This window comes from Myotis yumanensis, unplaced genomic scaffold (assembly GCF_028538775.1).
Source record: "Myotis yumanensis isolate MYYU_CA2020_CCGP unplaced genomic scaffold, mMyoYum1.0.hap1 SCAF_1, whole genome shotgun sequence".
Lineage (NCBI taxonomy): Eukaryota > Metazoa > Chordata > Mammalia > Chiroptera > Vespertilionidae > Myotis > Myotis yumanensis.
In genome coordinates, this window is record NW_027223752.1 from 180,359,592 (window position 1) to 180,490,204 (window position 130,613).

General features: G+C 37.5%; 1 protein-coding gene across 1 annotated transcript; it reads right to left on the bottom strand.

Moving 5' to 3' along the window:
• Positions 1 to 56,745: 56,745 nt before the first annotated feature.
• MMRN1 (multimerin 1) lies at positions 56,746 to 100,095 on the bottom strand. Its single transcript, XM_070409008.1, has 8 exons — positions 99,422 to 100,095; positions 90,746 to 90,865; positions 87,993 to 88,099; positions 78,205 to 78,309; positions 76,798 to 76,971; positions 69,336 to 71,324; positions 58,745 to 58,891; positions 56,746 to 57,567 (listed from the first exon to the last, which is right to left on the bottom strand). The coding sequence occupies exons 1-8, from the start codon at positions 100,000 to 100,002 to the stop codon at positions 57,146 to 57,148; spliced, it is 3,645 nt and encodes a 1,214-aa protein (XP_070265109.1). The 5' UTR covers positions 100,003 to 100,095; the 3' UTR covers positions 56,746 to 57,145.
• Positions 100,096 to 130,613: the final 30,518 nt, after the last annotated feature.

Below are 130,613 nucleotides of genomic sequence, written 5' to 3' on the forward strand. Positions count from 1 at the left end.
CTCTAATTAAATTCAATATTCTGCATGTGTACTTATATTCACTTTAGGCTAAAATATAGACTATTAGTTGTTTGAATTTTTGCTAATTCTACAAATACATAAACATGTAAATAAGTAACTATTTGACTAGTTTAAAAAAAATTTTTTTTTTTTTGCTAATTTGATATCCAGAACTGAATAGCAAAAGCAGAAAGACCAGACCAAAATATAACAAGGACAAAATGATTGGTAAAATTCTCAAACAAATTTTGCAGAGCAAAAATAGATAGATATATTACTCCAATGTTCTGGTTCAGTGGCAATAGTATCAAAGTATCTTCTGGGTTTCATTCAGGCATTAGACTTTTAAGAGAAAATATTAAAGCATTGTTTTCTTTTTTAAAATTAGATATAGTGAAAATAAGGTGGCATATTATAAAACCTCAAATGTGGCTTTTTATTTCCTTTTTGTAGATTAGAAGACACAAAGAAGGATATGTGGATGTGCCCTCTGCTGGCAAAGTTAAGATCATAGTCTCTTCTAGAGACAATAGAAACCAAATCCTGAAAGCAGAACAGCACCTAATATTCAAAGGCATTTTACAGAAGAAGCAAAACAGACTTGATTTAATTAAGTAAATGTCTTGAAAGGACTGCAGACAAGTTTGGTGCTGCAGTTCATAGCAAGGCAAAACAAAATTATTAGAAAATAATGTTATATTTTACTCTTCAAAATTTTATAGTAATTTGTTCTAAAAAATAATGAAGCTTAAACATCTCATTTGGCTAATTCCATTAAGGTTCTAGGAGACAAAATAAAGTTAAATGAGGCTTTGTAAATCTCTGACAATAATTATAGTCCATTGTCTTTCAGCCTTAAACACTTGATAAATTTGGTATTCCTAAAATTAATAGAATATTAATGTGAATTAAACTGATCTCACAATTCCATCTTCTTAAAGTCTTGGAAAATAATATATAACATGAGTTTAAAGAGATTCAATTAGATGAAGCAAGATTTTTAAAAATAAAAATCCAAAACCAAAATAAATATACCCTGGGAATTTAGTAAATCATCAACAAATATTCCCCAAACTGAAAACCCTTGCAGAGAAAATAAATGGGTGAAAAGAATGTGATCAATGCATTAGTGTCAACTCAGGAGAATGTGACAATGGTGCCCTCCCTGGAAGAGTGCATTTGGGGCCTGGTGCTGCTGTACCTTCTCCTCAAGTGTCCAGGTGATAAAATACAAACATATTCTTTAAATCTGAAAGTGGCATTAAAGAGCCAAAGACTGATTTAGTGACAACTTAGAAAATGATTTTTTTTGAGGTTAAAAGTGCCTCAGGAGTTAATCAACCTGAAATCACCTATTTTGCAAATGAGGAAACTGAGTCCCAGAATGATAAGGTAAGGTCAAAAAGGTTGGAAGAAATCATATTGAATAATGAAATAATCAGATACAAACTGTAGTTCAGTAAAGACAATTGTGGAGCTGAACATTGGGGAGGAAAAACAAATAAAAATATCCCATAAATCTGGTAGGAAATGGCTTAGGATCATAGTTCATCATGAGATGACAATTAGACTGAGAGTAGAGTACACATTTAAAACAAACAAACAAAAAAACCCACACCTAACAACATTAAAAGATTGAAAGAAATTTTTAAAGGAGAGAAAAATGTATAGAAAATAATGTATATAATGGGCCAGGGAACCTATTCCTTCTGTTTCTATCAATTAGTGAAAACTTTTGATCAGTTAATTAATCTGACCCAAATTTCCTGTGTAAAGTAAGCAGGTCAATTAGGTGACCATCTCCTATTATTAACTGGTGAACTATGCTGCAATCCCTGGCACACCTACTGAAAATGGGTTGCCTCTACACATGAGGGTACACACAGTGGTATGTTATTTTTATTTTAAAATCATAAAAGCTTATAAATTTGAAGAATAGTCACAAAGAATATTTGAAGAATAGTCATAGCTAATCAATAGGTTAGAAAGAAAATGGAGATATTAAAAGAATTAGGGGGAAGGGCGAAGAAATAGAAAAGGAGAAATGTGGTGATGTCATCACAGAATTTTAGAACTAGAATAGCAAATGCTCCAAATGTTTCCTTTTAAATAGGAAGAAACAGGAAATGAAAAAGTTAAATGATAGGATCAAAGTTAAAAGTTAGCAAATGGCAAAGAAATGGAACTCCAATCTCGGTTATTCACATTGGCCTTAACGAGATAACAAGAGCTTCTTCATTGCTGTGGCTAGGACAATAGAATAGAATCGAGAACTTAACTCCAAAACATTCTCTCTGCTCGCTTTTTAGGGGTGAAGCCTACAACCACTTAGTGTCTAGCATCGAGCAGTATGGATCATCCATGGAAATTATTTGACAACCCATTTTCAATTCATTTTTTTTTTTCATTTTCACTTCACTTGCACATTTTCTTAAGGATGGTGGGTATTTATCCTTGTTAGTTACAGCTGTAGTTACTTTAGAACATTAGGTGATTTTTTTTAAAGAGAATAATGGAGTCTATCTTACAAAAACATGTTGAGTTTTTTTTTATAGCCGCATTGGTAGGCAATGAGTCAGAGTGTAGCAGACAGTAACACTGATGTTTATCAGCAGGCTTATTTCTTACTGGCCTAGCACCAACCTATTCAGCTTTCATGTTTCTATTTCCTTAAAGAAATATAAGCCAAAAATTAATTTTGAAGAGATATGCAATGATTTTAATATATGTGGAAAGTACACATATATTAAATAAAATATTCGGACCAATGGAGAATACCATTTTGACAAAAGAGAAATCATAAAGAACCATTTGCGAAATGGAAAGGTAGTGTTGCAAGATGTACAAGTGTCTTAAGATGAGGAAATACAGCACAAGGCATGTCACAGTGGGATCACAAAAATGACCCTTCAGAAGGAGTTGAAGATCTGATGAATATAGCAAAGAAGAGTAGATATTTGTTACATATAGAGGGACTAGGAACCCAAGGGGTAACAACTTACTATTAGATGTAAAAGCATAAAAAAGAAAACTACAGATGTAACTATTGATATTCACATTCTTTTTGAAGATGTTGGAAAGGCTGAAAGCCTAAATTGAAATAGTATGTAAAACCTTTAGCAGCAAAGGATGCATATCCAAGAATGATCAGGTCACACTTACAGGCTATCTGTACCATTTGCAAACAACCACAAATTGTGGTAAAGTCTAAAAAAACACTGAGGTAGCAGGAAGTAATGGCTACTATGTAGGATTGAAAAACACAAGCACCGTTGTAAGTCTTCTACTTAGTAATCTATATAGAGTTGAAGTTTCTAGAATAGAGCTGGGCTTCCTGTTGGGACAGCCATTTCTCTAAGAGTCTTGCCCTAGAGGACTCTATTTTCAGAAAGGACTAAACAATTCTTATAGCCAGTGAAAAACTTGCTAATCTCCAATATTACAAGGTCTTGCCCAGTTTGCTCTGCAAAACAATGTGACTGAAAATAAAGTACTATGTAATATTCAAGTAAGGTAAGCTTCTATAATCATAGGTGATTTTTAATTTTTAATTAAAATAATTTGACCCAAAAGCCATATGTAGTGGGAAAAAATCATGACTTTGTTGCATACTTCTTCTTGCTATAAAAATACCCAAGGTATTGGTGAACTTTAGAACCAAAGTTCTATAGATTTTGATTAACAGCACCAATGGTTTCTGAAAGCTTCTGATTTATTCCTGCATTGTTCCCTTCTGTGTTTCATTGACAGTTTTTAAACAGCCACTTGATCACATTCTCCCTTAGTCTCTAGCTCTATCTTTCTCGATATGTCCACCACTCTGACCCCTAAAAGCTGAGCATTTATTCACTCACATGTATAGAGAGCAAGAGTGACAGATGGGCTCAGGACTATATAACTAACACTGGTGGCATAGTACCAGAGGTGGTCCCAAACTTATAGCTCTTAATTTGAAACTCTATTCCCTGGCTATTAAGAATTTTTTTTTTCATACCCTTGAGAAGAGACAAAATTAAGTTCCTATTGCACTACACTCTTACTCATAAAATTCTAAACTAGGGATTTAATGAATTATAAAATTGCAATTAATCCACCTGCTTTAGTCTGTTCAGACTACCAAAACAAACAAACAATACATTAGACCAGGTGGCTTAACAACAAACATTTATTTCTCACAGATTTGGAGACCTGGGAGTCCAAGATCAGGATGCCAGCAGATGCAATGCCTAGTGAGGACGCACTTTCTGGTTCAGATGTGGCCATCTTCTTGCTGTGTCCTCACATAGCAGCAGGGGCAAGGGATCTCTCTGGGTCTCTTTTATAAGAGCACTAATCCCATTAATGAAGGCTCCACCCTTAGGACCTTATCACCTCCCAAATGTCCCACTTCCTAATGCCATCACACTGGGATTAGGTTTTAATATATGAATTTTAGGGGGCACACAAAAATTCAGTCCATGGTACTACTTCTACTGCTCACAGCACTTAGAGTAGAGATTATTTTTTCCTATCTGTTCTTGAGGTTTTCCTCTCAACATGTGATGGCTGGAGCAATTCAACAAAGAGAGTCTGATTCCTCTATTTGTGTTACATAGTCATGGTTTGGCTTGACATGAAGCCTTGGAAAGACCATAAAGCTCATACAACAATACAGTTGTGCCAATTCCCTAAACTGAATTTTGGTTGCCCATAGTAAAAGAAGAGAGAAAGGATGTTGAGAAGGCCTACAAAACGTAAATGTGTTCACCTTCAACCTCTGGCTGCTAAATTTGAGTCTACCCATTCATTTTCTTTCTTATCACTTAGATGGTTGAAAATGCTCCCCTTCCCTAGCACACACACTTCATTCTTTTCTAGTTGGTAAACTCCGCATTTATCATTTCCTCTCGGTAGCAAAGGGACTTGGCCACAAAGTGTCTCCAGAGGGAAGGAGGCAGGAGGGCAGAAAGAGATTAACCGAAGAACTTATATGCACATATGCATAACCCATGGACACTGACACTAGTGTGGTGAAGGCCTGGGTGGGGGAGGTGGAGGGGTCAATGAGGGAAAAGGAGGAACATTTATATACTTTCAGATAAATTTTTTTAAAAAGAGTAAATGTATCCCAAAATAAACCAGTATAAAATATTCTTCCCTCAATGTCAATATGCAACCTAGGAACTCATCATATTTGAATTAAATGAATACAACTTTTTTTTTTTGCTAAAGAGACAGTAATCTGCAACAAATATAGCAGTAACACATGTACATTGGCTAATAAAATTAATCTTCCATATGTGTTATTTTAAGTAATGTCACTATTAAACATAAGACGGATTAGAAATACTTTAACTTTCAAAGATACCCTTAGAAAGATAACAGTGATAATAAAATACATTTATGTATATTTTAAACAGTGGGAACTGCATTTTCAGTAAGAGTTGAATGGAAAAAAATTAATTTTTCATTGTTAATAAAACTGAAGAGTGATCTGGACATTGTCAGTTTACACACTAACCAGGGGTTATTCTAAAGGCTAATAATGATAAACAACATTCTTGTGAAATCTATAATCAGATATAGGTATTTAAATAGAAACTATTATTAATATGCTAACAATTAGTGATATAGGTAAATCTAATAAATTGAGCACTATATGTTTTATTTTCTTGCTAATCAGGATTTGTATATTAAATAGAAAAAAAGATTTTCTTAAACTTGTGTTTCTAAAACAAGGAATGATTTCTACTCACATTTAATGTCAATAAAATCCTTGGTTTATTCATAATAATCTGTGTACAAAGTGTAACTCAAGAAAACCTCATTTTTAGGGCTGAAAATAGTTCATACAATCTATTATTTTCAGATAAAAATTTAAAAAGCACAAAAAAACACAATTGGGTTTATTATTTGAACACATTTAAATGCTGGCTACAAAAATATTTCCAACTATAAGAGAAATTTAAAACACCAGATTTAAAAGAAAAGGTATTGCTACAGAATGCAATTGGGAGACTATTGCCATCTATAATAATAAAAGGGTAATGTGCTAATTAGACCAGATATCTTCCGGATGTCATTCAGGACACCCTTCCTGACAAAGCCAGGGCCGGAGGGAAGCCACTTCCAGCAGCCGGGGGAAGAAAGGCCTACTCTTGCATGAATTTTTATACATCGGGCCTCTAGTATTTATAGAGAGTGGAATCCCACTTTTGAGTTTCCTCACACTGAGGATAGCAAAAATATAAAATGATTATAGGTGCATTTGAATTCATCTTCATAACTCATAAATTACTTGTAAAGAATGTATTTATAAAGCAGTAAGGACCTGTGGACTCACTCTGCCAAAGAATGTCCCTATGATCATGGTTTTGAAAGTTCCCCAGATCAGTAGAAATCTGACTGGCTGAAGAATCTTAGGAAAACCATTCCACTTTGCTGATCTTATATCACTCACTGGTAGAGTGCTGAGTTCTTTAAAATGTCTCTTTTACCTGAGACCTATGAGAGGGAGATGATTGGAGCATGACAAATGAATATCAGGTGTCACTGTAAATCACCAGTGGGAACTGATTAAACTTGGACAATTTTTAAGTGTGTTTATATTAGTTTGTTGGGTGGCCATACAAGAATACCATAGATTGGGTGACTTAAACGAGTAACTTAACCTTTGTTATCCTCAAATTATCTATAACTAGAGGCCCCATGCACAAAATTTGTAAGTGGAGGGGGTGTCCTCTCAGCCTGGCCTGCACCCTCTCCAATCCGGGACCCCTACACCTTTTTTCTTATCTAGCTAACCTCTTCACATTTAAAAAAAGTAACTGAAATACCACCTACTCTAGGAAATCCTCTTTGAACAAATCTCTTTACAATCTGTATTAAGTATTTTCATAGTATACCATTCTTTTTCTTTAGCAGCAACTTAGAGTGGACGCAATCTGCTTCTCATTCTTGCCTCTGAATTCTTTCTTGTTGCTCTTGTAATAGTGAAGCTTATCCAATTTACATTTGCCCTTCAAGGGCTTATATTTGGTTCAGTTTCTAGTTTGCTCCCTGCTTTTTCCTTTAAGCAATAAATTTGAGTTGTGATAGTAAACCTCACTTGTAATCAAGCCTGTAGGTCTCCCTATCTGAATATTTCTATAATACCTATCACTTTAGCATACCAGAAATTGTGTTCATTTATAGAAAATAACAATAAATGTCACCTGATCATTTGATCTTCTACTAATATTTCATAGCAAGATGTACTATTCTAGTAATTTAACTATTACAGAATTGAGGCTTACAGAAATAAATCACATTGAACAATAAAGAATGTCTCAAATATCAAAGCATAGAACACTTAGGGCCTCTCATGTTCTGTGCCTCAAATATCAGCATAGTACACAGTTCACATGGAACTCAGCTTCCTTTAAAATAGGAAGGGATGCCATACTCATGAAGCAGCTACTTCCACACATATTTTTTTTAATTTAATTTATAGCACATACTCTTTGTACTAATTGTTGGAAAATAATCTCTGTATTGTTGCTTTAGATTCTGATGTTATTACTGCGCTTTTATCATCCACTAGCTCTAATAAGATTGTAAATTATTTAAGGGCAGAGATCATGACTTGAGCTTGTGTTTCTCTGTCATGGTGCCTAGATATATATTCAAATGCCATCCAGTCCAAATGACTGTGATGAGAGAGGCCCACCTGATCAGTTGCTGGAGACCTCTGATTTTTATTTAAGGGGCCTCACTTGTTCTGTGCCTTTACAGAGGGGTGAGTAGGGGCTGAGGGAATTTGGGGAAACCCAGACAGAATTCTCCTCCTGCAAGATTTTGCTAAGCTGGAGCCTGGGACCGCAGGCAGCTTGGCTTCGTTGCTCCGAGACCATGGCGGCTTGTCTTCTTTGTCCAGGGACTGCGGGCGGAGCGGCCTCTTCACTGGGGACTGCAGGCAGCTTCTCCTGGGCTCCTCAGCCACAGACACCCGGGCCCGGCTTTGTCAGGAAGGACGTCTGGACGGTCATCCAGAAGATGTCTGCTCTAATTAGCATATTACACTTTTATTAGTATAGATAATAAAAGTGTAATATGCTAATTAGACCGGACAGCTGAACGACCTTCTGGAAATCATTCTGAAAGTCCTTCTGGATGAAGGCCCAGTGGTGGGGGCCAAGGCAGAGGCGCTTAGGGGAGATCAGGCAAGCAGACGAGTGGTTAGGAGCAATCAGGCAGGGAGGCAGAGTGGTTAGGGGCAATCAGGCAGGCAGGCAAGTGGTTAGGAGCGATCAGAAAGGCAGGCAGGTAAGCGGTTAGGAGCCAGCAGTCCCAGATTATGAGAGGGTACAGGACAGGCTGAGGGATCCCCCCTCCCCATGCAGAATTTCTTGCACTGAACCTCTAGTCTACACAAATAAAAAACAAAGATGCTAATTGACTGTACCTTCCCTATGCCCAAGCCACGCCCACCAGCCAATCAGAGCTACTATATGCAAATTAACCCAACCAAGATGGCGGCTAGCAGCCACAGAGCTGGAGCATGCAGGAGGCTTGGTTGCCCCGGCAATGGAGGAAGCCAAGCTTCCTGGCAAGTTGTGGCCTCCACAAAAGGCAACAAAGTTTCAGTTATACAAGCTAAATAAATCCCAGATACCTGCTTCCAGCCAGCCTCCACTGGGAGCTTGGGTGACTGGGGGCTGTGGCCAGCCTGCAAACAGCCCTCAGCCCCTCACCCAGGCTGGCCAGGCACCCCAGCAGGACCCCCCTCCCTGAAGGGGGTGTGGCCAGCCTGAAAATGGCCCTCAGCCCCTCACCCAGGCTGGCCAGGGACCCCAGCAGGACCCCAACCCTGATCTGGGACACCCTTCAGGGCAAACCAGCTGGCCTCCTCCATGCACCAGGCCTCTATCCTATATAATAAAAGGGTAATATGTAAATTGACCCTAACAGCAGAACGACTGGGAATCACTGGTCACTATGACATACACTGACCACCAGAGGGCAGATGCTCAATGCAGGAGCTTCCCCCTGGTGGTCAGTGTGCTCCCACAGAGGGAGCTCTGCTGAGCCACAAGCCAGGCTGACGGCTGCCAGTACAGCAATGGTGGTGGGAGCATCTCCCGCCTCCTCAGCAGCACTAAGGATATCTGACTGCAGCTAGGCCTGCTTCCCGCTGGCAAGTGGACATCCCCCGAGAGCTCCCGGGCTGCCAGAGGGATGTCTGACTGCCAGCTTAAGCCCAATACCCCGGGGAGCGGGCCTAAGCCAGCAGGTGGTCATTCTCCGAGGGGTCCCAGACTGCTAGAGGGTACAGGCCAGGCTGAGGTACCCTCCCAAGTGCACAAATTTTTGTGCACCTGGCCTCTAGTTCTCTATATAAAAGATGTAATAATTGCTACCTGGCAAATATTTTCTGAATATTAAATTAGAAAATGTATTCCAAGCACCTTATGATTAACAAATAGAAGCTATTCTTAGTAACATGTTTCTCTAAAGAATAACTTTCTTGAAAACAAAAAAGATTTTTATTAGATTTGATATGCACTTTGGCTTTTCTTCAAAATGCCACTAATATGTGTTGCAATATTAAATGTCTTGTTGCTATTACTGTAAGCAAGAGAATCTACTATAAGTGCCAGCTTCAACAGTGCACACTGTTTATGGTAGACTATTGAAGTCATGTCCCTGAACTTGTCCCTGCCTTCTCATACGCTCTCCCTTATAAAGATCTATACTAACCCTGGGCTTGGTCATATAACTTACTTTGATCAATCCAATAGCATATGTGCCTTTAGTAGAGGCTTGAAAAGCACTTGTACTGTGTGATTTTCCCTCTTTGCTGCTCCTGGGATCACTGTGACTGCCCCCGTAAAGAAGTCCAGGCTGGCCTCTTGGAAGAAGAGTGACCACACAGAGCTGAGATGAGCCATCTCAGAGGCAGCCCTGAAGGCCAAGCACACTCCCAGTCCAAACAGCTCCTGCTGAGACACGCCCTGGACCCAGAGGTCACCGAAGCTGATTCAGACCAAAATAATTGCACAATGGATCCTCAAAATCATGAGAAAGAATAAAGTTTTGTCTTAGGCCACTAAAGTTTTTGAGTTGTTTGTTATGCACCAAATAATATGTCTAATTGACACATCATTGTATTTCCAGTCCCAGCAAGATTCCTAGAACATAGAAGATAATCAATAAATAATTGAAAAAAATCTGCAATCTTTATTTAATGGCTTTAGCATACTATGTAGTTGGATAAATTGTTAAAAAATGTTTTGAATAAAAAACAACTTTTCTTCAGTAGTTACTATAATATATGTTATATGATGTGATATCTTTCTGCCTTGGCAACAGTGTGACAAATATTTTCTTAAACTTGTGTGAAATGTATCATGCACAAATATCAAATATCACTTTAATACTGTGCCAATTTTGAAATTTCAGTTTTCACGATTGATTTACTAATTATGAATATCAGGAAAATATTTTTGTATATATATATACATATTTACTTAAATCTATATGTATATATGTATACATATGCAAACAGTTAAATTTTACATTATAAGGATTAAACAAAATTTGTTATATGGTTTGAAGAATAGTCACAGTTAAGACAAAACATTGTTTAAAACCAGACAAAAGTGTGGAGAAATTTGAATATACCTGGTGGGCTGACATCTCACTCAGAATAAACACTGCAGTGCTTACTATGACTCCTAAGGTCCTGCATATCAGGTTGTATGTTACTCTCTGACTTCTCCTGAATAGCACCTCCTAATTCTCTCCACTGCTGCTCTACTGGCCTTCTTTTATTCTTCAAACTTGCCAAACATGCTCACCTCAGGGCCTTTGCCCTTACTAATGCCAATGCCTGGGTACTATTCCCAAATGGGCTAGTTCAGTCACTCCCTTCAGGTATTCGTTCAAAAACTGTTTCTCAGCATAGGCTTCCCTGGTTGGTCAATTTAATTTCATATCCAACTTCTCCTATTTCTGTTTTCTCCTTGGCACCAATCACTGTCTCACATACAATATATTTTATTTATTTATCTTCTTTATAGTCTAGCTCCCCACACTCAAATATAAGCCAAATAAGGGTAGGAATTTTTATCTATATTCTTTATTACGATATCCTCAGCACCTAAAACAGTAACTGACTTATACTAAAAGCCCGCTAATAGTTGTTGAATGAATGAGAGATAGAAGTGTTTATTCCTAGGTGTTTCAGTGTGAATTAGCTGGATACTTTATAGAACTTTGGTGTAAAAGTAAACCTAATTGCAGTTTTATTAGGAGAGAATTCATAACATTCAGCAGATTAACAGATTTTTTTCTTGGTACAGAAACGAAAAAATGCTGCAAATAATTGGCCTAAAAATTTAAAATACCTTTTGAAATAGGTAAGAGTTATTGAGGTTTTTTTGAGAGAGGTAGTGGCAAGAGTAGAATGGTACCAAAAGAAGATTAATCAGGCAGAATGATGGATTCAAGTCACAAGAGATTAAAGGCAAAGGGACCCGTCAGGAGGTTATTGTCTGGAGTAAGACAGGAATTAATGAGGTCCTGAACTGGAGGCATGGTTTGGGGAATGAAAAGAAGCCTCCATCTCATTATGTGCAAATACTGTCAGGGGTGTTACTATGTTACAGTGTGATAGCATTGCCGGAATGGAAATCAAGTAACATAATAAGAAAAACATATTTTTAGTTTAAACTAAATAAAACTTTAAACAGTGGGATGTTGTTGGCTGAGATAACCTTGACACCATTGTAATGAGTTAGTCATTAATAACAGGAAAGGAGCGAAGGGGGAGGTCAGGCATTCTAGGCCTGTCATGTGGGCAGCTTTGCCAGGAAGCTGCAATTCCACGCTCCCCAGGGAACCACATAGGGAGCATAGACGCCTGCCCAGGAAAGTTGGGGAGACTCGGGAACATGCCAGGCAATCACACGTGGAGACAGATGGTTGGCCAGAGAGGGCAGGGCCGCTGCAAGCCTGCCAAAAGTTGGGAATGCGTAATCTCCTAGGCGTCGCTCTCTCGTTGCTGTGGTTGCCCCTGTGCTCTTGGCTTCCCTGCACTCACCGTGTTTCCTCCGTAGGCATGTGGCCCTGTGGACCCCACGTGCACTGGACTGATGGACGGCGGCGGGGGACACAGCTCAGCCAGCTACACTTCTTCTATGACTGGACTGAGGGAAGTGGGACTTTGGAAGCCAGCGGTGGAATTTCAGGGAAATAAAGCTTCTTTCTACCATATCTCATCCTCCCAGGGTGGCCTCCAGAAATGCTTATTCCAGTGGCACCCCAAGAACTCCACCCCCAGCAGCAACTGGGGCAGACGAGCCCCACTCTCCTTTTATAACAACCTCACAGCATTAAAGGGAAAAAAGCTTTTACTATAATGCACCAACCATCTTGACTTTTATCCGAAAGCTATCTTTTCTCTCTCCCTACATGCTGCCATAAGTACATTTGGTTAATGGAAAGGTGGTGGGGAATTGTTTGTTGAATCCCATTAGAGATACTGGAATAAGACAAAATGGCACCATTATTTACCAGTTTCACTCTTGATTTGATTAGCCATGAATATATTTAAATATTTTCACTTTCAACTTGAAACCTAAAGTAACATTACTTGGTGAATATCTTGGTGGCAATTATCTGAAATGTGTCACTGGAGGGTTCTTGGTGGGAGAGAGGAATAAACATGTGAGCTTGAGAATTGACCTCTCACATTAAATCGATTCCAAGCCCTATGCTTTATGTGCATTTTGCATTCTCATCAATGATTTATTTGTGTAATTTTGAGAGAAAACAATAATTAAAATTACTCATTCATTAAATTCTCATGGAAAAGTGTCTTAAAACATTGCCGCTGTGTTTAGAAAACTTCCCCCACCACCCCCAGCCCTGAAACATTCTGTATATTCAATTTTGGGGGGAAAGATGGCCTTGATAAGAATTATGTTTATTTTCTCATATTGTTGCAAGTGGACTATAGCAAGGTGAATCATGAGCTGAAAGAATTCAAATGCATCTTGGCCGGTTGGGTTGGAGCATCATCCCATATACTGAAGAGTTGGAGGTTCGACCCCCAGTCGGGGCACATATGGGAGGCAACCAACCAATCTCTCTCTGACAACCAACCAATCTCTCTCTCTCTTTCTCTCTCTCTTTCTCTCTTTTCCCCTCTCTCTAAAATTAATAAACATATCCTCATTTAAGAATTAAAAATAATAACAGCAATAGCAAAGTCAGCTGCTATTATCAGAGGAATTCTTAGCACAGCAATGCAACTGAGCGATTGGAGAGTAGCTATCCTTCACACGTGGGTTTCTCTGCACTCTGAAGAGTTCTCTTCACACTGTGAATTTGATGCTTTCTTAGGACTCTGTTCCTGCAGGCTCAAGTCAGGTGTCCCTTCGCTTCCTTGAGCAAGTCCAAGATCCCTATTCTGCCCCTATCCTATCCAGGTGCAGTATTTCTTCAATTTCTGGAATTTGACAGGTAACCCCTCACACTATGGTCACTGGTGTTCTTCAAAAGTTGATGCCCACCCTCACCATATGTATATTCCTCCCTAAAATCTCTCGTTTGTGGTTCTTCCCCACTCTCCTGGGCATTTCTCCATCACAACCAGCTCTTTGCATCAATGTCCTACCTGCCTTTCCAGCCCTCAAATATACCTGCCATGTTGCTGGAAACCTGATCACACTGTTTGCTTATGTAAAACCAATCAGCAGTTTCTCAAAATCATAGGCTATAAAGTAAATTATTTGTGGAATCATGCACACCCCTCCGGGTTCAGGTTTCGCCTTCCATCCTTGTCTTATTTCCCCTTACATTCACATATTGTACTTCACGTTCTTTTTTTTCCTGGAACACCATGCTGCTCTCTCCACCGGCCAAATACACCCAGTCCTCAAGTGTCAACTCCCTTCTCTTGCCTGGACATATTCATTCTCTTCCATTTCTCAGTTCTTTATGTATTTCTGCTGAAGCATTACCTCATTGTATAGTAATACTTGGACAATTCCTTAGTCATCTTTTATATCCAGTAGCCAGCATAGTGGTTGATGGCTGCATACGTTGTTTTAGCAGCGATCATACCTTTAAACCAAGAAATATTCTAATGATAAAACTTCTATGTTCCATATGTGAGAAGGGGAAATATGTGTTTTTCAAACTGTGCCACTTACATGTTTAAGTCGGGCTTAGTCACTGCTATCCAATAAATGCATGTGGGAAACCTCAATCTTCCTTTGGCTGACTCATTTTCTGGGTGCTGGCTCCAATCATGAGGCCAGGCGGACATCTAGGAAAGAAAGGACAGAAGGAAAAGCTTTCAGGAACGAATCGAGGAAACTGGGACTTGGCTTCTATAGTCTCGTGCGTAATGGCTCCTGGAACTACAGACAGCTGGGCAGGGAAAGCCCTGGCTCCCAAAGGAGATAAACGCATGCCAACCATTTTAAATCCTTACAGGTAATAAACCTAAAACCACAAGAACAACAAAAACCCAGCCTCTCAACAAAGAATAGCAAGGAAATTTCAGCAGTTCTGATGGCTGCCTTTATTCAGCTATTGCTTTTTAAAAAAAAAACAAACAAAAATATTGGACTATCCCAGGAATTCTTGGCTGTGTGACAAGAGAGGCATATAATCTCACTGTCTGCTCAAGCTAACCATCTGGACATGGAACCTGCTTGCTAAGATGAGACACCTTGTGTTTGTGACATTCAGATTGGCACAGTAGCCCTGACTTAAACCTGGAAGCTTATTTAGGTTTCACTGCTAGAGTTTCAGAAAGTGCTCTAAGCTTCTGGAATGGACCCCTAATAGTTATGAATTAATATCAGACTGAGTTTCATTTGTTAAAGGGTCAACTTTTATTTAAAAATGAAACAATGATTGCTGTTTAAAAATAAAACATTCATATATTAATGAATGTATAAATTATAGATGCTTCAAATGTTTGAACACATTCCATTTTTTGCATAAAATCAAACTTAAAATGTATTATCCATGACAAATTTACTTTTTAAAAACTTATTCCACTTTACTAGTTCTTCTTTCATTACTATTTTTATCTAGTGATATACTAGTAATATCACCAATATTTTCATATTTTATAGTAGAGAAGCAATGAAGTCATTTCAATAACAGTTCTATTAAAAAACCAGTTAATATTTGTCCTTACAATCCCATGAATATTCAAAGGAGCAATGTGAAAAAACAAAGCATGTACTAGATTCAGTGATGTCCTCTTGCCTTTCTCTTCCAGTAGTCCAACCAGTAACATCTAAATCATACTTCATACAGTTTGAGAAAAATAAGAACACTAATATAATTCATATACATAGACATAACAGTGTATCGTTTGACCTTTAAGTTTTGCCTAACATGTATTTTATTATGCTATCACATGCTTATAAGACTCAAAAATGGGTCTGTGTAGTTCTAAGGAATAGATTCTAGAATAGTATTACCAGAGCACCACCCAACAAAAGTAGCACCAATTAAGGAATCTGTTTATCCAAAAACTAACTAGCTGCTCCCCTAGGAAGGAAAAGATCCATTCTTGGCTCTTATCCATAACATTTAGTAGAACCCGGCTTTCTTCTGAGTGCTCTGTATTTTTAAAACCTTGGGACCATGTTACACAATTACTTGGTAACTATATTTCTGTTCTATGTAAATATCTTAGAATCTATACATATTAGATGAGCAACACTTTTCTTTTTAAAAAATATATGTTTATTGATTTCAGAGAGAAAAGGGAGAGGCAGAGAGAGATAGAAACATCAGTAATGAGAATCATTGAATGGCTGCCTCCGGCATGCCCCCTACTGGGGTCAGGTCCATAACCCAGGCATATGCCCTAATGGGGAATAGAACCTCCTGGTTCATGGGTGGACACTCAACCACTGAGCCATGCTGGCTGGTCAAGCCACACTTTTATTGTTTAAATAAAAGTGGGGCGGGGGGGGGGGGGGCGGTAACAGAGGGAAGGAGAAAGAAAATCTAAATCTGAAACTACAAGAGGATTTTTTGGCCTTGTTCTCCAATGCCCAGACCACACCATCTTTGGTAGGTAACAGCATAAGTGTTCTTTTTGGGAGGTCTGGTGCTGGCATTTGTGGTGTTTGATTGCATCAGCCAGGTCAGCAGCAGTAGGAAGCAGTGCTGATAGAGGTGATGGTAGAAGTGGTGGTGGGGAGTGGTGCTGGTAGAACTGATGAGACGCTTTACATGGGTTCCTAGCAATGGAGGTCTCAGAATGGAAGACTTACCCAAGAGCATGCATGAGAGATTTCTTTGGCACTCTGACTAATATTGAAAAAAAAATCTTTGACTAAGCTAAAAATACTACGTTATGTTTTCAAAGAAATAGTTTTCAAAGAAATAGTCTTACTTATTCTAAACATGGCACCATTTTTTACCTGGGCTGGGGAGCTGGAAGAAATGAAAGTAAATGTATAACTTATTTTCTAATGAAAATAAGGCTGATAAAAATGAGCCATAATTCTAAAAGTGATTCTTTAGAAAATATTTACATGCAAAGAGGCTACAAAGTCCAATACTAAAACAACTGATGTCTAATTTTGAGATCTCATTCATTAGCAATCAATGTAAGATATTTGTGAGCGATACAAAAGCTCTTTGAGTATTCCAAAAATCAGCCTGATTTTCTCTGCACTAACCCTTATAATTAATAAATATGGGTCACATGAAATCTATTAGAATGACACGGCCTTTCCTGATGATAGTTTGTTGTAGACATTTTTCTTATAGAACTTGCATTCATTCTGCTTCTTTAAAAGTTTATTTCATAGTTGTGAGTTTATTGGAAGAAAATAGCATCCTTTCCTGAGAGATCTAATGACGTCTGATTAGAATTAATTTCACCCTTACAGGGGGAGAAAGGGCTGTTAAGAGCAGATGGGAACATTTTATCTTTTGCTTACTCATTTCTATTCAGGTGAGTTGTATAGTAACTAAAAGCAATTTTATTTGAACTTCTCAGTGACCTTTATGCGAGTTTGGCAGTTTGCGGCTGCCTCAGGACCTGCCACATTTCAAAAGCACCAATGTAATTGGCACTCCTTCCAATAACCTTTTCAGAGTCACAAGGTTAAGTGGAAACAGAGGCCAAAGCAAACCTTCACAAGGGTCTTTTTTTTGGACAAGGTTCAAGGCTTTTATTATTCGTTTTTGTTGTTGTTGTTGTTGGTGGTGGGTTTTTTTTAAAATAATTTAAGAAAAGGAATTAGAGGACACTTGATAAAATGCTTTTTGCTGAGCTCCCTGAATAGTACTTTCTTTTTCTACTTGATTCTCACAAGGAAAAGAGTAAATAATATGGAGGGATGTGAGCTTCATAGTTGTGGGATCACTGGGACAAGTGTGATCTGGGGAAGGAAGATCCTCATATGCACCATGCCGGATATGCTCAGCTTCCTGCTAAAAAAGTGGTTATTTACATATATGGGATACTTATACATATGGGCTATTTATACATATGGGTTTCTTATACATATGGGTTATTTATATATGTGCATTATTTATACATATGGGTTAGTTATACATAGGTGGGTTGTTTTTTTTTTAAGAGAACAGAAATTTATTGCATCACAGTCCTATATCAAGGTATCAGAAGGGCCACCACCCTCTGAGACTCGGTAGAATTCTTTCTTCCTTGCATCTTCCTTCTCCTCTCTTATAAATCTATTGTAGGTTTTTTGCTGTGTGGTTACTGGAGCTTATATAAAACATCATCTAGATAAAAAAGTTCATTTTACACTGACTACTTTGATTGTATAAAATAACTTCCATTTTATTCCCTCCCCTTTATGTTTTTTTTTTTTTTCTTCTGGAAATACAGACATTTTTAATGGAAGCAAAATTGGGTAATGGCGTCACAGGCAACAGGGATTGAGCTCAGGCGAGGCAGGGCCGGTGCTGTGCCCGGGTCATGGAAGCCACATGTCCGGGTCATGGAAGCCACAGAAGCCTGGCCACACAGAGGGGGGGGGGGGGGGCGCCTGGCCGTGGGGGGCCTGCGAGGAGCCCAGGCTGCCAGCTTCATCCCTGGGGAGGAGCAGAGGATCTGGCCCAGCTGGTTCTGCGAAAACCTCAAGGGTGGGCACCTGGTGGCTCCAAGTGGCTCTTCAGCTTAATTACTTAATCACACCCCACGAGTAATCAATCAACCCACGAGTATTTAACCATAGCCAGCCCAGTGAGCCTGCGAGCTGGAGGTGGGCCGGGTGGGAGCTGGAGGTGGGCCGGGTGGGAGCTGGAGGTGGGCGTTTTGCTAGAGTGAAAAAACGAAGTTTCACTGGCAAAGTGAGAAACAAAGAATTCACTGTAAAGGTAAGAAAACTCACCGTAAAGGTGAGGGGTTATTTCACAGCACACAAATGGCCACAATCAGCTACAGTGGTCCGCAGCTGTAGGTGGTGTGGGAACGTTTTCTCAACCAGGCTAATGGGGAAGAATTCGGCTTTAAAAAAATAGATTCGGCTTTAAAACGTAAGAAGAAGGTACATTAGATCTTGAAAGTTTGCCAAAAAAGTAAGTCAGAACTTGAAAGAAGTTCAGCACGCAGGGAAAAACTTATCTTAAAAAACAAAAAAACAAACAAGAAAAACACACACAAAAAAACTGTTTTTCCATGGGGAACACAATGTTGCATTTGCTAGAGCCTTTTAGAGAGGCTGAGAATGAGCCTCCTTGCCTGGTTCCCTCTGCTCCTCCTAGAGAGGAGCAGGAAGAAAAATTGGAGGACTGGCCTTCATGGCGCCCTCCACCTCCACCTCCACCTCCACGTCCTAATCCTGAAATGATTAACTCGCCATTAATAGAATCACCTGTGCAAAAAGCCATCCGAGAAGGATTGAAGGACATACCGGTGGAAGAAAGGTTTGCATTTCCTATCATACAGGTAGCTGACCCACAGCTCCCGAATCAGATAACAAGACACCATGAAAAAATTGACTTTAAAATGATAAAGGCCTTACCTGAAAGTGTAGTTCAAAATGGTCCAACTGCTCCTTTTACAGGAGAAATTATGAAGAATATTTCTGAAGCATTCTTAATTCCTTATGATTGGTATTCTCTAGCTCGTGCAACTCTGGATGGAGGAGATTATTTACTATGGAAGGGAGAATATTTGGAGAAATGCCAGGAGCACGCCCATACAAACCGTGGACTGAATGCTCAAATAACTTATGAAATGCTAGCAGGACTGGGACAATATAAAGACGTGCAAACTCAGTTAAATTATGTGCAGCTGGCATATGAGTAAATTAGAGTTTGTGGAAGGAAAGCTTGGTGGGCTTTACTAGCAAAAGGGGATGCTGAGGGAGCTTTTAGTAAATGTATGCAGGGGCCTTTAGAATCATTTTCTGATTTTGTGGCTTGTCTCACTAGAGCAGTGAGACGACAGATTCAACATGAGATAGCTCCTATATCAGGGAGCTTTGCCCATCATTCTGTCAGTCTAGAACCTTTTATGAATATGAAGATGGAACAAACTCAATCAAGAATTATGTTTATTTCCTGTGCTATTTACAGTCACTTGCAAGAGATACACACAGAAAAATAGTCATCAAAACCTGCACACAAAAGTGCCTATTTATTAAGATTCTTCATGGTCCAAATATTATGAATGATGTGTTAAGTGCTGACTATGAGAAAAATCAAGGGCACTTTTTTTTTCTTTTTCCATGCTGGTAAATTGTACACATGGTATGAAAGTCATACGGCTGACAGTGTAGCACACTGTTCCTCCACGATTTGGTAATTAGTGAATTATACCAGAATAAATTAACTGGAGGTATTTTTTTTTTAATGTAGTCCTGCGGAGAGTTGAATTGCTCCTGCTTCTGGCCCAATGTGTTTTGCCATCTGGACTGCCACAGCAAGTGCTGGAAGTGCCCCCTTCCTCCCAAAGAAAAAACACAAGATAAATGCTTCTGAACGCCACCTTATGCCCGTTTAACATCAATTTCTGACTAGACACAGTAGTCTGCCCCCTCCCCCTCATTCTTCTCATTTCCCTCCCTCCAACTAGCCTGACAAGGAGAAAGAGAGGAGATCCCACATGTACCACATTGCCATCATGATCCCCAGTGTGGTGCCGCTAAATAGTACCCCTTCTGAGTGGGTCTAATTGGCCAATATATGGTGCTTTCTATTGATGCTTTTTAGTCAGTACAGAGTTCGATAAACTTGCATGTATATAATTCATCACATGAAGGTCACTTTCTTCACCCCTATTGTTCTGCCCTTTACATTGTTATTCTATGTGAATTTCCATGTAATTAGCTGGTTTGGTGGCAATTTCAAGCACTTCAGAGAGACAAAAGGAAGACTGAAAAAAGGCACGTTTGTGAGTTGGTTTACATCCAGAAGCATTTCTTGTCGTTTTCCTGGACCACCAGATGTCAGCCTAAATTGAAGAATGGAAAAGAAACTGTGCGTCATAATGTTAGTGTCTAGAGGCCAGATGGAGTTTTCCACGACCCTGTTGGAGGAGTGAGCCAGCAGTTGTTAAAATACAGGGTTAGAAATAGCCCAGGCGACACTGCATGCACTGTAGCTTTTTTATATTATGGAACTTAATTGAATCATAGATCACTGATAGCTTAATTTATGGGGATTGATTTTGTTAATTCAAGCAGTTCAAAAGTCACTGTTAAAGCGTTAGTACATTTAATTGTATCTGACTTAAGCTTTACTTGTGCCATCAGAAGACAAATGACTGTATAGAGGTTATACATTTTTATTTTTTCTGCTGTTTGTCCATTTATTTCTACATGTGTCATTTACTATGAATTACATCTCAATGAGCGGCGTTAAATATATAAGGCAGATTTTTTCTGTGTGCTCTCAGTTGAGCTAAAAAATGCAAATGTTAAACTATGTTTAAAAAAATGTGACACTTTTATTTCACTATGAGAGGACAGCAACCATAGAATGTTAAGATTTTCCTCTCAATGCACCCATCCATTTCAAATGGGAGATTGTAGATGTGACTTCTTAGGACCAAATAGCTGTGTTTTGAGCTAAAATAATGAAAGTGTCTGCTATATTTTTCATTAATATGCAACATTAAACATGTAGGGAAATTCCATTAATACACGCATTAAGCAAAGCAGTCAGGCTGGCTGGAGTGGCGCAGTTGGTTGAGCACCATCTTGTGTACCAAAGGTTGCTGGCCTGATTCCCGGTCAGGGCACATACCTGGGTTGTGAGTTCGATCTCATACAGAAGGCAACCCATCGATGTTTCTTTCTCTCTCCCTTTCTCTAAGCATGTCCTCAAATGGGGATCAAAAAAAAAAGAATAAGAAGAAAAGGAAAGAAAATAAAAGTAGTCAGGAATACATTTAGAGTGATTTTATTTATCTTTTGATTTAACACAGAGGATGAGTAAATAACAGCCAATCAATGATTCTCTCTCATGATTGATGTTTCTATCTCTCTCTCTCCCTCTCCCTTCATCTCTGAAATCAATAAAAAAAACAAAGAAAATGAAATCTGAAGACTTAGGTGTGATTATATCCTACATATTATCTTTTTATATTTTAAATCTCATACATCTGATCTACATGTATGTCTTCCAATTTTTAGCAAATATTGTAATAGTTCAGAGGCTTATTAATTTCTAGTACATTAGAAACAACCTAGGATACAGTTTTTGTTTTGTTTTTAAGAAGTTTATTTATTTGTTTGTTTGTTTATTTATTTATTTTAGAGAGAAAGGAGGGGAAAGGGGGAGAGAGAAACATCAATGTGAGAAAATAACATCAATCAGCTGCCTCCTGCATACCCACTACTGGGGATCAAGCTGAAAACTGGGCATATGCCCTGACAACGAAACAGCAACCTTTTGATGCATGGGATAAGGCTCCAGCCAACTGTGCCACACCAGCCAGGGCTAGGGTACAATTTTGTATTATTTCCAATATAAATAATATCCAAAGGGTAGTAGTGCTAATATCCTAATGAGGATAGAATAATCTAACATTTCATCCCACGTAACCACTACATTTGCTTATGAAGAGCAAAGAATAGATTTGGTTTGACAATTGTCATTCAAGAAATAAATGACAAAGAAAATCCAAGGCAGAATGCCTAATACAAGCCTGTCAAACTATCCTCAGCAAGAGGTCTGGATGTGACATAATGTGTCCAATTACATGGATGTAGTTAGCAACTGAGTCTGAACATACACTTTTATGCACATAAAGGTAAAGTTATACACACAGTGGCTTGGTTTTTACTTTTGTTTGTGTTTTGTTTTTCCTGCCCAAAGTAGTACAGGTGTTTGTTTCAGTGTTCCTTTGCCTACCTGTATTTCCAAAAGTCCCAGATAAATAAATAAAGTAATTAATATTAATTACTTACTTTTCGTACTCTTTAGAAGCCACAAAATCATAGATAGTAGTAATTAAACTAGTCCAGTTCCAACAAGTAATTGTGTAGATCACACAGAGCTTTGAGAATTTTTCCCTGAGGACCGGTTCACTCACATACTTTCCACAATCTTCATGCAAATGAAAACCAAGATTGTGGGACCTTGTCTATCCTTTCCCCCTTAATCCAGCAACAGATAGAGATATGCGACGATTTTCCTCCCTGTCAATACTGCAGAACAGTGTCCTCTTTCTTCTGACTCAGGTTCTGTCTATTCTCTCAGGCAAAATACTTCTCAGAATGACTTCTGTCCCCTCTGCTCTCTGCTCATCCACCTTTCCAATTATGCATCTTAAAATATATAACCCACAACAGTCCTTTTCCTATTCCTATACTTAAAGCTATTCAACAAACATTTGCTGTCATGCACACCAGGACGATCTGAGGTGAGTTACTCTTCGTGGAGTGCACAGTCCAGCAAAGACCTCAGAGGCCATGCGGTTAGCACTTTATGGAAGTAATAAAATGTGCTGGGGGAGGGGCCTAGTGACAGGAACAGTTCATTCTGTCCTCGAAACAAAGGTGATGTTGGGAAAGCAGCCTTGAAGCACAGGTAGACTGTTTCCATTTGAATAGTTTGGGAGACATTATTCTGGATAGCAAAGGCACAGATATGTGTGTTTAAAGAACAGTGTGCATGTAGTGTCCTGGGAGAATGATAGCCCAAACACTGACTTCGTCCAATTGTCTACTTTAACTCACAAACTTCCATTTCCAATGCACTCATTTATCACAACCCCTATCTTACACGTGCTAAGCATTAGACTCCAGGTGCTATGTACATCTCAAATACCTGAACATTATAATTCAATTTTCTTCTATTCTTTATAAACCTCGCATGTTCTGTTTGATTCATTGCCTTCCATGACTTAGAGAAAGTAGCAGCTTCAACTTACTGCCCATTCGAATCACCTAAGGTGCTTTTGCAAAATAATCATACCCAGAGACCTCCTCTAGCAATCAAAGCAGTTATTCAGGTGATTCGTATGTGAGAATCTCTGCTGTAGACTGTGGAGGGAGGTCTGCTCTCCTGGGCTGTTTGTAACCAGGGTCACTGAAGGAATTAGCATTTCGATCCCCTAGACTGCCTCAGGGCCATAAGTATGGAACAGATTAACCCCCATCAATCTCTTAGAGCTCTAGCCACTTATATTTTCCTGAGGAAAATTCTTGGAATATCTTCATTGAGTCTCCATGGACTTCAGGATAAAGTTAAAAATTTTTAAAACAACCGTGCAGGAACCTTCATTAATTTCCTACTAGATGCATATTCAGCCTCATCTGCTCTCACACACAACACACACACACACACACCCACCTTTTTGTCTAGTGATATAGACACACTTGACATTCTCAAGATCCCTCACAACTTTCAGCTTTAAATGTGGTATTTTTCTTCCTGTTCAGGTCTTGTTCTCTCATTAAACTTCACACCTGTGCACAAGGAACTCATTCTTCTAGGCTCTATAGACAAGTGTTCCTTGATTTATAATCCTCAGGATAAATTCAGTCTTTCCTACTCTCTATACTCTGTGTGTAGGTCTATTGGAGTAATTGCTAACTTCTCATTGGTGTCCTCACTAGAAGGTGAACTGCTGAGTAGGCAGGAAGTTGTGTTTACTTCAGAAATCCTTTGTACACAATGCTTGGCATATAAAAGAGGCTCAAATGTATACTGAAAAATGTATATGACTTTATTGAGTCATGTTTCTATTCCAAAATATAATGATATATTCCTTTATACCTGCATAGACCAGTCGTCACTGAATGATTCTTAAATTCTTGGCACATTGAAGAGCCATATTTGTATGTAAAACTCCTCAAAATTAGAATATCTTATTTGAAAATTATCTCTCTTTTTTATTCTACATATTTTAAAAACTTAAAATATAGACTCAGGAAATGCTAAATAGGGGAGTGATTTATTCTTTATATTAATAGCAATTAACTGGATAATGTTTCTTTATTTGGAAGGACATTCCATGCTTAGGAATAAAGATATTTTCTTTGCACTTAGTCACTGTTTCTATTTCAGGCTTATGGAAAAGGAAAATGAGAAAAAGGAATTTATTTAAATGGGATAAGCAATCTGTAAATCAGTGCAAAAGAACCTAACTATCTTTTGAAGATCCCTTTCTTCAGGTTTTCCTCCATTCAAAGGGTAAAAGAGCATTTAAATTGCATAAATAGTGCTAATTAATATTTAATGAGTGATTGACCAAATGCCAGATGTGAACCTACCATGACCAAAACCAAAGAAATATTTTTTAATGGTTTTCACAGCTAATGTCCTTTGGGAATCATTTTTAAAATAGATTGTTAAACCATTTATCCTCTGCTTCTATATTTAGAAGTGAGAAATAAGAATCTTTGGATGTGTAATCAATGAGCCAAAAATCATGGAAGCACAACATTGTGTACTTCAAAACTGCTGGAAGCACAAAGGTAATTTAAATCCTGCTATGTCATTTGACTGCTATAAAGAAATAGTCCTATAGTGTAATAAAACTTTTCTATTTGAATCATTTCCTTTTTTACTATTTTATCGCCATCAATTTCTGCTTCCTCTCTTATTACCAGACTACCAAGATATTGTAACTAAAATTTTCATTCTAAGTGTTTAAAAATCAGTTGTTTCTCTTTACACTTCTTTCACCTTTAATTCGTTGGTAGGTTTCTTCACACTCATATTTTCTCCATTTCTCTCAAACGTCTTTATCTTACTACATATCCTTAATTAATAAGGGACTGGTGCAGGTTGGGTTAGCTGAGGAGACTTTGAGATGAAAATTTCATTCAGAAAGTTTATTAGAGAGTGATGTCTGGGTTCACAACTGTGGAAAGGAAAGGTGGAAACCAGACTGAGCAGATGGAGAGGCTGAGCCAGTACATAGTCACAGCAAAGAATTCAGCTCCGTCAGCCAATCCCACAAAGAGCACAGGCCTGTCATTTTCCTGAGTCTAAGTGAGGGGCCAAGGCCTTTACACCTGCATAGACCAGTCTGTACCTCTGAGCTGCCCTAGAATGGGAGCATGACCCTGGTCAAGGAGACTTTCTTCCCCTAACCAGTGGTCGGCAAACTGCGGCTCGCAAGCCATGTGCGGCTCTTTGGCCCCTTGAGTGTGGCTCTTCCACAAAATACCACGTGCAGGCCCGCATGTACAGTGCGATTGAAACTTCGTGGCCCATGCGCAAAAGTCGGTATTTTGTGGAAGAGCCACATGTGGCTCGCAAGCCACAGTTTGCTGACCACTGCCTAAGCCAACTCTGAGGCCCAGAGAGACAGCACTACCAGCAGCTGGGGAAGAAGTCCTTTCATCCTGAAGGGGGTCCTGGTGGCACAGCAGAGTGCCCTCTGAAGACCAAAGAAGGCTAAGCCAACATTTTCTAAGGGAATTTAATTACTTTTGCTAATGAGGGCTTTAGATAAGGCATGAAAGGACTCCTTTAAAAACAATTTGAAGGCCCGAATTAAGAAAAACAAACAAACAAACAAAAAAACACAGAGCAAATGTCACCGGAAATGGGCATGAGTGAGGTAGTTTAAGTATGGTCACTCTATGGAATAAAGAGTCAATGAGAAACCTCCAAGTTGCACGGTAGCCAGAAGGATTGTAAAGAACGTGGTTGCTAGTGTTTGGTAGGAAGTTGTTGGTATTGCTTCATTGTAAAACTCCCTCCACTTCACCACTCCCACCAAAGTCTTTAAGTATACTTCAGGCATGTGACCTGCATGAGAGATGTGATTTTAGTGGAGATTAAAAGAAAAGCTTGAAGTTCACGAGTGGGTTAACATAGCCTGCCTATAAATAGAGGCCCAGAACCAGAATTGACCATTTAAATTTTCTTAAATCTTAGCAAATATTGTTAAATAAATCTTTCATAAATTGTAGCAGATTATGAAATGGGGTTCAAATTTACCTTAATAGATTTCAAGGGATGATGACACTCCAGGTGATACATAGTATATACTTGTGAAAATATATATAGCAGTTTTAAAATAGTTAAACAATGAAATATTGATAATTCAGGATGTAGTAGAGGAACAGGTTTTTTATAGTCTCTCCCTCTGATAGAGTGTTTGGTAAAGGGTATTTTTATTAATGAGTATGTTCAAGCCCCACTCATCCTAGAAGATATTCTTTCTCACATAAGCTAGGAGCACTGGTGAAACCCTGCTGCAATACAGGACAGGACATTTTGTAGAAGAAATGTATACACAGGGCATACCACTCCTCAGAGACCCTTACTAACAGGATTCCATTTTCTTGCATGGATATTTGCAACAAGAATTTATTAAAGAAATAGAGCAATGAAATTAGATTGTAAAATCTGTTTGAGAAAGAAGATCATTGCAGTTTTGAGGTTAAACCTAGAATAATTGGAGGGAGAAAAAACAAACACAAATCTGCCATTTATCAAGTACCTGCTCTGCACCAGGGCCTGAGCAAAGTGTTTCTAATCCTCACATGACAATGAATGTTAGACTGTCCCATTTTGCTCTGAGGAGTGCAAGGGTTAGAGAGGTTGTCACTTGTCCAAGACCACGGAGCTAAGATTCAAACCCAGGTTCGTCTGGCTAAAGGTCCATGTTTTTCAATTGCTGAGAAGGTTTGAAATTTCCTCCTCAATTATGATAAAAGGAAATGATTAGTCTGATATGTTTCAGCAAAGTCTTACATAGAATATAAATTTTCATGAAATAAGCAGAAGATGAATAACAAATGGATCCTTATAAAACTGTTAGTCAATTGTGTTCTCAATGACTAAGGCAGAGGGTATTGGTGATTTGTAAGAACTTCATTGTAATTATACCTACATATTATTTGAATTTGTTTTCCAAAACTTATTCTTTCTAGTAAACTACTAGTATAACCTGCTCATTCCATAGTGTCTCATCAATGATTATCAACATTATTCTGTTGATCTTAAGAGATATATCTTAGCTCATGAGCCAAATTTATATTTATAAGCCCCCAAATTGATGTGCTGTGGGCTGTCCGGGCAAACAGCATCCTTTACCTAATGAGAATCTGAGTCTTATCTGTCTATGTTAGTTCGCTATACCTTAAATTTAAGATGTCATAAATGCCTTATTTTGAAGGTATCTATTAATAGCTATAATAGGTTGAAATTTACTTTGTGTGAAGAGCTAATCACACTACATCTCTATAACTGCTAGACAAATTTGTTGTGACATCGAGGGCAGGTTTGTTTGTGTGTGTGTTTTTTTAACTGGTTCATAAAAAATGAACCCTTATAATATGTAAATTGTTTAGGATTTAAATATAAAAGGTGGCATTTTTAGAATGAGAGGCTGGATATACTCATTAAAATGTTCCCCCAAAGAAGTGTTTTAATATCTATTTGGTGTTCCTTCTGCAAGCTTCTTTTAATTCTTATGCATTAACTACCACCCTCACTTTTGTACAACTCTCCAATATTTGCCATCCTCTCTTCAAAGAACTACTCCAGTCATTTTTTTTCCTGTGTGAACTTTGTGTTTGCGACTTTATCTTGTTTTATTCTGCAACTCATAAAAATTAGGCAAACAAATGTAACACTAGAATAATTTTCTTCCACAAAGCCAGTTTTAGAGTGTTCACCAAAAGAATATATTACTGTACAGCCTAGCGAGAGCAGATATTTACCTATCAAATCAGGGCTGTTCCCTGTAGGTTGTGGCATCACAAAAGCTTACATCTCCAATTACCCAGAGTCTGGTTTCAAAGATGCTTTCCTTCTAGGCAGGTTTTCTGTAACAGATCCTGTGGCCAAACACCCTCCCTTGGGCAACGCAAGCACAAAGGTGCCTTTGTCTTCCTCTTGAACAGGATCCAAGCCAACAGCCCTGGTTTCTTTGCCTGTGGGTTTGCCAAACTGTTCAGCATGACAGGAGGAAACAGTGTGTCTGCGGTCCTCCACCTGCCACACCAGACAGAGTCAAGTGGTAGCAAACCCTGGGTGCACATGTCAGGCTTCTGAAGTCCAGCGTACACCCCTTAACAGGAGGTTCAAAGAATCAATTTTCCATTGGTTCTATTTATATAGTTTATCTGGTGTTACTTTCTGGTAAGTACATCATACAATGAAGGCTCGTTACATCTCAGAGGAAGGATACATTTAGGAAATATCAATAAATACAAAATAACATGTTTCCACAGGCCAGAAGAAAAAAAAATAATATTTTTCTCTAGGTTTTACATTTGTAAATGTCCTGTGTGGCATGCCTTTCTTTCTTATAGAACCAACAAGTATTGATTGAGCTCTCATAAGTGCACATAAACGGATTGTGATAGGACATAAATCCCAAGCTTCATACGGGGAAGGCATGTGTTCTTTCAATGAACTACAGCCTTTGGCAATTATTGCTTTGTTTGTGTGCAACTTGTGTTTACTTGGTTATTTCTGCAACACTTGGCTTTCTATTGTCCATCCCTCCAACATATTTGGCAAAAATTGCCAAGTGCTATGTGTTTTCTCCTTGTGATTTTCTGAATTTCTGTGGTTGTCTATTTAATTTACATTGTTCCTCACACTATGTGCCTTTTTCGTTTCTCTTTCAAATTCTGAGGCTAAACATTTTATAGTTTTTCTCTCTGATGCTCATGTCTTTATAATCTTTCAGCAATTATTTCTAATTTTAAAGGTTTTATCTTGTGCTTTGTCACTTCCATCCTTTATTCCCTCTTTATTCATTCTTGCTTTTGGGTTTACATTCCTAGACTGTGATCCTGCCGGCGACCTCCTGTTACAAAACACAGCCCAGGAGTCTCCTGGGAACAGCCTGTCAAAATTGTCTACTTGGCGATCGGTTACGATGCTTGGCAGGTGGCGTGTGACTGATCATTGCTAGAACAGAAATATATTAAAGTGATATGTGGCCACATTAGAGTCACTTAAACAACTGCTTCTAGGTGATAAAGTAGCCATGGAGCATAAAAATAAAATTATACGAACAAAAAGCAAAATTACCACTGAAATCATATAAAATAATGGTAAAATGTCATAAGGTGGGCCAAAATACTCATGTTTCTCTTGTTCTGAAAATTACATTTTCTTGTGCTATGAAATAATGTTGTGTACATGTGTGAAACAGCATATAGTATGGATATAACGGTTTAAACTGTGATTTTTCAAAATATTTTCTAATTCTCAACATTGTGTTTCTCTTCCATATTGTCTCCTAGTGTTTGCTATAACTGACCTGGATACTCTATCTCAAAAGTGTTTAGTAAAATATAAAACATATAGCATCATATGAGTAGATTGGGAAGTGAAAGGAACAACTAGGAATGTTACCTGAGCTCCTAATAGATATAGGTGTTCCCTTTTAAAAAAGCAGGTGCCCATAGTATAATAACATGGTGTTCAACATTTATGCCTTAATAAAGCCAGAAACTATTCTTTTATATGGAGTGAATGAAGAGGAGTAAAGGATTCAATTTTGGAAAAAAAGCAAACCAAGAGTATGAAAAGGGAAATCCTTTTTTTTTTTTTTTTAACAATGATTCCTATAAAACCAATAATTATATTTAACCACAGAAATGTTGGAATAAAAGAGAGGCAAAGGGAAAACAATGGGTGTTGGTGAGTATATGGAGAAATCAGAACCTTCACACTTTTCGAGGAGTAAGGTAAAATAGTGCAGCCACAATGACAAATAGTTTGATAATTCCTCAAAAAATTAAAAATAGAATTTCCATGTGACTCAACAATTCCATTTTAGGCATATAACCTAGAAAACTGAAAACTGGTACTCAAGAAAATACTTGTATATAAATGTTCAGAGCAGCAGTACTCATAGAGGCAAAGGTGAAAACAATCCAACTGGCCATCAACAGATGAATGAATAAACACAGTCGGCATATACACACAATGGAATATTTTTAGTAACAGGAATCAAGTACTGATACATGGTACAGCATGGATGAACCTAGAAAACATTATGCTAAGTCAGATCAAAAAGAGTCACATACTAAATGATTCTATTTATATGGAATATCCAGAATCTATAAATCCATGAAGCCAGAAGCTCATTGATGGTTGCCAGGGCTGAGGAGAAAGGAGAGTTGGGAGTGACTGCTTAAGAGGTGAGGGTTTTTCTTTTGAGAAGATGAAAATATGTTGGAATTGGATACAGGTAGGGGTTACACAGCTTGGTGAATGTACTAAGTCCTACTTGTTTTCCTTCTTCCCTCTCATTTTTCTTTCTTACTTTCTTTTTTATTTAAAAATTACTAAATTAGATATATGAGAATATTTTCAAAATGATAGCTACAGAAATGCAATGCTTATGATGTTATATAATATCTGAACATAGCTGCATGATATAGTTTAAAGATGTTCCTTTTCTCTATCCTAAGAAGACCCATGAAGTTCTAATGTATTTTAGCACAGAAACTTGTTTTTACATTTAACCTCACATAGGAGCCCTATATATCAAGTAGGTAACAGTGGAACTGATCTATTTGAAGCTGCCTTTCTGCAAGAGGCCTCTCACCTCAGAACACAGTTTGAAAACCACTACTTCAACCAGTTCAATACATTTAATGACATTTCTTGTTTCTCTATTTCTATATAACTTGTTGGGACTATTACTACAAGAAAGGAACAAATTGCTCATTTTTAGTAATACATGGTCTCAGGGATTCCTCCAGAATGCATTTAGGAAATTACTTCTAGGGAAGTAAATTGTACTTTAGTAGCCTGAAAAAGATGATGAAATTTGGAAGAACAAGAAACGATCTCTGTCTTATTCAATTCTTTCTGTGAAGTTTTGGACATTCTGAACAGTTTCCTTCTAAGTTTTTATTTCCATCAGGGTAGGTCAGGGACCCATTCTTTGTCCCTCTCTCTATTTTTTCACTAATAACCTCACTAATCATCTGTCAGCTACATCTCCAACTAAGCACATATGACTTCAAAACACATTCTTGGGAAATTACCAGATGAAACAGAGTTAATTACAGCAGGGAAAGGCAGGGACTGCATTCACTGATCTAACTGGAGCCACCAGGAAGAACTCATCCTAACACAATGAATCTCCAAAGGGCCTGGAGGAAGACAAAAACTGAGTTTATTGTGGCTGTTTGCATGAAAATACATTAAGGTGCCTTTCCAAGACACGAATGTGCTAACTAGAAACTCAGAAGCTGACCAATGTTTACTCCTGTGAAGTCCCAAGGCATGTCTCTGCAAGCATCAGAGACTGCTATTCTTTCCAACATTAAGTAGTGGCCAGGAAATCACAAATGACATTACTTGCTGTCTACCTGTGTTATAGTTTAGCCATAAATCAAATTATTCGATATAGAATTTATAACTTTGGAGAGGTCTCAGTCCTTCTGTCTTCCCACTCTCTTCCCACCCCCACCCCCAGAAGAACACTGCTTTAGTGAATAATTCTGAAAAGCTTATATCTACACCACCCTCCATCCTGTGCATTTTCCCCTCTGCCCAGCTTCTTTCCACTTACCTTCTTTCCTTTATCTTATCCATTTATCTTTTTAGTGCATCCATTTGGCAAAATGACAACCCTAGATCAACATAACTCCACCTATTTTTTTCCCATAGAGGAGATACTGAATTCTTACCATATTAAGTTGGTGCTGTGGCAAATTCATGGTGTCCAATCTTGATAGAACAGACTCCCATTGCTGACTGTCAGTCACTCATGAGCCATTCTCTACATATTTATTAAATCTGTATCATGTGCCAGGAGCTATTCCATGCTCTGGTGATGTAGCTGGAAAAAAAAAGAAAAGAAAAGGTCCCTTCCCTCATGACACTGACTTTCCAATTGAGGACACAGAGTTTAAACCTATATTCAAAAGTAATTTCAGTTACTGTTGAGTGCAAAGAATGAAGTCACCAGGGTGACATGATAAAGACATGTGGTGAGCGCCACTTTTTCTCATGGTCAGGAAAGGCCTCTCTCTTTCAGAGGAGATGACATTTGAGTTCAGCTAGCAAAGCCAAGAACACGGAAGGCAGCTGTAGAGCAAATAACTAGAGTCCCATTTTCTTATTTAGGGATAAGAATAAACTTGCCTCATGTGGACACTTTTTTGTTCTCCACAATAGAACTGAAAAACTTCCCCAAAATTTGTGTGAGTCTCCGTAGAAGACCTTAATTTATTAGAAAAATACATCTACCAGAAATCCTCTCGATTTTGCCAACTCAAATACAAATATACCTACCTGCCCCTATTTTCATTCTTCCCTTCCTTTCATGGAATACCCAAGTTAAAAGGTACAAGTAAATTCATACAGAGACACATACTGAATATTCAGAAGACCAAGAACAAAGAGAAACTTTCTAAGCTTGCAGACAAAAAAAAAGAAAACACAAAAAGGAGAGACACTAACAAAGGACTAAGGGTCAAAGTGACTGAAATTCTCCATAGTCACATTGAAAGCTAACAGGTTATTAGATAATTTGCTAAGAAAGAAAATGATTTTAAATTGAGAATTTGAAATCAATCTACATTTAATCAAGACGAGGATAGAATGAAGATATTTTAGTCATACATGATAGCAAAGAATGATGTCCCTTGTACTCTTTCTAAGAGAGCTGGAGAAAGTGGCCCGTTAAAACAAAGGACTTAAACAAGAAAGATGAAAACACGGAATAGATTGTTTAGAAAGACATGAAGGGAATCCCAAATATGAGGAAAAAAGAGTCTCTGGATGACAGCTGTGATTCTGGCCCAGAGGGAAAGGAAACTCTATTGGAGGGGAAAGAAACTAAAATTGACAGAATGATTCATGAATCTGATAATTTAGGAAAAGATTTATACAATGGGAAAGGGTTTGGGATTAATTGATGAAAATAGAGAAAACTAAGCAAACAAAGATGATTTTTAACTCCAGAGAAAACTCATTTGCATAATCATTATAATGTAAAAAAATAAAATATTAATCTCATCAAACACATGCATAGCTACTTCTGGGAGGTTTGATAAAGGATGGGTGGTGGCAGGGGGAGGGGGGGCGCAGAGGTATAGCAGAAGAAAGTTTAATGCTCATCTCCCACAGTAACAAAGTGAGCAAATAAGTCCTAAAACTGAAATAGCAAGAAGCAGGATTACTGACATGTTCTGGAGAACCATGGAGTTAAGTGCCACAGCAATCAATTTTAACTGATTAAAATACCCCTGGGGAAAAAAGAAATGTGGTAGAGGGGCCAGGGAACTGCTAATTCATGGCTAACAAGCTTATGCATTTATTTGTCTTTTAAATTTTTCTGTACATGTAAAACTTGAATGAAAATGAAAAGCAAAATATAATAAAAACAAAATATTACCAAAGACTTATGAGGTTTTGCCCTCATAATACTTACAGGTAGTAAGGGAAACAGGCAAGTAATAAACACATAAATAATATCAGGAAACAATTTCTGAAAAGTGCTATAAAGGAAGCCGTGAATTCTGATAAAGACTAACTGGGGTGACTTAAAAATATTTTTTTGTATAGGGTGGTCAGGGAGGATTTCTCTATTTCTTTAAAGAGATTACATGTTAAACTGGAATAAAAATTCATGCCTGGGGAAATAGCTGGGGGTTGGGCTGGAGGAATGTTCCATGCAGAAAGAAATGTCAATTAAAGACTTTGAAACATGGAAAAACTTGACGTTTTAGAGAAATTGAAGGAAGGCCTAAGTATTCATAGTAGCTGTGATGGAAAGTTTGAGATGAGTTAAGATAAACAGAAAGAGGTTAGATAAGGCATGAATTTATAAAAAATATTTAGAATAAATTAGAATGTTTAAGTAGGCAAATAAAGTGATGTAAAGATCAACCTGGTGGCCATATGGAAAATGATTTGAACACAGGCAAGACTGAGATCCGGAAGACCACGTAGGAGGCAGTCTAGGCTAAAGACAGCAGCAGCCATAGAAGTGAAGAGGCATTATAAAATGTATTTGAGCCATAATGTACAACATCAGATAGTGGATCCAACCTGGTGTCTGCAGAAAAGGAAGTATTAAAGGTAACCCTCAGATTTCTAGTTGGAGCAACTTGATAGATGGTGGCACCATTTACTCAGATAGGAAATGCTAGAGAAAAAAACAGCTGGAAAAGGGAGTGTGCAAGAAGAAAAGTAGAGTCCTTTCTGAACAATTTCAATTTTAGATGCCACTAGGCACTCAATAGGATCTATTCATCTAGCAATTGAATTTGTGAATCTGAAGTTCAGATAAATCAGTCAGGGAGCCATCAGAAATCAGAAGGCATATGAAGCCATGGGAATGGATAGGTCAGCGAGGCTGAGTGTGTGAAGACAGAAAGGAGGAAGACTATGTTTGAGTTCCGAATACTAGTAATTCTAAAAATTAGAGTTGAGAAGTACAAGAGGATCAGAAGAAGGCCAACAAGAGAGCATGCTGATGTGGGAGTCAAAAGAGGAAATCAGTTATGTCCAGTGCTGCTGGGGGTAAAATTAAGAAAAGAGCAGAAATGTGTCCTTTGAATTTGGCATGGGGAGGATATTAGTGGCCTTGAGGAAAATAGTTCCATACCAATGCTAGAGGCAATAGCCAGAACCACACAGATTAGAGAGAGAAGGAGGTAAAGAATTATAGACAACAATGGAAAACAGAGGAAGAATGAGTTCCTAAGAAATATTTATTGAATGAACTGTATATCTAAACAGCCAACAGGCCCCTCAGTAAATGGGAAATGTCGAGAAAACCATAGGATGGGCTGAGAGGTAGGAAGTGACAAAGGTCAGGAAGGGCCCGTGTCATAGGGGGCTTTAGTGTAAGTATAAGTTAGATATTAGGTCAGTTGCATATTAATAACAAATGGCTAGTTTAATTTTTCAAGTAAAAAGCATTTATACAAAGTAAAAAATTCAGAACCAATGTCTTCACTAGGGTCAGAGATGTCAAGAAGCCCAGAGCTGTTAGCACCTCGTTGTACTTTAGAAATTTAGTCATAAAAGCAGGTTAAGAGTCTGAGTACCTATTGAATTTCACATCTTCCTTTGTTTTTGTCACTCATACAATTGTAAAGCTAGCAGCGTCCTCTATTTAGTTCTTAGGCTGCTGGAATGAATTGTCACAAACTTGGTGGCTTTAGAAAACAAACTAATTTTCTCGGGGGATCAGAAGTCCGAAATCAGTATCACTGGGCCAAACACATCGCCACAGGGCCGTGCTCCCTCTAGGCTAGAGTCTGTAAGGACGAATCTGTCCCTTGCCTCCTCTAGCTCCTTGTGACTTTGGCATTCCTTGGCTTGTGGCTGCATCAATCCATGGTCCTTCTCCTTTTCTATATCAAACATTCCTCTGTCTCCCTCTTATAAAGACTGTGATTGCATTTAAGACCCTTCAGATAATCCAGGGTCATCTCCCCACCTCAGGATCTTCACCTTAATCACAACTGCCATATTAGCTAACTGTCACAGGTGCGGGAGTTATGTCTGGGGAAGAAGGGCATCATTTGGCTTAAACAAGGTGAACTTAAGCCAAACAAGATCACCTAACGTGCCTCTCATTTTTGATGAGGGAAAAAGATGTGGAATTAAAGTAACCTACTCAGGCACATAACAAATAACAGACAAGGCTGAATTCAGGTGCCAACTTCTTTGCTGCAAAAATCTCACATAAAATTAGAAGCAGAGTGGCACTTTTTCTGTTTTCTAAAACTGGTTTTGTGTAGACAAAGTGAAGATTTATGAATCAGAGACTGAGGATCAAAAATTCAAAAAAAAATTGTGTAGTTTTATTTCAAAGATAAACCTAATTTTTTTTTAAGTTATACAGATGAAACTTCTCATTTATAGTGCTAATTCATAATTTAAAATGTTTTATTAGATGCCATGGTTGGCAAACTGCGGCTCGTGAGCCACATGTGGCTCTTTGGCCCTTGAGTGTGGCTCTTCCTAAGCCTTAGGAGTACCCTAATTAAGTTAATAACAATGTACCTACCTATATAGTTTAAGTTTTAAAAATTTGGCTCTCAAAAGAAATTTCAATCATTGTACTGTTGATATTTGGCTCTGTTGACTAATGAATTTGCCGACCAAGAGTTTAGTGTCTTCAATAAGTGTTTACCAACTGGGATTTGCAGACAATTTTCCTGAGGGTTCTGGAATATTTTCTTCTTTTAATGAAACAATGTTTGAAAACAGTGATATAGATCAGTGTTTCAGTGTGTTAGTAATTCAGATAATTAAATATTATTTTCCCGCAATCACCTGGAGAGATAGAATTAAGCAATGTGTGACCAAGATCCTTCCTGTTGAGGGAGCTGGGACGGCTACCAGAGTTTTCATGCTTCCCAAGCCATTTTACAACTAGATCAGCACATTCTCTTTCATCTTATGTGTTTACACTCCATACAGAAGTTTCCTAGCCAAAGGGAGAAAAAAGTTAAGGCCATTGTCTTAGATTATAAAATCATGCCCCAGAGAGTGTTGTTATGGTAAAATTGCTGTTGTCAGTCATTATTGCAAATTTTCTAAGTGTCATATCAACAGCTTTAGGATAAAAAAAACAAAAAAACACAAAAAGTATAGGAGAAAAACATTCAAATTAAAGTTGATTACCCCACAGTCACTCAAAGGTGTTATAGGTAGGGATAATATTGGTAGATCTTGAAATAATTAGGTCAGACCTAATGCTATTTGGAACTGTAATGTGTGAGTATTTATTGAGGAAGCTTTTCCAAATATTAACATGTTCAGCCCCACCATGCCTTGTTTGAAAAATGAGCTTTGACAAGTATCATGCTAGATTCTTAATTCCTGATTTTATACTCAGAAAAAATTATTAATTTCATTCTTACACATCCTTACCTATACTTGTTACTTTCAATCATTTTATTTTTAGTAATTCAGTGTAGTGCACACTTATTATATTGTGATTCTATATTGCACATTTTAAAATGTTCATTGTCTACTTGAATATCCTCATTTTTCAAGTTCCTGTAGAAGACTTATGCCCATTTCTCTTTTAAGCTGTATTTTCCTTTTCTATTTGCAGAAGTTCTTTATATGTTCTAAATATGTCTTTTATTGGATACATACATTAAGAATATCTCTTCCATTCTATTATTTCTCTTTTCATTTTCTTAATGTTATTTTTATACATGGACCAATGATTAATTTTAATACCAAGGATAATATCTAATATTTTATTATAATAGAGCTTACCCACCCATTCTTAATGCTTGATTTTAATCACAAGATCAATCAGCTGTATGAATTTACATAACTATTTTTGAAACACTTGGTTTATTGAATAACATCAATCTTAAAATAATAAATCTTCAGGTGTGGAACCCAGTTAGATTCATTCACAGCTATTTTAGTGAGAGTTATGTGTTAGTGTAGCATAGTATGTAAGAGAATGGTTTTGACATCATACATGGTTCACAGCCCTCACTCTGACATCTAGTTCAGATTAAAGGATTATCAAAAATTTATTAGTCTCTCAGTAACTTTTTATGTACCATAAGGATAACAATGTCTACCTGGTAGATTTATTTTGAGTTTTAAATGGTTATTATCTACATATATAAAAGGCTAATTGACTGACCGTTCATCTGTCTGTCCATCTGACCTACTGACTGTCCAGTACATATGACACACTCTGGCAATTTAAAAATAAACATTGACTCTCGCATGTGCAACACATATAAAGCTCTTGCTGGTGCCAACCACACGCATGTGTTTTGATCTGTCATTGTCAGTCGTGAATTTGTTGTTTTGTTGACATTCTGAAGCTGAAAGAAAGCAGTGTCATCGACAGAATATGCCTGAAGGCCAACTATTGGCACAACTGTCCCTGTCTGACACTGGCCTCCCATTTAAACTAATTTGAAGACAGTTTCCCATGATACCAGCATTTGCAATAACTATTAATAAATCACAAAGACAAACTCTAGACAGAGAAGGAATATTCCTATCTGAACCTGTTTTTGGACATGGTCAGTTACATGTTGCTTTCCCTTGAGTTTGATGAGTGTGTGATGTTGAAGTTGTAAATACTTCATCACAAGAGAAATTAGTCAAGGACTCTGAAAGTGTTTTTACTCTTAATATGGTATATAGGGAGATCTATATATATGTAAAAGCCTAAGCGACCATCTGACTGTTCGACCGTTCAACCAGTAGCTATGATGCGCAATGACCACCAGGGGGCAGATGCTCAATGCAGGAGCTGCCGAGCTGCGATGACTTGGCAGCTGTGGTTCTCAGGTGATGCACCCGGAACCAAAGAGGAGGGAGCCCGATTCCGGGTTGCATCACCCAAGAACTGCACTCTAACAATCCGGGACCCCTCGGGGTATGTTGGAGAGCCGGTTTTTGGCCCGATCCCCGCAGGCCAGGCTGAGGGACCCCACTGGTGCATGAATCTGTGCACCGGGCCTCTAGTATATCATAAGATGCCTTAATATGTTATTATAATATGTCACTTTGGTAAGCATTTATAAGAAGTAAAGTACCAAAATGTTTTCCACATAAACTGTGATAGGATCAAGTGAAGTTTCCTGCCTTCAGTAAATATATGAATCAAAATGTCCTTATTGCTGTGAAATAAACACAATTCATTTGAAAGTGAGAATTATAAGGCACCATTCAGGTGATGAATGGATATTCACAATTTCACTTTCCAAATGACACTCAGGCACTTAATTTTTAAATTGCTTTTTGAGAGATGAAAAATAAACTCATACATCATCAACATAATGTCAACTAAAATATACCTTAGATTCAACAATGCTGAAGCCACCTTTATTCAAGAATTAAATTATGTGGGTCTTACTGGTATATTTAAAACAAATATGGAAAATGTTGGCAATATTAACAAGGTAATATATATATTGCATGAGCAAAGAAAAGCCTTAATTAAGACAATAATATATGCTATATATGAATGTGAAGGCCCATGATCAATTATGTCAAATATAATAGACAGGCCCAACAATGTGGCAGTTAATAGCATGCTGTTATCAGCACACATGAGCAAATGGTTGGTACCATACTCTGAAAGAGTCAGCCATCATATAGTGAGAAGATCAAAAAAAGATTTTTCATTAAGGTTGTCAGGTTGGAGGCAATTGTGTAAGTGTGTTCTCAGTACTTTTAAAAATGCTCTTGGCTAGAGAAGGTAAATTGCTTGGTAGGAAAATAGAATTGTACATTCCCCACAAACTATCCACAAGGAATGATCTCTGTATGCTATTCTTTTAAGTCCATAGTTAGTGTTTGCTAATATAGACAAGTATAAAACTTTGCTTACTGATATAAAAAGTTATATTGACCTTGATATCTCTTCTGAGGGAATTCCCTCTGTTGAAACATTTACAGGTATAGATAATATAGACATAGATATAATGTTATCAATTTATATTAACATATAAATTAATATAAAATATATTAGGTATCCTATAAGATATTGCATATAATTGACACACGTGTGTGTGTGTGTATGTGTGTGTATATATATATATATATATGAATACATAGACATATAAATAATTATATATATATATATATATATATATTAGCTTGCTAGGATGGCCATAAGAAAATTCTATAGGCTGAGTGCCTTAAACCACTAAAATTTATTTTATCTGGAGCCAAGAAGTCAAAGATGAAGATGCTGGCAGATTTGGCTTCTTCTAAGGCCTCTCCCTTTGGTTTACAGGTGGCCACCTTCTTGCTGTGTCTTCACATGATCTTCCCTCTGTGACTGTGTGCTCCTCTTATCACAAGGATACCAGTTAGTAGATTAAGGCCCACTATAAAAACCTCCATGTTAACTTAATCACCTTTAAATATCTGATCTCCAAATACCATCACGTTCTGAGGTACTGGCGGTTAGGATTTTAGCATATGAGTTTGTTGGGGGGACACAATTCAACCTATAACAATACATTTTATATTAATCATGTGTGTAACCACAATTAATAAAGTTTGGTTATATTTGCTAAGTTTTACCATTGATTAACCTCAGTGTTTCATTTTGGTTTATAGAACGTCTTAAATAACGTGAAACAGCTTTAGATTCATTTTATTTCTCAGTTGCTACAATTGTGGGGAAAGGTGCCTACAGTCCTATCTTAAAAGATCCTTGAGTGATACTTCCAGGGAAACTGGAGGTGTTGAGGGGTAGGCATGGCAACCTCAATTCCAAAAGCCTGACACCCCTAACAAGAATTGCATCTTCCCACATGGTATTTGAACTGATCCTTAGATCACAGCATACCTTTCTGGATGTCACACTCTAGAGGAAGCATTGACAAGCAGCAGCAAGTCCATAGATATTATTTTCTGTATGACTCTACACGACAGAACTAAACTCACTTGTGAAAATGCCAGGGAAATGTATTTTACCTCAATATTAAGAATAACATATGTGCCTTAGAATGAGCTTATTATTATATAATGCCACCCCCATCCAATAAAGTATCCAGTGGCAGAATACCTAGACCACCCTCCAGAAAATACTCTTCTCTTTCTATTTCTGCTCTTAATATAACTGGATGATTTGCATATTATCTAAAATCGTCATATAATTAGTGATTTGTTTTCCTCCCAAAGAACAGAAACCTGTGGCTAAGTAAAAACTTGAGTGCCCTTTTAATATCTAATGGCATTCAGGGTTTCTGGAAGGTCCAAGATTATGAAATACAGTGAAATAGTTAGCATTTTATTCTCCTTCAGCTTTTTAACCCTTTAAGTGCCAACCAATATCCTAGGAACTATGCTAAAATTGCCAAGGCATTTTTGCTGATTTTACAGCAGTTTAGGAAAAAAATTATGAATCGCAAGTAAATGAAGTTACATATTCAAAAACTTGAGGAAACCTTTACTACATTGACATATTTAGCAATATCATCATCACTAATAAAAGCAGACTTAGAACTGGACGCCATTTCGAAGCTTTGATAGAGCTGAATCAAACATTTTTAACAATATAAAATGATTTACTTCATTTTCATGCAATTTTGATGCGTTAGAATAGCTTATGAAGTTCTATAAGTTGAACTTCTACCTATTCTATGTGACATGTTATTTTGACATGGATGGCTAATATAATACCTGAAGACTCTATGAATACTACAGTAAAGAGTGATTTTTAAAAGGCAATAATCAGGCTAAAATAGATTTTAAACATTTATTTATGTGAGAAATTATTTTTTATCCTGGCAATTATTTTTTTTTAAATCCTTCTTTACACCCTGGCAAGTTTTGTGTCAATAAATATAAACAAAAGTGAATAATTAATATATCATCTGAAGTTCAACAAATAGTTTCTTTTTGCATTTTCTTCTTTATATGTCCTCATTTCCTATATCTTTTCCCCAAACATGAATGTGTTACCTCAGGCTAAAGATATGTTTCATTTGAGAAGTACGCATTCCAGTGTGCAATACTATCTTTTTATCTATGTTTTTCTCCCAGGTTTTTTGTTATCTGTCCGATGGTGCTATGCAGGTTTGTTCTGACAATATGATATCCTTTGTCCTATTGTTTCTAAACCTCAATGTTATTGTATCAAACAATGTCTGTGTGCACTGGCTAAAAGAAAAGCAGGAATTTTCAGAATAGAAAGGTTTATTAGAGAATTGGCCAATCCAGAGTACAGGCAAGCTCGTGCCGTCTGGACTCCCGGATGGCATGTAGGCTACAGACTATATTGGGCAATATCACAAGACACCACGGGTTAGGGTTTCAGAGTTGTGTTGGGAGGTAATTGGTTGGAGGTAGGGTAAGGGGAATAAATCATTTTTTCAGATCTTGGGTGTATCTCTGAGGTCTGCTCTTTCATTCCTCTGTCTGGTCTCAGGGGAAGGTAGCCAGGAAGTAGATTCACTTTATACTCAGGAGCCAAACATAACTTAGGTCAAGATGTTATCTTTAACTTGCCGGAGGTCCAGACCTTGTGACCACTGGTCAGGTCCCAGCTATGGTCTTCTGCTACCTTGGGGGTTGCTGATTACTCAGGGGAAAGGCTATGTATATCTGAGGGGTATATATATATATATATATATATATATATATATATATATATATTAGAGGCCCGGTGCACAAAAATGTGTGCACTCGGGGGGGCGGGGGGAGGAGGGTCCCCCAGCCCGGCCTGTGCCCTCTCACAGTCTGGGACCCCTCGGGAGATAACGACCTGCTGGCTTAGGCCTGCTCCCGGGTGGCAGAGGGCACTCCCAATCCCTAAGTGCAGCCCCTGGTCAGGCTCAGAGCAGGGCCGATTGGGGAGTTGGGGCGCCGCCCCGTCGTGCACAGAGCAGGGCAGATCGGGAGGTTGCAATGCCACCCTCAGTCATGCTCAGGGTAGGGCTGATTGGGGGTTGGGGCACCGCCCCCTGTCACACTCAAGGCAGGGTCAATGGGGAGGTTGTGGCGCCACCCGCTGTCATGCACAGAGCAGGGCCGATCAGGGGGTTGGGGAGCTCCCCCCTGTCAAACACAGAGCCGCAGGGCAATCAGGGGATTGGGGAGCTCCCCCCTATCAGGCACAGAGCAGGGCTGATCAGGGAGTTGGGGTGCCTTCCCCTGTCACAAACAGAGCAGGGCCGATAGGGAGGTTGTGGCCCCGCCCCCTGTCACACACAGGGCCACAGGGCGATCAGGGGGTTTGGGCGCTGACCCCTGTCACGCTGATCCCGGTGCCGGGAGCCTCGCTGCTCCGCTGATCCCGGTGCTGGGAGGCATATTACCCTTTTACTATATAGGATAGAGGCCTGGTGCATGGGTGGGGGCCAGCTGGTTTGCCCTGAAGGGTGTCCTGGATCAGGGTGGGGGTCCCCACTGGGGTGCCTGGCCAATCTGGGTGAGGGGCTGAGGGCTGTTTTCCGGCTGGCGAGTGACTAAAGCTTCCAACTGCTCCTTGTTTTCTTTTCTTTTTTTTTTTATTCTGGGCCAGCTTTCGGTCCGCCTGGCTTTCAGTCTGGCTGGTTTCTGGAGTTTTGTTTAGCTTCTTATTTGCAACATAGTACATAGTTGCTTAGAGTTGCAGCTGAGAGGCCGGCAAGTGAGGCGGGGAACGTTGGAGTCTGCAGCAAGCAAGCCTCATGCTCGCTTCAGTGCCTGGCTGCCGGCCGCCATCTTGGCTGACAGTTAATTTGCATATACTCACTGATTAGCCAATGAAAAGGGTAGTGGTCGTACACTAATTACCATGTTTCTCTTTTATTAGTGTAGATATATATATATATATATATATATATATATATATGATCCATAGAGCTAGGATTTAATTAAAGAATCCTTGGTTTCACTATCAATTTCATAAACTTTCTTGCTCTACTAATTCAGTTAATTTTATTGCCTCCTTTTATCTTTGTTAAAACTCAAATCCAACAATAAGCAGTTACTGAGACTTTGTTAATTGTCTCCTTTTCTGTGAGCTCCCCTTTACCCTTTACAATCTTCTTTCTAGCGTAAGAATGCTAGCTAATCATTGAATATTTGCTAAATACTAAACGTTGCATTTACTAGTAATGTTTCACATGCATTGTCATATTTAACCCAATAAGAATCCTAATACTAAGTAGGAACAATTTTTATGCCGATTTACAGATCAAGAAAATGAAGCACAGAAAAGTTAAAGTCAAATAATTTGTGATGGAATTTGAACTCAGTCAATTCATGCCCATAATGATACCAAACTCAGGTTTGGCTGCCTGCTGTTTCAAAAGCCAATACTCAAGAGACCGGTGCTGATGTAAGAAAAGATGGTTTATTTGGGTGCTGGCAGCCCAAGGAGCTGGCCAACTCTGTCCTAAATCTCATCTTAACATCTCAGTGCAGGCAGGGGTTTTATTAGGAGGTAGAGGGAAAGAAGAACAGAGAAATCAGGGGAGGGGGTTTGAAGGTCTTTATGTGTAAGTCAGTACAGTCTATTCCAATGATTATCTTGAAACTGGTCATGCAGAGGTCTGGTTTTTATGTTTGAAAGTCATCAAGTCTCCTGGAGCTGGAATGTCCGGTTGTTAGACCCAGCTCCCTTTGAACTTAGTTCCTGGAACTCTTAAACAAATATGCTGTTTATCTACATATATATAAAAGCCTAAGTGACCATTATGACCGGTCGACCGGTTGTTATGATGCACACTGACCACCAGGGGGCAGACACTCAATGCAGGAGCTGCCCCCGGTGGTCAATGTGCTCCCATAGCCAACCTCCCGAGGCCGGCCAACCTCTTGTGGTCCCTTTCCCCGGCTGGCATCGATCGGGACTGGGCAAGATGGCCCTGAACAGGCCCAATCACCGGCCAGGCCAAGGAACCCCACCCATGCACGAATTCGTGCACTGGGCCTCTAGTATTACATATTTGTTAACAATTCATCTTTCACAAAAATACTTTTAACAGAAACAATATTAAAAGACGGGATGGGTGATTTGCTATAAGATCATCTACCCTTCATAGACTATCATTGTAAAATAGTTGTGAAAACCAACTGACAACTGATGTTGGCCTTGTTAACAAGTCCTTTAAAACCTTGTTATCTTGGTACCTAAATCTCTGATTAATTCTGGTTAGAAAAATAGATCTAAGGTAAATAAATAATGATATCAGAATTTTTAGCAACATGCACATAGTCAAACTATACAAATGATTCCCATAGCTTTCTATGTGATGTTGACCAGGTCCATGGATTTAATTTAATGGTTACACTGAATAGACAAATGGTTACAAGGAACCCAGTAATATGAGGGAGATTGTTTTTATAAATGAATATTTCCCTTGCTATTTCACACACCTGTGTGTATAGATTGTGCAGTAATTTATGGCATCATTCTGTTTGATACAATTTTAGTTACTTTCACAGACAATATGGTATATTTGTGCACAGTTAAAACATATGTCCTTATGAACACTTCACTCATACATCAGGTCAAGCATTAGTAAACAAATACTAAATAAATGTTTACTATATGCTGTCCATTTGGCTGGACCTGGTGAATACTGGAAATAACAAAGATAATGTTAAGTCCTTGTAAAATAAACATATCAACTAAGTGGGATTGTAGGTTTCTGAGTCTAGTATTCTTTTTCTTTTTTTTCACTGCAGTAGCTATGCCTGAATGTAGATACTGAATGCCAGTGTTTCATTATAATAAAACACAATATATAGGATTTCAGAAATCTTTCCTTTTTTAAAATTTTAGTCATTTGCAAAAATAGGTTTGATTATTTAGAGGCCTATAAATTATTCTTTATTCAAAATGTCTATAATCTTAATCATGTTGTTTTAATTGCAATAGATTGTAAATTTGCAATAAAATAACAAGAGGGGAGGCTGTAACAGATGTTCTGTCTGCACATGTGATTGCGCCTGAGACAATCAAGAATGCATCATACTTAATCTTCATCAATTGAAATGTACTGATCTTCAATAATGCGAGGTCTGTAATTTCAAAAGATTCTGACACTTAGGATAAAAATTTTTTGACTGGGGCATTTTCTTTCTATAGTGGCTAATTTACCCCAAGTATTTCTTCATTCTTTATTACAAATACTTTTATTTAGTTGTGTATTATTTTCATATTATTTGATTATAAGGATGGCTATTATTTTTTATAGAGGCAGTCATTTTAAAATGTGTTTTTTGATCATTTGATATTTCTTTGTACATGACAAGTATTTCACCTAAATAAGTAAAATGTCATCTATGCTTAAACTGGATGCAATTTGTAAATAATTATGTTAAATTATTTCTTTGAAATGTACTACTCAGTTGGCAGTTTAATTTAATTGATTCAGGTAATTAGAGAATCCTACTGAACTGCACATTAGCAATAATATTTTCATTAAAAATACAATTTAGGCCAGATTCAGTACTATATACAATGGAAATTTATTGAAAATATGGTACATCCTAGGCAGTGTTTTTAATTATTATTTGATCTTGGAAAATATGGGGTAAAAAATAAGAGGAAAAAGGAGTCATAGGATTTTATATTTGGAATATTCTTCAAGTGATAGTTTGTAGAAATGTGTAAGAAATGGAGGGTAGGAAGGAGAAAGGATAAGAGAGCAAAAGAGACAAAGTTGAAGGAAGAAGAATGCAGAAATGAGGAGAAAAAATGCAAGCAGTTAGAAACTAAAAGAAGAAGAGGAAAAAGAGGAGGAGAAGGAAGAAGAGGAAGAGGGGGTGGGCAAGGTAAGGGGGAGAAGAAGGGAAACACAGAAAGAGAAGCAAGAATGTAAAAGTTAAAAGAGCAAGCCTTTTTTTTCCCTTCCACTTGCAAGGCCAGACATTCTCCTGATGACACGCAGAGGCTCCTGTAAAGAATCAAGCTGTTGGGTAATGAGAAGGTGACTCCCGCCTTGAGGTTTGCTTTCAAAGAAAAGGAGTGGATGTGGGGGGAGAAATGGAGCTTCCTGCCAATGGGACCGGGGAGAAGCAATTAGGTCTTGGCTAGTTCGCAGGCACTGCAGATGCCATTTGTCTCCACATGGAATGGTCTTGATTTCCAGGTAAATGACAGCAGTTTGAGAGGCTCCTGTGGAAATGTGGGGAGTTGTGGAGGAGCACAGGGAGGGGGAACCTAGAGGTCAATGTAAAATGTAAAGTGTGTGGGTGGGTGTGTATGTGTGTGTGGGGGGAGTGGGAGGCAAAACACAGAATTGCCCTTGACGTATACTTTCCAAAATATCTTTCTATTCACTCTGAAATTTTTCCATTTTAATTTTGTATGGTAGGAAGGGAAAACCAAAAGAATGTGCCTCTGATGCGTGTTCTGAAATGTTATAAAGACCCATGTGTTTACCGTTTTCATTCATTGTATGCAATAGAGTCCCTCGTTTGCTGTTAACATAGATCTCTGTGACAGGCTAAAACCCACTGATGACCCGTCAGTGTGCCTACCATTTAAACAAAATAGAATCAGAGCTTATGAAATAGAATCATGATTCAAAAAATTTCATGGGAGGATTCGGAAAGGGCAATGAAAGTCACATTAAAAAGACAGGCAATCTCTGGAGGGCCTTTTAAATTTCATCTACAGAATAATTTCCATAATATTTAGCTGCCTTCTCAGCAGGATTAAAAAGATCTAAACAAGTCCTTCAAATAGAAACCCTATAATGGTACCATAAGAAACAAAGTACAGCAGGGAATTGAAAGGGGGGTTGAGACTATGGGTGGCCTCTCTCTAGGTTATTCTTTGTTACCAGCAGATGACTTCATGACAGATCATGAAAATTAGTGCACATAAATATATCTGTGAAATTAGGATAAAAAAGAGCACATATTCTTGGCATGTATTTGGTGTATAAGGAGCAATTATCTTTGTCAAAGTTTAATATTCTTTTTATATATTATACTAGGGGCCCAGTGAACGAATTCATGCACCTCGAAAGGAACTGTAAGCGGTGAAGCTGTGGTGGGCACAGGGGCAGGTCTTGGCCCATCCTCTGCACCCTCACTTGGCCCCTCCCACTGCGATCCTGGTCCCCTGTCTGCCAGCAGCCCTGCTCCCACTGCCACTGCTCCCACGCGCTGACAGCACCGGCCCCGCTTGCACCCACTAAAGGCGTGGAGCAATTGGGGCCGGCTCCATCAGCAGGTGCGAGCAGCAGCTGCTGTCCCGATCACCCCTCAGGAGCAGAGGGAGGTGGAGAAGCCCTCAGGGGTGATCAGGGCTGGCAGCCGCTGCTCGCACCCGCTGATGGTGCCAAGTGATCAAGACCGGTGCCGGGCACCAGCAGCGGGTGCGAGCAGTGGCTCCAGTGCCGGCTGCAGGTGCAAGCATCAGGCGGGACCGCGGCACGTGAGAGCAAAAAACTTTCAGTAACCACCAGAGGCTCACCCTGATGACAGCAACTGGCGCCCCACCTCGGTCTGGTGCCACCCACTCACCTGTTTGACCATCCCACCGTGGCCGACACCCACTATGTTCTGCGCACACCCCCTGGTGGTCAGTGCACATCATAGCAACCGGTTGTTTGGTTGTTCGGTTGTTCCAGTTGTTCCACCGTTTGGTCTATTTGCATATTACCCTTTTATTATATAGGATTATCCATCTCATCACATCAAATCATTTTTGAAAATGGTTAGGTAATGAATTTTTCCTACATATATTTTCTAGCAAATTGCTGTCATTCCTAATTCACAAATTTCATGTAGATGATGAAATAGACATGTGGTACTCTTTATACATATTCTGCACAATTAATGCTTTGGGGGTAATGACAATGACAACAAGGTAAATGAGCGGAAGTAAATGACAAAAAAATTTGGAAACTACCTGTAATTGTCTGTATTCTGGTAAAAAGAATCTAGGGAGTTAATTTCTTCTTAGTTGCTAAAGTAAGTAAAGCAGAGTAGCATTTATATGAACATGAACTCCTTGGTTGTGTCTGTCATATAGTACTTTCACTCTTGAGCAGACTTAATACAATATTTATTTGAATCAAAAACATAGAAATTCAAATAAGTGTTTGAATCCAAATTTTTTTAAAATTTAGATTCAAATGCAATGAAAATATACTGAAAAAACACACACACTGACTTCTAGGTTGTGCCATGTAGCATTTTCACTGTGATCTTCAATGGGGTTGATATAAGTAGCTACTTGAATCCAACTACTAATAGGAAATTATGTTACAACCAGGATCTGTTCTAGACTGTTTTTATTACAAGTATGGATATAACATTTTAAAGAATTCTAAATGTTACTACATTAAACACTTGGTATCTGGAAAATGTTTGACTGAAGCCTGGGCTTTGATAATTTATGAAGCAATCCATGAATAAATGTAATAAAAACGCCAAAATTTGGACTTTTTCCAAAGTTTTGAGATTGTTTAATTAGGATGTCAGTGCAGAGAGATGAACATAACTTTGTGATTGTTTTCTCTAAACACAAATGCAGTGTAGCTTATTGAAGATTCTCACTGAGCTGTGGTAAAAGCCCTCAGGGGAAGTGCTATAGAACACCCCTCAGCTCATTGACGAAACCCTGGGTTTGAAATCACTGGGGCAGCACACATCTCTACCTTTAACGGAGGAAATCAACCCAACTAAATGTACATTCTAGGAAGAGTGGGCCTATCATTTCTGCTTTAATGTGTCCCACTGGTGCCCTGCAAGGATAGAGGATAGGCAAACAGCTCTGACTATTAAGATAAATTGTTACACTCAAAATTGCCTTTGATAAAGACAAAGAATATTACTTAATTAGTTTCTAATGTGAAAAAGTTGACAAAAAGAAACTATAACTTTTTTAAAAAAAGGTACCAAGTTGTGTATTCATTTTCTTCATACTTGAATTAAAAGTGCCAAAACATCTTATTTATATCATATAATATATAATATGTGATCGGGCCTAAGATGGCAGTCAGACATCCCTCTGGCAGCCCAGGAGCCCTCGGGGGATGTCCACTTGCCAGTGGGGACCAGGCCTAAGCTGCAGTCGGACATCCTTAGCGCTGCTGAGGAGGCAGGAGATGCTCCTGCCATCACTGCTGTACTGGCAGCCATCAGCCTGGCTTGTGGCTGAGCAGAGCTCCCCCTGTGGGAGCGCAACGGACCACCAGGGGGCAGCTCCTGCATTGAGCATCTGCTCCCTGGTGGTCAGTGTGTGTCATAGTGACCAGTCATTCCCAGTAGTTCTGCTGTTAGGGTCAATTTGCATATTACTCTTTTATTATATGCCTGGTGCATGGGTGGGGGCTGGCTGGTTTGCCCTGAAGGGTGTCCCGGGTCAGGGTGGGGGTCCTGCTGGGGTGCCTGACAGGCCTGGGTGAGGGGCTGAGGGCTGTTTTCAGACTGGCCACACCCCCTTCATGGAGGGGGGTCCTGCTGAGGTGCCTGGCCAGCCTAGATGAGTGGCTGATGGCTGTTTGCAGGCTGGCCAAAGCCCCTTGAGTGTGGGGGTCCCTGCTGGGGTGCCTGGCCAGCCTGGGGGTGGGGCTGAGGGCTGTTTGCAGGCTGGCCATAGCCCCTGCAATGTGGGGGTCCCTGCTGGGGTGCCTGGCCAGCCTGGGTGTGGGGCTGAGGGCTGTTTGCAGGCTTATCAAGCCCCCCAGCAGGGACCCTCACCCCTTGAGGGTGTGGTCAGCCTGGGTGAGGTGCTGATGGCTGTTTGCAGGCTGGCCACAGCCTCTTCAGGGTGGGGGTCCCTGCTGGGGTGCCTGGCCAGTATGGGTGAGGGGCTGATAGCTGTTTTCAGGCTGGCCATGGCCCCCGGCCAAACAAGCTCCCAGCGGAGGCTGACTGGGAGCAGGTATCTGGGATTTATTTATCTTCTATAATTGAAACGTTGTTGCCTTTAGCGGATGCCACAGCTGGCCAGGGCAGGTGGGAAGCTTGGCTTCTTCCATCACTGGGGCAGCCAAGCCTCCTGCTTGCTCCAGCTCCGTGGCTGCCAGGCGCCATCTTGGTTGGGTTAATTTGAATACAGTCGCTCTGATTGGCTGGTGCAGAGTCCTCAAACTTTTTAAACGGGGGCCAGTTCACTGTCCCTCAGACATTCCACACATGCGCACTGTGGGCCCAGGACGAGTAGGCTGCTAAGCAGGACAGGCAGTGGCGGCAAAAACACCTGGCGGGCCAGATAAATGTTTTCGGCGGGCCGAATGTGGCCCGCGGGCTGTAGTTTGAGGACCCCTGAGCTGGTGGGTGTGGCTTGGGGCGTAGCGAAGGTATGGTCAATTAGCATGTTTCTCTTTTATTATATTAGACTAGAGGCCCGGTGCACAAAAATTTGTGCACCCGGGGGGGGGGGGGGGGGGGGGTCCCTCAGCCCGGCCTGTGCCCTCTCGCAGTCTGGGACCCCTCAGGAGATAACAACCTGCTGGCTTAGGCCTGCTCCTGGGTGGCAGAGGGCAGGCCCAATCCCTAGGTGCAGCCCCTGGTCGGGCTCAGAGCAGGGCTGATTGGGGAGTTTGGGTGCCATCCCCTGTCATGCACAGAGCAGGGCAGATTGGGAGGTTGCGATGCCACCCTCAGTCATGCTCGGGGTGGGGCCGATTGGGGGGTTGGGGCACCACCCCCTGTCACACTCAAGGCAGGGTCGATGGGGAGGTTGCGGCGCCACCCCCTGTCACTCACAGAGAAGGGCCAATCGGGGGGGGGGGGGTTGGGGCGCCGCCCTCTATCACCCACAGTGCAGCGCCAATCAGGGGGTTGGAGCACAGCCACTGTCAAACTCAGGGCAGGGCCGATGGGGAGGTTATGACTCTACCCTGTCACACACAGAGCAGGGCCTGTGGGGGGGGGGGGGGGGTTGGGGCGCTGCACCCTGTCACACACAGAGCCGCAGGGCAATCAGGGGATTGGGGAGCTCCCCCCTATCAGGCACAGAGCAGGGCTAATCAGGGGGTTGGGACGCCTTCCCCTGTCATGAACAGAGCAGGGCAGATAGGGAGGTTGTGGCCCCGCCCCCTGTCACACACAGAGCCACAGGGCGATCAGGGGGTTTGGGCGCTGCCCCCTGTCACGCTGATCCGGTGCCAGGAGGCCTCGCAGCTCCGCTGATTCTGGTGCTGGGAGGCATATTACCCGTTTACTATATAGGATAGAGGCCTGGTGCATGGGTAGGGGCTGGCTGGTTTGCCCTGAAGGGTGTCCTTGATCAGGGTGGGGGTGCCTGGCCAGCCTGGATGAGGGGATGATGGCTATTTGCAGCTGGTCACACACCCTTCAGGGGGGGTCCCCACTGGGGTACCTGGCCAGTTTGGGTGAGGGGCTGAGGGCTGCTTTCAGGCTGGCGGTTGTTGACTGAAGCTCCCAACCGCTCCTTTTTTTCTTTTTTTTTATTCTGGGCCAGCTTTAGCTCTGGCTCTAGCTCTGAGGCTTCTGCTGCTGAAAGCAGGTATCTAGTTTGTTTGCGTTCTATAATCGAAACAATGTACAACTCCAGCTCTGAGATCCTGGCCGGCTGAAAGCTGGTTTCTGGGGTTTTGTTTAGCTTCTATATTTGTTAGAATGTTTCAAACTGCCAGCTCAGAGGCCGGCAAGTCAGGCAGGGAACGTTGGAGTCCGCCATCACTGAAGCAAGCAAGCCTCATGTTCACTTCCAGCTGCCTGGCTGCCGGCCGCCATCTTGGCTGACAGTTAATTTGCATAAGGATATGCTGATTAGCCAATGGGAAGGGTAGCGGTCATACGCTAATTACCATGTGTCTCTTTTATTAGTGTAGATTTATCCTGCCTATCACAAAGTAGATATTTACTAAATAACTGATGAATGAATGGTTATGAAATTGCCTTAGTGTACTTCGTAACTTGCTGGGCAGGAAGGTCTTGTGAGAGAGAAGCGTTCTGGAATTCAATCTATGAAATAATACTCATAAAAATTTGCTGTCTCCATAGGAAAAGCATCAAGATCCAGTGCTATATTTTTTATACATGGGTAAGTTTGATCAGGACAAGTAAAAAAACACTAGAGGCCCGGTGCCCAAGATTCATACACTGGGGGTAGGGGGTCCCTCAGCCAGTCCTGTGCTCTCTCACAGTCTGGGACCCCTCGAGGGATGTCCACCTGCTGGCTTAGGGTCAATTCTTGGCCTAAACTGGCAGGCAGACATCCCTCTCGCAGTCCGCAGTCCGGGACCCCTCGCTCCTACTGCCCCCCTGCAGCAGAGGTGGGATTGGCTCCCGCACCACAGCTGGGCTCGCCAGCCATGAGCCCAGCTTCTGGCTGAGTGGCACTCCCTCTGTGGGAGCGTACTGACCACCAGGGGGCAGCTCCTGTGTTGAGCATCTGTCCCTGGTGGTCAGTGAGCATCATAACGACCGGTTGTTCTGCCATTCAGTTGATTTGCATATTATGTTTTTATTATATAGGATTACCAAATTAATTTTCTTACATTATGTTGGGTGTATTTTTTAAAAAATAGCCAAACAATATCATAGCAACTTGAAAATTGCTACAATGGTCCTGGCTGCTATGGCTCAGTTGGTTAGAGTGTCGTCCAGTGCACTGAAGGATACTGGGTTTGATTCCTGGGTCACGGTATATATGGGAGACAAATAATGGATATTTCTGTCTCACATCAATGTTCCTCTGTCTTCCTCTCTCTTCTTCTTTCTCCCTCTCTCTCTCGAATCAATTGAAAAAAATTACCACAATGCCTCTTTGTTATTAGAGGCAATTTGTCATTTGTCTATTTTTACAAATACTTATAAAATAATATTAATAATTAAAATTTCAAATACCAAAGCATCATTTAATGCTAAATGTTTCTATCTAATTACAAAATCAATTAACTAAATTGTGCATGGCTGTGACAAATATTGTCAAATCATTTGCTTCTTTCTGTTATGCTAATATTAAAGAAAAAGCAGTACATTGAAATCACTGGAATCTATGTTGAAACATATATTTGTAAGACAAAAATTCTATTTAGTCTATGAGTCCTTGAAGAAATAAAATGAAAAGCATTTTCAATTGTTATCAATTTTAAGCAGGGACTATAGAAACTATCAAAACCTGCCCCCCTCCAAAAAAAAAAAAAGATTGAGAAATTGAACTTATAAACAAACAAACAAAAAACCTGCCAAATATTTTGAAAATAGCACATTTACACAAAACAGAATAGAAATTGTCAGTCACCCAGCCTCCACTTGTCAGCATCTAGCTTACAACTTCCCTGGCTGCTCGAGTCTATAGAGTGAGGCTGGGGTATTAATGCCTTGCTATTTTGGCTCAATATAAGATGTTCTGATGGATAATACTAAAGATAGCAATATTCTATTGTATATTTGAATATTGCTAAGAGAATAGATCTTACAAGTTCTCATCACAAGAAAAATATTATAACTATGTGAGGTGATGGTTGTTAACTAAACTTATTGTAGTGATCATTTCAAAATATGTACCTATATCAAATTATCACAGAGTACACCAAAAACGAATACAATGTTTTATGTCAATTACATTTCAATTTTTATTTTTTTTATGCTCATCTCACAGTTGCCTGCAGTGGTGGCTAAGGTTTCTCAGGTTGTAGTTTGAAATCTTCTCCTGCATTGATTATGAGTTTCCTATGTGTTGTAGGGTGTTGATTCCTCTTGATTGCTTGGCAGTTCTCTACTCCAGCAATTTTCAACCTTTTTCATCTCATGGCACACATAAACTAATTACTAAAATTCTGTGGCACACCCAAAAATATGTTATATTTTTTGCTGATCTGACAAAAAATTGGCATAGTTTTGACTCATTCACACTGAACAGCTATTGTTTTATTGGCTGTTGTCATTTTTAAATCTGACAATCTTAGGGAAAAGAGGTCAGGACCCCTGATTAAATAGTTAGGTATTGGATGTTTTAAAAATTCTTGCAGCACACCTGTGTACCTGATGTGGCACATCAGTTGAAAATCCCTGCTTTCAGCCCTGGCTGATAAGTTGGTTGGAGTGTCCTCCTGTCACAGGTTTGATTCCTGGTCAGGGCACATACCTAGGTTGTGGGTTCAAACCCTAGTTGGGGCATGTATGGGAGGCAACTGAACAATGTATCTCTCTCACATCAAAGTTGTTTTTTTTTTTTCTCTCTCCCATTTTCCCTCTCTGGAATCAATAAAATAAAAATTTCAAAATGTATTAAAAACCAAATAAAATTTTAAAAAGGAAAAAAAAATCACTGCTCAATTCTATGAATAAACTAGAGTTTGATTAACTGTTCATTTGTTGGTGGACATGTGAATGGTACCTAATTTTTATCTATTACAAATAAAGCTTCTATGAATATTTGTGTACAAATCTTTTTTTAAAATTTTAAATTCTTTATTGTTTAAAGTATTACATATAGTATTATATGTTGTGTACAAGTCTTTAGACATATGCTTTCAAGTTGCAGCAAATTTGAAAATTTTTCAAATATCTGCTTATAAGGAAATACTGTGTTCACTTTCAAGATTGGCAGCATTTAAAAATTGTGAGTTTTGATGAGATGTGTAGGGACTAAAAAGTATTATTTTACATGAACAAAATGGAACTATGGATTGGTAGAAATCTTTTTGAGGGCAATTTGATAATAGCTATCAAAATAAAAATATATGCTTATTCTTTGTTCAAGAAATTTTCCATAATTTTCTCTAATATTAGAAAAATCACTTGCTCTGTATGTGCCCATTTCTCATCTGTGGAAAGCAAACAATAACATGTAGCATGTATCTCATAGGTTTAATATGTAAATCATAGAAGCATTAAATAAATTAGTTCATGAAAAATGCTTGCACCAAAAATTTTTCATTATTTTTACTATTTCTTATAGGAATCAATTCTTCAGGTATACTTTTCAAATATGTAGGAAGTTATTTTAAAGGTGTTCACTACAACAATCTACACTAATAAAAGAGAAAGATGCAAATTGACCATACCTTCACTACACCCACCAACCAATCAGGAGTGAGTATGCAAATTAACCAACAAAGATGGTGGGTTAATTTGCATACGCAGGCGCCAAGCGGCTGGGGGCGGGATGCTTGCATTATCGCCATGGTGACGACGCAGGCATTCCACACCACCCCAGCCACTCTGGGCCTCTGGGCAGCATGGGAACGCGGAAAGGCGGATCTGGGCTGGAGTGAAAGCAGTGCCAGCAGCCAGGGGAAGGAAGGCCCATTCTTGCACAATCTTCATGCATCGGGGTCTCTAGTATTGTTATAATAAAACATTGAAGACAATCTCAATGACCTTTGATAAGGGATTAGTAAATAAATTGGGTACGCCCGTAGGAGGCAATACAAGGAAAGGATAATTGTGTATACTGGAGAAGATATAGCCTCATTCTAAATTCTGCCTCAGTCTGTAGGAGTTGTGGAAATTGGTCTGTTTATTAATCTCTCTCTGTCTCAGTTTCTTCAACTATAAAAATAATGACAATAATACCCACCTTTGTGAGAGTCTTTGTGAGAGATCAAGGAGATTTCACATGTAAGTTTCTTAGAAGAGAATCAGGGCATAGTGAGCACCCCATAAATCATAGCATTACTTCCGAGTATTTTGTACTCTGTATAAAGATCCAGGCCGGTCTGAATGTGCTACTGCAGAAGGACACTCTAAGGGAAAGGTTTTATTTCCCCCTTAGGTATCATATAGTGGAGACAAGTAAAAGATCCACTTACATATCCTTATGCTTGGGTGTAAATGTTCAAATATTTGTCAATTATTACTTTATCCTCTAATTATAGAAAGAGAACATAGTTAAGCATATTTCAAGGGTCAAACTCAACTTTCTTAATTTTGATTACAAATGAAAATTTTAATATATAAAATTGATCAACTCAACAGTAAGTAGTAAATATCAAAATGAAAAAGAAACACTTCTCGATCTTAGAGTACTTTATTTGAATATATATGCAGAGAATAACACAGTTAGTGTTTTTGTTTTTTTGTTTTTTTTGGAAAGATTACTGTGACAGATAATATTGAGTGATTACCATCTTATATTACTTTACATTGAAATGACTTCACATGAGAAAAAAATAGTTATGTTAATACATGCACTTTGTTTTCTGTTATACTAAATCTCTTTAGAAGCAAGAACCCCTTCATATTCAGGTTATCTAAAAATATTCAAATAATTTTGTGAAATAAACAAACTCAGTCTTACTACAGATTAAAAAGAAACTGATTTTCATGTTGTATGGAAAAACTAAAAACAGAGCAGATGTGTATGGAAAGGTAAATAAAAACACTGGCTGCTTCTCAGTAGGGGTGAGAGTCTGCCTTTCATGTTAATTTATGTACGGTATAACAAGTAACCACTAAATGTAGTAGCTGGAGGAAATTTGGCTGGAATTGTTCCTTTTACAAGTCGTAGCCACACTTCCTGCCCATAATTTAATTCTAACAAGGCGTCCCCAGTCAAAACCCTATCACAATGTATTTCACTGTTAATATTTTCAGATTCAAATGTAAGCTTATCTATTCCATCAACCACCAAAAATCCAGAGAGATGAGCACTAAATGACTCAATGGTATACTTAAAAACATATACTCCAAGATACGGAATTCTGAATTTTCCAGTTCTTGAAATATATGAAGATCCATAATTGACATCCAAATTATTAAATAGAATAGGACCAGGTGTAGTCATTCCATATGTATGAGATGCAAAAAATGCCACCATCGGTGCGTATCTGTAAGAACCTTTGGAAAAATCTGTAAAAGGAAATAAATGGAAAGAGTTAATTTTTATGTTTTTGCCTTGTTTTGCCTTTCCTCATCTATTTATCATTCCTCTCCTTTACAAAAAGGATTAGCAGAAGTAAAAGGTCACTCATCGTATTTAACAAGGGCAGGAGTGTCTGGATCCTGCCTCTTCTCCTGGCTGAGTTACCAGAAGGCAGTGTCTCTGAGCCTCAGTTTCCCCATTTAGATCAGGACAGAACTAGAACGATAATAACATTCTACCTCCCTCATAAAAATGCCTCAAAGATTAATTTGCATATTGCTTTGATCTCTCCAGGGATAAGGGGATTCAAAGCACTCGATGATTATTATGGTATGCCGGAATGTTTTAAGGCCCCTTGAAGGCACTGAAGCTGACTGATGCAGAAACAATGTTTCCAGCACCTTGTCAAACAGTTTCTAGAGGCTAAACGAAAACCAAATGAAGTCATATGCACTATAGAGAAGTAGACAAAAGGAATTTTCTATGTAATTAATGCCAAATGTACTAACAAAGGCTGAGATTTAAAAATAGACTAAAAAATGTACTCTTCAGTATGCAGCATATTCAAAGCCTGCTTTGAAATTTTTTTTTGTGGTTTTTTTTTTTGCTCTCATTAAAGAGAATGCATTTTAAAGAAATCAGAAATGGTGCACTCTTGAAGTAAATTTATAGCAACCAATAATTACAAGGTGAATGGACAGAAAGGCATCTTATTCTACTCAATACATTCGAGCATGTGCTACTAGTCCTTACCTAGTCAACAGCCACTATTAGCTTGTCCTTCATGGAAGATGTGCTGTAGTGATAACACTTATGAAAGTTTCATTTAAATGGCCATATCTGATATGATATGTATCTGATACAGTTTAACAACTTGTTTAAGGGATAGAGATTTTCTTTTAGGGTGCATAAGGGGGAAAAAAGCTGCCTCTATCATACCAATATTGAAAATTTCAACTAGTGAACATCAATATGAATTTGTCTGACAAAAAAGACATTTCTACTTGTAAATCATGTGCATTATTCAGTAAATTTCCGAAGTAAAAGGAATTTTTACTCAAATGAAGCCAGATTAAGCAGACTAAAGTGTTCCTTCACAAATATTTCTAAAACTGTTTTTGCATGAGACAGTGAATAAACCCACGGGTGCGTGCACTTTCTTACCTGGAGCTAAAGCGTTCTCTTCCACCAGCTTGACCGTGCAGTTGTGACCAGTGAAAGGGTGCCGGCAAGCACAGATGAAGCTAGTCCTCCCATTTATACACGTGCCCCCGTTCTGGCATGGGGACCTACTACACACTTCTTCTGTTACTGAAAAAGAGTCAACATAAAAGAGGGTAAATGTAACCTACTTTCTGTTGGTTTCAAGTCATAATTTGCAGCAGAATTAGAAAAAATATTGATGACCAAGAAATAAAAAAGAATGGGTTTCCAGGTCCAGCCGCCATCAGTGTAGTCACGGGACTTCATGTAAATCCCTTAACTCTCTGAGCTCTCTTTCCTGCTTCTTGGAAGTGGGAATAATTCTGTGATCCATTGAATTTATTTGTGTGGAAATATGAATATTTGGTCAGCTGTAGAACAGTATAGAATATCTGGTCACAGAATCATGTGTGTTTGGAATTGGTACATGATAAAGGTATTATTTCAAATCATTGGAGAAGCAAAATGTCTATTCAATACATTGTGTGCAGATATTTGGATATCCATAAAAACATAAATTCCACATGTACAAAAATACTAAATGTTTAAAAAAACCCTCATATAATGGCATTACTGTTAAATAAAAGAAATATCTATATAGAGATGTAAAATTTTGGAAAACTCTTTCAAAGCCAAACAAAACAAGAACCAGAAGCTATATACTGGTAGAAAAATCTTTAAGTTTAACCACAAAAATTATTAAAACTCATTTGCAATAAAAGCCACCATTATCAAAATTCAAAGATAAGTGACAAATTAAGAGAAAACAAAATAACAGACACAACAATCTTATGACTAATATCCATAATATATGAAAAGTTCTGACCAATTAAAAAAAACCAAAAAGGTAACCCATTAAAAAAAGGTAAAAAATGGGCAAATGATATGAACAAATCACTGAACAAGAACATGAAAGCTCACGAAAAAATTTAAAAGCTATCCAACCTTACTATTAATGAAGGAATGATACCACCACCACCATTTTTATAACTGGTGGCAATATTTAAAAAGATAGAAAACATTCCATCATGGTGAAATAAGAGAAATTGAGCATTTTTACACAATGCTGGCTAGAGCTTAAATTGTTAGAACCTTTGAACAGGACAATTGGGGCCATATTAGAATTTAAAAGGTTGATTTGCTTTGAATCAGAAATTTCTTCTGGTAAAATATATACTCTAGACACACTTCCTAAGTATGCAAAGATAATTGCTCAAGAATGATCTTTATGACATTATTTGCATTAGTGAATGATTGTAACACACCTAAATGACCACGGATGTGGGACTTGTTAAATGAATTACAGTATCTTTGCACTAAGAAATATTAGACAGCAGTTAAAGAATGAGGCAGATTCCTCAACACGTTTGATTTACTGAAGACAATCAGTTGAATCATTAGATAGAGTTTCACTTATTTAGAAAGCCTCAAATTCTGAATATGATTATAAACATAATACATAATTATGTAAATGCAGAGAAGAGGTTGGAAGAACACTTCTGTTACCGTCCACAGTTATCACTATGGCTCCACCTGGTGGCAATAGTGTAAACTCTTTACAATCTCATTTCAACAATTGTTAAATTTAGAGTTATTTGCCTTGTTTAACATTTTTCTCAAGAAGTGCGATCTATAAATACTTTATATAGATTCTGATTCATATGTAAATAATTCAATTTCACATAAAATGTGACCTATATGATTAGAAGTTTTGGCAAAGAAAATATATATTATATGCAATTAGAAGTTGATTTATATTATTTTGGTATATTCTCTGAAATACCCATAAACTATTTTCCCAATAAAGATACATATAAAAATGTTACATGTGTAATGTATTTTAACAAGTGTTTTAAACCAGCCTACATTTCTGCAACCATGTGAATAGGTTATTAAACCCTTCCATTTGCTGTTGGTTATCATTCTAAAACCAAGCCCGTCATTTGCTGACTTTGAAAATCTTTAATGACTCTCCATTACCTATATAAATGTGAATTCTTTATATCAAAGCACTGGCTTTGTCTGTTTTCACATACTCTAAATCTAGCACACAGTGATCAACTCACAGGATGACATTCAATTAATGTATTTCACTGGGAATGAATCAACTGTGAGGTGGAGTTGAGGGGATATTGAATTATTTATGTAACCTGATTAGCTCTGTAATTCTTATTTTCCCAGATGGGAAGATGCCACTGTCACTTGTAGACTTGACCCTGCCCATAAATCAGGGATCGATTTCAGAAACCAAGAAGTCTGCATTGCCATTCATTCTACTGGGATTCTCCAGGACCAAGGCCATTGCCTTTTCTTTAATGTTCAGGACGCACATCTGATTTTTCTGGCCCTTGTGTTCCATTGTCCCTAAAAACAGGATCTTGCCTTCTTCTCCTTCCTTGAGTCATTTCAGAGGCTGCCATTTTGCCATTTATTTCGATTCCTTGTAGGGTCATTCATCTGGAGTAAAAATCCACTTGATCCAATGGGGCCTGCACTTTCTCCTATTGCTGTAGTAGCCCAAACTTGCTGAGACCACACCTGGTTTGCCTTCTAGGATATCTGTCATTGTGCTATAGATTATTCGTCTGGGGTACCTCACCCACTGGTCTGTACCCTTCTACTGCTTGTGTTTTAAGTTGCTTTTCTTGCCTTCCTTGATGTTTTATGTACCTCTGGTCTCTGAGTCCAATATAATCCACATTACAACGCATGAAAGTATTCCCATGCTTCCCAGAACAGAACATACTGTGAATTGAGTCTAAATCAGAGCAAGCTATGGTAACAATTATCATAAAGAAATGACCTTACACATCTGTTAATGTTCCATAAGAATTAAATGTTCATTGTCTATTTTTGTACCTGAATCACATTGTGTCATAGCAGGACTTCTATGTTCTTATGTCACAGACAGTCTTTCAAATTCCATATTTATTTAATTCATTTTAACAAGAATTCATACTTATTATTGATAATTAAATGTACCTTATTACATTTGACTTATCATCTCTAGTCTTTGTTTTAATTCTATATGCAATGTTTTAACCACCCCTCCCAGCTTTGTTATATTTCCCAAAGTTATGTTTTATGTGTTCATCCAAGTCATCGATACAAATACTTTATGAATCAGTGTCAAGTACACAGCTTTGTAACACACAACTAAAGATTGGTTGGCACTGACTTGTCAATTGAAACTATTTGTACTTTGTTATACAAGCTACAAATCTACTTTTGTGAATCACCTGACTTGCACTTTTCTACTTGATTTCTAAGATACTTAAAAATGGCTAGGTACCTTTATAAATTTCTGTGCATATCTGTGCTCAGCAGGCAATTTGTCCTTGAATTAACAAAAATAAGACTTAAACACAGCACCATTTTCTTTTTGACATCTTCCCTATCCCAGTCAAAAGGCTTAATGATATATAATTCTCTTGTCGTCTGACCTCGGAAATTTGCTTATTAGATGTGCCACGCTATGGTATAATTGCTCTCATGTCCTTCTTACTTCCAACTCGAGTGCGAGCATTTGTGAGGTCAGGGCCCAGGTCTTTTATTTCTTAAACTTTGTGTCCCTAGTGAGGAGCACAGCACCTGACATACTGGAGTGTTAAATGTCCTCCTAAAGTTGAATAAACAAAGTAATGAAAGATTAACTAGATGATCACATAGATCTTATCCAATACTTCATCCCTTCTTCACAGTTTCTCAAAAATTTCAGGGTTTTTTAAAATTACCAATCAACATTTATTGTGCAATTTCAATCGTTATTTGTGGAATCTTGGTTCAGAATGCGTTTTCACAGCCATTTCAACTGCCTACTTTAAGCAAAAAGCAACAATTTATTTAGCTCTCTATAAATTTCATGATGTTTCTCCAAACATCGAAACACTACAAGTGTTGATGATTCATATTATAATTTTACAAGTATTCTAAAATTACACATATTTTATATAGTATGCATTTTATAAAATAATCAAAATTATTAGATTATCTGGAGGAAAATGACTGAAACAGAGTTCTTCCAATATACCTATGATGTCTGTAAGACTATAAACCAAAGGCAAAACAATGATACAGGATTTCTCAGTCGCCGGGTTTGTGTGAACTTTACGATGAGACATGGGTAGTATCTCTGACACGGCCTGTGTTTCCACAGCTCACAGGAGGCATGATGGCACTGGCATGTTTTCCTGGAGACCTGACTCATGTCAAGCGCGCTCTCCACAACTTCTCCACCTCAGGCTTCCACCCTCTTCAACTCTTTCCAGCCCATTTATTTTCCTTAATGCAGATCAGTGCAGCTTGTAGAACAGTTCTGCCAACTCAACATTCTACTATCTTGTGCAAGTAGTATAACTAACCTTTCAAAATTTATTCCCCTGCTCTGAACATGACTAAAATTACATTGCCTTTGTCTTGGAATGTTTCATACGCCTCAATCTGTTCTGGCTTTTGCTTTCTGAACCCTGGTATGTGCTCAAATTGCTACACTTTTCTATTAATCCTACTTCCATATTTCATAAATGTTCATGTTAAATTTGAAATGATTGGAGCGCTCCCTACATTTTTCAAATCGCTCTGCCTTTGCTAACATTTGCCATTCTTATTATAATTACTTGCTTAATGTATGAGCTCCATTGAGAAGAGAGACTGTTGAATTGACCACTCTATCCACTCAGTCTTTCTTAGCACTTATTCAGAATTCACTCAATAGGTTTCTGAGAAATAAAATGAAGGGGCACATTGTATTGATATCTTCTACTTCATTCTTATTTTTATTTATATTATACACAATATGTCATATATAATATTTTTATATATTATTTTACTTTTATTTATTATTTATTTTAATTAACATTTAATTTATATTTTATTGCTTAGTTCTGCTTTAGCATCAATATCGTAATTTAAAAAAAAAATATTTTTATTGATTTCAGAGAGGAAGGGAGATGGTGAGGGAGAGATAGATACATGAATGATGAGAGCGAATAATTGATTGGCTGCCTCCTGCACGCCCTCCCACCAGGGATCAAACACATAACCTGGGCATGTGTCCTTGACTGGGATTGAACCCATGACCCTTCAGTCCACAGGCCGACACTCTATCCACTGAGCCAAAGCAGCTAGGGCAAGATCATAATTTTTATTTCTGCATTTAAACAATAACTTTGCAGAAGGCAGATAACTGATCCCTACTTAGAGCAGAGCAGATTTTCCAACAGATTAGTGAGGGAGGCTATCACTACTTATTATAAATACATATGTTGCCAGGCAGGACTTGAACTTAGGTTTCCTGGTTCCAAAATCAGTGCTCTTTAGTCATCCCAACTGCCCTTATGCAGAGCCACAGAAATTAGAAATGGTTTCAAAGTCATATAAAACAGTTAAATATTCACTAGGCTCTTATTTTTCCTCTCTTAAACTGCTTATATTCACTTCACAGCAATTATAATTTTTAAAGTTACATTTGGTATATGACCAAATCTTTTATAGAATGTAATCTATAGAGAAGGGATTATTATAAATAAAAGAGGTTTATTAAGGAGTGCCAAATACATTGGATATATCTTGGGGGAAATGGTTAAAATAAAAAGTCAGTGGTCTCCCAGCAGGAGCCTCGTATCCCCAGCAATGACGCTGCTGATGTTATATTACAGCAGGATTCAGCTCCTCTTGGAAGGCAAGCAGCCAAACTCTCTCTGCAGGGACAGGTCTGCCAATTGCTATACAAACAAATCTTCAAAGATGAATTAAAACCCTCTTGAGGTCTATTGGAATATTGTTTAGAAAAAAAATCAAATATTTAGTGTATCAACCAGAACAGCTTATCTTCATTGGCCTAGGAAGCTCATAATTAGCATATCTGAATGTAGGAATGGCTCAAATGGAAGTGATAGGGATGAATACTCTAAATTTTGCCCTTCTGTGAATAATTGATGGTGACTTCCAATGACAACTGCCTACTGGCCAAACCATAGAAAAGTCAAACTGAGAAGTAGCACCTTTACTTCTGCCTGATCAATGCAGAAACAAGATATTTGGATCCTCAAGAGAAAAAATTCCCTGGTAATATCAACTCTCGCTGTATGGAATATTCAGATGTGGTCCGACTCTTGAATAGATATGATGCGTCAAACAGAAGCAAAAGGCAGAGAAAAAGGCAGGTGAATATACTCCACAATCTCTTTGAGTACAGAGGTTGAGGACTGAGCCCTGAGTCCAACAGAACAGGAGTCAGGCTCAATCACTTACTAGCTGCATGACCTTAGATAACTTTAATTCACCCATCGGAAGGTTAGTTTACTCATCTTCAAATAAGAATAATGATAGTTACCTCATAGGTATTATTAAATGAAGTAATGTGTAGAGTATAATTTATACAGTGCCTAGGATATACTAAGTACTAAATAGTATCCAATATTATGTTATTGTACTATTACTAGGCTTCAAAATAAATTAGGTATTAAAATTAAGATTAAACATGTTTTATCTTTTAAAAACATGTTTATATTATTTTTCTTGCTACAAACTGCACATATTCTGCAAATGATAGTGGCTATAATCTGAACAATATTATCGTGAAATGTGTAAGATGATAATTATCTTGTGGTGTTAGTTATGTAGGGGAGCAATGTGGCTGCATGGTATTTATAATATAATAGCAAAAGTCAAAGAAAATACAGCCAAATGTATCCAGAGTATCAGTATGTTCTACTCTAGTATGAAATAGGGTGTCAAAGGAAGTAGTTGGTTTTGCAATTTATTTATTCTTGTAGGAGAACACTGAGTTCATTGGTTTAATCACTGTGAACAGACTTTACCTGCTCAGCTGCCCAATGAATGCCACAAGTGTTATGGTCCATAGAAACAGGGCTGGCTTAATGAGCATGAATATCTATGTACCCACTTAAAATTATGTTGCTGGTCCTACATAAAGTGAGTATCTACCCCACCCCCACACATTAAAGTAGGGTATATCTTTATTGCCCTAACATTGTTTTTGGTTATCTTTACTGAAATGAAAATAAAGAACTGTTAATTAGTTATTAATTATAAGCCAGAATCAGGAAGTAATTTTATCAGGGCATGATTGCAAAAAAGAATCAGAGCTAGGCTAATTATTAGCCCATTAGAACCCAAAATTATAAGCATCTAAGATGCATTCTTTACACTGTCAAAGTCTACAGGTTCTTATGCCCTATTAAACTTTTTAACTCCATTAATTTTGAATTAATATTCAAAATTTTATATGTACTGCATAGATCCAGTATTTTTTAGTTTAAGGAAAATAAATGACACAGTTTGCCTGGTATATGATTACATATCCTATGGAGCTTAAATGAAACTCATTTGCAGTAATCACAGGAAGACCAGGATTCAAATAGCATACAGAGAACAACTCATTACTTTTCCTAAAAGCATTATTATAGAACATCTGAATATTGAAGTAGTACCTTTCTCCGAGAAGCATATACGTCTAAATTATTTGTTCTATGATTCCACTGCACAAGGTTAGTTCTCCTGGGTCAGATTAATTTAAAGGGAACATAAATAAATACAATAATTTAAATAGTTAAGAGACAATTCAACTTTGTATATTTTTTTATTTTAAATATTATTATAAAAGCTTTCAGAGATTAAATGAGTCATCTTATGTTAGGATAAAGATCACCCTTTGAAATTAAAAGGCAATAAAATTAACCCAAATAAGTATATAATTTAACAACAGATATACACGGTGGGGGCAAAAGTAGGTTTATAGTTGTTCATATGGAAAATAATAATAAATAGTAATGCAAGAATGAATTCTGTATTTTACATACTCACAACTATAAACCTACTTTTGCCCCACCCTGTTTATGAGGGAAACTGCTATTTTCTTTAGTAGGAATCAGTAGCTATTCTTTTCGCTGTGGAAAGATTATTTAATATTACTCATATGCCAAACATATTCATAAAACACTTCTTTCATCAGCGAGACTAGTAGTTTATATACATTGCACTGAATTTCTCTTTCTCCCTAAAATTATGCCCCTTCTTCAGTGCGTACAAACATCTGTTAATGGTACTGCTACTCTCTCATTTCCCAAGTCCAAAGCCTTAAAATATTCTCGGTCTCTCCTTCCCCAAGTGCCCAGCATTCAAGCTGTGAACAGCTCACATGTTTTTACAATGATGCAGTCTGCAGTATATTTCTACCAATAAGCTCAGTAAAATATCTACTGAACTCTCAACACTTAAAAGGAAGAAACACAGTTTCTTCAGAGAGATGAACTGACTTAAGGATCTACAGAAACTTACTGAAACAACTAGGACCAGAATCATAATTGGTTGAGTCTCAGAACACTAATGTTTCTGCTGTCCCTCTTCAGTTTCTGTTGATTTTACTTTCACAACATTCCTCACCACTGTTCAACTACCTCTCCCTTTGATCTGTCTCTTACTGCTCTTGCCAGCAATGTGCTAGCTGGTATTTCTAACTTCCTGTTTTGCAGTCAGGCTATGCACTTCTGCTGCCAGCTTCATGCTTCCCCAACTGTTCTTACCGCACCCAAGCCTCTGAGCCACATTGTCAAAGACCACTTTGTTCAAAATCATGTCTAAATGCCTTAGTGCTATGACCTGAGTGTCCCCCCAAAATTAATATGTTGAAATCTTAAACCTCAAAGTTGATATTTGGAGCTGGGGCCTTTGGAAGATGCTCATGTATCCATGCCTCTGTTAGGTCATTAGGGTGAAGCCCCCATGAATGGGATTACATTTTTGTTTTTGTTTTAATAGCCCTTTTTACTATTTACTGTTGTTGCTTATTTTTATTTATTTATTTATTTATTTATTTATTTATTTATTTTTATTATGGCCACTATTATATATGTCCCCATTTCCCCCTCTTTGTAAACCTCTACCCCAGTGGTTCTCACCCTGTGGGTTGCGACCCCTTTGGGGGTCGAACGACCCTTTCACAGGGGTCGCCTAAGACCATCGGAAAACACATATATAATTACATATTGTTTTTGTGATTAATCACTATGCTTTAATTATGTTCAATTTGTAACAATGAAAATACATCCTGCATATCAGATATTTACATTATGATTCATAACAGTAGCAAAATTACAGTTATGAGGTTGCAACGAAAATAATTTTATGGTTGGAGGTCACCACAACATGAGGAACTGTATTAAAGGGCTGTGGCATTAGGAAGGTTGAGAACCACTGCTCTACCCAGTCCCTGCCCCTCATTCCCTCTGGCCATCACCACACTATTGTCTGTGTCTATGGGTTTTGCATACATGTTCTTTGATTAATCCCTTCTTCTTTCATCCAGCCTTCCCACCCTCATCCCCTCTGGCAGCTGTCAGTCTGCTTGATGTATCCATGCCTCTGTTTCTATTTTGTTCATCAGTTCATTTTGTTCATTAGATTCCACATATGAGTGAGATTATATGGTATTTGTCTTTCTCTGACTGGCTTATTTCACTTAGTGTAATAATCTACAGGTCCATCCATGCTGTTGCAAAAGGGAAGATTTCCTTCTTTTTTACCACAGTGTAGTATTCCATTGTATACATGTACCACAGCTTTTTTACCCCACTCCTCTACCGATGGGCACTTGGGCTGTTTCCAGATTTTGGCTATTGTAAATAATGCTGCTGTGAACATAGGGGTGCATATATTCTTTTGAATTGGTGTTTTTGGATTAGAGTTCTTATAAAAGAGACCCCACAGACATCTCTCACTGCTTTTACCATGTGAGAACACAGTGAGAAGTCCCCAGCTGTGAACCAAAAAGAAGGCCCTCTCTAGAATGCAACCAGGCTGGCATTTTGGTCTTGGACTTCATAGGCTCCAAAACTGTGAGAAATAAATATCTTTTGTTTATAAACCACCCAGTCGATGCTATTTTCTCATGGCAGCCTGAAGAAACTAAAGATACTTAGTGGGACATTCATGGCCTTCTGTGATCTACAAAAATGGAATTCCTACTTACTCATTCATTCATTCATTCATTCAATCAACAGAGTTCCTATTGCATAACAGACATTTTGCCAGGTAATGCCAAGATGAATGACATATTCTTGTCTTACTCATCAAGGAGCTCATGGTCTAATAGCTTTCTTTAAATACATATCCAAAGAAAAATGTTCTACAGGAAAAAATTTGATTGTTTTACAGGAGTCTTGTCAGAAACAAGTTATGAAACATGTAGACAATATATATACATATAAGTATGTATATATATATATGTGTGTGTGTGTGTATATATATATGTGTGTGTGTGTATATATATATATATATATATATATAAAGCACTTATTTTGTAATGATGCCTAATTTACATAGGACAAGATCAGATTCAAATAATACTTCAATAATCTTAGAATTACATACCAGTAACTATTTACCCAAGTTCCAGCAACTGCCTTTTTTTTTTTTTTTCTTCTTTTGCAACTGCCTTTTATATCTTATGGTGTGGCTAAACTGTACAGATCTACTAAGTAACATTTGAATAGAAAGAGAGATTGAAAGTGATTTTTCAGTGATAGCTTACCAGGAGATAGAACGTTGTCTGTGTTTCTTTGGGTTCGGCCAATCAGGACAGTGCTAACATTCACTGCTGGTTTCTTAAGTGCATTGTTTTTTTTCAGCAATGATTTTACTTGCTTCTGAGACTTGAAAACATTTGCAAGACTGCTAGACAATGATTGGTTTATATACCAAGTTAAATTTGATAGAGCAATTTGAGTTTTTATTTCTACTATTGACTCCACAAATTCTGTAAGACCTTTCTGAAGAAGTTGAATATCTGGTAGGGAATCATTTATCCAGTGAGGTACAGCAGCATTGAGTTTTGATATACGTGTAGAAGCATTATGACACATTGTTAAAGCTTCATAGAGAGTTTTGTTAAGTGAAGAGAAGTTAATTGAAAGATGAATGGATTTTGCTTCCAGTGCCTTAAATCTTAAATTTAATACCTGCAGTTGAAGAGCCTGGTCTCTCTCATTTGTGACCACATTGTCTTTTTTTAGTGAAACATAATAAGGTATGAGCATCTTGGTTACTTTAGACTCAATGTCTTGCAACCGAGTTTCAAAATTTATGGAAATCTTTGTGGCTGAGAGCATTTTTTCCTCCAAATGACTCATATTTTCCTGGTATTTTATCAGTTGGGAAGTGGTTTCATTGACCATTTGATAAATATTTTGGAAGTTGAACTGACTTAATTTTTCATCATTAGGAATATCTGCAAGGGCCTTGGCAACTTGCAAAACAAAGTTATATCTCTGATTGTCATTGACCAAAATCTGAATAGAATCATTCAAACGTTGGAATTGAGGAATGAATGCCAAAATAGTTTCCATATTTTGACTACATTTATCATGGAACTTGGGATTGCACTTTATTGTACTCACAGTCTCTTTTAACATGTAGTTATCTTGAATGAAATCAATGGCATTATTTATAATAGTCATTGTCTTATTTAGGCCATCTTCCATTTCTAAGGCATGTTCATTGATACGTCTGTTTAAGGTATCACTACGACTCTGTACTTCATTTCTAAGTAAGTTGTGTCTTTTTGTAAGTTCTTTGATTAGAATATTTAGGCTATTGACAGCACTAATCAGATTTTCCACTTTCTTCCTTGTAGCTTTTGCTTCTTTTGGTTGTTCAAATGTCAATGTCTCTCCAAGTGATGCTCCCTGCTCAAGCAAGGGTTGAAGGATCTGCATATCATAAGTCAAATCATTTAGCTGTTCATTCATTTTATCCATTTTATTGTCCATGGGAAAGATTACCTCAGCCAATGTTTGGTTTAAAACTTGTAAATTCTCTTCTGTGTCCTTAATTTGAAATTTAAAATCATTTCTGCACTTGGATAACACGTCTTCCCATTCACCCTTGACAAATTCTTTCTCCATTTCCAAAGTGATGGTGAGATTGTTAATCTTGCTGTCTTGCGTGTGCAAATCATTGAACATTTGCAGCATCATCAAACCTTGTTTCTTTATATTCTCATGTAGAGTGGACAGGTACTCAGTGACATTATTGCTAACTGATTCTGCAGCTGGAACATTGTTCTCATGTGATACTTGTTCCGTTGACAGAAGATGTTCGTGTACTTCCTTCATTTTAGAAAGAGTCTTATTGAGGGATTCATAATACAGAATGTTCCTTGAGTGTTCCTGCTCTAGAGCACCTTCTAAATGAGTCTGCTTTGCTTCTAGTTCTTTAATAGGCTTCTCATATGTAAAAGTCATTTCTTGCCTCATATTCACAATGTGATTTTTCAGATCTAGGATATCAGTCAAAGTGGGTCTATTTTCCTGCATTAAAACAGACTTTTGCTGGACTTCTATTGAAACCACAGATTCATTAACTTGTTGAATTATGTGTTTGGTGTCTTCAAGGTCCTTTGAGAGTTTTGATACTGTCTTGAAGAGCTGTGCTATAGTCTCTTCCATGTCATTTTGGAAAAATTTAAATTGTTCTTTAACTATATCCTTTACCAGATCATTAATGCTTTTGGATTTTAGACCTAGAGGAAAAAAGCAATAAACAATAATAAATGATACATGATTTTAACTATGTAAACTTTAGATATCTCTAAAAAAGATAAAAAGTTTGAGGCCAAACACTAATAACATGTAGTAATAAAAATACTTCTTGACGACACTTATGTAATTTTAAAAATATCTATACTTTATAGATGGTGATCACTCTCTTAATTCGTAAGTTTGAAGGGAGAAATCAATTGTGGTGTAGAACACACCAGAACCATAAATCTAAGTTTCTCTGGACAAAAGTTATGAGGGAACTACTACTGTTTTCAGTTAACATACTCTTTTATTCAATGATTCTAGGTCTAGTTTTAATCTTGTATGAAAATAAATGACTTGGAGAGCATTATGCTAAGTGAAATAAACCAGTCAATGAAAGAAAAATACCACATGATCCCACTCATTTATGGATAATAAAGACCATTATAAACTGATGAACAAAATAGATACAGAGGCAGAGCAGCATCGAACAGACTGTCAAACTACAGCGGGAAGGCTGGGGAGGGTTGGGGGGCAGGAGTGGGGGATAAGAGATCAACCGAAGGACTTGTATGCATGCATATAAGCATAACCAATGGACATAAGACACTGGGGGGTAGGGGAGGCCAGGGGAATGTCAAGGGGAGGGGGGAAAGGAGACATATGTAATACTCTTTGTAATACTTTAAGCAATAAAACAAAATTAAAAAAAAAGAAAAGAAATGACTTGGGGCTTTCTGTCTTAGTAAATAATACCTAATCTTAGGTCATGATTGTTACTAGGTTTCTAGTAATTAAATTTCAGAGTCTGTGTTTTTAGCTTATAAAAACTAATAAATTGACTACAGAGAAATAATTTTATGAGATTCTTAAATGAGGAACAATATGAAATAATAGATACAACATACAACAATAGTTCATAATAACAATACAATAATAATGAGAGGTTTGTGGCTCACTAAGTCAAATGAAAATAGGGATTCAAGATATACCTTAATTATTATACTATGACACTAATTCTCAACAAAAAGAAAAGAGGCCATTTCCCATTAATGAAGCACATAATATATCCTGTATTAGAAAGCATGGACTGATCATAAACCAAGAATTGTAAACAGTTCTAAAAATAGCATTTAAAAAAAGGAAGGAAGGAAAGAAAAAGGGCCCCGCACACTATTCAGAACTATTTAGAATGTAAAGTGAACATTTTAAATTTTAAAAATTCAAAATAAGACAAAATGAAACAAAAACCTTGTTATAAAAACAAAAAATGAGAAAAAATAAAACATATTCTTAAGGCATATTTATAATACACATGAAGCACATAAAATGGAAGGTATGTCCATTCCAAAATATAAGCAATGACTACAATGTAAAATACAGGTAACACAATACAAAGTATTTTAAACAACAAGCTTTGAACAATGGTATATTAAGAAATGAGTAATAGCTACTTTGAAGCCTATACAAAAAAGCTGTCAATGTTGTTTACATGGATAAATATTTTCCTGAAAATCCTAGACCCTAAAGATCAATGAGCAATATTGACCTCAATTGGTTGGAGCTTTGTCCTATGCATCAAAAGGTGGTGGGTTCAATTCCCAGTCAGGTCACATACCTACATTCTGGGTTGGATCACTGGTCAAGGCGTGTATGGGAGGCAACCGATCTATGTTTCTCTCTCACATCAATGTTTCTCTTTTTCTGCCTTCCTCTCTCTCTAAAATCAATAAAACATTTTAAAAATTGTCTTTAATTCTCATAACAACAACTTGATGAAATACAATAAAATACTTAAGGTTAGAAATCAGACTTTCCTGAAAATTATAATCTTATAATTTTGGCTTTAAAATGTTTTTTCAAGAAATGTTTTTTCGCCAAAACCGGTTTGGCTCAGTGGATAGAGCGTCGGCCTGCGGACTCAGGGGTCCCAGGTTCGATTCCGGTCAAGGGCATGTGCCTGGGTTGCGGGCACATCCCCAGTGGGAGATGTGCAGGAGGCAGCTGATCGATGGTTCTAACTCTCTATCTCTCTCCCTTCCTCTCTGTGGAAAATCAATAAAATATATTAAAAAAAAAAAAAGAAATGTTTTTTCAAGATTGCACAAGTAAAACTTAAGTGTGCTTGAATTAATTAATGAATTGTGGACAATAACAGTTGTTTAATTTCAGGAAATGAAAAATAACATGATCTGAAAGTCCGAATAAGAATAATAGTAGGTGCCAGGACCGGTTTGGCTCAGTGGATAGAGCGTCGGCCTGTGGACTGAAAGGTCCCGGGTTCGATTCCGGTCAAGGGCATGTGCCTGGGTTGCGGGCACATCCCCCGTGGGAGATGTGCAGGAGGCGGCTGGTCGATGTTTCTCTCCCATCGATGTTTCTGACTATCTATCTCTCTCCCTTCCTCTCTGTAAAAAATCAATAAAATATATTTAAAAAAAAAAGAATAATAGTAGGTAAAAACATTGTAAATAGGTAAAGTACGATATAGAATCTTTTTTTTTTTAAATATATTTTATTGATTTTTTACAGAGAGGAAGGGAGAAGGATAGAGAGCCAGAAACATCGATGAGAGAGAAACATCGATCAGCCGCCTCCTGCACACTCCCCACTGGGTATGTGCCCGCAACCAAGGTACATGCCCTTGACCGGAATCGAACTCGGGACCCTCCAGTCCACAGGCTGATGCTCTATCCACTGAGCCAAACCAGCCAGGGCTGATATAGAATCTTGATCAACATAATTTTTAAAAAAGGAAACTATGAAAATGAAAATTAGAAGGTCCTTTAGCTGTTATTTATTGAAAAAATTTATTGGATGAAGGGTAAAATTATAGCAGTGACAGAAAAGAAATCAGATTATTAGCTCAAAAACTTGTTTTAGGATCAGAAGATTTTCAGGTAATCCTATGTAATAGAACCCTAATATGCAAATTGACTGAATGGCAAAATGACTGGTCACTATGATGCGCACTGACCACCAGGGGACAGACACTCAACGCAGAAGCTGGGCTCATGGCTGGCGAGCACAGTGGCAGTGGTGGGAACCTCTTCCGCTTCTGTGGCAGTGCTAAGGATGTCAGACTGTTTGACTGCTATCTTAGGCCCGCTCCCCGGCGTTGAACATCCCCCGAGGGGTCCCAGACTGCAAGAGGGAGCAGGCCGGGCTGAGGGACCTCCCCCTCCACTCGAGTGCATGGGCCTCTAGTATTTCTATAATTTCTTACCAAAGAAAAATTTGTACAAGAATCTGATTTTGCAAAACTACATAAAAGTGCTTTATGTTAACATCTGAGTAGGCACAACATTTTAACCCTATTTGATTCTGTTTCATATGATTCATGTGCCTCTACTTTCTAAAAAAGATGATACTGTATTTGGTGACTTGATAGATATAGTTGATATTAGACACCTTGACATGTCCCTTCCATGGTTGTGAATGTACTAGTATGCCCTATTCATAACATTCAAATACCTCTTAAGGAGTTGGGGCATTTGATTTTGAACATTTTTCTATGGCTATTAGCAGGTAAGCAGTGTTTCTCACCTGAGAACTGGAGTAAACAAGAGAAGAGATTGTGGTTTTGCTAGGCAAGCACAGTACCTGAGAGAGTGAGTTTAGTTTTTGTTGCCTGTAGCAACGTTCATTAACTATACACCCTTTGATTCTCATAATGATTGTGCTCAGTTCACAATTAATGCCTCCCAACGAGGAGGGAATTGTGTTGTTGTTATTTTTGTTGTTATTAGTGTATGTTTCCTGTGTCACTGCCAGAAATTTTGTTAGTAGGTTTACAAAAAGCAGGTGACAGGCTTAATTCCCTCATGTTATGATAACCAAATTTTGCTAAACAAATTTCATTATGGTGGTTATAGTCAATTATATACTGTTTTTTATTTACTTCTTGTTCCTGCTATTACTTCAGGAAAAATGTATTCCTCTCTCATGCTTGTCATCAATAAGTTTTTGTCATAGGAGACATACCAGAAATGTAGAACAGCGTCTTTCTTTCAGTGACTTACTAGCACCAATTATTTACATGATTAAAACAATCATGGTTGCTCCTTTACTGGTAGGTGATAGGGAAATAGAAACTTCCACTTTCTAAAAAATATCTTTTACCTCTAAAACACAGGTGAAAATTAGAAAACAACAACAACAATAATGTGCAAGTGATATTGTTCATATTTTTATATGAACAAAATGAAAGGAATCAATGATCCTGAAACTTAGGAACAAACAATAAGCCCAGTGAATTGAGATGTTCCTAGTAACCAAAATACTTTCCTAGAATATCCATGCCCTACCTGAAAACCCTTTGGCTAATTAACTCCTCCTGACCATCATTTTATTAGTTGAGATGGTTTCTCTTCATAGAAGCCTTCCCAGGTCTCCTTCTACTGGATTTCTTGAAACTATCAATCAGACCCATTGTACCACGTGCTTACCACTACCATAGCAATTACCTGCTATTGACAAATGTCTGTGGAAGGCAGAATAATCCTTCCCTGTCCAAGATGTTCACACCCTAATTCTCTGAACCTGCGAATATGTTATCTCACATGGCAAAGGGCCTTACCAGATGTGATTAAGGTTAAGAACCTTCAGATGAGATTAGCCTGTATTATCCAGGTGAGCCCAATGCAATCATATGGGAGCTTAAAAGAGGAAGAGAAAGGCAGAAGAGTGGGTCTGAGAGATGTCAGGAGGATTCAACAGTTGTGAGATTTCAAAGATGGAAAAAAAGACATGAGGCAAGAAATGCAGTGAACTCTAGAAGCTGGGAACAAGCCTCAGTTTATAGCCGCCAAGACAATGAAACCTCAGTTTTATAACTGCAAGAAAATGAATTCTGACAACTTGAATTCGCAGGAAATAGATTATCCTGTAGAACCTCCAGGAAGGAACACAGCCTGCTGTTTTAAAGGCACAAAATTCAGACAAAGCTGATTCACATTTATAAAAAATTATTCCTCTGACCTGAGATATTTTAGAATATATTTTATTTATTATATTCCAGAAGCTAGATAATTTCTGGGATAATAGTGCACTTCAGATTCATCCTCAATACCTTCAGCAATATTATTGAGACAACCATGTATCTAGCTACCTTGTTAATCATACCTTAACCTCAACTTTATCCTGAACTAAAAATCAGAATGAAAATAAATATGACTCATAGTTAAATTTCTTTTACCTATAAAGAAATACCAGTTAGGCTATAACTAAGCACATAATGTCAATAAATCAGATGAAACATTCAGTCAAAGATTTGACTACATGGTGAAAAATATTTAGATATTCCAAATTATTTCATAAATTAAGTGATTTAAAAACAGCTTATTAAAATATATATTAGACTGATATACCACCCAATCTAAAGCAAAATACCAAAGTGATATGAGAAAAGATAAATGAGTTTTTTGCCTTTTTTCTTAACTGAATGAATAATTTATGTTGTTTTACTTTTACCTTTTAGAAAAGATTGAAATTCCCTCCCTTTATCTTCATTGATTTTCTCTTCTAGGGAGGAGAACGTGCTCCTTATATCAGTCACAGCCAGAGAAATGTTGTCAATCCTCTTCTGCAGAAGGGTCAATTTCACTGCCTGCTGGTTCAGCTGGTCACTCATTTTTTGTGTCACTGCTGTATGGAGAAGAAGAGAACATTGGAAACATTGAAAAATACATATTTAAAACCTTTTAAATTTTATGATAGGTGTAAAGATAATTCAAACAAATCATGTTTGCACTGTATATTTAAAGGTATAGGCTACATGCATTTAGCAAATGGCAAACTGAATTTTACACTATTTAGGGCTAGAAATTTGACAAAGTATTATATCAGCTTAGATTTCTAAAATCTTTTAACTATGCCAAGAATTTTTAGTCTTTCTTTTTAACAACAAAGAGTTTTTGCTAAAGTCTCAATAGATGAAGAAATTCAGGGTCAGAAAAACAAAATAACTTGCCTAAGGTTACAGAGCTAATGCCTCATCTTCTACTTTTGAATCCAATGCTTCAGCATTAAGTACATGTAGCTGTATACATATAAGTATTTAGATGCATTTATATTCTGAGAAGTATTCTCTACTGAGGTATTTTTAAACGAGAGATAGATTTTAGCTTAAATCACTGTATTAGCAGTGCTACTGTTCATGCCTTTCAAAGGCACTTCAATAATTCAAGGAGGATTTTATGATATTTTATGAAGATACTGAATTTCAATGCCTTAAAAATTTAGAGTACAATTTCTAAAATATATTCACCTGCATTCTTAAAGAGATCACCTTAATTTGACTGCCCGATTTTGTATAACTACGCCAAATACAGTGAAGAGATTTTTTTTTTAATCAGTAATCAACCTAACAGATAAAGTTGAGCCTAAAAGAAATGGTAACGTATTTATGATTAGGAAGATGAGAAAATATGTAATAGGACCACTTTGGATTAACAAGAGATTCTTGTTAGCTCTTAGTCACAATACTTTTCCCTAGTCAGTGATCAACACCCCTTCTTGATCTCTATCACCAATGGAAGGAAGCCTTCTTAGCTCCCTCCGAAGGAATCAAGCCATTCCTCCCATGTCAAGATTCTTCCATGGTTGCACTCTCTGGAGGACAAAATTTGATTTTATTTTGGAAACATGTGGCGGCATTTTTAGTCTCCTCCTGTGTTTGCACACAGAGTAATTCAGGCAGGGAACCGGCATCTCAGCCAAAGATTGGCCCAACATACAGCACCAATAGAAAAGGGTTCGGAGGTGTGTTAATGTGTCATCAACAGGCATTTGACAGCCAGGTGATGTCCCATTTGGAAGTTGTCCTAAATAGCGTTGACAATAATTGGGCTGGGGATGGTAGCTACTACAATCTGTGACCTGGATCTTGCTGCTGCTGTTGCCGCTGCTGCTCGGCTGTTTCTCCGCCAATAGCTGCATGACTCTCAGCCTGGTTGGTGTGTATCAACTGCTGCTGTTCCTGGGCTAGACAGAAGGAAAAAGAGAGGAGAGAGAGTTAAACATGGGCGCTGCCTCATTTTCTTTCTCCAGTCCTGAGCAATAATGTGGCTGACGTTCGTTTTCCTGCCTACTGAAGCATGCCTGGACGATTGCAGAGTAAGCTGCTCCGCCCCCAGTCATAGGGCAGCGTGTGACCCCGCTGATCTTGGAAGTGCGGGGCCCTCATTGTGCTCTGAAAAAATATTCCGATCTCCTTTTAGATGAACATGGTTGGTAGTCCGGAGAAGCTGTGAACCGGCAGGCTTAAACTGCCTGCATAATTGAGGAGACTTTAAAATCAGCTGTGCTAAAAGCCACGGCAGTTTTATAATTTTCTGCCACAGATTACATGTTTAACAATGCGATTTCCAACTGGTGTCTCCTTGGAAATAAGGGAGAGCTACGACTCCTTACTGAAAGAATATCTGTTTAAGTAGTAGGCCACTTAACTGGGTTTTCCCCAGATTTTTAAGAAACGCATAGGCTCAAAACGTAAGAACTGCAAGTAAAAGTAAACTATTACAGAACTCGTCTCAAGGGGGCCAACCTGCAAAACCAGTAAAATTTCAGAAAATTGAAAGTCTTATGACATAAATCTCTCTGTTAAAAAATCACTTATATTTCCCATAAATGAAATAATACTTTCAATGACAATATAAATTTTTCATTGGGGAAAACAATTTAAAGGAAGACACTAAAATATTGACTATATTAAGTAATGCCTGTCTGTAATTTTCAGACTTCTAATGAACTATTTTATTCATTGAAGTCTGCATATCAGACACGAGAAAACAAGTGTTTGGTGTCTGTACTTCTTCCCATGTGAAATTATGTACCAATGAAACTTCACCTCTTTACCGTGAAACAGGACATGGTAATTATGCTCTCTAGGCCTACGTGGCTGAGAATAATACTAAAGCATCTTCACTCCATAGAAAGTATATTTGGCATTAATTTTAGTTAGTCTCTTATGTTAGACTGAATTTTGCAATGTTTTTCTTCAGAGCATTGAGCTAAATTAATAAATTTCCATTCATGCCCAAGGTTTATGTTTTTATTTTGTCCACCCCCTCACCCTGCTGTGTTATAGAAAGTCCTATATAATCATTGATATATTTGGTTGAAGAAGACAATCTACAGCTTGGGAAAAAGTGAACTTATTTGGGGGCTGCGGTATGTGGTGGGAAGTTTTGATTTTCACCCAGCCTGAGTGGCTCAGTTGGTTGAGTGTCATCCTGTGCATTGAAAGGTTCCTGGTTCAATTCCTGGTCAGGGCACATACTTGGGTTGTGGTTTCTATCCCCAGTTGGGGCATGTACAGAAGGCAACTGATTGATGCTTCTCTCTCACATAGATCTCTCTCTCTTTCTCTCTCTCTCTTTCTCTCAAGCATGTCTTGTAGAATAAATGATGAGTGGAATTCCTATTGTAACAACATCTGAGAAATATTTCCAGAGCTAACAGTTTCTGGTCCATGTTGTACACTAGAGTCTTTATGAAACATTCAGTGTTTTAGCAGAATCAGCAAGTTGTTTGATGCTTACTTTAGTTTACTTGTTAGTACATAATATTTTTCCATAAATATTATTCAGGAATTTATAATAAAGTATTAATATTTGTTAGTCTGGAACATCTTTTTTTAAAATATATTTTATTGATTTTTTACAGAGAGGAAGGGAGATAGAGAGTTAGAAACATCGATGAGAGAGAAACATCTATCAGCTGCCTCCTACACACCTCCTACTGGGGATGTGCCCGCAACCAAGGTACATGCCCTTGATCAGAATCAAACCTGGGATCTTTCAGTCCGCAGGCCGATGCTTTATCCATTGAGCCAAACCGGTTAGGGCTGCAACATCTTTTAATATACAAAATAACAACTGAATTGGTTGTTAAATGTTTGAATATGGCCCCTGACCCCTCCCATCCTATCCTCATAACCAAGAGGCAGATTGGTTTAGGTATTAATGTCCCTTACCGAAGTGAAGTGACCTCAACAAAATCACAGGAGTTTTACATAGGGTTTATTTCTAGAGGCTCAAAACTTTGCTAAAGCTTTATTACAAATAGTAAGGCATTGTTTTATGTTGCATTATATTCTAATGAAATCAGATCTCTTCATCTCACTCTTTGTATTGCATGTTGTCCTCTGATTGTGGAGATTACAACACTGCATATCATGTAGTTTCCTTCTGCATTTGAGAAGGACTGGCAAAGCAGGAAATCTCTCTCACACACACACACACACACACACACACATTCACAAGATCATGTGGGCATTTTAAGTCTCCTAGGGTCATATTTGAGCGAGGGCACTTTATCCTCATAGTTCTCTCTATGCCACGCAGTCCAGGCAAGATCCTGAATATGCAAGAAGTGAAAACAAACCTGGGTATAAGGTCAAGTGTCAAGAATAGAAAGGAGATAAATGAAGAGTTAAAATCTAATTTTCTATTGACCTTAGGGTCAAAAGAATTTCAAATAAATTTACTTCATGTGATCTGGAAAAATGCTATTGCATTGCAAACAAGAGAATAGAATGTGACATACTGGCGTGAATCAGCAGATTAGAAATAGAAGTTAAATAAAAGCAGATTAGAAAAAAAATAAATTAATGACAAGTAATTTTCTTTAGAAAGAAAGTGAAAGGGATAAAGAATAATTCATAGAAGTATCAAGTGAAAGTCTTTAGTTTTCTTGAACACTGATCTTTGGTGATTCACTCCTCATTATGTGGAAACATAATATATATGAAATGAGAAAATTTTTCTCCATAATTTTGTGAAATTTTAAAAAGACAGATTTAAAAGAAAGTGTAATTGGAAAAATACTTTAAATATTGCATGACAAAAAACTAGTGTGATTGTGTGTGTGCACTAAACTTTCCATTTACTCTTAGCTATAGTTTTTAAATTTATTGTGATAGGAGGAAATAGCTGAGAAAATTGTACTCCTAAGGTAAAAAAACAAACAAACAAAAAAACAAACAAACAAACAAACAAAAAACAATTAGTAAGCACCACACAAAGATCTTTGGATACAATTGTCATATGAACCTCTTTTCTCTGAAACTCATTGGATGGGGTCCCTGCCAATGCTGTTAAAAACTTTAAATGCCTGTTTAACAAATTCAATTGTTTACGTTATCTTTTTCTAGCTCTGTTTGTTGACTGGAGTTCAACTTGCATTCATCCCAATTTACTCATGGGATTCAGCTGGTGGAGAAGTGCTGCTAGAATCTCTGGCAGTGGAGTCAGTTACTCTCCTGTGATAAAGTTCCCATTTGATTGATGCGCTTTATTTTTTTCACTTAGCAATCTTTCTGTCTTCCCATATGTATTCTCTACCACAAGGACTGCCGCAAATCCTAGATTTTCCAGGCAATCTATCTTATCTTGCACTTAAGCACAGACCTTTGCTTTGTCCTATAGGACATAGATTTCTGTCTTTTTTTTCTTGATCCTTTCTAAGAGATAGACACTGAGACAAAAAAAAAAGCTTTTATTTATGCACTTCAGATTTTTTAAAAATTCAATATATTTTTAAAAGGTTTCCTTTTTATTCTCTTCTCCCAATACAATTACTCTTTTTTTTTTTTCCTTGCACTGTAAACTCTGACCTTGGTAGATTAAGGACTTAGAGAAGCAAGCAAGGTCAGCAAGTGTCAAGAGCAACAGCTTCCTTATTAGATAAATTTTCTTTTCTTTCTTTTTTAAATTACACAAGTGTTATTGGTGGATGTTTTTTCCCCAGGCCTTTGAGACATATGGAGGAAGTCATTATGCCAACTCAGTAATGAGAAAGCTTGCTCTCTCTTCCTTAGGAACCTGCCTGTGTGGCTTGACAAGACCAGTGTCCAGCTGATCCTGCAACAGGAAGTGAATGCTTGCATGGTGCAGTTCAGTGCATACATACAGATTTACTGAGATTTAGTAGTTAGATTGAATAAGGCAATTTGGAAAAACAAAGACTTTTTTGACAAAATGCATCATAATTTTATTGAGCAATATGTTTGTAGGAGGCAATCTTCTTTCTCAAAGAGGAAAGTATTAGTCACTACCTGGAAGAATTAGATATGCAAAAATATAAGCAATAGAAGGTTTTTTTCTGTTTTAAATATTATAACTCATTTCATATTAATTGAAGCAATATTTTAAAATAATCTTATTGGAAAAGCCCCATTTAAAAATGTTAATTACAATAGCTCTTACATAATTTATTGAATTATTTCACAGCATTTGTGAAATAAAACATTTTCATATATTCATAACATATGGTAGGGATCAGTTTATTCCAATAACTGCATGACATATTTTAGAATATCTGTGATAGATTGTATCTATATATATAAAAGCCTAAGTGACCGTTAAGACCAGATGACCGGACAACTGGCTAGTAGCTATGACATGCAGCAGATGCTCAATGCAGAGCTGCCCCCTGGTGGTCAGTGTGCTCCCACAGCCAAGTTCCCATGGCCAGCCAACCTCTTGTGGTCCCTCTCTCCAGCTGGCCGGCCCAATCAGCCTGATCAGCCTCATCGGGACTGGGCGAGATGGCCCTAATCAGCCCTGATAGCTGGCCAGGCTGAGGGACCCCACCCATGCAAGAATTCTTGCACAGGGCCTCTAGTATAAGTATAATTTTTTTTAAAGGCTAATATGCAAAGTGTCCCCTCAGGAGTTCAACCAGACCTGGAGTTCAATCACTCACTATGACACACACTGACCACCAGGGGGCAGTGCAGAACATGACAGGCGACCAGCAGCAGCTGTGGTGGAGCACTGAGTGAGGGAAAGAGGAGGCAGGGATGCGTGGAGGCGGGGAATCTGAACAGCCCTGATCGCCAGCCAAGCCTAGGGACCCTACCCAGGCACTAATTTTGTGTACCGGGCCTCTAGTAATTTTATAAAAGACCTTTTCCCCCTTTTTACCTTTTTCCTGTGTAGAGCATCTGGCTAAAACTGACTGGATTATTTTGAACAGATTTGCAAAGAAGTTTTTCTTTTCTCCTCTCTAATCTAACATTATTTGAACTTAAATTTCTGTTCTTTGTGTCATTAGAGAAAGCCACACTCTCCTTATTCTACTTCAGAACATTTTAGAGACATCTACTAAAAAAGTATATTATTGCAAATTTTATAAAATTGGTTTAAAAAGTATGTTGTTAATGACATTTCAAAAACACATCTCAGGTATCATATTATAAAATTAGGTCCCTTTCTGACAAACTATTTGACCCTCAAAAAGGTATAACAAATGTAAAATATATTAAAACTATTACATTGCCATTGGATTTGATGCTCCTTTTTTCAACAAAATTCTATTTGCTTAGACTTTTTTTAAAAAAATTGTTTTTTTCTTGAAAGTATGATTAATATTTTTAATAATCTAGAACTTGTTACCAGAATTTTGACATCTGAGTTACTTCAAAAAGAGCATGTGTGGAGGTTCAGTAATATTATAAACAGCATGTTGCAGGATAAGACACAGTAAGAGTTGCTCCCTTATTTTGAATCCTGACATTCCTTCCTAACAGATGGGGTGGATCTATAGAGACAGAGGAAAAAAGAAAAAGACAGAGGGGTACCAAGTGGAGGAGGAGACATAAAAGAGTATAGTTGCTAGCAGCTCTAATTTATCCCTGACCTATTAATCTCTTTTATATCATTTAAAAGATCTTCCTCCTAGGACAGGGGTGGGCAACCTTTTTGTGAGTGTGTGCCAAAACCAGCAAAATCTCTGACTCAAAATTCTTCTGGGTGCCAACCCTAATTTTTTGAGAACATGTTACGCCTACTTAATATCTCTTAAGGTGTACGTATGTGAAGAACTTTGAAGAAAAAATAAAATTCATTCGAGCGACAAAAACACAGTATATGATGATGAAAAATACATTTATTTTTTAATGTATACATGTACACTGATAGTCTGACAGAAAACTTTATGACCGTTTGATATTATCAGTGGGACTTTTGCTGCTGCATCACTGATGACAGAGATTTTACATCAGGTTTATATTTCGTGACCTTCAGAGATATGCATGAGCTACTACTTTCATCCGTCAGGCTACTCCTATTAGGAGACTTAACAAAATTCATCACTGAGAACAAAGATTCACAAGCGAATGTGGATGAAACCAAAACACTGGTCAGATCTAGAAAGGCAGGGAGAGTTAAGGCAGAGGCATAGAAATTGCTCTTCCCCTCTCTCGTCAATCCATGTCTATGGTCTTTAAGATAACTTGTTATGTAAAATTATTTATCTAAGATGCACGTACAGTGAATTTATCTGAAAAATAAAAAAGTCGATATTAAGAAAAAAATTGTAAATGGAAGATTATAAGAGAGGGTTTTGCGTGCCAGCAAAAGTTACTGGCGTGCCATGTTTGGCACGCATGCCAGGGGTTGCCCACCCCTGTCCTAGGATATAAACTTAAATAAAGTTTTTATTTTTGTTTTATAAAATTTATTTTGCTTGTGAGGAGGAAACTTGTTGGGGAGGCAGGGATTTGTGAAATGCATGCAATATTTCACACATTTTCTATGAATATTATTTCTAAAATAGTCTCCTGATGTGAAGAACTAGCACTGAAGTAATTATGGTAGTTCCACAACCAAGGTATTCCAAACACTTCAGGGCTCTGAAGAGGTTTAAAGAATGAATCAGTCACACTGGTTATTCTTGCCATATTTGTGGCGGCTTGTCATATGAGACAGCATAGAGAGTGTTGTCAAAGGAAACCTGACAATTGTTTCTCCCATATAAGAATACAAGGCTGTTGGCACATATATAAAGTGTGATAAAAAGGTGTGGAGGAACTTGACATGTAATTGGGTAGGAATCAGAAGGGGGAGGGCAAAAACACACCCCAGGATAGATAAGATAATAAAGAATGGTTGAAGGGACAAAGAGACACAGTAGTTCTTGATACTACCAGTGCATCAACTGCACTAATAAAAAATTCAATAGCTTGTACTTCAATAAAACTGAAGAGTACGATGGTCAGAATATTGTAAGGAGCAACCGTAGGTTCTTTTAGAATTGCAGTGGTATTAGAATTAATTGTATGACAATCTCACACAATAGGCATATCAGCCATCAGAAAATTATTCCTGTTCTCGATTTCAATAGAAAGAAGACCTCTCCACAGCAGCTTATCAGCAGCAGGTACCTGAACTGTAACTAATTCTAATGATAGTATTGTGACAGAAGGTCACAGTCAAAATGGTTCTGGGACATTTTGGTTAATGGGGATTCAAGGTAACAATTTATAAATCTAGTGTTAAAGTAATCCACTGGCTGCTTCTACTTAGAACACAAGGTGTCATTAAACATTTAAAACGAAACTATTTGAATTTAATTTAAATATCCTATATAATAAAAGCCTAATATGCAAATTGTCCCCTCAATGGAGAGTTTAACCAGGAGTTTGACGGGGGGGTGGGGGGATGGGAGGGCTGGCCTTCCAATGACCCGGAGCCCCTCCTCCCAGCCGGCCCTGCCCCCAATTGTCCATTCCTCCCCCATCAGGGGGCAGGGCAGGCCAGCCAACCACATGAAGGGAGGCCCCAGCCGGCGGCCACTAGGGACCCTACCCGTGCATGAATTGCGTGCCCTGGGCTTCTAGTTTCATATAATACTTTGAGAAAAGGGGAATAACAGTACATAGTAGATATTCAAAATTGTCAGCTAGTCTTGTTTCTCGTGTGTACATTTATAATGATGAAATTCTATGTGTGTGTGTGTGTGTATTTTTTCCCTCTTGGGTGTATTATTAATCTATGTGAGTTAACCCTTGCAAAAACATGGGCTTGAACTGTGTGGGCCCACTCATAAGTGGATTTTTTCCAATAAATATACAGCTGGCCCTCTGTATCCCAGGGTTTTGCATCTGCAGATTCAACCAACCCAGATGGAAAACAGTTTTTTGTGGGGGGTTTTTCAGCCTAGTTACGGAGGGTTGAGCCATGTCCCAAAGGGCGGATCCCAGTCATCAGCGGTTTGGAATCCACAGATGCTGAGGGCCCACAGTATACACTGCAATATTTTATTTTATAAAAGGGAGTTGAGCATCTGTGGATTTGGGTCTCTCTGTGTAAGTCCCGTGACCAATCCCCCATGGAACTCAAAAGTTATATGTGGATTTTTTACTGTGTGAGGTGTTAGCACCCCTAACTCCTGCATTGTTCAAAGTTCAACTGTAGTCGGCATAAAAAAACAAAGCCTGGAGCAACAGCAGTCCTTATCAGCTTTGGGGAACAGACTTTGCTTCCTGCCATATAGCTGTATCCAGCCTCTCTGTACCATGGGATGTGTAATGACATTCTAAATTTCCAGGAAGGTATACTGTGAACAACACTTGAATCTTTAAGAAATGATAATGGAATTAATATTTCTGACAAATCCTTCTTTATATAAGAGAAATACAAAAATAATCTTAAACTTTAGAAATATAATTCTAAATACTGCCCAGAACTTTCAGCCATCTGCCAAATACAGACTATAAACAAATATGTTTTACCACTGTGAGCACATCTATGCACGCGTAGAAGTCCAAAGTCCTTTGAAAGCAGTATCATGCTTCATGCTTGGATTTTTAAAGAATATCCTAAATTATCTTGTTTCCAAATATTTGGGTGCAGATATTTTGTTTAAAAGTTTACTTTACCTGATTATAAATGAAATACATATACATGTTATACTCTGAAAATGTATTAAATTTTTTAACATCTCTGAAAGTCAGACCCAGAACAAATAGCATTACAATGAAATTTCTCTTTAGATTCTCATTGAATTGGGCTAGAAGAACCATATGTAAGTAATATCTCTAGCTAAATTGCAGGCTTCCTATAGCTTCTGTACTAGTATAACAATTTTCTTTTTTTAAATATGAATCATAATGGTTTCTCCACACTTACATTAATTTTTAATCACAGTCTCCTACACGGCTGATTGAATTCCCCACCACTGCTAATGGCCTTTCTTGTAATGTTCATTCATTTAAAATATGTATGCTGATACCATATCTTCTTTTTCAAGGGAAACCTGTTTAAAGCCATAAGCAAAATAATAGTCGCATGGATGTTAGGCCACAGCAGGCTACCATGTGTTTGATCAGATCTTGCTACCAGAAAACCCTTATAATCTCAGTTGAAAAAAAATGGCTCCATTAGGATTTTTAAAAAGCAGAATAATTCATGCCATATTTGTATTATATTCTTTAAAACTGAGTTTCATTTATAAAGACAATATTATTTAAAATAATTGAACTGGAAAAAATAGAGTGTAGTTTTTTTTTATTTTACATAGGGTCATGTCTAATGATAATTTAAAAAAAAATGGGATTTCTAGTATTTTAATAAAGCATGTTTCTACAGCACATAGCTAAGAAAAAAAGCAAGCTATTTAATGAGATCTCCATGCAACCATTATGTAAAACCAACATAAAAATAAGGGGAGAATTTAAAAGACAGATTATGAGATTTGAGGGTACTATAATAGCTACCAAGTTAGGGGGCACTGAAAAGGTAAGTCCTACTAGTTTGGTTACATGTTAATTAACTGATTCAAAAGGGAAAATGCAACTCTTTTCTTCACTAGGATCAGTTGCTTATTCTTCAGAAGTTTATGCTTCTAATTGTTATTACAAAATTAGTGTTAGACGATACCTTTTAGCTGACATTTTGCTCCACTGAATCCAGGACAGCATTTCCATTCCAATGAGGTAACAATTTTATGTTGCATCCTGTAGACAGGATTTGATATCCTCTGAGATCTAGAGAGGAAAGCAATTGCAGGAAATGGGTTATTTGCCTCACGTTCAATTATCACTTGGAGTAATTAATGTAAAGCGTTTGGGATGATTTCTGAAATATAATAAGCATTCAGTAAGCGTTATCGGTTGTTATTATTATCATTACTATGATTAGTATATTTATCGTTAATGCCATTGTCAAACTGAGATTTCTTTAAACACATTAAAAATGTGTTAAAGGTCATACTATTTGATATTTTAAATTTATGCCTACCATTACATTTCTAAAGATACTATAGCTTTTCCTTTTATAATGCGTTTCACTAAATCAATGTTAAAAGTTATTTTTTTTGTAGCTTACACTCTTTTTTTAAAATGTTGTTTTATTGCTTAAAGTATTACAAAGAGTATTACATATGTCTCCTTTTTTTCCCCAAAAGTTATTTTCATTTTCATTTTTAATAGTCTATAGAGGCAATTTAGTTTTATTTCAATTCTCATTATTTCTTATATTGTTATAGTTAAAAGGATCCTTTTTACTCCTGATCAATAACAAACAACTTACAACAAATTGGATATTAGTAATCTAATTGAAATTATGAAAGCCACTGTGGTTTTAGCCTGAACTTTCTCATTTCTCACATTTTAAAATCACACCATATATTATTTTGTTCATACAGTATTTCTATGAGAGGGGTTGGGGAGAGAGGAAAAGGTCTAACATGATAAAATATTTCTGAGAAGGAAACATGAAAGGGAATTCTAGAAACTATAACATTTCGAGAATCAATATAAATAGTGACTAATACACAATTGTAGGCTCAAGGTATGTAAATGCAAGTCATAAATACAATTTGGCCATATTGTTTTTATCCCCATGACTTCAGTATTTAGTTAATATTTATCAAATGGATCTATGAAATGGACCTATATCATTTTGTTTAATTCTCACATAAGTTCTATAAGGAAAGTATTATTATCCCAATTTGCTAATGAAGAAGCTGTGGAACAGAGAGATGAAATAATTTGCTCGAAGTCCCATATCTAAAAGTAATCAAGCTGGGGTTTCCACCCATGCTGTACGGGTTAGCCTCCCTGGTATAGTGTTTGTCATATACAACTACTTGGAAATACTGTAGTCACTTTCATAAATAAACCCTTTATTTATTATGTGGAGGAAATACATTATAATGGACTGGGCTTTGCTTTGGGAAACTTGTGTTTTAGTTTCTGTTGCAACAATGGGTAATTCAAAATGTATGAGGTTATTCCTCAATTTTCAGATGACCTCTAAGACTCATTTTATCTCTAAATGCAGGCTAATCATTTATTTCTGCTTATTTCAGTAAATTATATTCAGTAAACAACTTTGTCCAGTGAAATATCATCTCCAGTCCAGAAGCTAAAGCTAAATAGGAAGTAAGGCAGGTGGGAAAAGGACTCCTTCGAGTTTATAAGGATGAACTCAAGCAGTTAGCTGCATTATTGTCAGAGCCAATGTTCCCTGCTTTGGCAAACTGGATTTCTGCTGTATGCTGCTCAGATGTAATGAACAAGAAGGTGACAAACATCGCATTGGTACTGAAATAGTGAATAAATGGAGAGATCCATTCAAAGGTAGAGAAAGGTAAGAGATGAAAATAAAGATACATATTCCTGGTTTATTTAAAAAGCTCACCTCGAACTCAGAAGGGCAGTATGATACATGTTTCTGTGGTAATATTTTCATTACTAAAGAATTAACCAGGCATTCTTTGTATCTCATGTCGACAAGGAAAGTGTCACAAAGGGAGTAGATGCTGAAAGCAGAACTGGAGCTCAGCTCTCCCAAATCCCTAAGATGTGCTTAGCTCTCTGGACCATGAACTGGAGCTATTCCTCAGGGACTAAGCAACACCTTGATTTTATGTATTCTTACTGCACACTGTTCCAGATTGCCGATGTGTCAGATTCATTGCCTGAGTTATTCGTATGACAATTTGCATAACATTAGCCATCATGACCTGAATAACAATTTTAGCTTTTATTGCACATTCTTCTGAAATACCCCCAGCTAAGCAACTGTGACTGTATGAATTCAGAGAATTTATCAGTTACTCAGCCCCACATATTAGAACAATTACATGGGTTTTTTTAAAAAATGAAAACTAAATAACATGTGTCGTTAAAATAGACACAAAAAGAAAGGCCCCACGGAGCTGCTTTACTATGCATAACTGCAACTGGGGGCCTGCCACACTGTGGACTTCTCTCTAACCTATAATGAAAGGGAAATTATCAATAAACCTCTAAAGTTGTGTGTGAATTTCATTAAGGAAATGAAGGCTAGGATTGTTGATAAGGTTACAGAATAAACGTAATAGCAGTTGTAAAAAAAGAAACAAGCATGAGAGTGAACATTTATTAAAGATACTAGTATAAGGATAGCTCTGCATTATCTCACATATTATAAAAACACCCATCTAGGCAAGTATTAGTAGTATCTGCATTTTACTTATCCATGATGATACATATAGTTTAATGTGATGACCCTACTATATATATATATATATATATATATATATATATATATATGTATGTATTTGAGATGATTAACTTTCTCCATATATTCCAGGCCATACACAATTTTGATGCAAGAAATTGCTATTTTCAAGAACCATGACATACCTCTGGGGACAGAGCCCACTGTTCCAGCCACAAGGCCTTCTCCCCCTCGGAATGTGAGTGACTTGGTTGTCCAGTACCACTGTGGGAGACAATCTGGTGTGCACATAAGCACACCAGTTCCTAAGGAAGAGATCATTTTTGTTAGGAAAAATCACTGTCAAAGAATTCCTTTTATCAAAATTATTATCATAGAATTATATCTATTTCTGTGCTAGTACAGAAGATCAGATACCTTGAAATATTGATGTCTAGCTTTAAAATATCTAGAGAGGATAGAAACTACATTTGTTACTTGCATTGCTGTACTCGTGGGAAGTAAAGAAACACTGTAAGATCAAAGTAAATTAAACATAAATCAGAAGTAAAACCAAAACCTGTGTTGTTTGGCTGTAAGCTAAGTAAAAATCCAAGATTGCTCTTATGGCAAGTACCAATATTAGGACCAAGATTGGAGATCCAGATCTAAGTTCATTACCTCTGTATCATAATGTGCAATAAGACAGAAGTAAAGAAATAAATGGTGTAAGGATCAAAAAGAGGAAAAAAATAACTCTTTTGAGCTGCAGATGATATGACTATGAATAAAGAAAAAATGAAATAGTCTAGATGCAAATGATTACAATTAATAAGAGAGTTCAACAATGTGGGTAAGATCAACATAAACATTTTTATAATTAATGAAAAGTTTAGCTACATCTTTAAGATCAGTTACAGTTCAACGTACCAACAACAAATTTTTAAAAATACTGTATGCATTAGCAAAAATAATATTACCTTGTTACAACCAACAAAAAATGTGAGATTTAACATATGAATATTGTAAGCTTTATTGAGAAGCCTGAAATAAAGTCCAGTACCTTATGTTCATTGATGGGAAGAGCCGATGTAAAGATATCAATTCTCATCAATTTACTCTATAGAATCAATGCATTTTTAATCAAACCTTAGTTTGATACAAGTAAATAAGCTTATTATATAATTTCTTATGAAATAAACTAAAAATATAAATTCCAGATATTTCTGGTTATGGCCACAACAAAAGCACCAGATTTATCTTCCCTTGATAAAAACTATAAAGCTGGAAAAGGTATCTATACTAATAAAAGGGTAATATGCTAATTAGACCGGACATCTTCCAGACGTCCTTCCAGACAAGGCCACAGCGGCTGCAAGGACCGAGGGCCTGCAGCCGCACAGGCTGTGAGGGCCAGTCCAGCACCACGGTCCCTTTTGCAGAGGCCGTGGGAGAAGGCATCACAGGAGAAGGCAGAACAAAGAAGGAAGAAGGGAGAAGGGAGAAGAGAGAAGGAAGGGAGAAGGGAGAAGGACAGCACCACAGGAGAAGGGAGAAGGTGGCAGTTAGGCAGTTAGGAGGATCAGGCCAGTAGGGGAGACCAGTTAGGCAATTAGGGGGATCAGGCCAGTAGGGGAGACCAGTTATGCAGTTAGGGGGATCAGGCCGGCAGGGGAGAGCAGTTAGGGGCATCAGGCAGGCAGGCAGGTGAGCAGTTAGTAGCCAGTGGTTCCAGATTGCAAGAGGGATCCCAGATTGGAGAGAGTGCAGGCCAGGCTGAGGGCCCCCCCATGCACAAATTTTGTGCACCGGGCCTCTAGTATCTATAGATAGACAAACCTAAGGGACTGGCCAACCATTTGACCGATAGCTATGACATGCACTGACCACCAGGGGGCAGACGCTCAAAGCACAGGCATGGAAACATGGAGCAGACTGATGAATCTCAGAGGGAAAGGGGTGGGGGGAGGGCGGGAAGAGAATAACCAAAGATCCTATATGCATACTAGAGGCCCGGAGCATGGATTCATGCACTGGTCAGGTCCCTCGTCCTGGCCTGCAAGGATCAGGCTGAAACTGGCAGTCCAACATCCCCCGAGGGGTTCCAGATTGCGAGAGGGCACAGACAGGGCCTCTAGGATAACAATATTTTTCAGGTGTTGGACAAAGACAACACAGCAATAGGATTCTTGAGAGAAAGGTACACACATGCATGATTTGAACTCCATATTTGATCGAATTTTCTGCCTGGGAACCGTTTTTAAATTGCATCTTTGGGTAAATACTGGATGAAGAAAACAGAGCTCTGAGTGTGGGGCTGCTGAGGAGGTTAGAATATGTGGGAAAATAAAACATGGGACAGGTCATTTTAAAGGTCAACTTTGGGGTCCTCTTGCATCTTGGGCTGAATACCATGCTGTGCTTGAAAAGAGTAGGAAAAGAGGGAGAAGCCTTATTCCTGGTTGCAATACCAGTTATTTTATCATAAAAATATCCTATAGCAAACTAGAGAAAGTCCTCAATAATTATAGGTTGAATGAATGATTGGGTATTGCTGTTTTTTCTTCTTCTTTTCTATTTCAATTATTTGTTTCATTGTAAATATGTGTTTTGTTACATTTAATTTATATTTTTTTCCTCTCACCTATGACTTTGGTTTGTTCCCTCCCCCTCTCCCCTGCCCCCCAGAGAGCAGAGCTGATTTACAAAACATATACTGAAAGAAATGTTATATGACTGTGAAATCGAACCACTACAAGTGCAAATCAATATGAGATGAGATGTATGTCTCTAAACCAGTATTAAGGAATCTATTCTGCTTAAAAATAAAAATAATTAAAAGAACCCAGAAATCACCCTGAATGTTAAAGAGGGAGCCCAGTTTTCCCAGGGTAAAGCAACCAAAGTTAGTAATCATCTGCTTTGGAATATTTAGGCTTCTTAGGACCAAATGGTCTACAAGTAAAGCTGACTCAGTCATTCATCCTTCCAAGACAGATAAATTGAGCACCATATATCTTACTGTGCCAGGTTGTTTTGAATGAAAAGTTTAAAAATTCAGTTCCATGAAGACATTAAAAGACACTTTGCACATTTTGTGAAAGTATGGCAGTACTTGCAAAAATAATGTGAAACAAAGATCTGGCAAAAGCAAGATATAAAAAGGAGAAAGATTTAAAATTAAGAGAAACACACACAGGGATATTTTAAAAACTTAGATTCCTCATGCAAATCCACTGATTATCCTGATTGCAGCGAACGATGAACTTCAACCGATGCACAGTTGTATGTCACATGAACATTAGCTGAATGACTATTGAGGCTGGAATATGAGGCAGGAAAAAGATAAGTACCACTAATTCTACATATTCTGAATTTTGAAAAATGATAGATGATAGATAGATAGATAGATAGATAGATAGATAGATAGATAGTTTATGAGAATAAATAACAGGGTCACCAGCTATTAAAAGTCTAAGTAGTAAAACAATCTCATAACTAAAATAGCTGAGTAGGCAAAAAGCATAGCAGCAGATTGCTCATGACCCGGCAATCTCTGGTCTGGTATAAAATGGAAGAATTATCCATAGAACCCCTGGTGTGACTTGTAATTAGGTTTATGCTATGAAGTTAAAAATGGAAATACAATTTTAAAGTCAAATTATCAAGAAATATGTTTAAAAATAGAAAATTAAGCATGGTAAAATGGTGACAGGCAGAGTAAGATAAATGTGATGATCCCAGACAAGCATTTTGCTTAAATCTAGAAATACTTTGTATTTTTCCAATCGGATTATGTGCATGGAGAGCAGGTACTTAGAAGTGGTTAGCTTTCCATGGGGTGGTACCCCTGCAAGCAGCAGACTGCATCTGGGATTCTCTTTATGGGTAATAACACCATTGCTTTTGTGCAGCAACATGTACTGAAAAAAAGCTTGTATTGATTCTTTGATTTTTCCAAGTTAATAGGTAAAAGGTCTTTTCTTTTCTAGGGAAAAGCAGACATCTTTGGTTATTTATGAACATGAGCCTACTTTGCAGAAATAGGAGGCAGAAAAAGAAGTCTAATCTGACTTATCCAATGTGAAGTCTTGTGGATAATGAACTAAGAGAAGCATTATAAATACACAATCTACTATATTTTTGATTGACACATTTTAGAAACCCCAAAATATGTTATATGTATAACATATTTTATAAGTAACCATTTTAAAATTATTTAGTACAACCTTTTACACAAATATGTTTTATTTTACCGAATTTTCTTTTTCTGTTTCTTTCCCCCACACTGTGAATTCAACATATTCAGGGACACTGCAATCTGTTTGTGTTCCAGAAGATGGCAGGCTTTCCCAGTGTGCAGACCACGAAGCCTGGGGAAAGGCTGGCTAATCCTACACATAATCCTGTTGTTCCTGAAAATTGACTCTTAGCATTTGCTCTTAAATAACACATTTCAAAATAGTATTTTTGTATTAAAAAACAGGTGTGGAAATACAAAAAAAATTTTCATTTAATCAACTGCACTAAATACTTGTTAAATTCTAGCACATATACTTAAATATTCAGTAGCAATTTACTGAGTAGAAATGTCAAGAGAATTTTAAAAAAAAGGAAACAATGAGGAAAATTAAGATACAGCTTATACTCTATTTAGTATTAGTTTTCACTGTTGGTAATAACAGGGTAGACATTTGTTATCCAAGGGAATAAAAAAATAATATTTAATATAATGGTATGGTTCTCTTTTTACAGCATATGAGAATAATTCCCTTTGGATGCTAATAGGCTTGACAATAATTTTGCAAACTACACATGCTATAAATTGAATATTGTGTCCCTCCTCCCCCAAATTCATATGTTGAAATTCCTAAGTGCCCAATATGATAGACTTAGAAGTGGGAGGTTGGAGATGATCAGGTCATGAGCCCACTCCCTCATGATGGGATTGATGCCCTTACAAAAGAGGCCCTAGAGATACCCCTCACTCTTCAACCATCGGAGGATACAATGAAAAGCTTGGAAACTGGAAAAGGCTCTCACCCAATGATGCTGGCAACCTGGCCTCAGACTTCCAGCTTCCAGAACCGTGAGAAATAAATGTCTGTTGTTTGCAAGCCACTGAGCGTGTTATTTTGTTACAGCAGCTTGAATGGACTAAGACAACAGATGAATTTTATTGATCAGATTTTTCATATCTATATGTAGTCTAATAAGAGACTTGTAGAACTTATAATTTTACATATTATACTAGAAGTCATAATTCATTTAACATAAGCTACTTACTTGTACATACAGCAAAGTATGTAGCTTGTATTAAAAAGAATAAATAAATGAAATTCTAAAAGAAACCAAGTTATTAAACTCAGCAAATAAAATATTTATGTTGTTTCATATTTGACTTTTATTTTCCTTCTGGCCTTTCATTAACTCTTTACCATATCTATGACCATTCTGTATATAAATAAAACAACCAATAAAAAAGTGGAAGACTCTCTGGGCTAGCCCTGGTTTTTGCCCCCTCTCTCTTGTCCCACTTATTAAAAAAAGAAAAAGAAAAAAATACACACAATAAAACCTTCACAATTGAGTGTGCATATTTCTATATTTCCCAGATTTACATCTCTAGCTGACCTCTCTTCTAAACTCCAAGTCCATCCACAATCCACAGAGTTCTTTTGAGTTCTTTCTATGTGCCTGGCACTGTTGTAAGCAGTGAATAGAATAGTAAATAAGAAAGGCAAAGTTCCTATTTTTATGGGATGTATGTTCTACTGTTAAAAAGACATAAAATGCCCAACTGTTTACATACGTCGACCCAAAAATTTTAAATAGCGCTATTAAAAAAAAATAAGGGTGATAAAATAAGGATGGCAACTTTACACGGAATAGTCAGCAAGGTCTCTGAGGAGGGACATTAAAGTTGTAGTTTCATGAGGAAAAGAAGTCCTTCATTCTAAATACTGAAGGAAGAGCATTCTAGCAAGAGTGAACAGAAAGTTTCCTTGAGACGCATGTTAATTTGACATGCTCAGCAACCAGAAAGAAGGCCAGTGTGGCTGGAGGAAGTGAAGTGGAGTGAGCATGGATCCTAATGGAAGATTTATATATTTAAAAGCCTAAGCGACTGTTAGACCGAACTACTGGAACGACCCGTTGACCAGTCACTATGATGTGCACTGACCACCAGGAGGCAGACGCTCAGTTCAGGAGCTGCCCCCTGGGTGTCAGTGCACTCCTACAGCCAACCTCCCATGGCCCCTCCCCGCAGCCGGCCAGCCCCCATTGGCCCCTGGTGCTAAACCTGCTTCTGGGTCGGGATTTTGTACATAGCAGAGCAGCTCCCTCACTGAGATCTATTGAAAGTCACAAGGGTTTGTCTCGCTCCTGTCCTCTCCCTTCCCCGGGGGCTGCCCACTGTGGTGGCGGCACAGTGGCCAGGGAAGGGCGGGGGGCAGGGAACCGCATGGTGGTGGGGCGCTAACAGTGGCATTGGTGTCCAGCATCCGTTTCTTCTGCGCCCGTCGCCTCCTCTCCCATCGCAGCCCGGGCCTTCAGTCCTGGGCTGGGATAGGGAACTGGGGGTGGGTGGCGGTGGACGTAGCCCCTTTCCCAGGGAGGCTGAGGGCTGGCTCCCTCCTCGGGGCCAGCGGCCAACCTCCCGTGGTCCCTCCCCCACCACGTATGAATTCGTGTACCGGGCCTCTAGTGAGATCATAAAGATAGGCAAGCTCATGTCAAGTAAGATCTGTGATCCCTGGTGAGAATTCAGCATTTTATTCTAAATGTAATGCAAAGCTACTGAGTAATTTTGAGCATGTAAGCAAAATATAAAATTCACAGATTTTAAGATACACATCTTTGCAATCAAGAATATATTTTGAAATGAATGGTATCTTTCAGTCAGTATTGGTTGGACAGTTTCATTTATATTTTCATTTTAAATATGCAAAAAATTGACATATAGTAAAAAAATAATCCCTAAGTCTAAGAGATATGTAAATCTAAAAATTCTAAGAAATAATGCTGTCATACTTTCCTTTCTTGTTAGTATATAGTGTAATAGGCCACAATAGATGAAGTCATATGTCCAATGAAATATACTAATAAAATGTTTTAAAAGTTTAAACACCTTAAATTTAAACAATGTCATGTCAAATCTATTCAATAAAAAGTTTTTAAAAATCTCTTACTTGTGTGGAGCATGGATTACAGGAGACAAGAGTGGAGATATGGACAAGTTAAATAATAGAGACTAGGAACAGGATGGTGTAGTGAAAGTGGAGAAAAGCTGAGGAATCTGGAATATATTGGAGGAGATACTAATAAGATTATTATTTTCTTTGTTAAGGGAAAGAAAATGTCAAGAATATATCCAAGGGTCCAGCTGGCTTGACTCAGTGGTTGAGCATTGACCTATGAATCAGGAAGTCATGGTTCAATTCCGGGTCAGGGCACATGCCTGGGTTGTGAACTTAATCCCCAGTGTGGGTGGGGTGTTCAGGAAGCAGCGGATCAATGATTCTCTCTCATCATTGATGCTTCTATCTCTCCCTCTCCCTTACTCTCTGAAGTCAATAAAAAATATATTTTAAAAAATAACATATCCAAGGTTTCTAATTATGAAGCTAGCCATCACTGAGACGGTGAAGATTTAAATTCAAGTATGTGCGTGCAGGGGCTGTAGTTGTGGGAGAAGTTAAGTAAGCAGTTGATGTGTACTAGTACCTCATTTCACCTATTATACTCTCAGAGAAGGCTTGCTCACCTCCCTTGCAGGCCATGCACCCTCCTGTATTTTCTCCTAAGCTTCATTCAGAATGCTTATCACCATTTTAATGCATTTTTGATTCAGTTTTTCCTTCTCATACCCTTCCCACTGGTCTGTAGAATCCCTGAGAGCAGGACAATGGGAGTTTTTGTTCATTCTTTCACCTTCAGCACAAGCACCGTGCTGTGGACAGATCAAGTCCCCAGCAAGCACTTACTCAATGCGTAAATGCATTAATCCTAATTTCTTCTTTTTATCCTGCCTATTTCAAAGTGCTTGGTCACTGACAAACATCCACTCTGCTAGACAGGAAACCACACACAGCTCTGATGTAGCCAGGAGTGACTAACTGCGTGCTAAGATGAGAGAGAGTGAACAATGCGAAAAAATGTGCCAGAAAAAAAAATCCTATAGACATACGTATTCCTTTTATTTGGAATCACTATAAAATTCCAAAAGCAGTAGGAAAAAATATGTTATTTTTTTAAATCCCAAATTATCTCAAATTAGTTAGCCCAAATCAACCAGTTTTTATTTGTACTTCTTCAACAACCTCTGTATTTCACATATGAAGAAACTGAGGTTCAGGGAGATCAACTGACTTGCTCAAAGTTATGAATCTAGAACTAGATGGTATGGGAGCCAGGATTCCAACCCATGACTACTTGGTTTGATCTTGATAACTGTATGTGTTCCACAGCACCAGGCTGTTTCAATTTTTAAAATCTGTTCACATCCGAACTATATTGACGTGTGTTTTTTCCTTTCATGTTGTGGGTGTAATTCTGAGCACAACCAACATACCCTTGAGTTGAATGAACTGAACTAACAGTCACTGTGGTGTTACATTCTTTGTTAGTAACTATCCCAAGTAAAAATACCTCTGTAAGTGACTTTGACAACTTCAATTAAAACAGAATTGTTGCATGTTGTTTGTTCATCCTTTCTCCATTAGATAAGGTAACACTTAATTGCATTGTCTGACTGAAATATGGTCCCCTTTCACCTAAAATATAAAATTATTTTCTGGGAGTGAGATAGTTGAACTGTTAGCTTGCAATCTTACAGACCTTATAGTTAGGGGGGAAAAGAAGAAAAGAATGTGTCTTACTTCCCTCTTGTTGTCTCAAAGCTTGACTGTTGATAGTTGGTTTTCTGGCTTTCACTGGTGTCACCTCTGCTGAGATATGTTTCCCGTGGGGATCGATTTCCCAGGCCACCAACTGAGTTGAGAGAAGTCACTTGATTCGACTTGCTGGCAAAGCTCTGAAGAAATTTCAGCATGGAGTTGGAAAGGACCACCGACTCAGCTCCAGGACTGAGCTTGCTGCTAGATTTGGTCAGTGGAGCCAGAGTTTGTAACTTCAGCACCCTTTCTTCCGGCTCCTCTGTGGATGTGAGGGCTGGGCGTCTCACACCCGCGGGAGCTGCACTGGTCTCCGAGGGAAGCAAGGCTGCTTTTAGGAGACCTTCTTCTGAGGTTCTTGTCTCAGGGACCATCTCAGCTGACATGATCTGAGTGGTTGGCAGCATTCGGTGACTTTGTAGTTTATTTAGAGGAACTGAAGCAGAGGTCATATTCTTCTGGGAGTTTTCATCCTCAGATGTAGTCCAAGTCTGCGTGGTGTGGTTAAGCCCAAAGCCCCCACTCCATATACTGGAAAGCAGGACAAATAGCCTTGCTCCCTTCATCTCAGTAGTTTGAATCAAGAAAGCTCATGTGAAACTGGGGAGTGAGTCCTTCTAGCCTTTTCAACGGCTGCTTCCACACTGCCTCTGCTAAGACAGGGCTTTGCCAATGTGAGATGTGCAAAGGAAACAGGTTTCTGTGTTTTGAAGTGGACTCAGGAAGTCTGATTTCCTGTTTCTGTAGGTTCAGTGTGATCTGTGACCTCTGGTAGGATGGATCTATGGAAGCGAGAAGGGTTTCTGACGAGGCTAAAGGCAAATGGGAAAACACAGGCAATTGTTACCAGGAAAACGCATGAGAAAAATATGAAGTAACTTGGCTTCCCGTAGGTATACCTATGCTTCACCTGTTGCTCATTTTGAAGAGGAGCTTCATGTTGACAATGGGGAGCATGGAACCTGTTTGGATATACTGAATGAAAGAGGTTACCATTTTGTTCTACTACACAAGGACATTGAGAAAAAAAAATTATCACCCTTCTTTCCCACTGTGCCCCATCCAAAGAGCCACCTTTTATTCAAGTGCTTATACACATGCACACATATAAACAAAAACTCCTTTGCGCTGTGTCTCTGCCCTTTCACACATCACAGGCTAAATTAATGGGGAAAAATTAAACCCATTTTTATAAATACACTTCATCTGTAGCATTATGTGAAGTTAATCTGAATTATAAGTAATAAAAAAAACATACAGGTATGTAAGGAGTTCACTTTAAATTTTGTTCTCAGAATGTTTACCAGAATTAATTAATTAATTAGTTGAATAATCAGAATTTTACTTACTCTATTTTCTAATTCTGATCATCTAGTGGTTGGGGGTAATTAGTATTTTACCACTAAGGAATGTATGAAGAAAATGTCAAGTCACATGAGAATACAATAAAATAAGATCATATATAATGCTCTTGTACTTTTTCTGTAGTACAAAAGTATACTAATTGTAAGAAATAGAGAACTAAATTGATCAAATGCTTTTCTATGACTATTTTTCTAGTAGATATGCTTTATGGGATTTGTGACCTCACCACTCTATCAAATCTCTGATTCTCAGACATCAATTAAGCTCTCTCATCCATAAAAAGTTCCACAGGAGACTTAGTATCTAAACTAATAAAAGAGAAACATGCAAATTGGTGTCACTCCGCTATGCCCACCAGCCAATCAGGATGTGTATGCAAATTAACCCAACAAAGATGGCGGTTAATTTGCATACGCAGGCGCAGAGCGAAGACTGAAGGCTCCAGCTGGAGTGAAGAGTGAAGACTGAAAACTGAAGACTGAAGAGGCTTGGCTTCTCCGCTCTGGCCAGACCAAAGGCCTGGGTCCTGGGTGCCGGAGGAAAACTGGTGCTGGCAGCCAGGGGAAGGAAGGCCTATTGTGGAATCTTCATGCAATGGGCTTCTAGTATATAAATAGCATTCATTCAATAATTACTCAAACATATGAAGCCATATGTTTGGCTTCAGCAAGGCACTTTCTTAGGTACTGAGATTATAAAGGAAAATAAGAATATTCTTGGCTTTTATTTGCTTAAAACTAGATCCATATGTAATTAATATTCCTGTAAACCTCTGTGCCAAGCATTAGGCACTTGTTAAATATTTAGTCATGTAATGTTTTGTTTCAGAATTAGATAATGTTAAACCTAGTAACCTGTTTGGTTATATATTATTACAGACATACTTCTGTTCCTAATCCTGGATACAGGACACCAGGATTAGGAGTTTTTGTTTATATGTGTGCATGTGTATAAGCACTTGAATAAAAGGTGGCTCTTTGGATGGGGCACAGTGGGAAAGAAGGGTGACAATTTTTTTTTCTCAGTGTCCTTGTGTAGTAGAACTTCAGTACTTATTTTTTTCAATGAATTACTAACTACTTGGTCTTAGTACTTTTTCTCCTCCTTAGTCTTCGCCATTCATTTCTATGAGTAAATTTTTAACATATTAGAGAATATATAATATAAGGTTATTTAAACTAAAACACATTAATCAGCAGCAACTCCAATTGAATTTGATAGGGAGTACAAAATATCTAATTCTCAGATATAACACAGAAAAATCCCACAAACCTTGCATTTGTAAGAGCAAAAATGTTCAGCACAGATAATCTGAGCAGTATTTAGTTACTAAAAGCAGCAAAGAAACTGCATAATTTTCAAAGCACAAACATGGTCTTTAGTCCTAAGAAAAAAACATTCTAGATTCTTTATCTGAAAAGGACATAGGCAACTAACTGCCTTTAGCTTTGAGCAGAATAGTAATTGAGAAAAACCCAAGTAAAATTTTTTTATTTAATAGCATACAATTTTAAATCCATTTTCATAGTTAAATAGGCTATTCTGAAAGTGTAAGAAAAAGCCGGAATAATGGTGAACATATGTTTTGAAGAAAAATCTTGATCCTGCTCAGGACAAATGAACTTTAGTGGTAGAGGGTCCCTCATTGGATTTACAATTAATAACAAATAAATAGCTCTCAATGGTAATAAAAACTGAACTGATATGTGCATAAACTATGAAACTCATTATATTATATGCTATCAGCAGGTTTTTGTCATTTTTCATTGTATCATATTAGTAAACATGGGAGGGAATATATATTGCAAAATGAGTTCTAAGTGATGAGTTAAAAGGTTTATTTTCTTCCCTTATAATGCATATGAGTTAATAGGGTGGTGAAGACCTGGGGAGGGGGGCAGGGCAGGCTAGAAGGGGTCAATTGGGGGGAAGGGGGACATTATGTATTACTTTCAACAATAAAGATTTAAAAAAAACACACACACACTGAACTGAGCTAAGTAATTTGCCCCTTGTAAGGTATTGACCAATAATGACTTTTAGTTACCCTTAATCCAGCTTACAAGGACCTTGTGATCAAAAGGTACTGTATGATCAATCCACTCAGCTCTGTTAGCTGTAACTCCCCAGAAAATCCTCAGCTCATTTGATGGTTTTAGATGTATGGGTTATCCCTTAATTGAAGACACAAACTATTAGTACTTCAGATACTGTCAGAGGCCTAATCTTAAATTCTGCTTTCTGAAACTCATTAATGCTCATCAAATAACAATTAAGAAAAACCATATTCTTGGGATTACAGCCTGAAGAATGAATACTCAATCCATTCCTCTAGCTACTCTAAATCCTACCCTTGGATTGAATTATAGCATCAGAGTTTTGTATACTTGCACTCTATCATTCTGCTACACACCCATTGCCCACTAGATGGTTTATATTTAATTATGTTTTAACCTATTGCCGTTTAGTCACCTCTAGTTATTTTATAAAAAAGAAACTATGAAACTCATTATATTATATGCTATCAGCAGGTTTTTGTCATTTTTCATTGTATCATATTAGTAAACATAGGAGGGAATATATATTGCAAAATGAGTTCTAAGTGATGAGATAAAAGGTTTATTTTCTTCCCTTATAATGCATATGAGTTAATTTTCTAATCACAAGAAAAAACAGAAATGTTTACTAAGCAGACGCTGTGCCTGGTCCCTTTGATAAGGAAGATTCTTTGGCTAGGGGACCTTATCCACTGGCGCAGAGTGGGGAAGGGAACTAGCGGTTAAGGACATCTGAGGCTCTTTTATTTCACATGTCAAGGCAGTACATAATATTGCATCTTAATTTTAGTCCTTTTACCACACAAAGGTTAGAAAGCTCTGTTGTAAAGGATAAAGAACTCTCTGGAGCATTGCATTGCTCAGATCTCAAGTTTAATTAAAAGGTAAATCCTGATCATATTCTCAAAGTATTTAAAGACTGTGGTGAGTTAAAACTAATTAAGGCTGCAATAACTTGAGTTTCAATTAGACCTAGTTCAACTACAGATTGGGGTGGCTCCCTCCCCCACCCCCTGCACTGGAGGCCTGACAGGAAAGGAGTATTCCTTTCTCTGAGGTAAATATTATTTACTAAAGTTATTTTACTCATAATGCCTCTCATATAATAAAAAATTATGAGGCAAATGAATAATTTTTGTTTGTTTATTAATCTTCACCCAAGGATATTTTTCCACTGACTTTTAGAGAGAGTGGAGGTACTTAGAGAGACACAGAGAGAGAAACATTGATGTGAGAGAGACACACCCATTGGTTGCCTCTGCCCAACTGGGGACCGGGGAATGAGCCTGCAACCAAAGTATGTGCCCTTGACCAGGAATCAAACCCCTTACCCTTCAGTCCAAGGGCCAACGCTCTATCCAGCCAAAACAAATACATTTTTAAAAATTTAACCCATAGTCAAGAATACATCAATTGAAAATATCCAGAAAAGGTCCCGATATTAGAAGTATCAGAAAGGCAATTTAAAATAAGTATGATAGAATGGGATGGAGAATGTGAGCTACATGTCTTGAATGCAAAGGAAATTTTAGTAGAGATAAAATTATAATAAAATATCAATTAGAACTACTAGAAATAAAACAATATCAGAAATAAAAATATATTTGATAAGCTTAATAGCACATAGGTAATATTTAAGAAAATACTATCAGTTAATATGAATTCAGGTCAAAAAGAAATTATCCAAATTGAAACAGAGGAGATAAATATATAGACTAAAGGAAAAGTGACTGAGATTTGTGGGACACTTTCATATGGTCTAATATACATATAATTGGAGTAAACAAAGGAAAAAATAAAGGAGAAAATAGAGATTAGGACAAATAATAAAATTTAAAGATAATAGGTAAAATTTCCCCCAAATTGATGAAACACATAAAACCAAACACGCATTAAGTTCAGAAAACCCCAAGAAGAAAATTATACTTGGGTATATTGTAAGTGAAATCTTAAAACACAAAGGATAAAAAGAAATATTGAACCCACTCAAAAAAACAATCCATATTACATAGAGGGTATAACAATTATGACTGACTCTCCATTAAATACAATAAATAAAATAAAATAGTACAATGATATCTTTGAAATACTCAAAGGAAAAAATAACCTATTAATTTATAATGCTATATATAGTAAAAGTATCCTTTAAAGTAAAGGGGAAATAAAGACATCTTAAGGGGGAAAACCTGAAAGAATTTTTCTCCAGAAGACTCCCATGCCAATACATTTGACAATTTAAACAAACTTGATATATTATTTTTTAAAAACTAACTAAAACTGATAGAAAAAAGACATAAAAACATAAAACCCCATTCATAATAAAACTTTCCAACCAAGAAAGCTCCTGACCCAAGTGACTTTACAAGTAAATTTTATAAAGCATTTAAGGAAGAAATATCACAAGTCTTCACGAACTCTTCTCAAAAATAGAAGAGATAATATATCCTGACTCAATTTTTGAGGCCAGAAAAATACTAATAAAAATATTACAAAACAAAATACTTTCACAAAAACAAAACTGCAGGCTAATATCCATCATGGACATGACAACTAAATAACAGCCCTATGTAAACGGCTACTATTTCAGGACCACTTGGGATTATTCCAAGAATTCAAGGTGTGTTTTTTTTCCATTCATAAATCAAGCTATGTAATTCACTATATTAGAAAAGAAAGAAAAAAGATGTACCTGTACATGTCTAGATACAGTAAAAGCATTTGGCAATAATAGTTTATATTAAAATCTATGTGTACAAGAAATAGAAAGGCATCAACAAAAAATCTACAGATTACATCATTATTAATGATGAAATATTGAATGCTTTCCCATAATATAAAGAACAAGCTAACATGTTTGCTCTTACAACTTCTGCTCACTATTGTATTGGAAGACGTAGCTAGCAAAACAAGGCAAAAAAAAAAAGTAATAAAAAGCAGGGTGACTGGGAAGGAAAAAGTAAAACATTCTTATATAGAAATGACATACCAATGTACATAGAAACTCTATGTAATTCTCAAAAATTAAAAAAAAATCCTACCAAATGCGAATTTAGCAAGTTCACAATACAATGGATCTGGTCATTCACCAAAATACAAAGTAATCTTTCTGAGAAGGTTATTTTTCTTATGCAGCAGGAAATTGGTTCACATAATACCCTAATTTAAATAAATAGATTAAATTTAGAGATATCCTGGCTACTAACAAACCATCATTAGTAATAAATTTAGGAAATGACCAGATGTTGTAAGCAAGTGTTATAATCAAAACAAAAATAGCTCACAAAGCACATTATATCCATCTGGAGTGTTCTCAATAATTGTGATGTATAACTTATACTCAACGCCTTCATTAGTCTTATTATTACTGTTCAGTTCTCAAAAGCTAAATTATACGTTGAAAGGTAGCCCTATAGAAATGGAGTCAGTATACAACTTGCAACAATATAAGCTGATTAGCATAAGGCATCTTATATTCATCATGGGCAACTTTGACAAACAGAAAACATCTGTAATTGATATTCCTGTCTTGGCACTTCATTAAACAAAGGCATGTAATTCATTCACACACATGTTAACATTCACGCAAAAATGAGAATACTTGCTTTTTCAGTTAGAAGAAACAATTTTAGCAACATAAGTATACTCAACATTCTCGAATTGTGAAGATTTCACGTCATGTCTAGAAAACAGCCACATTCCCGTGAAGTCCTATAATACCTTAGAATAAGCAGTTCCTAAATTTAAAAACGTGTTACAAATGCATTTGCTTCAAATTTAAAAATGAAATTTTAGTTTTGAAGGATGTATTTGGCAGACTGGAGTTTTAACTTAACTAGATACTAGCATCCATTCAAATAAAGTAAAGAAATTGCCTCCATTGGCAGTTACAGTCTGTTGCTTATTTTACTGTGTGCCAATCTATGCACCACTGGTTAAATTAAAGAAACAGTAAAGGAAATTATCCACTGAAAGCATTGCTATGACTATAAGCAGAGGAATTCTCGGATTTGCATTTCTCCAGAGCAGCCACACATGCCTTTCCCTCAGTTTCTCAGTGCTTCTGCTCCCAAATCCCCATTTAATGCTCTCTCTCCTCAGTACATCTACCCTTCTCCAATAGGTCACAGACTTTTTCACATATTTTTATGGACCCCCCTTCCCTCCTAACCCTTTATTCCTTTGGAAACTACAGTCAGCACAGTGTAGAAATAAGGCAGCATAGCAAATAGTACAGGGTTGAACCTTGAACCTGAGATCTTTTTTCTCATTCCTCTTCTGTCATGGACTACTGGTCTGACCTTGGACATATCCCTTGATCTCACCAAGCTTTAGTTATCTCTTCTGTATTCTTCTGATGATGATTATTTGAGTTGGTGCATATGAGACTGTCATAATGTAAAACAGTATATTGGTAAAAGTTGAGATATTATTATATCAAGAAACCAGAGCTATACTTTCTCTGTCCTATGCTTATCGTTTTGCTTGGCAAAAGCCTGGACCCATCTATCTTTGAATTTCTTTTTACTATAAAACAGAATTATTTTTATGCTAAGCATTAGAAAGCCTTTTTCTGTGTGTCTCACCTATTATAAAAAAATTTGTTGACAGATTATCAATTTTATGAGTTCTCCTTTCTTCTACCAATAGAAGGATAGAATAAAACAGATTTCCCTTGTCTTAATAATTATAATTATTAGCTCATCATGCATTAATTTTGTGCTAAGCATGTGTTGACTGGCATATAAAACGGTATTATTTTATGTAATTTCTCTAACAACTGGTAATATTGTGACTCATAATCCCCATTTTACCAAGAAATCTAGGGACTACCCAAAGTATGGCAACTGAAAAGTGATCAAACTGCCTGCCACTTGAACCCAGATCTGCTACCTCTGGGACTTAAAATAAACCCTGGTCAATCTGATCTCATGTTTTAATGTATATGTTTATTTTTGTTGACACATGAAGATAATTTGTTACATTATAAAACTGACAGATACATACATAGCAAATACATAGCCTAGTTTCAGATGAAAAGAAGTCCTATTTGCAAATGCATCAATGATACCCCCTCCCCCACACCATGGTTTCTATACCCAGAGCAATCAGAATTCTGTAAAACTGAAACAGCAACATACTACATCCAAAAGGTTAACAGTTTCACAGTATGAAGTCTGTTAATATAGTAGTGACTTAGCCTATCAAGTAAAGGAATAGCTGAATAACTGACTGTTCCATAAGTAGTAATAACATCATAACAGTTTTCAAGTAAATGCTTTTCTTCAGGCTATTTTCATATGTATTGTTAAATTCTGCCAGATTTTCTGTACACATTGTTTTAATGGCTTATGCCAAGTGCCACACATTTTAAAGGAAAATTAATGCTTTAAAAAATTCATTGTACGTTCCACCAAGTACTAACACTGCTAGTACTCAAAATAGAGCTGTAGTCTCATTAGAAGCAACAATAACAAACTTCTATTTAAAAAGTATTTCAAGTAGAATGTTAATTTAAAAATATTTATAACTCTTACCTTAATATTCTTTGCCCATAGATGTAAACTAGATGATAACATGTGGAAACCTCTGTGGGCCTCTCTTTAAACTGTCCCCAAACATTCACTTATTTTCAGAACCAGAGAAACAGGAGCTTAAGAGGGGCATGTGGGGAGGACCTTTTATTCGCTGCCATTATTCTCTCTGTGAATGCCTAGCAACAAAATCCCAGACCAAGAAACTAAGATGCCCGAGGGCGCTGACCCTCAGCGCCTTGTGTCCTTTTAGTGTTGCATATGATCCTAGAGCTCTTACTAAAAGTGTTATCCAATCTGAAGGTTTAGTTGCCTCTGTGATTAGCGTTCTGAATAATGTGAGGCTACGAGTTTTCTCAAAAATGGCATTACATTTTGTTTATTAATAATGTTTAGTATTGAAAAGAGACATATTATACACCTTATATATAATATTTTGGCTTAATTCTACCCAATTTAGAAAGGGGAAAGGAGCAAACTAGGGTAATCTGCTCTAGCTTTTAGATTTACACCAGTCTTCAGCATTGGGTTGCATTCCTGAGAGCATTTCATAGTCAGCCACACCTCGCTGATAAAATCTACTCTCCATCTTTGCTAAGGTGTTCTACAGTTTCTTATACAGCTCCTACATGTGGATGAAAAATGAGTTCTGGGAGTCTGCAGAACTTTTCTGGAGCATAGAGAAATTTTAGTCAGCTCACTGCCTTTACACATAGCTTCTTCCTCTGGTTCAGCATTTGCCACCTTTCTTCTGCTGAGTAAATAGATCGTCCTCTGCAGCCCTTTGCTCTGTTGACTCTTTAATGCCCAAGGCAACTCTTGCGCTTGATCGGTGGTCAATAAATAATATGCGGTTTTGCTGCTGTAGTGGAAGCTTTGACATAAATTTGAGTTCTTCCCGCAAATATTTTGTTCCCTGAGAACTTTTTCTCTCCCTGGTCAGCTGAGACTGCCCAAGGAAGTACAAGGAAGCACACTGCTCATTTTTGAAAAGAAAAGCCGTCTCCAGATGTTATCACATTCAGATCTCTGTCTGAAACCCTTTTTAAAGTTTAGAGGCCTATGGGTGGAAGAGTTCTTGTATCTAAATTTCAGTGAGTTTTCAATGTTCTGTTTTTGAGAGACGATAAAAAATTTATTTAAGTAAAAAAACACACACAACTCAAACACAGGAAAGAAATGTACTTGCATCTTTCATTGCTCTTCCTCCTTCCTCCTGAATGGAATATCTGGAGCTCTGACAACCACCTTGAATCATGACAATAACTCAGAATCAAAATCTGTGCAGAACAAAGCGTTAGTGTGGATTAGCATGGGTTCTGGACATTGTGCTATATTGCACCAATGCAGGCTGCCCCGACCATGTCCAGGCTTCTTAGAATAAGAAAAAAGAATTAAACTTCTATCCATTAAAAACCACAGTTAATGGGGGATTTCCAGTGATTGTCATTCAACTCAAATGCTGACTAACATAGTAACTGACACAGAACTTCAAACATTGTACACTACTATCTTTGAAAATAATTTAGAAAGTTGAATCAATCAATCAGTAGACAATTATAGAAAAGTTACAATTTTTAGGCAAGTTTTTACTATGAGTAGACTTAAGAGATAATGGAAGAACAGAAAAAGGCAAAGATATTTCAACAATAGGACTACTTCTTGAATGGCATCTTAACAATTTATATTCCAATGTTCCAATTTTCCTCTTTGTTTTTATCTTTACCATAAATATAACTTTTACCTTCTTAGATATATTTTATATGGTCTAAAAAATAGGATGTTAAAGTGATTCAAATTCAAAAGGAATAAATCATGCTAAAGAGTTGACATTTCTCTCTGCATTTGGTGAGAATCAATTGGTTCTAGTGTGCTAATGAAATAGAACTCAAATTTAACTTTTCATCTGACAATGTAAGAAAAGTAAAATTTGATACTATAAAAGTGGTTTTATTTATATTAGAAATTTCATCATGACAAAATACATCATTATTCAAGGGAAGAAAGAACAGTCCTGGTTGTTAACTCTGGAGTCAGTAAAATCTGGATTCAGGTCCTGATTCTATCATTTATTTTCTGTATTATCTTAGGAAAGATTCTTCAAGTACCTATATCTCAGTTTCTTTATATCTTAAATGGAAAAGCACATAGTAGTGCTTCTTTTACATATCACAGCCTATAATAAATTAACTAGGATCTTTCAGTTTTTCCTAATTCTTGACATCGTGCTACTTATTTTAAAAATAATACAGTTGGCATAACCCATCTTTACAACTTCATTTATGTCCTGAGGAGCTCAAACTCTCCTCTCCAGTAAGCCTACTCAACCCAGTATCATCCCATCTTTCACATATACCTCTGCTCCTACGTGACTCCAAAACACACAAAGATACAAAGGATGTATTTTTTATTGTTGTTTATTAATTTGAAATATCTCTCATTCTTAAAAAATTGAGATAGAATTTATGTGTTATAAAATTTATCCCTTTAAAGTCTACAATTCAGTGATCTTTATAATATTCACAAGATTGTATAACTATCACCACTATCCAATTCCAGAATATTTTCATCATCCCCAAAAGAAACCCCATATCTATTAGCAGTCAGTTACTATTCTCCCCTCCCCTGAACCTGTAGCAACCACTAATCTACCTTCTGTCACTATGTATTGGTGATTTCTGAAAATTTCCCTAAACAGAATCACACAATATGTGGTCTTTTGTAACAGGCTTCTTTCACTTAGCATAATGTTTTCCAAGTTTATTTTCATTGTAGCATGCACTAGCACTTCATTCTTTTTATGGCTGAATAATATTTAATTGGGTGTGTTATCACATTTTGTTTATTCATTCATCAGTTGATAGACAATTGGTTGTTTCATCATTTCGCTATCTTATCTAATAAAAGAGAAATATGTAAATTGACCATCATTTCACAACACCCCACAGCTAATCAGGAGCAAGTATGCAAATCAACCCAACAAAGATGGCAGTGGCCCCACCCCCCGGCAGCTCCGGGCTCCTGGGCAGCGTGCCTCCTAAGGTCCTCTCTGCCACGCTCCACACCTGTCAACCATCCTTGCAGCCTCGCTGTGGCCCAGCCCCTGGCCTCAGAGGCAACCCTCTGGTGCCTGAGGTCATAGCTCCCAGTGTCTGGCGTCTCCCTCTACCCCACCCCTGCCCTGCTGCTCTGGTAAACAAAACCCTAGTGTTGGAGCAGCCCTGTGGGCTCAGACATGCACGGGAGCTCTCTCGGTGCACAGTTAGTGCACCCCGGGAGCCCCGAGCCAGCCAAGGGGCGATGGTGGCAGTTCTGGCAGCAGCGGCAGGCAGCTCAGCTTTGTTTTGAGTAGATGAAAGAGGCCACCTACACAGTAACCCAAATTATCAGATCTCCCTCCTCCCTATCTAGCCAAATTAAGAGGGGACGGGCAGTGGGCATGGAGGGAGGGTGGGTGGGCAGGAGGCGAGGGTGGAGGAGGAAGAGGATGAGGAAGGGGGCCAGTTGCATCCCACTTTCACAGTGAGAAGGTGAAATGCCCTAGCGTACCCAACATCAAAGTCCACCCCGCCTCCACCGCAGCTGCTGCTACACAGGCTTCGGGAGCGAGCCTGACATGTGCCAGCAGCCAGGGGAAGGAAGGCCTAATCTTGAATGAATCTTCATGCATTGGGCTTCTAGTTATTAATAATGCTACTAAGAGCATTTGTGTGGAAGTTTTTGTGTGGACATATGTCGCAATTTACTTGGGAGTTGAATTACTGGGTCATAAAGTAACTCTACATTTCCCTTTTTAAGGAATTCTCACACTTTTTCAAAATGGTTACACTATTTTACATTCCTGCCAGCAAAGCACAATGGTTCCGTTTTCTTCACATCCTCACCAATACCTTTTATTGTGTGCCTTTATGACCATAGTTATTCTAGTGGGTGAGGAGCTTCATTGTTGTTGTCTTTTACCTGCTCTTAAACTTAGAATAGAACAGGAGTCAAGGAAAATATTTTTAATGGAATTGTTACTACATTACTCCAAAATTTTCTCTCTCTTCTGGGAATTTTCTTTCCCATCTTACTTGCCTTTCCAGAGTCTAGGAATTCTCCTCATTTCCTGTTTTTATAAAAGATAACTAATGATTATAGTTCACCATTATATTTTCTGCCCTAATCTTTATGGCACATATTGTCTACACTGCATATTTATTTACTATTTTGCTTTATTACCTCTTAATATATACTCCTTATCTTCCCAACTCTATCTGTTTGTTGTTTGACCTATAGAACCATGTCTTACACTCATAAGCATCCCCCATAGCACTTAGCATGTTCCTGAATATGTATACTAGGGCCTTTGGACATTCCTTTATATTACTTTACATTGCATTATTAATTTGGGAATATCACATTTCCTTGCTCTTCTTTGGCTTTCTTTCTACCTTATTTTCTAAACATTGTAAGTATTATTTTTAGTATCAAAAATTATATATTCGTAACCTAAAATATTCATGATCACATTTTTCTTTCTTTCTTTTTTTTTTTAATATTTTATTGATTTTTTACAGAGAGGAAGGGAGAGAGATAGAGTTAGAAACATTGATGAGAGAGAAACATCAATCAGCTGCCTCCTGCACATCTCCTACTGGGGATGTGCCCGCAACCCAGGTACATGCCCTTGACCGGAATCGAACCTGGGACCTTTCAGTCCGCAGGCCGACGCTCTATCCACTGAGCCAAACCGGTTTCGGCCACATTTTTCATTCTATAGCCTCTTAGTATGTGAAAACAAAAAGGTTTTTAACAAGATAAAGTGAAATATTGCAAGTAAATTGTTGAGCACTTTAAAATTGTCTGTCTATTCTAAACCCAATTTTTAATACCTTGGTAGTTTACTACTAAACATCTGCTATTTGCTTTGTGTTCCAGTGAGCCATTGGGTAATTAGAGCTAAAACCAATAACATAAAAAATTTAAAAGTTGGCAAAGTCACATATTCCTATTTTTAGAAAATTTGTGTGTCAATGTGAATATGGTAGAAAAATAAAAGCGTTTCCCTAAACTCCATGTTTTCAGGTATAACCCCTTTCCGTGCTCTTCTTTACAGAAAACCAGTGGACTATGTACTTCCCGTGACCACTTCCTCAGCCCCTAGTATCTCCATACCCTGAACCTTTAAGAAAAATTTTCATTGCTTCTTATTCCACTTGAATCAATCACTCTCAAGATCTCCTGGTCTAGATCCATAGTTACCTCTTTCTTGCCAAGTACTAATGATCAAATCCTCAGGCCTCATCTTATTCCAGTCATCAGTAGCATTTGACATAATCGATGACCTGCCTTTCTAGAAATACTTTCTTTACTCAGAATGTGGGTAGCAGGGTTTCCCTGCATTTTTACCTCATCTCATTGGCCATTCTTTCTCAGTCTTTCTTTTTTTGTTAATTCCTCTATTCACCTGAACCTATAAAGTTAGAATGTCCCGTAACTTAGCAAGTGGCCCTCTTGCATTCCCTATCTCCTTTTAGTACCCAGAGGGTCATCTCGTATTTGAAGATTTTTAAATACCATTATGTACAGATGACTCCAGAATTTATATTGCTAACTCAATATTCTCTCTTGATTATCTAGAGCAGTGGTTTTCAACCTTCTGGCCCTTTAAATACAGTTCCTCATGTTGTGACCCAACCATAAAATTATTTTTGTTGCTACTTCATAACTGTAATGTTGTTACTGTGATGAATCGTAATGTAAATATCTGATATTCAGGATGGTCTTAGGTGACCCCTGTGAAAGGGTCATTCGACCGCCAAAGGGGTTGTGACCCACAGGTTGAGAACCGCTGCTCTAGAGCCTTAGGTGTCTAATGTGTAAGTTCAAAACTGAGCTTATTATTTCCAATCACCATATTAAAACAAGCCACAAACAAAAATCACCTCTCCTCTAGCTGTCTCACCCATAGTAAACTACCACAATTCAACCAATTGCTTTCTCTCCCAATGCACATCCACTACACAAACAAATGGGAACCTCTCTTTACAAGGTATTTCTGGATTCTAACCTATTTCTATGACCTCGATTTTTTCCAAATTAGTTTAATCCACATCTTCTGTCTCCTGACTTTTGTGATTTTCACCAACACTCTGGTTTCTCTACAGTCAGCACTGCACAGCAGTCAGAGTAAATTTTTGAAATGTAAGTCATATTATAAAGCTGCTTCTTAAAATTACCCAATGACTTCTCATTACACTCACTATAAAATCCAATTCTTGTTAATGATCTTTAGGGCTCCCCAATGACTCTCTGCCTGATCTCATTGTCTATTTTCGTCTACCTGGCTTAGTATTCTTAGCCATATAGATGTTCTTCCCACTCAAAAAATACTTCAAGCTAACTCCCACTTCAGGACTTTATATTTACTGGTTTCATTTCTGTTATTTTTGTCTCTTACATTTATGTCTTTTCTGACATATCACCTTTACCAAGTGTCCTTTTATGACCAACTTATTACATCTACCCCTGTGTATCAGTCACAGTTCTTAATTGCAAACAATAGAACTCACAATGGGTAGTTTAAGAAAAGTATAAAAAATGTCAATTTTTTATACTTTTCTTAAACTACCCATTGTGAGTAACACATCATACCAACACTACCACTCATACCAATGAATCTGGGGCCCCCTTTATATCAATATGTCTCGGGACTGAATACCAGAATTGGCCAGTACTATTCCTGAAAACCTAAACTGCTCTACCACCATGTTGGTCAAGACACTCAATGTCCTGAATGAAACAAATGTCCTGAATGAAACAAATCATGACATTATGCTAGTGTGTGTGTTTTGTAGAAACCAAGGTATTGTCTGCATCCCAGATGAAAGGTGGCTGGGAAAGTAAGCTTTCTATTTCCCAGTTTTGGAAAGGTCAAAAATCATAATGTAGAAAATTATCAAAACATAATGTGAGTGGCAAAAAATATTGGTCAGCCCTAAATGACATGTTCATTAGACACTATTTTTATTTTTTCTTGCACTATCATTCTCTATTGTTGTAGGATATACTTATTTATTAGCAGGTTATCTCCCCATTAAATATACTAGTAAGCTCCCTGAGAGAAAAAAATTTTTGTACTTGTAGCACTGTGCATTCAAGCCTTAATATGACATTGTATGATTCTGTTGGCACATAGACAGACATACTAATACTTTTCAACTTGGAGTTGACCATCATAAAGACTATCTTTCATTTAAGACACTGAGTTTCTTGGAAAATAGAAGTTTCTGTGTCTTCAGGAGCAATAAGAGCCAAGTATCTGACATCCAAGTTAATCTAATTTTTCAATCTTCCATTGCCTCATTGTAAAATGCAGATTACAATAGTACCTGCTACACAGGATCATTGTAGAGTGTAAATGAAATAACCTAGGATTAGCAAAAGGCTTTCCATCTAGAAAATGTTAGATAAAAATAAAAGTTATTACCAACATCTATTTTATCTCTTGTATATAACTAAGCAAAGTATCCATTCTGGGGGGGGGGTAATCTAACTGTCCTTTTGAAATATAAATCCTTGAGAGAATACAATAACTTATTTTTGTATTTAACACATAAGCTAGTTGAAAGCAAATTTTTTTCTATGAAATAATCCATAGAACATTTTTACCAGAAAGAATTCATGGACTACACTCAGCTGCTGGAAATAAAAAAAATTATGACACTACCAAAAATAATTAAGATAAAAACATACATATAATTAAAGTTTATCCATGAAAGTGGAAAATCATACATTATTTCACATATAAAGCATAAGTGTGAAGGTGGAAAGACAATTCTAGCTGTAGGAAGGTAATGTTATAATATCCAATGTCTGTAAGAGATCAATCAACCTACAGGATAAAAATTTTACATGGTAACTTGAAAATCTTAGAATTTTTAAATCCCTTCTCCTTCAAACTTGAAGGACATAGATAAATTTACCATCATTCAGCATACAATTGTTGGAAAGGAAGAGAGAATGATTAATTAAGGTTGAGTCTCCTTTGTTCAGTTCAGGTTCAGTAACATGCACTGGAAAATGACACGAAATCATATTTTTCTGATATTTGATAAATGGGGTCATCAACATCAAATAATTTTCTTCACTCTCTGCACCATGCGGTTTGCTATTGAAGAGAATTTAGTAAAGGAAGGTCAATCTCAGCACATACATGAAGATAAAAAACATATGCTATCATTGATTTTGAGGTAAAATACAAGGAGAGAAAATTTAATTTTTATAAAAACTCATGTATAACGTTTAGGAAAATATGGGAGGGGAAAATTGAAGGCTATGTACAAATCCTCACAGATTTTATTGCTAAGTCTCCATGTGTCCTAAATCAAATAGCTGCTTTGTAAATGTGTGACAATAATGTTTGACCTAAAATCTAATAATTTTAATATGTGAACAAAATGGGTATTTTAAAGAATGCTGGGTCTCCACTTATCCCTGCTGGGAGCATTTTCTTTGTTATCACCTGGGCTGATTTTCCTCTTTTCTTTTTCTCTAGTTATTTCATGTAAAATGGAAAGGTATATAATTTTTTTAAAATATATTTTATTGACTTTTTACAGAAAGGAAGGGAGAGAGATAGAGAGTTAGAAACATCGATGAGAGAGAAACATCGATCAGCTGCCTCCTGCACATCTCCCACTGGGGATGTGCCCGCAACCCAGGTACATGCCCTTGACCGGAATCGAACCTGGGACCTTTCAGTCCGCAGGCTGACGCTCTATCCACTGAGCCAAACCGGTTTCGGCTATAATTTTTTATGTATGTAAGTTAAGCCCTCTCTGATTTAAAAAAATAATAAAACAACAGACCTATGATTTAGATGATAGTATAACAAGTAGTTGTATTAGTAATAACAATAATAAAAATAGTATCAATGTATTATTTTTTAGCATCTTCACTTGAAATCACATATAGTGTAGAATTTAGGATGCTTATAGTTATAATTAACTGTTTGATTCCCTCTCTAATTCAGGTCTCAAGAATATTAAAATATTTTAAATTAAGATAGATTCGAGGCAAGACTATATGAACAGTAAAATTGTCATTACTCTTTAAGAAGGTTGTTGAGTTTGGATATTGATTCAAACAAACCAATTGCAAAACATTCTGAAAAATCAGGAAATTTTGGTTATGGATTGGGTGTCAGATAAACAGGAATAATCTGATATGGGTTTCATGTGATAACGGTTTTGTAGTTACATAAGAATATGGCTTTATTTGTAGAGATACAGACTGAAGCACAGGGGTGCAATGAGTAGGTCTGGAATTTTGCTTAAAAATATTTCAGCAAAGGAAAAAAGATATAAAAACAATTTTGTCAGAATGTAATACTTTCACTTGAGTATTGGGTATATTGAAGTTAATTTTATTATTTTCCTTTTTCTAATGCAGTTTTTAAAGGAGGACTTAGTGCAAAAACAATGAAAACTCATTGCTTATGAGTGCTTTACAATACACAGATCATGTATCATAGAAATGTACACTTGAAACCTATATGACACTGGGAACCGTGTCATCCCAATAAATGTAGTAAAAATAAAATAATTGCATCAAAAAGAAATATGCCCCAACAACATCTGATCACATCTCTCTCCCTTGCTCACTGGGAGCTACACTCGCCTTGGATGCTATGATCTCAAGGCCTCTGCACAGACTGTTTCTTCTGCCAGGACCACTATTCCCCGGGTAGCCACACAGCTTGCTCCTTCAGGTCCTTCCTTAATTGTCACATCACTGAGGCATCCCCTGACTATTTTATTTTTATTTAGTTAGTTTTGTTATTATTTTCAAATTGAAGTATCATTGCAACAAACATTGTAAGGTATTTAAAATGTACAGTGTGATATTTTAATATATGTATACATTGTGAAAGGATTAGCCCCGCTGAGTTAATTAACACATCCATCACCTCACATATTTACCTTTTGTGTTGTGTGCGAGTGATAGAGAGAGAACGTGTAACTTTCTGCTCTCTCAGCAAATTTGAATTATACAATACAGTGTTATGAACTATAGTCAGCACGTTATACATTAAATATGATTAATTTGTTTAAAACAGCAATATCCATCACTCCTGCCCCAATAATCTGTATCTGGTTCCCTGCTTTATTTTTCTTGTAAAACTTATTATCTCATAAACTATACAACATACTTATATTTTATAAGTTACCTGCCCCTCCTGACAAGAATGTAAACTCTCTGAAGGCAGAATTTTGTTACGGCTCTATTCACTACAATATTTCCAGTATTGCTGAACAAATTAATTGGGCAGAGAAGTAGCAATACAGGAATTGTTATATTTTCACCTGTGGTTATTAGGCACAAATTTAGAGAGTGGGCGAGGTTATTAAAGGAAGAAGGGCAATGGTGCAAAAGTGGCTCATCCCAGATAGGGCAGAAAGCACAGAAACATTCTCCTTCAAAATATCTCACAACTTTTCATACCATAAGATTCCATTTGAATATTTTGGCTGGGTGAAGAATTCTAAGGTAATAAATTTTATTTCAGTACTAAAAAAAAAAAAAAAAAAAAGGTAACTTCAATGTCTCCTAGCTTACACTATTTCTGACCAAAAACAAAACAAAATATGTAAACAAAAAAACACTGATAGCCTTGTCTTTGTTCCCTTCAGAGAATGTATCCTTTTTCAAGCAAGCGATTTGATAATGGATGTGCTCTGGTATGTTTTTCATGTTCCCTGTGCTTATTGTTCTTGGAATGTTGGTTTAAAGTTTTCATTAAATTTAGGGGGTGGGGGAGGGGAATCACTATTGTTTTTCAAATACATATATATTTATCTTCTTCCATCTTGAGGATTCTAATTATGCATATATTTGGCCACTTGAAATTATCCCACAGTTTGTTGATGCTTTGCCGGATTTCTTAAATTGTTTTTCACTCTGCCTTTTGTGGTGGATCATTTATATTGCTATGTCTTCAAGTAGAATAAGTTTTTGCACTATTTTATCTGCTATTAATCCCATCCAATGTATTCACCATCTTAAATATTGCTCCCTTTGGGTCTTTTTATATCGTCTATGTTTATATTTATCTCATTTAATCTTACCTCTATTTTATTGACCACATGGAATACAGTTAAAAGTATGCAATATCTTTGTCTACTCAATCTATCTACTGTGTCATTTCAGGGTCACTTTTAGTTGATTAATTTTTCTCCTCATTATGGGTTGTATTTTTCTTTTATGTTTTCATGCTTAGTAAATTTCAATAGAATGCCATACAATGTGAATCTTTCTTTGTTGAGTGCTGGATATTTTTGTGTTCCTTTAAACATTCTTCAGTGTTGTTCTGGGATACATTTAAGTTCCTGGGAAACCGTGTGGTCATTTCAGATCTTGCTTCTAATCTTTGTTAGGCAGAACCAGTGAACCATTTAGTTAAGGGCTACTTTGTGTTGCCTACTGAAGCAAGACAATTTCTAGTACTCTTGTCATGTGAAGTATGTGGTTTTCCATTCTGAGTATGAAGAGTAAGCACAATCCTGGCCCGAGGTGATCTGAGGAGTTTGCTCCCTCTAAGTCTTCTGCATGGTTCTTTCCCACTCCTCTGATTGTTTCCTCATCTGCATATGCTCAGCAGGCCTCACCTGAACACTGAGGATGGCCCTCTGCAGAACTCGGGAGTTTTCTCTCTGTGCAGCTCTCTCCTGTTTGTGTCTGCCCTGCAAGTTCTAGCCACCTTTGCTTCCCCAGTTTTCCAATTCCAGTTACTTAACTCAGAGAGAACCCTCTGCTCCCTATGCTATGGCCTGGACACTTTCTCTAGGTAGTAACCTGGAGCAGCCACAGAGCCCACCTCATTTATTTCTCACGTATGTAATCACTGTTGCCTGTTATCCAACACCCAGAAAGTCACTTTTTCATATTTGTGTGGTGTGTGTGTGTGTGTGTGTGTGTGTGTGTGTGTTTGTGTGTTATATCAAGCAAAAGGATAAAGCTACTCATCTTGGATAGAAGCAGAAGTCTGCTAATTCAGTTTCCTTTGGGGTTTATATCTGCTTGAGAGATATAAGACTGAAGACTTATTTAAACATTTGAATTCCTATAGACTGATTTTTCAGGTTGCGCTTAAAATACTATGGAATCAATTCATTCTTGTATGTTATTATTAATGAGTCTCATATAGAGTTAAACATAAGACAAGAAGATAATCGTCAAGAAATTTTTCCTTGTGTAAATTATCAGTAGTGCCAAGGATATGAATGCATTTCTTCATTATGGAAAAATAGGGGAATCTTTTATTTTTCTATCATTTAAGAGTACTCTTAGAATAACTATAGAGAAGACACTAGTTCTAAAAAGTAGTTTCAGAATTCCACTTGCAATGTTAATAACATTAGAAGAGACTGACTCATGCTATATTGAAATGACCTACTGTGGAGTGTTAAACTACTTCTGTGAACAGCAGCATAAAGTGACTTGAAATGTAGCCCAGACTAATTATGTTTTTGTAACATCACAAACCTAAATTATTCAGAACTTCCCTGGATTTCCTTTTATCTGTCGGTATATTAACAAATTTATTATACCAACAAATCTTTTGACAAACTGGGGAGAAGAAGGTGACAGAGATGAAGCAATAAATAATTTATATATAATTATGAAGTGGAAGGTTTAATATATTACTTTAGAATTTTGCTTTTCTTTAACCAAGAAATAAAGCTTATTCTAGAATTTTTTATTTTTTAACATACTGAAATGAACTCAGGATTTTTAGCAACAAATAATTGCAGACAACACTCATATATTATGTGATTATTTTCCCTCTTGAATAGCAAGATTTTATTAAATAAAAGTTAATTTTGCTTTCATCAATATTTAAGATCTTTTGGCAAATTTAAAAAAAAATATAGCAAATAAACAGATAATCAAATAAAGATATCCAAATAACTAAGAATATATATATATATAAATTATTTTACATAGAAAGCTCAAAAATATTTTTAGTGATCAATAAAGGTATACTTTTATGCCTTTTGACTGCATTTATAAAATTAATTACATAGAGTGTTTCCAGAAAGGGGCCCTGGCCTGGGCGGGTCTGCCTAGGGTCGGCTGGTAGTGTGTGGGTTCTTGACTTGGTGCAGGAAAAATTTCACAGCTCGAGTCTAGATGACTATGAGGGAACATTTATTAAAACTGGGCACATAAAACAAGAAAGGGCTTAGCATAGGAGAAGTAACAGGAAAGCCTAGGCTGGGCTGGCCTGGCTCTCTGGAAGTCAGAGAAAAGGGGGCCTTGGGATCAGGTTCAGGGGGTTAACGTGGGTGAGCAGCTGCTGCCCATTCCTCTCCTGGTTGCAAGTCTCCTGAGGTCCTTCAGGGTTGAGCAGATTCATGCCTATGGGGGAAGAGTGGGAAAAGGGGATTGTGGAGGCTGCTCACTGGGTCCTTTGTCTTGAAGCTTTATCTCTTTCTCTCCGGCAGGAATCTTAAGGGAGGTCTCAGAGGACAGTTTTAGCAGAATATTCATCAGTTTTCTAGGTGTGCACCTCCAGGGCCATGGTCTCCACCGATTGGTCAGTGTTAGGGCAAGGGGTTATTAATCATTGTAACTGGTCCTGGTGTCACCCACCTGGAGATTTTGCTGGTTTTGGCACGCACTCACAAAAAAGTTGCCCACCCCTGTACTAGTAGCTTTAAAGTTCATGCAATTTTATTTCTGAACAACAGATGGCAGTATCAACTTCTAGATTAACTACAATTTTTTCTATTTGTATTCCTTTCTTTCTTAACTGTTTTTTTTTTCTTAAAAAAAATCATGACTGTCTTACCTTCAGAAACACAATTAGTGTTAATTCAGGAAATACAGTTTTATTGGCATTCAGTCTTGAAGAAAAATGTTTGCAGTGTCCTGTTCAAAATACTGTTTTCCAGAATAGCTGACAGTATTTGAAAAGCTGATTGATCACATTTAGAGGCATTAACCTCAAAACAAATAATATCAAGCTCACAATCTAATTGATTACACTAATAGGACTGAAATTTCCTCTTTAAAAGCAGGATAATCTCCTGTGAGCATCCGGATGGCCTGTGAGAGAAGAGGAAAACTAGAACTAAGTAGCCTCGGGGAAGCCCAATGCCTGTCAGGCACCTAGATGGCAAAATCCTATCTTCCCTAACCAAGGCCACTTAAGAATAAGTGGTTTTCACTTCTCCCCAACAAGAGGGTAAATAACTTAAAAGGCCCTACTCAGGAAGATTGATAGTAGAAATCCAATTATTGTCCTTTATGCCAACTACACCCAAGAACAGCTGAAGTTAAGGGAATAAATCTCATTTTGGCTCATCAGCATAAAGGTGATGAATATTCTATTGAGATCCTCCCCTAAGACGTCCGTTAAAAACAAGAAGATATAACCCTGGTAAACATATATGCACCCAATGCAGGAGCACCCACATACATAAGAAAACTTCTGGAAGATATCAGGGGAGAGATCGACAATAATACAATCATAGTAGGGGACTTTAATACACCACTGACATCACTGGATAAATCCGCTAGACAAACAATCAGCAAAGAAACAGCAATCCTAAATGACTCACTAGATCAGATGGACTTAATTGACATCTTCAGAACACTTCACCCCACAGCTGCGGAATATACATTCCTCTCAGGTGCTCATGGGACATATTCAAAAATAGACCACATATTGGGTCACAAGCAAAGTCTCCACAAATTCAAGAAGATTGAAATCATAAAAAGCATCTTCTCAGACCACGATGGCATAATGTTAGAAATAAACTACAATAAAAACAACCCAAAATACTCAAACACTTGGAAGCTGAATAGCATGTTATTAAATATTGATTGGGTTACCGATGACATCAAAGAAGAAATTAAAAACATCCTGGACACTAATGACAATGAAAACACAACAATCCAAAACCTCTGGGACACAATGAAAGCAGTCCTGAGAGGGAAGTTTATAGCTCTACAGGCCTATCTCAAAAAACAAGAAAAAATGGTAGTTAATCATCTAACTCTATAACTCAAAGAATTAGAAAGAGAGCAACAAGAAAACCCCAGAGTGAGCAGAAGGAAGGAGATAATAAAGATTAGAGCAGAAATCAATGAAATAGAGACCAAAAAAACAATACAGAAAATCAATGAAACCAAGAGCTGGTTCTTTGAAAGGATAAACAAGATTGACAAACCCCTAGCCAGGCTCACCAAGAAGCAAAGAGAGAGGTCCCAAATAAACCAAATCAGAAATGATAGAGGCGAAATAACAACAGACCCCACAGAAATACAAATGATTGTTAAACAATACTACGGGCAACTCTACTCCAACAAACTAGACAACCTGGAGGAAATGGACAAATTCCTAGAAAAATACAACATTCCAAAACTCAATCAGGAAGAATCTAAAAGCCTCAATAGGCCAATAACTATGGAAGAAATTGAAGCAGTCATCAGAAAGCTTCCAGCAAACAAAAGCCCAGGGCCAGACGGCTTCACAGGGGAGTTCTACCAAACATTCAAGGAAGAACTAAAACCTACCCTCCTCAGACTACTACAAAAAATTCAAGAGGAAGGAACACTTCCAAGCTCATTCTATGAAGCCAGCATCACCCTAATACCAAAACCAGATAAGACATCACAATGAAAGAGAATTACAGGCCAATATCCCTCATGAACATAGATGCCAAAATCCTCAACAAAATCTTAGCAAATCGGATCCAGCAGTACATCAGAAGGATCATACACCATGACCAAGTAGGATTTATCCCAGAGATGCAAGGATGGTACAACATCTGTAAATCAATAAATGTGATACATCACATAAACAAATTGAAAGAAAAAAACCACATGGTCATATCAATTGATGCAGAAAAAGCATTCGACAAAATCCAACACCCATTTTTGATAAAAACTCTCAGAAAGGTGGGAATAGAAGGATCATACCTCAGCATAATAAAAGCCATATATGACAGGCCCACAGCCAACATCATACTCAATGGTCAAAAACTAACACCATTTCCCCTAAGAACAGGAACAAGACAGGGATGCCCACTCTCATCACTCCTGTTCAACATAGTACTGGAAGTATTAGCCATTGCAATTAGGCAAGAAGAAGAAATAAAAGGCATCCAAATTGGAAAAGAGGAAGTAAAACTGTCCTTATTTGCAGATGACTTGATATTATACATACAAAACCCTAGAGACTCCATCAAAAAGCTACTAGACTTAATACATGAATTTGGCAATGTAGCAGGATACAAAATTAACCCCAAGAAATCTGAGGCATTTCTATACACCAATAGTGAACTTTCAGAAAGAGAGATTAGAAAAACAATCCCATTTACCATCGCACCAAAAAAATTAAGATACCTAGGAATAAACTTAACTAAAGAGGTTAAAGACCTCTACTCAGAAAACTACAGGACGTTGAAAAAAGAGATAGAGGAAGACATAAACAGATGGAAGAACATACCATGTTCTTGGATTGGTAGAATCAACATCATTAAAATGTCCATACTACCCAAAGCAATCTATACATTCAACGCACTTCCCATTAAAATACCAATGGCCTTCTTCAAAGATCTAGAACGAACTCTCCAAAAATTCATCTGGAATAAAAAAAGACCCCGAATAGCTGCAACGATCCTGAGAAAGAACAAAGTAGGTGGGATCTCAATGCCAGATATCAAGCTGTATTACAAAGCCACTGTTCTCAAAACTGCCTGGTACTGGCACAAGAACAGACATATAGATCAGTGGAATAGAATAGAGAGTCCAGAAATTAGCCCAAACCAATATGCTCAATTAATTTTTGACAAAGGAGGCATGAACATACAATGGAGCCAAGATAGTCTCTTCAATAAATGGTGTTGGGAAAATTGGACAGATATATGCAAGAAAATGAAACTAGACCACCAACTTACACCATACACAAGAATAAACTCAAAATGGATAAAGGACTTAAATGTACGACAGGAAACCATAAAAATTCTAGAAGAATACAAAGGCAACAAAATCTCAGACATATGCCAAAACAATTTCTTCACTGATACAGCTCCTAGGGCAGTTGAAACTAAAGAGAAACTGAACAAATGGGACTACATCAAAATAAAAAGCTTCTGCACAGCAAAAGAAACCATCAACAAATCAACAAGAAAACCCACCTCGTGGGAAAACATATTTGCCAACGTCATATCTGATAAGGGCTTAATCTCCAAAATTTATAGGGAACTCATACAACTTAACAAAAAGAAGATAAACAATCCAATCAAAAAATGGGCAAAGGATCTAAATAGACACCTTTCAAAAGAGGACATTCAGAAAGCCAAGAGACATATGAAAACATGCTCAAAGTCACTAATCATCCGAGAGATGCAAATCAAAACAACAATGAGGTACCATCTCACACCTGTCAGAATGGCCATCATCAACAAATCAACAAACGACAAGTGCTGGAGAGGATGTGGAGAAAAAGGAACACTTGTGCACTGCTGGTGGGAATGCAGACTGGTGCAGCCACTATGGAAGGCAGTATGGAGGTTCCTCAAAAAATTGGAAATGGAACTCCCATTTGACCCTGTGATCACACTTCTAGGAATATATCCCAAGAAACCAGAAACACCAATCAGAAAGGATATATGTACCCAGATGTTCATAGCAGCACAATTCACCATAGCTAAGATCTGGAAACAGCCTAAGTGCCCATCAGTAGATGAATGGATTAGAAAACTGTGGTACATCTACATGATGGAATACTATGCTGCTGTTAAAAAGAAGGAACTCCTACCATTTGCAACAGCATGGATGGAACTGGAGAGCATTATGCTAAGTGAAACAAGCCAGTCAATGAAGGAAAAATAACACATGATCTCACTCTTTCATGGATAATTAAGACCATTACAAACTTTTGAGCAATAATAAATACAGTGGCAGAGCTGCCTCAAACTGATTGTCGGACTGCAGTGGGAAGGCCAGGGAGGGTTGGGGGACAGGAGGGAGGGGAGTAAGAGATCAACCGAAGGACTTGTATGCACCCATATAACCATAACTAATGGACATAAGACACTGGGGGGTAAGGGAGGGCAGGGGCTTGTCAAGGGCGGGGGGGGGGGGAAAAAGGACACTTATGTAATACCCTTTGTAATACTTTAAGCGAAATATAAAAAAATAAAAATAAAAAAATAAATAAAATTTTAAAAAAGAAGAAAAAAAAAAGACGTCCGTTAAAATCCTAACTTCTAAAACCCTTAAGCCAGCGGTTCTCAACCTGTGGGCCGTGACCCCTTTGGCGGTTGAATGACCCTTTCACAGGGGTTGCCTAAGACCATCCTGCATATCAGATATTTACATTATGATTCATAATAGTAGCAACATTGCAGTTATGAAGTAGTGACAAAAATAATTTTATGGTTGGGTCACAACATGAGGAACTGTATTTAAAGGGCCAGAAGGTTGAGAACCACTGCAAGCCAAAGGACCCAGGGTGTGCTCTCCCTCTCCAGAATACGCCCACACTTTTCTTACCTCTCAGGCGTGCACCTCCTAAACTTTAAAGGTCCCCATGAAACTTGCCAGCAGGAGAGCCATGGGCAGTGGCAGCTTGTTCCAGGCTAAACCCCTGAACCTGTCTCCAAGGCCCCATTTCTCTGACTTTCCAGTGAGCTGACAGTGGCTCCAACGAGGCTCTCTCCTGTGGCTTCTTCTGTCCTCAGCTCTTCCTTATTTTATGTCTCCAGCTTTAATAAATGGACTCTCAAAATAAGAAATAATGAAAACTAAAATATATAAAATAAAAGGTAAAATTAAATATAAAGTAAATAAATTTTTTTCAGTCTAGGTTAGAACATACTAGAGAAGCTGAGAAGGAAGAAAAATGAAAGAAAAAATAGCACAGTTCTCACAGAAAAGAGATACTGCAGTCTGGTATTGGAAGAATAAATTTATTTATTGCAGGATTTGGCCATAAACATAAGTTCTTTGGCAGACAAGTTTAGATTCACAGCTTTATCCTGATGACTCTCCTATTCTGGCTCGTCCTGGAGCTGCCAGGCAAGGCCAGAGGTAGAGTTGTCAACCTCAGGTGCTTATCTGTTTCTATGTTCTATTATATCCCACTTTGAACAATTCCAGAATGGTTTCTGTTGGACCAAGTGTTTCTCTTAGAATTTAGCCTAAAATATTTTCTTGATCTTGCATTATCCCGTTTCTCTCTACATCCTTTTTCTTTAAAAACATACTTTCCCTTTTTGTTTTCTTTATTATTCAAAAGTTAATTATCACATCTCTTTGTTCTTCTCACTTAGCAAAGTATTAATAATTTATCTCTTTCCATGTTTGCTACCTCATTCTTTTCAAATTTTTCTTATGCTTGACAAAATAGGTTTTTAATGTAACTAAGCTGTTTTAATCCCATTTAAAGTACTTTTTTTTCTATTTCACAATATCTCTGCATGTTCTCTACTGAATTTATATAAATGGCTTATTCAATGATTTTGACTAAACTATAAACAACTCTGCTGATTTAATAGCATCAAGAGTAACATTTAACTGTTTTTATCAATTTTCCCAGAATTGAAAAACAAAGAGCCTCAAGTAAATTGCTCCTTACTACCAGTGTGCAGAACTCCGGGGTGTTACTCTTTTGGGGTATCATGGTGTTTTCAAAAACAAACACACCAAGAAACAAAAATAAAAGTCAGTGGTGGACTGAGAGCTGTGAGGGCTCAGGTAAGCTGTGTCAGCAGGGTAGGTGTTCATAGGTGACAGGTAAGTATGTGCATGAATAAAGATCATTTTTCTTGAAACATATTGATACCTAGGACTATCTTTCCTATTGTCACTTTTTCGTAGAGAAGTGGCACATTAGGATTAGTTTCAACTGCAAACAACATAAAAATTGGAAAATTGCCAATGGCATTGAAATAATTCCTCTCTTGCGGAGAAATTCAGAGGCAGTCAAGTGCTGGGATGGCTACTCTGTTCCAGAAAGTTCTTAGAGGCCAAAGTTATATCTAGTCCACTGCTCTGCCATCTCCAGTATACATCACATGTCCTCAAAGTCCAAAATGGTAGTAGGAGCTCTCCCCATCATAGCTGTGCTTTACAAAGTAGAATGAAGAAATATATGAAGAAAGAAAGGAAGCAAAAAAGGTGTGCACCAGCTATCTTTGAGGGAAGTTTCCAGAAACTGTCATATGACACTTATGCTAGCATTGAATTGGCCAAAACTTAATTTCATATTACACCAAACTGTAAGAGATTATAGAGAATATACCTTTTTCTACTCTATCTAGACATTATCCTGGAATATTTATTAATACAGAGACCTAATGGAACCGATATCAAAAAGTCAAAGTGGATACAAATCTAGTTCTTTACCCTTAAGTGGAAGTACAAATTCTGCATTAAATTTCTCTCTCTCTCTCTCTCTCTCTCTCTCTTTCTCTCTCTTATTTTTGGTCTTGGCAATCAAAGTGAATGTGATTGAAGCTAAAATAAAGGAAACAGCATTTACTCTGTTGTTATGGTAACTGGAATGGTTGAAATGTATTTATCATTTTCACAGCATAAATGATACATTTATAACCATCCATTTTTTTTAAATTGCTGTAGGGCTTGCTTAATAGTCTGAGTATGAAGAAATATTTGTATCTCTCTTGGCAAAAACATAGCTTTAACTAATTTGACACAATTTTAGCAGCTCTGTAATTTATTTAATTTAATTAAATTTTCATCTTGTTTTCATAGTGGGTAATTGTAAATAATATTTAAAGGTCTAAACATGAGAAATTTAAATTTGAACTAATTATAATTTTTATTTATAATTTACTAATAAATAAATAAGTTATTTCACTGGATATGAAACATCTAGAAGAGAACATGGCCGATTACAGTGTCCCTAAGGGTTTCAAGTAACGTAATCTACCGATTAAGGTTATGTTCATATAGTTCATAGAATGTTGCAGTCCATATATTTGGTAAAACAACATTCTGATTATGACATGTGCATATGGCTAAAAGAAAATGAATTTTTTAAAGATAAATCAAATTATAAACTTTTGACCACTGTTGAAACTTTCCTATTTCAAAAGCAAAATTTTAAATATTTAGTTTTGTGATAAATGTATCACCTACCCTAATAAAAGGGTAATATGCTAATTAGACCGGGAGACCAGACATCTTCTGACAGTCTGACTTCCTTCCAGTCAAAGCCACGGTGTTGGGGGCCAAGGCAGAGGCAGTTAGGGGCCATGAGGCTGGCAGGGGAGGGCAGTTAGGGGCTATGAGGCCAGCAGGGGAGGGCAGTTGGGGGCCATGAGGCTGGCAGAGGAATGGTTAGGTGGCAATCAAGCCAGTAGGCAGGTAAGCGGTTAGGAGCCAGAGATCCTGGATTGCGAGAGGGTGCAGGCTGGGCTTAGGGACACCCCTCCCATGCACAAATTTCATGCACCCGACCTCTAGTGGTTATATAAGATGTTAGGGAAAACTGAGTGAAAGACATATAGGAATGTTCTGTACTTTACAACTCCTGTAAAATCTCATACTACTTAAGAAAGTGTTGTGTGTTTTTTAATGTCCAGAACTTAAATATATTATAAATGTTTATTCAAAGTTTTATAGGTGTTATGGCTAATGTAGTCATAATATTACATATAGACGAAAAGTAAAAATAGTTTGACTATGATTGTAGTTTTCAGTCATTCACATTCAGCCTTATCAGCTTTACCTCAAGTTAGTTCACACCACCTCCCCACTTAGACACGTGGTTACACTCAGCTTTGAAATAAATGGCAGGGGCCTTAGATATCAAGGATTCACCAAGTATCAGGACATTATCAAGTTCCAGGACCTCCCAGCTCCTGTCCCAGACTGTCTTAGAGAAAGCACATCCTATATTCATGAACAGCAATTTCTGGCTTTGATAGGCAACTGTGGAAGGAAGTATTTACCTCAGCAATTCATTAAAATGTTGAAAAAATAAAAAAGAAACAAATTCAGCTTTCTTCATACCCCAAGTTTTTTCCTACCTTCTTTTTCACTTTTAAAGTTACCACCATTTTCCCAGATGTCCAAGAAAAAAAATTAACTCAGAAATGTATTTTTGTTGCTGTTATACAGATCTGTTGTTTATATTCAGCCCCTCCTTTTCACCGTATCTTCCAGTTCAGCATGCTCTCAATCTGGGGCTGTTTGGCG

Bases quoted from the DNA above. Each gene is read 5' to 3' on its own strand.
- MMRN1 (XM_070409008.1), bottom strand. From the start codon at position 100,002: ATGAAGGGAGCAAGGCTATTTGTCCTGCTTTCCAGTATATGGAGTGGG. The intron at 88,100-90,745 runs GTATGTCATGGT...TTTCCTCTCTAG, and splicing joins AGTGGGCTCTGTCCCCAGAG to ATCTCAGAGGATATCAAATC. The intron at 71,325-76,797 runs GTAAAAGTAAAA...TTTTTCCTCTAG, and splicing joins ATTTCAATCTTTTCTAAAAG to GTCTAAAATCCAAAAGCATT.